The 144,179-nt window shown below is 38.0% G+C and overlaps 2 protein-coding genes across 10 annotated transcripts in view; both read right to left on the bottom strand.

Annotated features, from left to right (window-relative positions):
- Positions 1-2,320, bottom strand: part of CSRNP3 (cysteine and serine rich nuclear protein 3) — a 25,547-nt gene extending 23,227 nt beyond the window's left edge. Inside the window, exon 1 of the mRNA XM_054209064.1 lies at positions 2,150-2,320. Coding sequence (XP_054065039.1) covers positions 2,150-2,297 — 148 coding nt within the window. The 5' untranslated portion in view covers positions 2,298-2,320. The remainder of the gene's footprint in view (positions 1-2,149) is intronic.
- Positions 2,321-86,400: 84,080 nt separating this feature from the next.
- LOC128912500 (sodium channel protein type 2 subunit alpha) lies at positions 86,401-143,619 on the bottom strand. Of its 9 annotated transcripts, none has more exons than XM_054208519.1 (26): positions 143,353-143,619; positions 140,081-140,199; positions 137,448-137,537; positions 135,562-135,690; positions 134,979-135,070; positions 133,612-133,884; positions 130,159-130,222; positions 129,454-129,595; positions 128,434-128,640; positions 126,846-127,136; positions 123,279-123,659; positions 122,165-122,297; positions 120,609-120,847; positions 119,509-119,682; positions 117,466-117,822; positions 115,543-116,022; positions 104,713-104,833; positions 104,181-104,335; positions 103,022-103,195; positions 100,751-100,873; positions 95,004-95,285; positions 92,572-92,625; positions 91,374-91,511; positions 90,167-90,271; positions 88,846-89,116; positions 86,401-87,596 (listed from the first exon to the last, which is right to left on the bottom strand). In XM_054208519.1, exons 1-26 carry the CDS (start codon positions 143,617-143,619, stop codon positions 86,401-86,403), a joined length of 6,057 nt encoding a protein of 2,018 aa, XP_054064494.1. The 9 variants fall into 9 exon arrangements, with proteins under 9 accessions (XP_054064494.1, XP_054064496.1, XP_054064502.1 ...); XM_054208521.1 differs by having other exon boundaries at positions 123,312-123,659; XM_054208527.1 differs by having other exon boundaries at positions 123,450-123,659.
- Between the last annotated feature and the right edge of the window lie 560 nt (positions 143,620-144,179).

The following is a 144,179-nucleotide window of genomic DNA, read 5'->3' as shown; positions in this document are numbered from 1 at the left end:
CGATTGTGTAAACATACAAGTAACTGATATGCTTTAGTATTAAAAAAGAAGAAGGAGGTGCAAAATCTCACTTGCAGCATTTTAACAGTAACAAAATTTGACTTTCCCATCAGGTGCAACATCGAGTGTCCTTGGTAAAGTTACAAAATAATGACGCACACTGGAAGAGAGTCTGGATGCAAGATGCAAGTAATCAGGTAGGGATAAAACCACCTTCCCAGTCTATACTTCATCTCAGCAGCAACAGCCTCTCTTTTCTTACCAACAAAAAACCCCACCGTTATCAAGCTCCTACAAGTACGCTGCATTACAGTAAGAGCAAAGCAGAATATTAGACACTGAAAGACGTCGCGTTCCAGCGGCACAGAAACTAGTCTCCAAAACTCTTGGCCTCGAGGACCTTGAGATTTGCCCATTCAAATGCAGCACCAACGCCACCTGTTCAATTATTTTCTTCCCAAACCAGCCTTATATATTATGGGATTATTCTGACCTGATTTCTTCAAATTTAGGCTGCTGCACCTATATTAAAGAAAATACTTCTTAAAAAGCAGTATCAATGCACATGCAAACAACTTACTCTATTTCCGTATCGCCAACGGACATATATATATTTAAAAAATGTAATATGTACAGTTTCTACATATGTGTGTGTGTGAGTGTGTACACAGGTAAACATTTATTACTCTGGCCACAAATATCTCAGTTATACAGATCATTAATCATAACGCTGAAACGCTATAGTTTCCCTCACAGATTTTATTAAAAAACTAAATTATTTATTGTGTCAACTACAATCAAAGCTTATTGTTACATGCATCTATTACAACTTCCAAGTTTGTCCCCTAAATTACGAGCCGCCTTTGTATTATCTGTGTATTCACAATAAAATTTGCTGTCTCCTATGTGGGTGGCAATGACTGTTGGATGTAAAAGGACTGCTTTCAGTCCATGATGAATAATCAGCCAAGTCCTTAAACAGATGCAAAAGTTAAAAGATTAGCCTGCAGATAATATTGTCACCAAGTTATTTCTTAATACTATCAAAGAGATTTATTTACTGGATCACTTACTCCTTTGTGGCATTTCAATAAAATAGGTTCCCTACTAGTACTGCATCTTAAATTATAATATACCACATCCAGATTGTCCCATGTAAACACATTTGAGAAGTTGTGCCTGTGTCACCCTTTGCACAGGAGTGTTCCATAGCAGAACAAAGAGGATTCGGACACTCACATCCAAACCCTAGCTCAAACTGCCTAGCAGCGTTTGGTAGATGAATCAGTTATAAGAACATTCATATCGCATGGGCAAACATGATTTCTAGGCACAATCTAAACCAGATAGTTATAAGGATCGCATTGGGTACGGGCAGTGATGAGGAGCCTCACCTACTCCTTGGCCCACAGTCTTAAGAAAACAGCCTTATAGCCACTAACTCCAGTGGGGAGATCTATATACAAAACAGCTGAAGGAGGCAAACCTCTGCTTTAAAAAACACACAGTTCACTATTAAAAACATATAACCACCTAAACCAAATATCATAAACTACAAATATAGACTGTAAATTCATTCTTCCTAGATATATATGCTGCACATATAGCTTTGCTAACTTAAAATCAAATTCTTGTCTTTACACAAAACCATTGCCTAGTACAGAGATACCCTTCCCTACGTGAAGAATAGAAACTATTGCAATAATGTGTCCCATACACAATGTTCCTCAATTCCAAATAGAAGAAAGCTTATTATTTTACTTGGAAAACAACCCTCAACAATACAATACTGCAGATAGCTGTCAGCTGCACTGTACTTATCTAAGGAAAATAAACAAACTTACCTAAAGCACCTTCCCTACAGTACCTGTTTGAAATACCTTAAGCACAACTCCCAACACTGACTACAAACAGCTACATAATTCAAACGGCAAATAGGTAGGAACTTCCAAGTGATGTTGAATTTTTACAATGACAAATAGTTTTATACAGTTTGCTAAGTCACTACGAGAAAGTCACACAGTGAACACCTCAGAGAGTCCATTTTATCGGCTGTTCAATTTAAAATCATCATCTTTATCTAACCATAAAATTTATTTTATTTTGAGGAACAGGAAGAATTCTTTAGATACACTGCTTTAGTACTTACGGGTAAAATGATTAGAAGTGGATGGATTGACACTATCACCACTGTCAGCACTTTCACTGCTAGAAATGTCATCATCTGATTCCCGCACAGAGGAACAAGGTGAGGAGCCATCAACTTCTTCAAACTTCCTCTTTAAAATTCCACTCATCGCTGCAATGCTGTCACATGCACCTGTAACAGGAACAGAGGCAATGAGGCACTGAAACATCCAACTGCAGAATATGCAGTCATAATCTCCAAAGTAATTTTTACTTAGAAGTACCAGTAAGTTGCCACTTCTAGTCTTAAATAACCATTTAGTATGAAATTAGATACAATTAATTAGGAGACAGTGAAGCCACAGGAAAGCAAAACGACATCAAAAGTCATACCCTAACTTGTCATGTATGGAGATTGTTATTTTGCTATAATAATGTGTAACAGATTGCTTTGAGGGAGTATTTTTCCCATTTTGATGTCAATAGAACCCCTGATTTCTAGCTTATGTCGTGAAATTTCAAACAAGGAAAAAATGGGAGTTTCTTTTCAAACACCCTCTCTTGGTCCCTCCCTTGGCTGCCATGGGAAGAAGAAATGTTCACAATCAGGGATGAAATTAAATAAGAAGAAATCATTCTGAACACTACAGTTCCCATCACCAAACATACGTGATCTAATTAGTGTCAACATCACCCCTATAAGAAATCCATCTGATAATTCCCACATTACAGACAGATAAAAGACAATGAAGTCACAAAGACTGTATAACAATTTAGTGCTCAATAAATGCCTGGAATTCAGAAATTCCCCACTCCAGTCAGAGACACTGATTGCCTACAGAACTCTCACCTTCCCACATTAAGAAATGAGATGCCTAATATACTCCTGAGGTTGAGTAGAAGATTATAAAGCAAAGTATTCAAGCAGAAATTTAGCAGCAGAGGTAGAATTATAACATAAATTGCACTTAATTAAGGAGAAAGTGTACCCTTAACTAACTGAGGAGAGATCAAGGACAGCTGGAGCTTGCTCAGAGGACACACAGCTGCCACCATGCCGCCCGCAGCACTGCAGAGGCAAGCAGTGCTGATACTTATCCAGGCAAAAAGTTTGTCTGGGATTGATGACGTGCTCAACTCACCAAGTAGGACACACAACCTACCGCTACAGACTTACCACAGGATTCTGACAAATCCCACTGAAAGCAAGAAAAGAAAAAAAAATTGCATTCCTCACCGAAACAGAACTTTTTACATCCCTGCAGCTACCTTTAGGACTCATTAATTTCAAGCCATCTGTGATCCACTCCATCCAGGAAGTTGGACTAGAAAACCTTCAGAGCCCGCTTCCAACCAACAATTCTATGGTTATATGTTTTAGAAAAAATAAACCTGTCAGGAAGCTAACATATGCTGGGCTAAATGACTACTAGTAAGTGAGATGAGGTTAAGGCAGAGACTCCAATACTGACCATACTGTTTTAACAATTAGCACCTTTCAGGGTTTTGGCCCAGGCCACCTCACACTCTCCTGGATAACGCAGGATGAAGCAGGTGCCAGAACCATTCCCAGCAGGCAGGCTGGATGAGGGCAGCTGGGTTTTGGCAGAGGGCTGACAGCTTAGCTACTGTGGACAAGCCAGAGAATGCTGTCCTTAGCCTGCACCTTTTTTATCTTTTTAATTAACATAGAGGTAGTCTCAGTGATGTAGCTGCTATGTTCCGACCCTGTAAGCGCAACACTTCAGCTGATCCTCTGGTACCTTCGCTCACACTTCGTTTAGTACCAAGTAGTTTCAATGTTTCCTACGCGTCCAAGCCCCAACACCTGTTTCCTTCATGGAAAAAACAAAGTGACCGAGTGAAGAGGTTTGCAACCAACTTTTGGCCTGATATGAAGCTAGAAAAGGATAAGGTATCTGAGAGCTACCCAAAAAAAATTGCTGAAAAAGCATTTTACATTGTCTGCCAACTCCTAAGCACAGCAGGAGGGAGTTATGGGCAGGTTTAAGGTTGCCTTTGTAAGTCAAAACTAGAAATTACAGATACGTTATACAACATTTTTATGATATTATTTAATTACAAGAACTAGAATGGAAGTTTTATAATAAGGGAGTTCATTCATCTCTTAGGAAGCAAAAGCTCTGAGAGGCACATACATGACTGCCCCAAGTTTAATATCCTGTCTCCAGCAGTAGTCAGTATTTAACGCTTCAGCGGAAAGCAATGGGATGAGAAATCCAGCCACAACCACTGCAGATACATGGCTCTGCTTCCTCATCCTTGCAGTCAATTTCCCCTAAGCATAAGGCTGAAATGTTGCTGTACGACAGTGCACAGCCTCCTATAAATTCATTTGACTTGCTCTCCTGAGGCAACAAGCTTCATTTTAGTTTATTGGGGGGAAAAAAACACAACAAAACACATCTCCCAAAACTATAGCCACAGATCCTTCAAAATCACAGCAGTTTCAGTCTTTATGGTATTTTGGACAGTAAACAGCAGCAGAAGCACGCCAGTGTCTAGCGGCATGCTACACTAGATAGAACTCCACATGTACAGGTACCCCCCGCAAAGTGGAAACAGCTGAAGAGAAGTCACTGAGGTCTTCTTGCTGTTGTATAGCGATATTTCCGTTTCAACCCCCAATAGCGATTCTATTACAAGGGAGGTGCAATGCATCTGCTGATCCTGTATGGAATTAGGAAATGCCTGTATACTTTGGGGGGGTGTGTGCAGGGAGGGAATGGCGATGGAGACGCAAATGGAACTGCAGCATCGACTTACTCATCCCAAAGCTGAGGAGTCTGTCCCACTGCTGCAGTTGCCGGAAAGCACCCGGCGTGTTACTGCCTGAGCTCTCAATCTCACAGCTGTGCAACCCCCCACAGCTGCCTCTGGGGAAGTCCCCAAAACCTCTTGTTGACACTGTTCCACTTCTAATGTGGTAACTAAAGTGTTCATCAGCCAGAACAAGGAAGAGAAAGTAGGCAAAAAACTGTGCAAGTCTGGAAACACTTGTGCACTCGGTTACCACTCAAACAGATTCTTCCCAATTCTGAGTTAATGATTCCCAGAACAAGACATGGATTCCCATCAGAAGGTACCCAACTCTTGACAGTAACGTACAGGTACTGATACAGTCCTGTTGAGTCTGCTCTGGGAACTGGTGCCAGATTCCCTAGGGCTACAAAACCAAAGCAGGGGGGTGATGTGTGATCTCGACAGGTACACATTGCCACGCAACACAGTACGGCCACCATCAGCCACAGCTACACATGCTCAGTCTACCCCCTGCAAGGGCACAGGGGCATACAAACGGTTGATCACTGACTGTTGACTGAGAAACAGCTCCCTTCAATTGAGGAAACAGTAACTTTTAAATGACTCCAATGACCTTGTCTTTGACCGATCCCCAGATCAAAACCCTTTTCCTAGAAGGCTCTTGCCCACCTGTCACCAAACTGTCTTCTTCAAAGGCATGTGAGCTTTTTCAGGGTCTCACTTTCTCACTTTGAAGTTCCCCTAGCATAAAGGCTGCTTCTGCACATACCCAGAAGTTACAGAGATTTGAGATGCCTGAATAACTTCATATCCAGGTCTCCCCGGGAGCCTGAAACTTGGTGTTCTTCCAAGAAAGGTGTCTAAGAACAAAAGGAAAACAGACTACGAGTGCAGAGCGTGTTGAGAAGGAAAAGGGCCAGAAAGGTCGGGCCAGGCTCAAACCCATGAGTGATGATGTACCTGAGCGCTGGTAAATACAGTACAGCACTTGGCACGCTAACCATGCACACTCTCTTTGCACTATGAATCTTGGCATTATTTTCTATACAGTGAAATGGTCTCCACCTAAGCAGAGGACTAGGGTGCTCTCTGCTAAGCTGTAGCTTAGAGGCTGCAATTACTGAATGACAGATTCAGCTCTCCAGCATCCTGGTGAGTTCCTTAGCTGTTAAAAATACTGTGTAAATTACAAGAAGCCCATTCAGCAGCAGATCTTTAGAATTTAAGAGGAAGAGCGACCTATGCTCTGTTCTTGAAAGAGATGGTTTACGCACCTGCCTTCAGGAGTGGGCACTGGACTGTGACTGTGGAGCACAGGGAGCTTTGATAGCAAACAGCTGAGCTGTGGTTCCACGCTGAAGGGTAACTGCCCAGATGCTGGGGATTAAAACATTTAACTCTCAAGCATCTAACCTCTAATTGCCTTCCTTCTTATTTCATTACCGGGATCTGACTTAGGGATTAATCCTGCAACCTTACTCGGATGTAAAACACCTGCAGCCCTCAACAACCACGGCCAACCCTTAAGAGATTAAAAAAAGAAGTAGAACTAGTTCAGCTCAAAGCGAGTCGTGGGAAGGATGGGGTATTTTACAACCACCTCGACACTGGTAGGGAACACACGCTCCTCCCCACAGTATGCTACTGGACCTCTGCATCAGTGAATGAGCTCTGCTGGCACTGTAATTTTGCCTTGTTTTCAAACACAATGATCAATTCTAAAACACTTTAAAAGGAAATATTTGAAAAACAAAGCCGATGTATTAAATAATAGAACCTCTGGGGGAATGACAGCTTGGCCTGTTGATTTTCAAAATTCTTTTTCTGAACATTGATCCCTCTCCCCTTCAACAAAAGGCAATTGAATTCCTTGAATTTATCTTCTGGCCACCTTAAAGTCAACTCGTCTCTCCTAACGCCCTTAATTATATCTTTAAAACATTAAGTTTCCATATCACAGCTAAAATAATGTCAAGATTACAATTTAAATATTTAGACAGGACTTCCTATAAGGAAATATACCTTATACTACACAATGCTTGCTTAAACTGAGAAAGCATTAATGCTTGGAATTAGAGTGACACAGTATTTAGTTGTAGCCTACACGCTTCCTTCCAAACATATTTCCAGCCATTATGACTTCAAACGCCGAGGAAGTGAAGTGTAAGTGTCAACAATGAGACTGCCAAGGGGATGGTCAAAAGAAATGGCTACAACAATTTAAATGGCTAAATAAATATAGGCTAAAAGTCAAGTCAAGGGTAAAGATATAAATTCATACTGCCTCTGGCAGGAATCAATTATGCTGGCTATTATGACCTCTAAATATGTTCTTCTGGGAAGGGGAACATGAAGAGCTTGCTCTTATTCTCCCACTTTTTGCCCATTTTCTCTCATCTCATTTGCAAGTTTCATACGTACCTTCATGTACGTTTAAACTTCCAAAAATATTTAAAAAGTGAAAAGGGACAAACTGTTTTATCTGTGTTAAAAAATAATAATAATGAAAAGAAATCTTGCAACTACAGTGGCTGAAAAGCATTCTCACTCCCGAGAACTTTAAGGAAAAGACTTGAAATCTTTAGTGGAGACAGCTCTCAAATGTCAAAGATGTGCTTGAACACAGGAAAGTTTGCCTGAATTAATCAGTTTTTGAGAATGACAGTAAGAACTGAGTAACAGCGCAATGGAAGAGGTAAATTTGGAAAGAAAAAAAAAGATGAGAAGGGACCGAAGGCTTAAGTAAAAGGTTGCAAAAACCCCTCCTTTCCTACAGAAGTTGGACTCCGATCCAAAAAGTTCAAGTTTCCTTCACTGTTTAAGAGAAATATAAATGAAATAGCAAAGCCATGCACTGTCATGATCACTAGAGGCAAGTTATAAAGGCAAAGGTAAACAAAGCAGATATAAAAAAATATGGTGGTCCTCGAAGTTGAGTGTTATCATGCAGCAGGTATTCATCTGTGCTATGTATCTGAACATACAGCTAAGGATTTGCATTAGCTCCGCTCACTTTGAACAAGCAGCACAATCAGCAGAAGCAGATCAGTTGTACTAATACGCCCAGCTTCTCAGCAGAACTGATTTGTGAAGCGGAACGCTGCCCTAATACAGTTACCATTTGCAGTAGTCTTGTGAAAGGTATTCTTAGCTCCAACAGCCATCCCTGAAGTGTAAATATACATTGTTTTGGATATCAAAATAAATACATGGTAAAGGGTCATATGATTGCAAAAATTATGCTATTTGCCAATTATTCATTGCTTAGTTCTGCAAATTTTGTTGCTCTACTAACATACGTTTTCTTTTGTCACACGCTGGTAAAACTGAATTGTGCATACATGTTTAATATGCCTTAACAAATATTGTTAATAAGAATTCATCATATAGGCAGCATGAAAAAATGGTCTTAGCTTATTATGCACCAAATCCTGAGATATTTAAGCACTGGCTGTGCACAGCCAGCAGCCATTTGCGTTTTCATATTGCTGCAGCGTTATACAATAGGCATGCTCAGCACGTTCCCTAATGGAGACTGTTTCAACTTTCCTCTCCTGAATTCAGCGTTCAAATTCCAGCTTGGCGGATGATTTTGTCCAACCCGATCCTTTTGTCTTACCACATCCACCCAAGAAAAGGCACAGCTGCAGGAATACCTTCTCCTGTGCCGGTGCATGCACAGACACAGATCTGGGAGCTCCAGGAGCCTCCAGATTTTCAGTGCGGGAGAACACGGAAACTGCTGTGGAGCCCCTTGTACTACAATGGTCAGATTCATGTTCTTCCAACTTCAATAACAAGTCATTTAAAGCTTACGGTGTGAGCTTGGTTCTTTGCATCTCACAACTTACAAGCAACCAATCGAAAGATTTGGGTTTGATGGGCTTTTCATTTTTTCCTTTTTCTTTTCTCTTTTTTTAAACACCAAAACCATAAAAATCTCCCATAACGTCTTGGTTTTATCTTTGTAATAAATGTTAAAATTAGAAAGAACATCACTAACCCAATTCTCTAATACCCTCATCACAGGGCTGTGTGCGTTTTTAAGATATCGAATAAATATTTGGCACAGCTATTAGTAGCAACTTCGTGATAGACCAACATCTCTGGTAGCCCAAAACACTTCCTGAAGAGGTTACTCTGTGGATTTTTTCTACTGGGAAGCTGAAAGATAATAGTAGAAACTAAAGAGCCGCTCATAAATACCAGAAAACCTACTATTTTCTTTAGCAGAAATATTTGAGGAAGACTGTATGAAACAGGCCCCTAGAAACAAAAACCATTTTGGTCAGCAGGAGCCAACATTCAATTGCCACCAATGAAATGAATATAGCTCCATGACAGGAGAGTAAAATCATGACTTCATTCAAGGCTTGGCCTCAAATGAAGCCAAAATTAGCAAAAAGATGTTTAAGTGCATGTTTCTCCCTGGAGAATAGAGTCAATAAAACTATTTGTGCTGGAAAATATAAATTATTAATATCTACTGGAAGGCTGTGATGTTTTGAAACTACTATCTTCAAAAATAGCTTTATGGCTGTAATAATTCAAGCTTTCCATCTAAATCAAGGACAATGCACAACTAACATATAATGTTACAATCTGCAGGCTTAATGCACACCCAAGACAGTCCTAAGTAGGCCCACAAAAAATGATACTCAAAAATAAAAGACATGAAATTAATATTTGTTTCTATTATTTGCTTTTTGACTTTTCACCATACATGGTGTATCTATTCAACCAGGAAAACCAATATGTTTATTTAAGAAACCCTGAAAATTTTTAGCAATAACATTATTTCAACAATAAACACTGATGGGGGAAATTCACCCAAAACCCCCCAAACCCTAACATGCACAACAATGCGGGAAATAGTGAATTTATACAATACAACAATTGATAAGATTCCTCCTGCCAGTGACACATAAGTAGAGCATTGTCAATTCACCTTCTCCTCTATGAACAGCACAAGGTAAAAATAAGCTACTCTGTTAACAGCTAGAAAATACAAGTAGAATTTCATTTCAAGTTTACAAAAAAAAAAAAAATTTGAGAAACGAACGGAAATTGCTTCTTTATAGATTCGCGTCTTCTGGATGGGATTACCTGAGGCACAGGAGGGGGTCTGGTTCACTGATGGTCTTCCCCAGGGTCGTGGTGTTTAATGCATTCCTCTATGTGGTTACTTTGATAATCGGGGATTTAGTCTTTGTGCAAATTTTTTTTTTCACTGCTTTGAACTAACAGTCTTTCCCTTTTTCCATCTCACCCCCCATATGCACAATACTTGAAGAAGATCTACTGCTTCTCTTTCAAGCTCAGATGAAATAAGGCAACAGGTTAAAAAAACCTAAAAAGGTAAATATGTTAGACATATCGGACAATACGACAGGCATTGAGAAAGCATAACTGCATAAGCCTAATTTCCTTAAGAAATCAGTCAAAAAGATCAGCTATACTACGATTTCGAACTCCCAAATTTAGTGACCACAGCATCCCAGAATGAAACGGTTGATTTTTATGAGAGAAACAAAACATGTATACTAAAACATTTCTCTGTAAGCCAGTAATTGTCTCAGTAATTTCAATAAGTAACAACCTAAAAAGGGAGGATTTTTAAAGTGCGTATTCAATTACAGCCAATCTTTCCAATAGTAACTTCATACTTTTGGCCAGCAAGAATTACACATAGGTCTTTCCCGACCTGTGCATGTGTACCTTCGTTTACTTGACACAAAGGCACACGAAGGAAGGGTATATGCTGTTATCACAACATGAATGTGTAAAGCTACAGACCACAATAAGCCTGACTATTCTATGATTCTCTGACCTAAAATTAGATCCCAATTGTGTTAAAATTGAACGCTGACTTCTCTTTTTTTAATACTGAAGAAAATCTGGAGTTTATGGCCGTAGTGACTTAGCATCATAATAAACATGTCTAAAATCCCTTTCAGTTCACTTTATAATTCAAAGCTGAAAACTCTTCCAGAAGGCTGACAGAAGAGCTGCGGGTCTAATAACAAGTATGTACCCATCCAATTCCCAAGGCACTCTTGTCACCGAGACAGTGATGAATAGAAACTAAGCAGCCAGCCCATTCCCATAGCATTGCCTGACTTGTAAGCACCTTATGACCATTCCCTGACATCTCAGCCAGAGGACTCTGCTGGGACAAAATTAATTATCTGGCCTACGCTCTCCTAAAAAGCACTGCTGGGAAGGTATGTGGCTTACACTTTCAACCCGAGGGGTTTTTTTTTATTTGATATATTTTATGATATTTTGCTTTAGCAGCATTCTGATTATCCTGTATTTTCCAGGGAAGCTGAGATGAGAAGGTTAATACTCCGCAATTTTCACTTTTCCGTTTTTTTATTAAAAGATGTTTGTTTAGAAATAAAAGTGTGTGAGGAGGCATAATGGTAAACAACTGAGTGACTTAATTGAAAGCTACAAAGTTAAACCTTGAGCTACTCTGAAAGCGAACGGTTCAATAAAGACTCTGGTACTACAAGAGAGCAAAACAATGGCAGCTCTGCAAGCGCTCCAAGTGCCCCCGGAGTCATGGGGTTTCCCTCCCCCCCAGCAAAATACTTGAAGACAAAAACGTTTGCTTGAGAATAGCCTGCTCAGCTGTCGCAGTTCATGCTGGAAGTTCATCCTGTCATTTGTTGTCCACACTAAAAACAATTAACAAATACATTTTGTGGCTTTTAACATTTTTTTTGTATATCCTTTCACCCCCGCACAAATGACATTTAGTAGAGATCACCATCGCTTAGGAAGTACAACTGAAAACCTCTACAATCCAGCTTACTTTTTTAACATATTCATGCTAATGCAACACATTAAAAGGAGGCTTTGCTCAATTACAATAAAGAACAGATTTAAAATCACTGGGAAGTTTGTTATCAAATTCAGATCCCTATTCAAAAAAACCCAGCCTCCTCCTGAAGCCACGGCAATGCCAACCTGTCATCCTCCCAGAAGCACCAGCCAGCTGCTCCTCAGGTGGGAGATGCCCATGGGCGCCGGAGGAGCCCCGGCCCCCACTCAGAGGCCGCCCGGGGAGGTGGGTTTGAAGGGGCAGCTGCCTTCCCCCGGCTGCGACCCCCAGCAGGGAGACGTAAGCCCCGGTGCTGGTCAGCCTGTCCTGCCCAGCTCATGTGGTCATGCCACAGCGGTTGCAGAGACACCACAGCAGCTCCTGCTGCTTTCAGCAGACGGGACTTTCATTGCAGGGGGCTACAGGTGGCCCCTTAGCTAGCTTTGGACCAGCTAGCCCAGGTACTGACACCAGAACAGCTGCAGCAGCACAGAGCTCAGCACAGACCCATTTATCCCGATTTGCAGCACGGATGAAAAACGTGAGTTACTTCTAGGCATGCACAGAAATAATTTGCCAGTTTGAAATAAATAAATGTAACATGACCCCAAATTGCTCTCGCTACCCTCAAAGGGGCAGCACGCTAATGAAAGCTACAATTACATGGAGGCTTATTTATTCTGCGGCCTTACCCTACAGAACAGCATCACTTGATTGCATTTCCTCATCAAAATCCAAGGACTACACGGGATGGTGAAGCTACCATCGGTAAATGATGTTCTAGTTCCTGCCCACATCCCTCAGAAAGACTGATGAGGGTCAGGCTCCATACCATGTAGCCCATATTTACTACTTCACACTAGACAATAAAATAAATATGCAAATCCCTGTTGTTCATGAAAGAGCAGGATACTAACCATCCCCAAATTGAATCAGGACATCAAGTTAAATATTTCATGAAATGATTTATGAAGTAGTTACTAAAAGCCATCTATCTTTTCATCAGAAAGCCTAAATGCAAGTGGTCCGATACATTTTGATGTTATGTTTTAAGAAGAATCATTACTTATATTTTTGCATCTAAACGTACAAAACCATGAAAAACTCAAGCAGCTCCTCTTCCTTTTATCCCTAATTTAGCTTTCAGAGAACTTACATATTGAGCGGATTTTCCACTAAATTTTTATGGTGATAGACATTTATGTTTCTTTTGCCATTTTCACTATTTCATTGTGGAAAAAAAAAGATATGAAGTGATGGAGAACTGAAGCAGAGATCCTAAAAATGCAAACTTTCTTGGAGGGTGGGGGATAAGGCTAGAGGAAGGGGAGTTGTTGGAGAGAATTATATGCAAATCTGAAAGAGGAAAAAGCCCACAGTTTTCCATATTACTTTTTTTTAGCAATTATTCACAACTCCAATTTATCACAGATTTCATTAGAATACTGTATCCATCTTTGTAGAGAGATGGAGAAATTAAAGCCATGCTATTTATCGCAGAGCTATTTTAACCTAGAAAATATTTTTTGCTTGTATGCATTTGTAGATGAATCATATCTGCCTTTTATCTACATTCAATCATTTTTTCAGGGTCAAAAAAACCCTACAAAAGAGCAACGAAGCAATAGTGATCAAAACTCACCAGTAGGACTTCAAACGGCATCAACATTTTAAAGATGCGATGGTGTTTGGTGATGTTTTACTGAGGGAATGGCATGCTTATAATTCAGTTTTTCGCAGCATCATAACTGGTTCAGAGCAAGGACAAAGACAGATACTGACAGATGACATGTGAATTTATCTTTCAGACAGCTTTACCAATCTTGTATGAGATTATACCTGTCTTGCTTCAGCCTGACCTTCCATCTGCTTGTTCAGGGGGAAAAAACACCCTAAACTTCAAGTTTCAGTTACTAGAAGTACCTTTTAAGATCATGCAAGAGTTTTAGATGGCAGAATCATCTGTTGCTATTTCAGGGAAAATATTTAAGCTCTGGAATAAATTTCCAAACATTTGCCTTTATGTACCCTAAACCATGACTTACATGTCTTCAGTTAATATTAACTTTAACTTTATTATTCAACTATCACATCTGTCCAAATCACTGTGTTTTTCAACAAATGCAAATTCCTCTTTCTGATAAACAAATGTGACCAAAAATCTAAGACACACAACAAACATTGTGCATGCTCAAACCAAAACATCACATGTCAGACTCAGGCTTCTGAGATCTAGAAGTAAATTAAGGCTAGTAGAATTAACACTGAACTTCAATAATACAGGAGATCAGAATCGTGTCTCTGTCTCCAAAATGTCTGATGCATGCAGAAGGATTTGGTTTTATTTACGATGCTTGAAGGAGCTCAACATGCAGCATTCAAATTGCAGCACCAAGTGCTTATATAAACCACAGTTTCAATGGAGTTTACATGGGGAAAAAAGTATATTTCAGAATTACCATAACTTGTCAGCAACACCAAACACCTGTTTGCTTCAGGAATTCTTTGGATTTCTTCTTTAAAGTTCTTCAAATGACTTAATACTGAGTGCATTTTATAACATGAAGATCCTGATCCACGTTTACATTTTGTTTCCTGCATGGAAAAGGCAGGAATCAAAGTTGTGATTCCATTATAACAGTGGGAATAGTGTTCCACAGGGATGTTGCTATTGTTGTTTCAGTGCACACTGTATGTACCTACTGGAAGTACCTAACTGCCTCATAAATCTAAACTTAAAATCCTCTGTATTCATTTTAGACAAATATAGCAAGTATATGATAATTGCACAACAATATGCCATTTAAATTAGCATAGAGTGACAAGTTCAGCGTATTCCATCCAATCTGATGGTAAATACCGGAAGCGTTACTATGATTTTACCAGTGCTGTCCATTTAAACAAATCTCTGGTTGCATATGAGCAGTACGAAGAAACAAATACTTTAACACATCCTTTTGAAAGCTAATGTCTAAAACACGAACAAGCCTGTTTTCAGAGACATAGCAAGCTACAGCTGGGGTTTTACGTAGAATTACTTTTTATATGAGAAATGTTTTAATAGAGTGATTGCAAAGCACCTTCCCTCGGTTTTACTGATATTGATAACTGGAAAATTCCCCACTTAAAGACACAACGGATTTCTGAATCTAACCAGCCCCCCGCCAAAGCGGAGCCACGCATCGCCATTTATGTGCACGGGCAGCTCTTGTTCCGCGCAGCACCCGGCACGGAGCCGCTCCCCCGCAGGAGCCCGAGCGCGGTCCGCCCGCGGCGTTCCGCCACCGTTCGCGCCGAGGAAGGAGGCGAAGCGGACGGACTCCCGCCGGGGCCGGGGCCCCGCACAAACCCCGCGCCCCCCTGCCGCGCCCGCCCCGTCCTGTGCACGGCCCCGCCCCCGCCGCAGGGCATGCCGGGCACGGCGCGGCCGGGGCCGTGGGCCCCCACCCGTGTCAGGCTGGTACCGGCGCCCCCCGCCCCCCCACGCGACGAGCCGGAGCCGGCCCGCCGCCGCCGTTTCCAAGGAGACCCACATCTCCCCCCACCCCCGGCTCTGCAGCCGGGCTTCCTTTTCCTCCCGTCCCCCCCCCCCCCCGCTTTATTATTTTATTTTTTTTTTAATTAAAGAGGGCAGGGAGTTCGTGGGGAAAGCGATGGGTCTAATTTATGCAGAGCTTGTTTCTGCTCACCCACGTGAATTAGCATCACGCACAGACACAATAGCGAAAGGGCAGGAACACAAGGGAGCGCACCCCGCTCATCAGCATTCATAACAGCCGCGGCCACTTCACCCCCACGCGCCCCAGCCTGGGGCTGCGCTGACATTTGTCACCCCTATTTACACAGGAACAAAATACACGGCCTTAAACTAGTCAAAGTGGCATTTGTAAAGAACATTTCCTGATCGAAATCGTAAGTTCACAGGAAAATGACATCCCGTTCTCTACGTTTTATTTTTTGTTTCTTTATTTTCCCCGATCGCTTTTCAAGGGCTCAACCTCCCTCCTGCGGAAATGTTCTCCAAAAATCAACAGATCTATTTCTTCGAGGCATCGCCAGCATACCTAGTTCATGATTTCTGAGTGCTGGAGAAGGAAGAAAAACACTGCTCTAAAGAGATTTATGGATTAAAACTTTTACGCCGTTAATTTCTCTGTGATGTGATATGACTGAGAAATTAAATGTCTACCCCCTGTGAGACAAACACAGGCCACAAAAATCTTTGGGGGCAGTTTTCAAAAAATAAAATATTATGTATAATTAACTAAGAACTATTATGAGAAATGAATACTTGCTTGAAAAATAATAACGTATTTTGCATTAATATCACAGCGAAATAAACGCAGAGGGCTACAATGTAGCATTCCTATGTGTATACAATTGCATTAAAAATAACACAAAACACCACTTTCAAAATTATCCAAGAAAAACGTGGAGGAAAAAACCAAATATAAGCGCAGTTAGATATGCTCCAATGTTATACTCTTAAACCAAACACAGACGCAACAAATTTCCTACTGAGAAAGAATTAGTCTCGAATACATAGCAGAATAATAGATTGTTGTTGCTAAATATTTTATGATACTGGTAAATGATCCATCTAGCACAAATTTAAATTTTACTTGCTATTCAGTTTTTCCATGCACAATTGAAGTTTGAATTGCATAGGAATAATAGTACAAATATTTTTACAATGAATCTGATCACAGAACTTACACAATTTATTCAGCTTGGTATCACATTGATGTGCATCCTTCCAATCCCACCTTACAAAATGCAAAAAAAAACCCCTGGCTTTACTAACAACAAGGAAATAGCAAAAACCCCGCTTATATTTAAAATACTGAAGTGTGTGAAGAATCTATAAAACAACTGACCTGTTCAAATTGTTGTTTTTCCCATCCATGCACTGTTTTTATTAATTAGGAACCAAACCAGATTGATCATCATTTTATAACGTTTGACATATTCACTGTCTTCCTAGTTCCAGCAGAATCTTCTTAAATTTCCCAGCACTGTGTTTTATTGCTGGTACCATATGCTTTATTGTTCAGCCACAAGAGCTTTGCTCTGCACAAAGACTCATTACCTACTGCTTGCTGAGCAGCTTCAGGCTCACTGAGGCTGCCTCTGTGATCACATGGGAGTTTTGTCGGAGAAAGCCAGGCATGCCACTGATTTCACCGGCTACGGATATTTTTATCAGCTGAGGTCTACTATGAAGAAGGAATAACAAATTCTGAAGCTTCTTTACCTCATTAAGACAGCAGTCATTACGGAAATCCCCTCAACTTTTTTTTTTTTTTAATTATCATTATTATTATTACTCCTATTGTAACACGAGTTCAAGTAGAAATTCAAGAGTTGTTAAAAGTAATTTTTTCTAGCGGGGAGTGGCAAAAACTGTGCATTGTCTGCATTGCTCGACACACAGCAGATGCTGAGATTAATATTCTGAAGAGGTAATATTTTGCCAACACTTAATCTGCCAGTGTTTATCCTTTACGTAGAGGACGAGCTTCTGCATGAAAAATTGTTCCTAAATAGCAGCCCCCTGATTTAAATTTCTCTCATCAGTCAAGGGCATTATCCCGTAATCTTTGGTCATAAAATTAGTTTTGCTGGTTTCAGTGAGACTACTCAGGTGAATAAGAATTGGCCATTTGAGCAAGGATTAGTCTCAAATCCAAATGACAAATTATATAGTACAATGAAGCCTAATCTCTTCTTGATAATAAATAGCTGGTGATACTCAGGGTTTGTCATTTTGTTGTTGGTTTTCTTTTTTTTTTTTTGGGGGGGGGGGGGGTGTTTAGTTTGGGTTTTATTTTGTTCTTTTAAACACAGAATTCTACATTGAAATAACATTTGATATTGGTTAAAAGCTTATATTTACCTAAGCATTTTATACTGGAATAAGTGAATATTTACATTCAAAATTACAAAAGCACTTATATAAAAAGATAAATATGTAACGATTTTTTCACTGATACATTCTCAGTATCGGGGATCCATTTTGGAATATTTGGAGATCGCTTAACTCCTACTAAAGAGTGATTTCCCAGAATATTCTAATTTAAAACTCTTAACATACAGCTAGTGATAATAAATGAACATCTCTTCTGTACCCTGAAAACTGCTACTGAACACGTAATTAACCATAATATTAACATTGCAAAGATGCTGCTATTCTATGAAATAGTCAATTATCTCTGGAATAATTCATAGCACTTTGAAAATATAAGATGGCAAAAGGAAACTGTTTTCGCATTAATATTCCACAAATGAAATACCTACTTATTCTGTTTAAGATCTCCCCCCATTAGAATAACTGACAGCTTGTTGCACATTGTTAGCATTATTCTGGTCCTATGAAAGTCCGTGGAAGTTTTGCCACTGATTTGCATGGAAGAAGGGACAAGCGTGACGAACACAGATTCATGCGCTTCACTGTGTCATCATGCAGATCAATGACAAAACTCCCCGTTTCTTTATTGTTCTCAGCATCTTGCTCATCATGTATTATTAAGGTTTTCTAACAGTTGATACGCAGTCTCTATTGATGACACTGAATTATAGAAGATGATTAGTAAAGGATTCAGAATTACCTCCAACTAAATCCAGTGATGAATATCTTCTAGACCCTCACATTCATTTTATTTAATAAAAAATTCCATTATCAAGTATGAGTGCATTTTAAAATGCCACCATTTTTATCTACCCAAAGACATGTAACGAGCAGATGGTTCGTGGCTGAGAACCTTCTACATCTCTTAAGCAGGAAACACTACCACGTATATATTAATGAGAAGAAATGAAAGCAGACTAGATGTGTTGCTAACGAACAGCTGGTTTAGCTACAGCTATGCATATTTTTTTTCCCCTGGCGGTATCATTGATGATGTCACAATGCTAGTGTAGGAAGACATAAACAAAAGGCAGGCATTTTTGCTGCAGCAGCAGTAGGGGGAAAAAAGAAAAAAACAAATATTTGACAGATGGAAAGAACAAAATCAGATCAGGGAAAGAGTACTATTGTCACATTTTCTGTGTGTCATTATATACACTGTGGAGCACTTCTCAAATCCTGAAAGGACGTTAGAGGAAAACATGTTCAAGGACACGATACAGTTAAACCAGTTAGCAGGAAAGTGCTGTTTCTGCAGGAGACAATAGCAGCAAGCGGTCTTCCTGCTGTAGGAAAGGCAGCCTCAGTTAATCAGTCTTCAGGGTTGGGAGGGGAGGTGGTAGGGAGGAGGGAAGCCTCAATCCTCCATAGTGGAATTTGGGATTTCCTAATTCTAATTTAACATTTTTAGGTAGCTAAATTATATTCCATCCCATACTCTCTTCTTACAGGTTTACTAAATAGAAGGAAGTCTTTGTGAGAGCCATTTTGTTGAATTTCTGCACAAACATACTATTGGGGAAGTGCCTTTTTGACACCATGAAAGGAGATAAAGATCACCCAACAATTTCACAGTAGCCGGAACCCAGACCTCCCTTGTCACAAATGAGGCAATACTTTCTGGTACTCCTTCTGTAACAGACAGGACTCCTCCAGGAGAATCCAAATTCACCTCTCGCTGAAACAACAGCAAGAGAATGATACGCAACTGCTTAGCAGTCTCTTCCACCCAAGGTCTCCCATGGGAGTCAAGGTAAGCAAGGGCTCTCTCTTCTCTAATAAAAGGTTCCTTGTGAATCCAAATGAAAACAGAATCAAGAACCTGCTGACAAACTGTAAATAAGGGTAAACTGTCACATCCCACATTTGCTTTGTAGGAAAATCAATTCACAGGAACATTCTTGTGCTTTCCCATTCCACAGAAGCTACAGCAAAAGGGAACCGCTAAGGAAATTCTGACTCTGAATCATCTCCATCATTAGTAAGGAATAATTATATAAAGTCTGGTTTATTCAACCCTATATGCATTTAAACTTGAGTACTTTTACACACGTTATGTGCACTGAAATACAGATCTTACACAGAATTTAAAAAGCAACAACAACAAAAAAAACCGAAACCAAAAAACCGCCACAACAACGCAAGATCAGCCCTATATATCACAAAACAGACTAAGCCTATGATTTGAACTTCAAATCATTCCCACCTTACACAACTAAATTATTTTGTTAGGTATTGCGTTTAATCTGCTGTTCAGTATTCTGTATCACAGGATCTGGATGAATCAGATATGAATCAAAACAATTATCGGGATAGCACCATTCAATTTTATGGAACAAAAAGGGGCAACTTGCACTCAAAGCCTTGTTATTCTAAAGGGCTGAATCCTGTACCTTTCAATAAAACGCAAGAGCTCCAGTTTCTCCAAGTGCACCACAAACGCAAGAACTTCCACACCAGCTGAGAAAAAGAGTGTCTTGCTGTAACTCTCTATTGCAGTCTAGTGACAAAAAAGATCTGAAGTCCCGGATTTATGAAGCGTGTCCAGTGGACCATACATGCTCTACTTCAGCTCTTACAAAACAGCATGCCATGGTTTGCATTGTATGACCTACAGCAGCAGCAACTCCAAACGCCTCAGCATTTGCTTTCAGGTTTAGAAATAGATGGTTTGTGATCACTCCTTGGTAAGATCTATAAACTTTGCACATGCAAACTCCTCTCATTTGAGCTACAGATGAGGCACAGCTGCAAACTTCCCATGGAACTCTGCCATTACAGTTGATGTTCTACAGAATTAAAAATGCATATCTATGAGAGAAAACGGCGCAATATTAATTAAAGCTCTCCATCTGAAGTTACTGTCAGTAACAATGGGGTAGGATAGTCCTAAGTATAAATTCTACATCTTTCTTTCCAGACCAAATATAATTTAATCAAATAAATTTCCTCACCCTGTCCCCAAATGTCTTGCTTTCTCTGGATACATCACAGTCACAGCTAAACTATCTTCAAGTAGTGCCACACAAACTACTCGGTTCCAAATAGTGGGGGCTTAATGGATTTCAGTAGCCTTTCAGAAAGAACAGCATACTTTGGGTTCCTGAGTTACACAAATATGAAAAACTTCCTCATTCCTAAGTGACATTTTCAACAAAGAAGTACAACCATATATTGAAATAAGAGTCTAGCCAGTGAAGTGCAAGAAAACAGACAAAAATCTATTTGAAAAGTAAGAAGACATCCTCAGATCAACAGATGGATGGAGAAAGCACCTTGTAACTGAAGGACAGGCCTGTGAGAAGCTGTTCTTATTTCTGGCACCTTAGCAATCCCATCTCCAAATTTCATACAGTGATCGCTAAGCACGTCAACTTAAGGCTGCCAGCTGCCACCCTTCACTCCTATTTCTGGCACGTTTGCCCTGTTATCTCAATTTGAAGGACAACACGCATAGTTTCCTCTGTTTCTGACTCATACCTCCCTGACCAGGAGTGACTTCCTAAGTCACGTGGTGCAAAGCAGGCACAGAGTAACAATGAATTCTCTTTACACATACTACGAGGTGTACAACAGCATAGCACTTCCTGATGATTTTTAGCACAACAGCTCTTGAAAACAACCTTGTTTTTAACAACACGTTCTTGCTACATCTTACAATACCTGCATTTTTCTAAGATAAAACAAACCTTCTCACCAGCAGCTGGTATAGTGCTGTTTTGGATTTGGGATGAGAATGGTGTTGATAGCCCACTCATGTTTTTGGCTGTTGCTAAGCGGTCAAGGCCTTTTCTGCTCCTCATACTGCCCCGCCAGCGAGCAGGCTGGGGGTGCACAAGCTGGGAGGGGACACAGCTGGGACAGCTGACCCCAGCTGACCAAAGGGGTATTCCATGCTGTATGATGTCAGGCTCAGGTGGGAGGAAGAGGAAAGAAGGGGGGGAACCTTCAGAGTGATGGCGTTTGTCTTCCCAGGTAACCGTTACGTGCGATGAAGCCCTGCTTTCCTGGGGATGGCTGAACTGCCGGCTGCCTGCCGATGGGAAGCAGTGAATGAATTCCTTGTTTTGTTTTGCTTTGCTTGCACGCACAGCTTTTGCTCTACCTATTATCTCAATTATTATTTTGCTCTACCTGTCTTTATCTCAACCCATGAGTTTTTCCCCCTCACTTTTACTCTTCCGATTCTCTCCCCCATCCCAGCTGGGGGGAGTGAGGGAGCGGCTGTGTGGTCCTAGTTGCTGGCTGGGGTTAAACCATGACAATGGTACTACACATTGGAAGAGCTACCATATGCAACAAAAATACTCCTCTGCAGTAAACATACAGAGCTTGTTTCTTCTTTCACAACGTTTCTCAATGCTGTTGGTTAACCACCGAAATCAAAGAACATATTAACTTTGGCAGGCAAATTAATGTACTGAAAGGTGTATAGCCAAGCAACAGAAGAATCTCGACTGCTGTTGCATTAGATGATGTGAATAATCAAAAGCAATTAATTTTGTGTTGCTGTAATGCTCAATACAGCCATCGTCCAAAACGCCAGCAGAGCATTGAGTTTCTCAAATAAAACAAAGTTCTATTTTAAAGAGCAAACTGCTTGCTATCTTACTAAAAAAAGAAAAGGAAAAAATAAAGACTTAGAAGAAGGAAGGTACTTTAAGAAGTGAGATTGCCTGTGCTGTCTTGTATGTGCTTCATAAGCCAGTTTTGCTCCAGCCAGTTTCCATGACAGCTCAGACATAGCAACATGATCCATGCCGAGGAGTAATTCAGAACTACACAGAGCTATGCCTGGTGCAGTTAGAAATTGCAAGACATAATGAGAAGAAACAAAGGTGCTTTTTTGTTTTTAATTAACTGACATACTCCCTACTCCATCCCTTTTCTCTTGCTTGGTTACTAAGCACACCTTTTCTCACAGTATCACTTTCCAACTTACAGATTTCAGTTGGCTGTTGACCAGCAAAACATTTAAAAGTAAATAAAATTAAGGGATATTTGAAGTAAGCATGATAGCTAGTATTTTCTCCTTTTCTTTTTCTCCAACTGGTTGGTTCTTCTAGTCCCCCTTATACCACACTAAACCAAAAATAATTTTCCTGAGTCAATGCAGTTGAAACAGGAGCAAAATCCTGTCAGGAGGAAGCAGACCACCTCTCCTCACTGGATTTGTCATCAACAGAACTTTCTAAAGCACCACCGTTGCTACACCAGCCACATTGCCTCATTCTTGCTTTCACAGTTTCCACAGCGGAGCAGACAAGATCTTTAGTTTTTATCTTCAACCAGAAGATGAATCTTTCATTGTTACAATCTTTGAATTTGTTCCTGTCTACCATAAACACAAGTATTTTAATTCTAGCAGAGACCTAAAAAGATATAATAGACACGCAGACAGATCTAAGCAGCAATGCAAACAATTTTTTACATTTTATAGCAGTTAGCAGTTTATGAAGCATCCCAACTTACAACACAAGACATATTCAATGCACTATTAGGAATAAAATATAGAGTAGACTTTTAATCTTATAGACAAGAAGGTATCTAAATTATAAAATCAGGTGGCTGTCTTGCATTGCTAATCATCAGTTTAGGATCTCATTCCACAGGAAGTGAATCCGCTGCAACACTTCTTCCTGCCTTTGTATGTCCCACACACCACCTCGGATTTGTCATTTAAAGCTTAAAAGGACACTGAATTTTAGGTTGTATGGTAACTTTTCACTCTTTCAAATAACCTTTAAAGCCTAGAAACTGATTCTCCTTTAATAGAGAATTATTAAATTGTCCATTTCCATTTGGCCAGCACTGATTTCTTTCCCGTATGTGTATTCAGCAGAGCTTGAATATAATTTTTTTATTTACTTGTTTGTGTACCAACATCACTGATAACATCAGCACAGCAAGGGGAATTCTATTGCTTATGTTGAGTCTTCTCTACCAGCAGACCACAACACATTTTCCCCCCATGTGTTCAACGGTAAGAGACTACATTAAGAAAGTAAAAGTATTTTGAAGGAGACCCCTCTCCTCATACCCTAAAAACATGGTAATGATTTCACTTCCCCTGAAATTAGTGTTAAAGAAATTAAATGAAAATTCCTATCATGTATTTTGGCATCCAAAATAAATTCTATAGCATATATAGAAGATTTTCATCAAGTTAAAACATGAACCGCTATATTCTTACAGCAAACTTTTTACTATGTCATTCTAACATTCTAAAGCTTCAGAAAGTAAGCCCCTACAATTCGGAAATATGCTTTCTAAGAAATACTGACTGACATTTCTTTCATATAGGAAGGAGATCAATTAGCAATATTTAAATAACCACATTCATATTAGCAAATCAGTGGACAGTTCTAGGATGACTTCAGTGGTCAAAATGGACTGCTGATTTAAAATTTGATTACACAGTTTTTAAATGGTGTTAGAAGACACATTATGTTTTCGGTCTAAATTGCCGAGGGGACAAAAGATAACTGCAGTAGTCACATGCCCTGAAACTGTGCAAGGATCAACGTTTCTGCAACATGCTCAAGTTTGTAAGTTCTTTTGCAGAATCAAAGAATCACAGAATAGTTTAGGTTTGAAAAGACCTTTAAGATCATACAGTCCAACTGTCAACCTAGCACAGCCAAAACCACCCCTAAACCATGTCCCTAAGCACCATGTCTACCCATCTTTTACAGGCCTCCAGGGATGGTCACTCAACCGCTTCCCTGGGCACCCTGTTCCTACACTTGACATCCCTTTTCGTGAATAAATTTTTCCTAATATCCAGTCTAAACCTCCCCTGGTGCAACTGGAGGCCATTTCCTCTTGTCCTATTGCCTGTTACTTGGGAGAAAATGCTGACCTCCACCTCGGTACAACGTCCTTTCAGGTAGTTGTAGAGAGCAATAATGTCTCCCCTCAGCCTCCTTTTCTCTGGACTAAACCACCCCAGTTCCCTCAGCTGCTCCTTCTAACTCTTGTGCTCATAACTCCCATCTAGCGCACATAACTCTTGTGCTTTAGACCCTTCACCAGCTTCGTTGCCCTTCTCTGGATGCACACCAGCACCTCAATGTCTTTCTTGTAGTGAGGGGCCCAAAGCTGAACGCAGTACTCGAGGTATGGCCTCACCAGTGCGGAGTACAAGGGGACAATCACTTCCCTACTCCTGCTGGCCACATTATTTCTGATACAAGCCAGGATGCTATTGACTTTCTTTGCCACCTGAGCACTGGTGCTGGCTCACATTCAGCTGGCTGTCGACCAACACTTTGGGCCTGGCCATCCATACAGTTTTTCACCCAGCAGAGTATGCCCATCCAAGCCACAAGCAGCCAGTTTCTCCAGGAGAATGCTATACCACAATGCTGTGAAAACAGTGTCAAAAGCTTTACTAAAGTCTAGGTAGACAACATCCACAGCCTTTCTCCCATTCACTAAGCAGGTCACCTTGTCACAGAAGGAGATCAGGTTAGTCAAGCAGAGCCTGCCTTTCATAAACCCATGCTGTCTGGGCCTGATCACTTGGTTGTCCTGTATGTGCTGAGTGATGGCACTCAAGATGATCTGCTCCATAACCTTCCCAGGCACTGAGGTCAGACTGACAGGCCTGTAGTTCCCCGGATCCTCCTTCCAGCCCTTCTTGTAGGTGGGCATAACATTTGCTAACTTCCAGTCAACTGGGAGCTCCCTAGTTAGCCAAGACTGCTGGTAAATGATGGAAAGTAGCTTTGTAAACACTTCCGCCAGCTCTCTTGGTACCCTTGGGTGGATCCCATCTGGCCCAATAGACTTGTGCGTGTCTAAGTGGTGTAGCAGGTCACTAACCATTTCCCCTTGGACTATGGGGGCTTCATTCTGCTCCCTGTCCCTGTTGTTCAGCTCCGAGGGCTGGGTACCCAGAGAACAACCGGTCTTGCTATTAAAGATTGAGGCAAAGAAGGCATTAAGTACCTCAGCCTTTTCTTCATCCTTGGTCACTATGTTTCCTCCCACATCCAACAGAGGATGAAGATTCACCTTAGCCCTCCTTTTGTTGTTAATGTATTTGTAGAAACATTTTTATTGTCTTTTACAGCAGTAGCCAGATTAAGTTCTAGTTGGGCTTTCGCCCTTCTAATTTTCCCCATGCATAACGTCACAGCCTCCTTGTAGTCCTCCTGACTTGCCTGCTCCTTCTTCCAAAGGTCATAACCTCTCTTCCCTCCCCACCCCCACCCCGTCAAATTCCAGCCAAAGCTCTCTGTTCAGCCAGGCTGGTCTTCTTCCCCACCAGCTCTTCTTTCAGCATATGGAGACAGCCTGCTCCTGCGCCTTTAGGACTTCCTTCTTGAAGAATGTCGAGCCTTCCTGGACTCCTTTGTCCTTCAGGAATACCTCCGAAGGGACTCTGTCAACCAGGCTCTTAAATAGGTCAAAGTCTGCCCTCCGGAAGTCCAAGGTGGCAGTTCTGCTGACCCCCCTCCTTACTTCTCCAAGAACCAGAAACTCTTATTTTGTGGTCGCTATGCCCAGGTCAGCCTCCAACCATCACATCACCCACAAGTCCTTCTCTGTTCACAAACAACAGGTCCAGCACGGCACCTTCCCTAGTTGGCTCACTCACCAGCTGTGTCAGGAAGTTATCTTCCACATACTCCAGGAACCTCCTAGACTGTTTCCTCTCTGCTTTATAGTATTTCCAGTAGATACCTCATAAGCTGAAGTCCCCCTCACGAACAAAGGCTTGCAACAGTGAGACTTTTCTCAGCTGCTTACAGAATATTTTGTCTGCCGCTTCATCCTGGTTGGGTGGTCTGTAACAGACTACCACCATATTTGCCTTGTTGGCCTTCCCCCTCATTCTTTCCCGTAAACACTCAATCCTATCGTCACCATCATTAAGCTCTAGACAATCAAAACACTCTCTAACATACAGGGCTACACCACCACCTCTCCTTCCTCACCTTTCCCTTCTGAACACCCTGTACCCATCAATAGCCACAGTTCACTCTTGGGATTCGTCCCACCAAGTTTCAGTAATGGCCAACTAGGTAGTAGCTTTCTAGCAGCACAGTGGCTTCCAGTTCCTCCTGTTTGTTGCCCATACTGCATGCACTGGTGTAGAGGCACTTCAGCCGTGTCACCTACCTTAATTTTGTAGAAGTGGTAATTGAGTAATTGCTTTATCTAAGAGTTCTACCTAAAAGGCATCAGGACTAAATAAAGACTTTTATTAGACCATTTTTATAGCCCAAATGTCTTTCAAGTTTTCACCAGTTCAGAAACCTTCGTGATTTTTTTTTTTGATTGAACTGATTGATACCTACCAGCTACAGGACTTAATGTTCCAGTTAGATTTTTGTTCACAGTATTAAGTAGATACACCTATCACACCTACTGAAGCACAAGGCATGGGTTGAGTACGTCAGGCTACAGTCCCTAAAGAGTGCAGTTTTTTCAGCCTGTTACGTTGTGTTACATTCTTTTCCAATGAATAGATAAAAAAATAAGTAAGACTTCCAACCAGGATTCTATTCTAATACTTTGGATAAGGTGCACCAATTTATGGCACAGACAAAACTTGGACTGTAGGGACCACGGATACCACTTGATAGGAAGTTGCATCATTTGACAGCTTCCCATGTTGCAGAAAAGAAGCGATTACTACCTCAGTGTGATTTTTGGCATTCCTGCAATGAATGTGGTTTCTCAACTAGATTTATCCCTTTGGCCCAGCATCTTTAGGCACTAAGGATAATATTATCTCATATATAATGTGTCATATATAATGACACAGTATTTTTCTTTTTAGGAACATGATGATCCTGTTTATTTCTGCTATAATAAGTGGAGATAATACACATCTTGCTAGATATTTAGAGGGAGTGTAGTCAATGTGCCTGTTTTGACGTTCCAGGTTACAGCAAAGGTGCAAGCTATCAGGACCTGCTGTCATTTGCTGTTAACAGACTTTCACTAGATCAACAGCTTCAAGCTCATAGAGGAACACACCAGTTTTGTGACTGAAGAGCAGGAAGTCAAGCTCCTTGGCTGTCTTGTTCCATCTCCTGGGGTGGGCAGATTTCAGTGACCCTACCACTGCTCTAGCTGCCTGCCTGGAACTGCTCTCCTCCTGCCCTAAGTCCACTGTCGGCAGCGGTTGTGTAAGCCTCCAGGATACAGGGTCATAAATGCAGACTTCAGCCATTTAAGATTTCATGAAGTATAAAGATTTGCCAGGGCCAACTGTCCTACTTTTCCAGAGCAAAAGACATTCTCGCTGCCCTGGATGTCTTAGATTGAGAGACAGGAGTGGCCCCATTTACATGCAGAAAACATATTTCGTATCACTTAAAATGGCAATGAGTTCATAACTGTGCATTGTGTATCCTGCAGTTTTCTTCTCATTATCCCCAGTCCTGGGAGAATCCCCGAAGAGTTGTCGTATTTAACTTGTAAAATACTTAAAACAGCAAATTGGTACATACTCTGTGCTGATCTTCTTATTCTTTTCCTGCAGTTGCAAACAACTCTTTAAAAAAATTACATTCATCATCATATTGGAACAGTCCCAGATAAACAATTGCTAGCCTTGTCATGACACTCAGCATGTCAAGCAATGACACAGGCAGAGTTTGTGGAGAAAAGCACTATCTTTAAGTAGACCAGCTGAGATGACTAGGAAACCTGAACCCTTTGAGGACATGAGAAGGGGGTCATGCACACAAAAGCCTGTCTATTTTTCTAACTGTAGAAGTTAATCTAACTAAAAAATATGAATTTCCCCACAAACCTTGCCCAGTGGTTATCCTTAGATTATCATACTACAATAATGACAGCATTAACAGCCTTAAAAGATATAGATGGCCTGACATACAGCTTTAAATGGCTCTCTGATACATAGCCTTAGAAGCTAAATATCTTAAATGTCAAGCAGGAAACAAAGGTGGATTCAAAGAGCTCGGATTGCAGAGAAAACAAAGAGGTATCACTTCTCATCTCATAATAGTTATTTTTACACACAGACTGAAAATTTTATACGCATAATGACAAAGGTCAGTTTTACAAAAGAATTAAAAAAAACTAATGAAATACATTTGCAGGAACTGCTCCAAAACATTAGAAACAGCATGGGAATCAAAAATTTTAAAAGTTGCCAATACTAATGAACGCTCAGAGGTAAGTGGAGAGGAGAAGACCAAGAAGAACTTGCCTCTATTTCAAGAGGCAAAGAATATACTTTTATGGCAGTAAAAACATGTGATGCTAAAGGGGATACAAAGAGACGCATCAGCAGGTGAAAGTAACATCAACTTCGAAGCAGCGTTAGAGATACATGAGAACACAGTAAGAAAGCATTTGTTAAGGCCAGGATTTTGTGATACCTGAGATGAAAAATGCTAAAAAGTTTCCATAAGATTTTTTTGCTTCACAGCTGAGTTCAGTTAATTATCCTGGAGGAGAGACAAACTGGAAAACAATCTTATCTGAGACGGATACATCTACTGTTAGCACAGACATCATAAATTAACTTCTTTTTTTTTTTAAGATTAGCTAGAAAAAGTACAGATGGAAATGAAAAGGCCACTAAAAATGTAACTGTATAGAAAGTAGTAGTATGGGGAAGGGAAAAACAGAGAGCCTTTTCAAAAATAAACTGAGTAGCAATTAGAGGATTGGAAGAACCAAGAGTGGGGGAAAAAGCACAGGCAAGCCAACATTTCAGAAGATGAAATATAGTAAACTCCTGAAGATGGGTTGTGGAAGATGAGGCCAAAATGTTTATTTTGAGATCTAGGGAATACATTTCTATCTAATGTATATATGCAGAAAATGAGGCACATGGGCCCTAAAGTAACTGAATGACAGAGTAAAGTAAATGAATGAGAATATCAGAAATACTCTGACGCTGACTGCCAACATTTGCTAGGAACATAATTTTATCCATTAAAAAGAAAAAGTAATAAAAATCAATTCCCTTGAATCCAAACCCCCCAGCAAACTCAGAGGCAAAATTCACAAAGTATACATGCACTGAGCAAAAAGTGTTAGATATCACTTGGCCACACAAAACCAGAGAATTTGGTGAAAATATACCAATGACCTCAGACTACTACGGATGGGGGTAGGGAAAGCCAAAATCCGAAATACTAGACAGGCTGACAGCTGAGTCAAATCTAGCCTGAACCAGAACTGGAGTGAAAATTCCTGCCTGTCCCCATATTCCATGTTTTGTTCAATCTAAGCATACAGACAAGGTGACTCTGCTAGTGGTAGGAGCACTGGAACCCTCTGTATCCAACACACAATGGCCAAAGCCAAATCCTCAGAAAACAAGGCTAAAAATTCAGAGGCCCACATATACATTAAATGTCAAATACAGCGTAGGGGAATTTTTATTAGACAGTGGGTAACCACTGAGGACTCTCAAGCCACAGCCTGATTGTGTACAATTCAACAGTAAGAATAAAAACTAGCAACAAATAGCACACGTTCTTATTAGAGAGATATTACAAAGAAACTGCCAAGCAGTTAGCATGTAGCAAACAAAGCTGTTATTCTCACTATACAGGTGTTATTAACACTTTAACTACTGGCTATATTTCAAAACATTTCTCTGGATTATAAAATGGAGAACCTGTCTAACTGCTAGCATTGGACTGGCAGCAGAGACCTGAAATGGGTTTCCATAAACAGTTAAAACCCTGAAAGCTGTTTTAATGAGTAATTTTGTGAGACCTCAAGCAGTTTAACTATTCCGTGCCTACCTTCTCCATATTAAAACTAATAAAAAAATTTCAAGCAACATCCTATTGTTATTAATCCCACAATTGTACTCTCAGTAATTAAAAGTAAAAGGTATTCTTCAAGAGTACCAGTTATAGAGAATGTGTCTCATTGAACAAGTCAAAATAACTGGGGGGGGAGGGAAATCAATCAGCAGTTATTTTGCATTATTTTCAATAACAAAGTGAAAAAAAAAGAAAAAAAAAGGGAAATTATAGTGGCAAGTCTGAAAATTTAAGCCTTATACAAACTTTACAATTCTATTTCTAAGTAATAGTAGTAAAGGGATGGGAAAGCACTGTTTCTTCTGATACAGGGCAATATCCTGTCATTTGAATTTACAAAAAGAGAATTCTTCAGACAGAAAAAATTTAAACCATCTAGCATTATTTTAGTACACACAAAGCAGTTAAAAGCCATTTATTTGTCTTCTCAAAGATAATCCCTACTAATTGCTCTAGTCGTGGAAATACATTCTGTGGGAAAGGATAACGAAGACTACTTGTCAAATTGGTCATGTCATTATTTTGCTGCACAACCCAAACAGTATGGCCTGACCCATTCCCAGCATGCTGAATATCAGCCTACAGAAAAGGACCCGTGCATAAGCCATTCTGACCTTTCCTGCTAGTTTCTTTTGACCTTTCTGACCTCATTAGACTGCTATAAAGAAAATAAAGGAGCTGTTGGGTACTCTTGATGGATTAGAAATAACAAGAACGTGTCTAAGACTTACTTAAGCACTACACTGGACCACTGAATTATAATGCTTTTCAAACAATCAAAATGATAATAGGGATGATGATGAAGAAACAGTGGTAGGGAGAAATAGATTGTTAAAATATTTAAGTGTGAATAATATGTTTTTAAATTGTTTATCAGTATCCTTAACCATTTATTGTGTTGTCATTTTAGATGGCTGGATTTTTAAGGCCTCATTTGAGTGAGAAGAGATATTAAAAAACAACAGTCCCAGCACAGTTATTCTCATGAATATAACTTAAGCACCTTGCTAAAAGAGGGCTTTAATCTCTCCTGGACAGATATATTTAATGAATTCTTCAAATTCCCACAGGAAGGAAACTCTAGAGCCTAGAATACCAGTCTCTGAAGTCCCTGTGTCTCATTTCAAACACTACATCACATTATTAACAAAATCTGCCTCTTCGCAGACAAAAGGGTAGAGATACTATGAAAGTGCTTATTCTTTACATAATACACACCTTTTCCAGTGAAATTACTTAGGGTTTTTAAACTGGTCCCCAGTCCTGAAATGGACAACTCATGCATTTTTATAGCTTACATAATATGAAAAACAAAATGTATAAATTAATTTTGCTCTCTAAATACTGGGTTTGCCATCCCTCGTAAATATATTTTTTTTAGCTAATACTTGTATCTGACCAAGACTCTCAGAAAGGAAACCACAGCCTCACAACTTACAATACAAGCCCCTAGTACTACAAGGGAAATTTTGCAGCAGTTGTTCTCCGAGTTGGAACACGGGACACATGCCTTTTAATCTTTTTATTCTGTATTTCTAACTTCGAGGGAGAAAAGTGCTATGAGGGGAATTTATAGTCACATAAATTTTCCAAGTTTTCATATATTATGATTTCTGATTAAAAACTCTTGCACTGAACCACTGGAAAATGTTTAAGGGAAGAGAAGAATTTTTCTTTATATGCTTAACTACTCCTAAAAGAAGACTCTAATAGGTAGGCTGACCTCAGACAAAGGGTTCAGGCTTTATTATGCTATGCATTAAAATGCAGGCACCATCACATAAAATTAAATTATGTCTTTTTTGAAAATAAGACTATGCTATTTGTTCCTGAAATATCCTTTGTTCAGTTGTCCTGCAGTTTTATAGATCCTGGCATGGGAAAATGTTGCATTTGTGATAGTGGAGATCATCCCCTTCAAAAATATATAGCTTTTGGTAAATCTCTGCATGTCGCGTATCTGTCCTGTGCTATGTGAGTACACATCATACGACCAAGACAGCACCACTGAGGAGGGTGTATTTATGGCATTTGTCCAGTAACTCTCACCAGGGCTTATCCCTACCAGCTAAAATGTCTTAAAGCAGCCACTGGATCCAGATACCATGACACAGCACATAGAGCTAAGTTAGACGACACAGTGGTTAAAAAAACAACTTAATCAGGTTTCCACTACAGATTTCACAGTTGCTATATCTGGGCAGCTGTTCCAGCACAATTACATTAGTGATTTATGCTGTCTCTCCACTCCCCTCCATTTAAAAGAGTGGATGGAGACTGGAATATGTACATTTTTCATCCCCATCCCCATTCAGACCTTGTAAATGCATAATTGTTTCGAGAGTTGTAGATGGTTCTTGGTTTGGGTTTTGTTTTGGTTTATTTTTCCGTTGACGAGGGCTGATCCACAGGGAGAAATTAAGTGCAAGTTGTTGACACTGTGTGGGAAGCGGAGTGTAGAGGGGGTGTCCACAAAGCGTGGAAAAGATAGGTTCCTGCCTAAGGAAGAAGGCACAGAAGCGACAAGGCGCTTGAACTGGCAGACTGTAGTCTGTCATGAAACAACTGCAGAATAAGCACATCTAAAGCTACTTTAAACTTAACTGGTTAACACAAAAGCCTTTGCAAAAACTTTTCATTTTAATTCTGTGCAAATCCCACCTATCGGAGGTTAAATTATTATTACAGCAGTTAACCCGCCATTTAAAAAGAACACAGAACAAAATTCCCCTTCACAAAAGGAAGGGCAAGGAGAAAAAACATCAAAAAAAATAGATAACTTCTGTTATAATGTTATTTATTTATGCTATCGTCTCAGGTATTAGATCAGTTACTGATGTTATTTACTAAATAAAGCCTGGGAAAGGAAACCCCGTTCAACCAATCTCTTAAATAGTCCAGAAACCTAATTCCAAGTACCAGAGGGAGAAGTGGGGAGGTGGTAGGACCTCTTCTCCTTCCTCCACTTCTCAAATCAGAACAATACAACAAAAGCTTGGCTTCACACTGCAGGATTACAATAGCAGATATAACCAGGAATTAGCAGTGGGCAGTAACTGTCTTCCAGTGTCTGATGATGACCCAGAAATTTAGGTACAATTGTATCAACAAGTTTTGCCAGTTCAGTAACATTTAGGCATCTAAGAAATTAATTGCAGAAATCTGACGCACTTTTTCATGCTTACTGAAATAAGTGAAGCATTTTGTTTATTAAAAAGGCAATTTTTAAACAAGTCTAAGATTCTTATCAAATCACATGGTAAGTCAAGAATCACATGTTCTCCTCTTACATGCATTATTGTGAGAATTAGAAAAACAGAAGGGAGAAAACTGTCTTCTCATCTAAATGTTTATCCATGGCGATGAATGAGAACACTAACTCCTGTACCCAGTGGCTGTGCGTTACCAGAAGGCAGGAAGACTGGCAGTCCAGACTGCTACAGGAATGGGGGGCTACCCTATGGGGGCTGCTTAGGGTCCTTCGCTTTAGCCACAGATTGGTCAGTGAGTGAAAGGCCCTCCTGGATGTTACCTGTACAAAAGCAGATAACAATCTTCCTTCTTTGTAAATGTTTTGCAAGCGACTCCAAAAGTTCAGCTCACCAAGTCTGAGACACAGACTTTCCACGCAAATGGCAGCATGGGGCCTACTTATCATGTGCAGCTGCATTCCACAAACAATCCCGCCGTTTGCATTTGGTCTAGGTTGCTTTTTTTTTTTTTTTTCTTATTTCCATGTTGAATGAAACAATAAATGCTAATATATGATAAGCAAGATCAGGGCAAGTATTATCTAGTAAAATGAGGTTATGTTAGACCTGCTTCCTTTACAGTACCTTTGAGCTCTAAAATATTGCTCTTACCAAGAACAGATTGAACAATGTGACACAATGTTACTTTACAGAAATTTGATATAAATACACAACTGAATGACAAGCCTTCATTCTGCTAAAAATGAGGCTTAGATTCCTAAATCATGTACTCTTAAGAAATCCTAATACGTTTTTCCTTTTACATAAAGATTAAAGATTTGAATCAAAATGAATTTTAATATGAATTTATATTACAGTTTGTTGACAGAACAGAACTTAGTGCATTGGTTTTGGCGATCGCCAGTGTTATGCTCTGGAGGAATGATGCAAAGAATTCTATATGTTTGCACAGCTAGTAATTGCCAGACGTCTTTACAGATTTGTTATTGCTAGTGAGTCCTCGCCAAGCCTCCTCTGATCCCTAAAACCCGTTAAGAGTTAATGAAGTCACCGGGGGAAGGGGGGAGGGGGGAAGGGGAGAAAAGGAAAAAAAAAATAATAAAAAAATCACCAGAACCCTGAAAAGAAAGTCACACATACAGCATTATCATATAGACACTAAGCCTCATTTTCAAAAGTTTTTCTTCAACAATGACTGTATGATTAGGCCTTATGTTGCAAGATTTATTTATATACATAATTTAAAACCACGTGAAGTTATTATACTGCAACACAAACATAACACGCTTCTGAAGGTTTTCCCAAGATTTTACATATATATCCTACCTGTCCAGAGAAGGGCACAAATTAACCGTGAGCTATTCAGGTTGCCTCAATGTAAATTACTCAGTACTTGAAAATTCCCCACACCCCCCTTCTCTGATGCAGCCACTAAAGGAATATTGGTCTATTTACCTTTCTAAATCACACTTTTAATTGCACCCAGCAGTGGAACAACAGTAACACCAAGGATCATTTGGGAAGTGTTCCTGCAGCATTACCAATCTAACTTAATAGGCCATCTCAAGTCAGCAATACTGATTTTTTTTTTTTTTTCATTATAGTTCCACCTTACTGCAGGCTAAGCACACAAATAAGAGGAACACACTTCACATCACTTGAGTATAGCAAAAGAAAAATATTTCAGTATCGAAAGTGTTATTCTTTCTTAAATGAATATTATGCAAAAATTCTAATGAATTAATCTTCCCTTATGCACTAAAGATGAGGAAAGTTGGGCCAAGTGAGCCTTCATTAAGCAGAGTGCATCTTCCTCTTCACTGTAGAAACTGATCAGATAATCAAAATCAGACACAACATAATATAAGGCTTAAGCTACTGAAAGAGAATCAACTTCCAATTGCCTTCTGTAATGTGTGATAAGGATAATCCAGATAAGGTAAAAAGAAATCATATACAAAGTTAATTTGTGTCAGGCTATAAAAACATTCAACAAGGTAAAAAGGAAAAGGAGATCAGTGACTATGTGGTCATGGACCACATGTGCATGTCCACGTGATGCTGTACATAAGCAGCATACCACTACATTTAGACCCACAGTCATTCATGAAAAGACAGGTTTAAGGTCTGCATTCATATCACGGTTAACACATAATCCAAACAGACCCTTCAGGATAAGAGTTAGCTACACTCCTGCTTTCTGATATTTCCTTCATCAGTACATGTAGCATTTAGAAATAACATTCTAATTACAAACACCTAAAGGATAATTTATACATGTTTTCCAGTATCCGAGCAAAGATTACAACAAATTATGAACACGTTATCCAAGAGAAGATGCTATCATCATTTCCTTGCTATTTATCAAGCATTTTAAATTACTTTGTGATGTTATTAAAATATTGTACTGATTACACACAGTTCTCTGAACACATTTACTACTTGAGATGTGTTGGCTAGCTCTTTGTGGCTGAATAAATCATATCCATTACTTCCAGCCTTTGGTAAACTTAAGTCACATCATGATGTGACAAGTTAAAATACAAGCTTTGAAAATACCTCTTCAGATACCTTTGTGTTTTCTTTTCCAAAATATTAGGCAGCTTATACTTTTGCAAGCAAGTGAAGAAAGATGCAAATGTGCAATAATTCATTCATTTACAAACACAAGCAACAAGTTAGGAACACATTTCTTGTATAAATCTAATTACTTTGGAAGCTGCTGATGTATACTAATCCAATGGCTTTTAGCTCGAATTTTAAGCATTTTTAAACATAAGGCTGCAGCTGGAAACTGGATTTTTTTACTAATGTTGTTCCAAAATTGCTAATAAAATCTCTGCAGAGATGTAAAATATAAGATCATGTTTTGTACCATTAAATGGTACAAAATTGAAATTGGACCTGCATAAGTGTATAGATATATGCACGTGAATAACTGCTACTGTACTACTGACCTTGTGATCTCAAAGAACGCCAGTTTCTCTCAGGAGATTTTTAGACCTCTGAAATCATGTTTTCAGTCTGTAGACATTTCCTTAATCTGTCCTTAAAAAAATGAAATTCACGTCTCATTACTGTTAAAATGATACCAACAAACTTTTAGAATTTCTATCAAAATATTGGCAACGCCTTATGCACACTCACAGAATAAACAGAAAATTCTGTTTGTTTGCAAGGAAACCAATTACCGTATTAGGGGAAAAAAGAGTCAGAACAGCATGTGAGTCACACGTATGAGTAAGCCACAGAAGTTATTTTACCAAAATATTTAATTATTGCAAACAATTATTGATTAACTTATCAAATAGAATTTTTTTTTTCATAGTGCTCAGAAGAGCAGACCTGACTTTTTAGTATAAACGATCATAAGACCTTTGAGCACACAGCCAGTATGCACATTTGGCTTCTAGTACACATGAGCTACTTCTGCTCTGACACAACAGGGAGCCTGAAAACCTCCGTGTATTTCACTGCACAGAAAAAATTCAGTAACAGCAAGGACAATTAAACATTAATCCTGCTTACCAAGGCAGGTGACAGACTTGCCATCTGGTGAAGTCCTTAAAGCAAGGTTTGATATCTTTCTAAAAGACATTTTTGGATATAGTTTTTGAAAAAAACATTTGATCCATACTGCACACTCGGGGACGTGGCTGTAGAAAAGGGAGAATGGACTAGTGGCACAAGGCAGTGACAGTTCTGGCTTTGCCATTACAGATGTCTGTTTGTGTCACTTTCGATTCTGGCCCTAATACTTGTGATCCTGCTTTAAAATAACGTCAGGATCTTATCTTGATTAGTATTTCAGCTCAGCTTGCAGAGGATCGGAAAGGAATATTTATTTCAACATTTCTGAATGGAGAATCTCATTTCTACACCTCGACTGATCATTTTTCACCTTCTTCTGTGGCACTGAAGATTGAGCACAGCTGGGGACAGGCTCATGGGGAGAAGAGAGAGAGAGACTTCAAACGTGCCTGGAAGGTATTTTGTGCCCACAGCTAGTTCACAACAATGTGATTACAAAGAAGCTTTGGTACAGACTCCAGTTAGTCCTCTGGCAATTTTCATATCCTCCTTTTGCACAGGCCATCACTCTCTGGGCATACAATTCCTACACGCCGTCTTTGCCATAACCTTGAGCATCAGTGGTGCAACACTTGCTTTTGCACCGTTCTCTATTTAAGTCATGCTTAAGATTTCTTAGGATCAAAATAATTTGGGAAAACAAAGGTTTTGATCATGATACAGGAAGTTTAGGTGATAATTGAAGTCTGCATCATAAAGATGATAGATCAATTCCCAAACGCATTTAGTATCGGCTGTTTTACACAAGTAATTAATATTTCTTGCCAATACTACTGCTGCTGTTCACATGTGTCACAGTGTAGGCAGATGGACGCAACGCATACAACTCGAGCTTTCTGGAGAGGGAAGAAGGTAACAAAAAATGTTTTATTTTTTGAGGTAAGCAAACAAATGAGTTGGTAGCTAATCTAATAACACATGACAGAAGTGATGGAGCATAGTGTGCCACACAGTACTGAGCAGGCTGTATGAACTTCAGAGCCATAAACAGGGCTACAAAAGATGCGTGGGCAGAGAAGAGAAACTAGGAAATACAGAGGAAATCGGGAGGTGGTTCAGCATCAGCTGCAGATGCATATGATCTTGTACATGTGAACAGTGAGGAAGGACTGTACATATGGGCAGTTATGGATCTGTATATCCCACCTCAGCCTCTAGAAGTCCCACCAAATGTCATGATAGACTCTGATGGCTATGAGAGAGGGTTCAGTAATTAGTAGGTGATCCATAAAGTAATGAGGGAAAATATATTTGGTCCCAAACAAGTCTACATTTTAGCTTTTCTCTGTCTTTAATTTCTGTGAAACTAAAGATTCCTTCACACTACAAAGTGTGAATAATAATTGAATAAGTGAATCATGAATAATAAGAAGCGTGAATAAACAATTCAAAGTAGAAGAGGGTTTTTACCTAAATACCAACAAAGCCACCCAAATTAAAAAAAAAAAATGTAAATGCAAATCTTTTCTCTGAGAATCTATTTTAACTATATTTTCTGAAAATCCAGGCCTGGCTCATCTGCCAAAGTTCTAGACAAAATCACAACATTTAATGACTTCATTAGGCATTGCTTGTCCTGATTGAGCCAAACATTTACCCTTCTGTGTTAAATCTCATTGTGAGAAATGTATCTTTAAAATGCCAACTGAAGCTTTATTTCCAATGTCACACATTGTCCTCTCCTCCAGCTGCTCTTTTCTCTAACAGTGTCTGCAGTATATTCTCATTTTTTGAGAAAATTCTCACTTCCTTCACGGCAACAAGCAGCTGAAATTACTAAATCCAGAAGCATTTTTGATGGTTACTCAATGTCCAATAGTTTGAGTAACTTTATTCATACAGTAGCCTACTGACTTGTAATGTTAGTCAAATAGGCTCAGTCTTGTTAATTTTTCTTTCTGCTGAAGCCATTATAGACCATCCGCTGCAGCTATATAAATAATACATTATTATTATGCACACTGTAATTAATTAAATTGTGTTACCTTCTTCCTAAGAACATACAATTAGATATGACAGCAAAGGTAACAGTTTGTGTTAATTTTAAATAGTAGTGTAACAATGAAATGGTATCTCTGCTCCAAGATTTCTGTGTCGATTCCACACTAATCATTCAAAACTAAGAATACTACTTGAGTAAAACAAGGTGTAAAAGATGAAAAACAGTAGTTTAAATCAATAGGTGTGCTTCATTATAAAAAAAAAATTAAAATAAATCACAGAAACTTTATCACTTTTTGGTAAAATGTAGGTCATGTACAGTTTCCATAGTAACCACTGCTGAACTGTAGCTCTACAGATGACCACTGCCTATGGCTCCCTTTTTTGCTAGCAGGTGATGTACAAATACAGCCATGCCTCAGTTAAAATAAGGAAGAGCTAAAGAAGCGCTTGGAATTGCCATTAGTTTACTGACAAACATAACTCAGGCTTTAACATTTTCAAAAGTAATCCCTAATATCCTTGCGTAGATAAACTACTCAGCTAACCAGTTGGAAACACACAAAACCTAATTTTCAGTACTAAAAATCTATCCTTGGTCTGCATCTCAAGCCTACAGTCTCCAAAATGGAGACAATCAACTTTACAAGAAGTTGCAAATAAGAAAAATATTTATATTTATACAGAGCAACCCAGTAACACAGAAGTTCAGAAAGCACTCACAGGTTAAGCTGCCTTTGACAAACACACAGCAAGTTCTCTGACAGTGTATTCAGTACATTCATTGCAAGTGGGAGTTAATGGGTTGGCGCAATATTATTTTGCACACAAGTACACAGTGAAACCCAGTCATGTAAGAAGGCTGGAGCGCAGCTAATAACAGTTAAAGCCTCACTTGGGAGGAAGTGGTGTAGTTTTCAGTCAGTCTGATGGTGAAAACCCCTTTCTCACCACTATGACTCTGGGGCATACATAGTTGGTGATGAATTCATTAAAATGCAAAAAGACTCTAATAGACTTTGATAGTGAACTGGGAAATAACAGGACAAGTCCATGTCCTTGACAACTGCTAAATGGTTTTTCCCCTTTAGAACAGAGTAATTTCACTACTATGTGAGTTCAGACTAAACCAGCTACTTATCTATTTAATTTTAGTTTTTTACAGGGATTATGAAAACTCTGAACTATAAGCTTCAAGGTCTGGATGCTACCCACACCTTAATGCTATTAGTGCTACAAATACATTGCAGTCGGGTAACATCAGTATTCACATACACAATCAAAACACCAACAAAAGTCTCTTCCAACCATAATGATTCTATGATTATATGATATTTAGTGAACAGAAGAATGATAATCAATAGTATTGAACAGCATCGATGAAGAATCATGTCCCCTCACTTGCTTTACTCTTACAAGCTCAAAACAACTGGTAGATGAACACAAGACGCCACAGCAAGATTGCTGGGAAGCCAAACAGCCAAGCTGTCATGGAATGGAGAAAGTTCTGAGAAAGCTGTCTGGTTTCCATCAGAGCTTTAGCAAAAATCAAACAATTGGTGTCACTCTTTTCACTTCACCGAATTGACAAATTCCAAAGAAATAATAGAGTGCGTATGTTCTCCTAACTGGAGCTGAAAATGTCACTATGATATTTTGGGGAGGACTGATAGATACTTGGTGTCTTTATATTCCTGTAAGGATCAGGATCTTCAATACGCTTCATACTTGGCGCACACCAGTGGATTGCCATGAGCACCAGGACATCTCAGCAAATGGCAAGACTATAATACATGTGGGAGATGAAGCTGGTGTAGAGAGGAAGAAGAAAGCAAGAAGCCAGTATAGCCTCCAGAAGGCAGAATACTTTTCTTTTTCTCCTAATGTTTCAATCAAAGTTCTTTAATTTTTTGCTTACGGGTCAGTAATTTCCATGGATCCATTCCTCCCTACAGTTCTACATTTATTCTATATGCTTGCTGTCTTGTAAGACTATAAAGTATCTGAGGAAGTCTGTCTGTATTTTCTGCAGATACAGGACTTCATCTTACAGGTCCAAGTCCAGGCCCAATAGGGCCAAAAAGTCCTAGTACAATACAAATGGCCCAATAAAAATCAGAATAGAAAACTCTTGATCACTAAAGGCTGATAATACTGAAAACACAGATAAGAAGATACAGTTGCATCTTTCTTGTAAGCATTAGAACAGAGTTTCATCATGAAGCACCAAGAAGAGACAAAACTCTTAAGTTCATCTGCTTGTTAATTCTGCTTGTAAGTACAACTGCTAGTCTATTAAAAAAAACAACAAACAAACAAAACCAAACAAAAACCGCACAGAAGACTGTTCCCAGCATACTGCTAAAGACTTAAGATCTCTTACAGCAGGGTCACACAAACAACAGTTTTGTAAGCCGTTATCAACTGATAGGGAAAACCTCTTGAACAGGAGCAAGCCACTGGATGGAGAGAACCTCTAAAAGAAGATCTACTATGAGTAGAACCTGCGCCTTTATGTCGCTGTCCTTCCAGCGTTAACTGCCCTCAGTCATGCCTACTGCTAAATCAATCGCTTGTGTGAGCAAAGAACAGCAGAGCAGCGTTCAGGAAGGAGAAAACACCACCCAATGGCTCATGTATTGAGGGTGGTACGTGCTTGAATTAATTATAAAGTTTACAGTAATGGACAATAAGACAATATAGTTTCTTAAAAGCACTAATTCTAACTAGGCTTTAAATTTCAAAACATCTTTAAAGACTGTAGTAAAAGCTATAAACCTGTATAAAATGCAGAATATGTACTAAATGTATGAAACAAAGCATGGCACTAGATAAGAGGATATTGTAAGAGTCTTTCTGAAGCTTCACTTGCTTTGTAAGAGCACATAAAGCAAATTCAAAGAAAGCTGCTGAAGGGACATGGGACTTTCACGGAATAAAAGCTAGTGTTAGGATAGAGCAGTCTTGAGAAAGTAAGCATGAAGAAAATTTTTCAGACAGAAATGAACCTATTAGAAGTTATAACCTCGTAACAGAAAAATCCATTTTTCCCTCCTTTGTGATTTGATTCATCAATGATTTCTCTACAGAAGCTAATATAGTGGTATCAGGCCACCCACACCTTTCACTGGTATCCAAATGTTGTCATAAAGCTTCTTCATGTCTGAAGAGCAGGACAGCTACTTTTATTACCCAAGACAGCTAAGGTTTTTACCCTTAGAAACACGTTTTAAAATTCTGGTATTATTTGCCAAAGACGATAGAGCAAATCTTCACTAAAATATCCCAACCTTATGGTTTCTCTGGAAAAGGATGTTGGGAAAAACTAGTTCCAATCCAAGGTAGAATTTAGCTGAAAAGAACTTCTGAAAGGATTTTAAAGACTGCAGGCTTACATACATTCCTCTTAATCAAGAGAGACATAGTCATCATGATTTTGTGTTTCTAAAATTGCATGCACATGTCACAGGTGAGAAAAAAGAAACCTCACATTCTAGGTCTATAAATTAGACTGTAAAGTTATTAAAATTATTTTGCATATTGTAATAGCATCTAGAGACATCAAGTGCAATAAAAAGTCTAAAATAGTGGCTAAGACTCAATCTGGTATACTATTACAATTGTGAATCTAATTTTTATTCTGCATCACAAATCAAGGACAAAATGCAACCATCATGTTTAATTTTTAGAAAATCTCACAGACAAGAGCCAATCAGTAAATATCATTTTATACATTGTCTTAACATCATACTGAACTAGGGATCCCAGATTTGCCTGCAAAAGCTGGTTCCAGACACGCTGACAGTATGTACTGCTGAATATGGACCAGGATTTATACATATATTCTTAGTGCAAGGGGCTTTTCTCTAACTAATGAATGCAGAAACGATCCGGAAGTGTCATAGAATCCCAACCAACATTACCCAGTCATTGTCTAATGTGTTTTTGAAATATGTTCCGCACACATCAATGTAGTGAAAAAGGATGAGTCACTTTCACTGACTAAGACTTTGCAAACTGCTGGAGCATTAAATTCCTTTGATCTTGATAAGCTGGCTCATTCTCATTCTGCTCATTAGCCCTCCCTCTTTTCCCAGTTATGAGCCAGCCAATCTGTAGCCCTTTCTGCAAACTGACATATTTACCAAGTAAAATCTGTTACCATTGCTTTCTTGCTCTTACTGAAAAACACCCTGTTGCTTGTCAAGCTCTTCTTGTCTCGGGGAACCTCCTTCTCTCTTTTCTTTCATATGTGACACAGCCAACAAGCCATCTTCCCACCCTGATCAGCTCTTTATTAGCTCCTCTCTGTATTTCCCCAGTAACCACTAATTGTTAACCTGTGCATTCTGACCCCCCTCTCTGTTCTCTTATAATCCAGTAAGTCATGTTCTTGTTCCTCTCTCTCCTTTTTTTTTTTTTGACTCCCACCTAATGAAGTTCTGTAATTAGTTCCCAAGTACCATTTTGCTGATGACTTGCAAAAATTGCCAAAGAATCTCAGAAAACAACCTGGTATGCTCCTTTGAGCCATGTCTCCATAAGTACATTTCTTTAAGGGTTAACATGGGAATGTAAGTATCTACGTGATTTGAAAAATGTTTTAAATTGTAAGTATAAATTATCATTAATTTGCCAGAAAGTTATTTGGCAACTGTAATAGGGCTATTTGCTAATCTGTTCTATCTGAAAAATTAGCGTATGTGGAGTCTGCCACAAACAGGTATCCACATTTAGGCAGCAATTCAATTACAATACTGATAAGCAAAAAATATCTTGATGTTTTCACTCTACTCCTTTGATGGAAAAATACTGTACAGTCCAAAAAAAAAAAATAAAAATCTTTTACCACTTTATTCTTTACCAATCAAAAATCACAGTTGCCATAGAAACTGTAAAAACTGAAGTCAGTCATGACATAACAGGATAATGGAAAATGTCTGCTGGGTTAGGTTTTCATGCTGGAAATGCTTCAGTGAATTTAACTAAGGAGTCAAGCAGGTCCCCAAATCTAACAAAGAATCTTACAATAACAGGTATGAGTATTGTTTTTAATAATCTTATCAGATTCTGTAAAGCAAGAGTATTTATTACTCCTGCTCTACATATTGGCTACATTAACAGCAGACAGACCCTTCCCAGAACATTCAGGACAAGTCTCTGCTTAAGGGGACTGAATTTCTTTGATTACATGTCTGAGCTACCCTGGAGGGACTTTTGGTCAGTGTTCTCAGTATTCCTGAGACCCCTTTTTTGGTATTTTAAACTGAGGCAAATCACTTTAACAATCAATATTGCCATTAGTTTCTGTCTCTTACATATGCTGTTCAGAAAAAGAATTATAATCTGAAGGCCTGTGCCCCTACCCAAGGTGGTCCAGCTCCACGCCAAACATTATTGCAGGTTCTTTCCCTATGACATGAAACTCAGTAAAATAAAACTCTACTCTTGACTAACAAAGGCTACAAGAGCCTTTCACTCTTCATCTCGCAGAGCCAAAGCACAGACCAACTCCACACATTGGAGTTCTTCCTGCCTTTCACTGGAACCACTTGACACTTCGTAATTACTAACTGACAGGACGGGCTTACTGCAACCATTTGCCCTTTAAGCAGAGGCCATCCTACTGAAAAGAAAATAATCGTAATACACAGGAACATTCTTGGGCTGGCCTCACTGCAGGTGAGCAAACTGAGTAGCTTAACCATGAATAATATGAAAAGCAGCAATGTGAATGTGGAAGTATTCAGATCTTAAAAAAAAAATTAATCTCAGAAGCCTTGAATTGAGTTTTATAGAGAAATTTAAGCAACTTCCTTTTGTTTTCAGATAGTTTCCTTAAGTTACATTTTTCACTTTGTTGCTTTAATGTATTCTTTCAAATAATTACGTACACATATTTTGAATATAGAGCAAACAGGTACTGGTGTTCCCTATGCTTTCCTAGAATATTTCTTAAATATAAAACTCAGTTTTAACATGATTGCACCTAGCAGTTTCCAGACCCGTTGAACGACTTCACTGACAGCCCCACCCCCCTGCTTTGCTTATGGACTATATTTAATGGCAGGGGTAAGCATAGTTGGTCTGTAACATGCTTCAGCAATCCACAGAAGGTTAACTGACATAAATTAAAGAAATTTTCCAGTTGCACCTGAGATAAAGTTTGGGCCACCATGAATTCACCTGTTAACTTCCCTAACCATGAATTTAGAAAAAAAGTTCTGATCTAAAACAAAGTGAAATGCTGACTCCAGTAAAATGACTAGCAAACAATCAACGAGCAAGAGTAAACTTTCGTCAAGGAACAAAGAAACGAGCACAAATCACCTCTCCTTAACATGAATGGCATGAATTAATTTGTTTCCTGCATATATCGTGCAGGCATCTGAGTAGAAAACAAGTGCCTGATTCACACAAATCCCTAAACCTTAGGGGGAGAGAGACAGATTAATTTCTTCAGTTACCGTGATTGGGAACCTAGTCAACAACACGTGTACAACCCTGTAGCTTCTCACTCTTCCATTCTGCAGCATTCTGTTACATTTAAAATATCATTCAACATTTCTGTATGCCATTACCACATTTACTGCACTTGTACGTATATATGTATACAAACACATATAAATGCTTTTTCAAATTACATATATATACACACACATATATAGTTATGATTTTTTCAAGCTCCAAATATATGTACACAGGTGTACACACACACACAGAACTTCATTTATTGAAAAAGGCACGTTCATTTCCATGGATGCCATTGAGGAAACAAAAGCAATATAATGCTTCTGTAACCATTTGACTGATTTGGATAGGCCTAACATTTATTTTTGAATAAAACATACTACTACAGGGAAAGAAATATAAAGATTAATGTAAAATGTTGAGTATTAATTATTAACAACAATCTTAATCTACATGCAGCTTATAAAATACTGTTATAATATTACATTCCACTATCACAAAGAATGACTGTGTACTGACAGGGATTACTGGAGCTCATGGCATAATAGAGGATTTTTTAGATTGCTGTTGTGTGTCTCAGCAGCCCTTTGGAGAAGCAACAAATCTGCACGTGTATTGATAAAGAAGAGTGAGAAGAATTTATATGAATCTTTTTAGATTTTCCTGAACAGCAGAGTAGCTGCAGGCACACGGTAGGAGCCCAGACTTCAGGGAACGTGCGTACACAATAAACACATTACTGCATACAGTAGGCTGAGGAGGAGAGAATTTGACACTGATCTCAGACGAGGCCAGAGCAAACACATCTTACATATTCTAAAAGCCTGCTGTTATGTGTATAACATATGCTAGTAAGGACAGAGTTGTCTGCAACAGAAAGGCATGTTTTCACGTTTTGCCCCGTATTCAAACACTATGCAACCCAATCCTGCAACTTTCTCACACGAATAATCTTTATTTGCAAATATTCTCACGGATTTCCATTTTACATCTTAAAGATTTTGGACTCTTACTAAATTTTTTATTTGGGTTTTGCAGAAGTAGACAACAAATAGAAAATAACAACAACAGAGGACAGGAATCTGAAAACCACTACTACCGTAACTCATTCAAAAGAAATTAGTTCTGATAAAAAATATGCAATACTAGATCCTCAGAAAACCTTTAGTAAGTAGTAATCTGTGGCAGTAATCATGCCAATAAACCCATTCTCCTCAGAAACATATAAAAGCATACTGCCAGAAAACAATGGACGCAAGTAAAATTGGGAAAATAAAACTGTTATATAGGAATTGCCAAATTTTCTTTGAGGTAGCAAACAAGAAAATACAAGTTCCTCAGCTAATTTACTTGAAATATTACATTTTCTTGCGCTACAGGTCTGATTCTTCACCACTCTATATAAACACCAATATAAAAAGAAGATGTGGCTTCTATTTTGACACCGCTAACTTGTAGAAGGTTCCACTACGGAGAGCCAAGCTCCTTAAATTCAATCTTTGTTGTTTATTTCTGTATTATGAAACCACTCAAACTTGTTTATTTACTTTGTGATTTATAAAGTCTGCTGTCACTGCAGTCAGGGATGTTTTGGGTCGTTTGTTTTTTTTTCCACAAAAATCTTACAAAGTACTTACCTAGACAGCTGCATTAGAAAATTACTGCCATTGCCTACAGAAGCATGAGCAAATGGAATGGCTTTGTCAAGAATGAAACAATGAAAGTGGAAAAAAAAAAAGGAAAAAACCTCAAAACCAAAAAACACATAAAAATGGAAAACAAATGAAAGCTAAGCAAAATAAATGTATCTGCAACATGTCCTGAGCCTATTCAGTAGACAAAAGCACTGGCAGACTGCCAAGCAGAAGAAATTCCAGGCTGAAAATCCCATTGCTAAATTTGGAGAGTTCAAGAGCCAACAGCAAGAACCTCAAACACAATCCAAGCAGGGTAATGAGTTGGGGAGGGGACAGCTCACATCTACCTGTGTCTCAAATCATCACAGTCTTTGTTCTTCCCACTAGAACTCTAAATTCAGCAAGAAGGCTACAGAAAATCTGGGCTTTTCAAAACCACTCAGTACTGGCTGCTATCTGCACTTACAGAGGTGAAGCAGCAAAACTGAGAGTATCAAATCAGAACACAGGATGCACACACACATTTGACAGTGGAAATTGGCAAACAGATACCAGAGTTAGCAGAGACTTGAGCTAGTAAATTGATGAAGCAAAACACAGTTCCCTACAGACTTATTGGAACAGGCCCTAAAGCAGTCTCCTCAAGGTTTCACAGCACTGTACAAACTGCTTCTGGACACATACTTGCTGCTACCACTCTCTGCTTACCCATGTACTCGGTTCTGGAACAAGAACAAGCAGTGCTACTTCAGGTGTCTTTCAATCTCTGATGCACGCAAGCCATAAAACCACAGAATAATTCAGTTTGGAAAGGACTGCAGCAGGCCTTTGGTCCAACCTCCTGCTCGAAGCAAGGTCAGCTGGGATATCAGACCAGGCGGCTCACAGCTTTAGCCAGTCAGGTCTGTCTTGAGAACCTGCAATGACAGAGACTACACAGCCTCTCTGGGCAACCTGTTCCAGTGGCTGGCTGTCCTCATGGTGAAAAGTTTCTCCTTACATTCAGTCAGAATGTCTCTCATTTCAATCTACATTTATTGTCTCTCACCCTCCCATCACAGACCACTGGGAAGAGTCTGACCACATTTTGTATAAGCTCCTTGTAGGTACTGCATGGTTGTTTCTATCAGCTCACCCCCACAGCCTTCCCCTTCTCCAGGATGAACAAGGTCAGGCCCTTCAGTCCCTCCTCCCAGGGCAAATGCTCCAGCCCCCTCATCATCTTGGTGACCTTCTGCTGAACTTGCTCCACTTTATCAAGGTCTTTCTTGCATTGAAGAGGCCAAACCTGGACAAAATATTCTAGGTACAGGCTAATGAGTGCTGATGTGCTGAGCTGAGGGAGATAGTCACTTCCCTCACTCTGCTAGCTGGGCTTCTGTTCATGCAGCCCAGGAGGCTGTTGCCCTTCTTGGCTGCCAGGGCACGCTGCTGGCTCACCTTCACCTTGCTGCCTGTCTGCCAAGACCCTCAGTGCCTTTTCTGCAGAGCTGCTCCCCAGCCGGTCAGCTCCCAACCTGTATCATTGCAAGGGGCTCTTCTGTTCCAGGTCCACAACTCTGCATGTGTATTTGCCAAATTTTATGTATCTCTTGTCAGCCCATTCCTCCAGCCTGCCTAATTCCTCTGAATGGCAGCTTTTCCCTTAAGGGCATCAACTATTCCCCTCAGTGTGATTCTCTGCAAACTTGATGCAAGTCACTCTGTCACTTCCTTCAGGTGATCGATTAAGATGTTAAGCAGGACAGGCTTCAGGACAGACTCCTGCAGTGCCCTCTCCAGGTAGAGTACAACCCTGTCAGCTGAACATCCAAGTCTGGAGCGTGCTTTTGAAAAGTCCACTCAAATAAAATCGGTACAGAGGTGTCCTTTACCCAGTGGAGCTTTTTTTCCTTTTTTAGATAAGGAGCTACACTAACTCTGTCACCAGCTGTAATTCACAAATAGCTCTAGCCTACCTTTATTGCATAGATGATAAAAAAAAAATTGAATGGAGACACTCTTCCAGCTGCTACATATGAATTGTCAGATAAAGTCCAGATCACTTATTGCTACTCATTTACACGCATAGTTTATTACAGATATGAGGCTTTATGTAGATTCCACAAATTATGTGAGTTTAGTAACTGGTAATCTCAACCTGAGAAGTCAAAAGAAGAATACGGTGCAAGTTAACTATCTGTATTCAGCTGGTCGAGTGGGAACAAGAAAAGGATTTCTGTTCTTCAAGTGTCTCATGGAGATGGCAAATACGAATCTAGCATCTTTTCAAGGAGTATTACACATTTCTTCTTCTATTTACTCCTAGAATGAGTGGAAGAAAGGACTGAAGGCTTCATGGTTGCATTGGCTCAGGTGGCAGAACGAATGACCCGAGAGATCAGCTATTCTGTCACAGATTGTGCAGGCTACTCTCAACTCTGGACACGCAGGGTCAAGCAGCAGCACTGGCCTTCAAGCTTTGTTACTGTTGATTTTTCTCCTTCCCCCAAATCATCACCCAAAATGGAAGATGGTCTCCTATATATTTAAAACATTTCATACAATCTATATATAAATGATACAGTATAAAAATGGAGTTTTCTCTGAAAATCACTCTGACATACAAATTTTTGCATAAAAAACAACTACCAGAGGAAACAGTTCTTTTTCAAAAAGACTCTTCCTCACAGTGTCAACACTTAAATGTAATAAAACAGAAAAAATACTTCAAAATAAATGCAGACAGTCTACACTGTTTTTCTTCCAAATAAGATGAACCTTTCTTAGCTTGTATAAAAGTGAGTATCATGCCTTACACACCACTTAGTACTTACGCGTAAAATGATTAGAAGTGGATGGATGGACATTACTTCCGCTGTCAGCACTTTCACTGCTAGAAATGTCATCATCAGATTCCCACACACAGGAACAAGGTGAAGTCCCATCAACTTCTTCAAACTTCCTCTTTAAAATCCCGCTCATCACTGCAATGCTGTCACATGCACCTGTAACGGGAACAGAGGCAATGAGGCACTGAAACACCTGCCTGCTGTCCAGGTCCTTCAAATTCATTTGTCACGAAGGAGTTCACGTATCAATCAGATACTACTGCCTGTAGCTAAATGGCTTCTTACCAAGAGTTTTAAACAACATTTCCAGGAAGGAGTTAAAAATACTTATTATCATCAATATATTTCTCATCTCACTGACTTTCTTACAGGCAGTCTTTTCTTCTTATGACAGAAGGCAAATGCTATCTGTGTTCTACCACTGCAGACAAAATTCTATAGCCAATCTCATGCATAAAAAAAATACAAATATTTTAGTTATGCAGCAAATTTGGGGCAAGTATCAAGTATATATAATCCAACAGAATTCAGTAGAAAAGCACCTTTATACAACAAAATCTTACTTGGCACCAAGAAACATTACATGACAAAAGTTAGTGTTCACTAATAAATACAGTTCAGAAAGAAAACGTTCTCTCTTTTGATTTATTTTAAAGGTCTGATTTATGCAATACTCTACTATTAAATGCCTACATTCTCAATTAGATTTGAGAGCGTGAGATACTTAGCATCTTTTCAGGCCAGGTCCTGCAAACACGGTTCTGGCTCATTTTGTCATTTTTATTTATGCAAAAGTTTCTTGCAGAGCTTTTGTGAAATCCAGATACAAGTACTGCCATACACGTGGACTATTTCCATTCACACAAGTAAAGTATCAAGGGACTGAATCCATCCTTATGAACTTGGCTTCCTAATAACACTGCCAAACAAAGCCAGAGTCAAGTTGAATGCTCCTTATTGTTTCCCTTTCATAGATAGCAGCTGATCTTCTTATCTCCTTTTATAGACTACCAAGCCAAAAAAGATCAAAATATTTTTAAAGCAATTCCTATACCATTTTAATGCATCCAATAGTCTGAAACAATTTTTTCTCTATCTTTAATTAAAAAAGATCTTAAAGTTTACTGTCACCATCATTACTGATTACATCCTACTGAAGACTGAAAATTAATTCTAAGATCTTAATTTAAAAGTTACAGATAATATCTACTCTCCGACTACACTAATCAGTGGAACGTTGCTGTAAATAGCTAGGGAAAAAAGGCTGCTGTTTGATGCTTTCAAGTGTATAGTATCAAAAATTCTCATTCCTCTGAATGCCACTTGCCTTCAGCTTGTTAAACTGCCAATTCAATTCATTTTATAACAAAGTTGTTTTCCTCCAGTAAGTTTCATTCTACCTATACAGATGTGTCTAATTTAGAGAAAAGATTTCAGTATAGATGTGAAATCACGACATAATGCTAAGAACAGATGCTGCATAAGATGATCTTCAGCACCAAACTTGTTTGTATGCAGAGCATACTAAAAATTAAATAACGAATATATTTGGTTTTAATACTGTCGGTCACACAGACAGCTTTAAATGCATATGCCTGTCATGATGCTCTCAGCTTTCTTACTATTTATGAAAAAAATGTTTTCCCGAAAGGGATTTCCTCAGGCTAAAGACATGACTTAAACAGAACGTGCTTAGATCTCAACCTTTGCCCTGTTGTCCAAAAATGAATTACTATAAACTGCAAAGAAAGCACTGTATTTTTATTCTGAGGGCAAGGAAAGGAGAATTTAGCATCCCTTTGTAATAACCTTTGCAAAAAAGGTAAGAAAGAGAAGAGCGTAAAACACACACGCACTGAAAACCCACACTAATAGAGAGGGGGCAGACCCCCCCCAAAAAACATTCAGAAACAACTCCTCTGACCTGCCCCCCACGTTCTCGCTGAATCTCTTGCCAACCACCTTTTCCACTGTCTCCTGCAGTGCTTACAGCACTGAAATTGTGAAATCACCATTATTTCCATGGCAACAGCCTGCAATATCAAAACCACAGGATTATAGCTTGACTGCAGAAGAGGGTAAAGAAGCAGCTGGAGTGTGAGAAAGAAAATGCTTACACTCAAACATCTCAGTGAAGAGAGTGATAAATGGGCTGACAAAGAGTTTATTGTACAAATGAGACCTAGGTCAAATCCATGCCCGAGCCCATTGAAATTGTGGCTACAGAAGTTGTAAAGTTCCAGGTCCAAAGAACCTCAGTCATAACTGCACCGCAAGGCAAACCTAATAGCTGAAATCATCACTAGTGTGCAGACTGTCAGAGAGCCAGAACTAATTTCATAGCCTGAGATGATTTCCAGACAAAAGCCCGTTTGTCAGACGTTGTGTTCTGCAAGGACATCAAACAGCCACTGGATGACTAGCCTGCATCTTGCACATCAGTAAAGTTGTGGCAGATAGTGAGAGTCTCAATACCCAGAACTGTTTACAGCTAGTAGCAGAAACAAGTATTTTTCACACCAAAGGGGTTTAAATTTGCTTGCATTTAACATAGCCTACATTTGCACCAAGTGTCATGACCTGGTAGTGGCAGAGCCGTTTCATTAAGAAGATTTATGTAATGAACCATAACAAATGATTCCCAGGATCCTTGGAAGTGGCATACAGGTTAGCTCTACACCAACTAGCTGATCAAGGAAAGACTGGAGGTATGGGAACACTGCAGAACCTGAGTATCACCACAACACACAAAGAAGACGTAGCTATCCATTATATATATTTAGTATCACTGTTGCCCAATTTTGTTCTGAATCACTTTGAGGAACCTTATCAAGAAGGTTGTTTGACCAAGTAGTCGTGATAAAATTCAGGCATTGCCACTTGTGTGAGATTTGTCAATTCTAGTCTCTGCTATCAAGTCTCCCCAGGAAAACGCTACACAGGGGAAAGGAGACACTTCCATTACTCAACAGCTTGGCTATCACAGAGATAGATTAAAGGGTATCTAAAACTGTTGGTACACACTGCGTACCAGCACGAGATCCCTTTAGAATAACATCTGTATAAACAGCTGCTGCTCCATAAGACAATATTCTTCAGAAAGAGGCACATCTGCACAGTAGCACATGAGGCATGTTCTATCTGATGCATTTAACCCACACCTTGTTTACATTGGCGTCCTATAGTACCTGAGTGAGATCCACATCTCCAGGATCTAGGAGTTGACAAGCATAGTGACACACAACCCAATACTGTTTATGAAAGTATTATTTTGCACTCTCTGTTGATGATATGATATATCCCTGTGGAAGACAGAGACCAATAGGAATAAGCAACAGTAAAACTTCTAACAACAAGGCCAAGAAGTTTGTGATATCTCTAAAGGTTCCTTAAGTCCAGAATCAATGAACCGGCACAGGGAACTCAAATCGAATTGTCATTCTTTTTCCTGCACCATAGCTGTGAACTGAATCAGTAATTTCAGATTTCGGGGAATCAAACTGAAGCAACTGCAGTCACAAAGAGATCAGAATCCAAACTCATCTGAACTGATGACTTTACAGGTTTAGGGGACAAGGCACCAAAGACATATACAAGTCAAATTTTCAATACAGAGATGGAAAATAAAACTATAAATAAACCCCATATCTGATAACAGGAATCACAAGGGTAACGTAACTACACAGTGGTACAATTTTGCTAACACAAAAGTCACTTATGGCATGCAAGACAGTACATCATATAGGATGGGAATAACCTCAAACACACAGAAGTGCTACAGTAATATATATATATATATTCTTAAAAAAAATGAGCAAATGTGTGTATTCCTGCATAGAATCCAGTGCACAAAAGTCCATGACTGACTACAGGAACCAAACACGACATGACTACGAAAAACAAATGCACAGAGTGGTAAGTCAATATTCTTGGACTTCTAGTAAGACACCAGTGAGGTCCAGCCTCCAAAGCCAACCACTGAAAAACAACCACCCACTACAGTTAGAGATCTGCTACATCGAACTGTCAGTTTAGGTGAAAAAGGGAGAAAGTTGGCTTGAAAGGTTCAATTAGAAGCAGACCTTTCAGGATGATTGTTAAGTAGCTGTCTAGTAGCTAAGATTGATTTGGAGCAGCATCCTGCTGATTCACACAACTGAGTAACAAGCAGTCACTGGACGCTTTCCTGTTTGTTGATGTATCCTTCACAACAAAAAGTCCTCGCGCAGCAGTGCGATACATCGTCCTCTGTCATGCTCCTCACCATGCTAACATGGCATTAATCCACAGCAAAGCAAAACGAAGTTGAAACAAAGGGAACAATATTAAAGCATGGAAGATCAGCCACACACATTGTTGTGAGGTCAAACACCAATTGCCTGACATAGTTAAGGATTCTTCAAGGAAATGGCAACTTGCCACAGCAGAAGCGTATGATAGATGTGCACTGGGAGAAGGATATATCTTTCTTAAACACCCCCCATCCATTTTTCCTCTTTTCTTTCCTAGTTTTCCTCCATGCTGAAGAAACTACTCCCACAAAGAGATCATTTAACCAGTTCTATAGCTGCAGGTACGCTGACTGGCGAAGCAAGTCCTCCTCAAAGCTCCATGGCAACAGGCTTTGCCTTGCTATGATGCCAGATAACTGGCAGGCACTAAACATTTAAAAAGTTCAGAGGCAACATGTTATTACTAGAAGATAAAAATCCCCATGTAAATGTGAGAAATATATTTAAAACAGTCACAATACTACCTGGAATCTACAAAGTAAAATAACGTAAAAGTTTGGCTGGATTGATTTTCGCTTGTACCTGAAAAGGCTGGCAATTTTAGAAAACCATGGTAACAATCTCATTGCAGCAGTCCTTCAGAAAGCAGGTTATCTCCAAATCCCAGTGAAAAGCTCAAAAAGAGCAATGTTAGAATTACTGAGTGGAGGGGCAAGGTGACAGCGCATCACCTGTGCTCCCAGGAGAAGCTTCTCCATAACACACTGCCAAACTTGCTCTACAAGACCTAACTTTAAGTTGCCATATCCTCAGTGTTTCACTGACAACCACGGACAGAAAAAAGTAAAACAAAAAAAAAATCTGCAAAATAAAAGCACCAGGACCACATTGGACAGGCACTACAGGGAGACATAAAAGCACTTCTCCTAACTTGTACTTCGGCTATTGCTTTGAAATGTTCTAAAAAATATTAATAAAACAGAAAACAAGCTGCAATATGGAAATAGAGAATCGACAAAATCTTTGTGCAGTGACAAAGAGAAAGCCAAAGATGTTTTCATCCTAGTCAAAATCTTCAAATAAATGACTGTTTTGCAAAATTCAGCATTATAATATAAATCACATGGGAAATTGAACAGGTATGGTACATACCTGTGAAGACACCAACATGAAGTATGTACCATATGCAGTAAACAAAACAGATATGAAACAATAAAATACAGGACCCTGCCTCAGATTATATATCCTCATGATTTAGAGCAAAGCCTACATCCTACATCCTCACTACAGGAATCAGTTATTGACTGAAGCTCAGGAAAAACAAGAGGAAAAAGCCCAAGAACATGCTGGCATTTGGGGGTGGAGGGGGAATCCAATTTATTGCTTCTTTCATTCATTTATGAAACTTATTTTGTACTAATTCCTTCTTGAGAGCTGATCACATATCATGATAAAATCTACCTGCACAAAAATTCTTATCCGAGAATAAAAAAAAAACAACCCCAAAGTAAAAGGGCAGGCACCAAACAAAGACTTGACCTATGTGTCACACTGCATTGTGCCTTGTCTCAAATGTATCAACTGAAAGTAGGGAAAAATTTAGACAAAGTCGGTAGTAGCAAATCTCTGTTGCTTCCAAACCAAAAACGCTTCTATGCAAATGACTGCAAACTGAACAGGAGGATGCAGAAAACAGATGTTACACATAAAACATTACTGCAAAGTACTCATCACAAACAACTCCCACCCACTGGCCAGTCAGCATGTACTATAACATGCTAGGGAGACTTGGCAAATAATTTCACAGTTAAATCATGAATATTGATGCTCACAAGCAGGGATGTTTGGATTATTTGTTGTGATTAATATTCTTTTTGAATTCAGGTCTTATTCTTAGCTTGCAAACAAAGCTTGGTTTTTTTAAGGTCATTTTTCTTACCTGCTGAATAGATGTCAGCAGCAGCGATCATCATGAACTAATCAAGGTGTTTGCTTGGTTCCACATATTGCACTTGTTCCACATATTGCACTTAATTATTTTGCTCTCTGTGTAACTGACAGTTTTAAACGGGGGGAGGGGTGGGAATAGTCAAAACCAAAAGCATCTACAGTGACAACGTCACTCACACAAAGAATATCATTTGCTGGTAAAAATGACTATTCATGTAAAGGACTGCATTAATGCAGACAAAAATCCATTTGCATGAATGCTTGCAAACAGTGAACAACAGAGGTACATGAACATGAATCAAACAGCTGTTCAGAATTCAAATTAATGTTTGCAATACATGTTTTGCTGTATTTGGCAGCTCTAATCACAAGTACCAGTTGCCAGAGGTAGGCTCTGATAGTTTCACTACTACGATCTGTAAAAATTAAAAACACATAGCAAAATAATTCCACTGAAGAGACTGCTCTGTATAGGCACAGGGAATACCGTTAGTATAATCTTACTCATGAATTTGTGCTTACAGCAGTGGTCAAGTTACACAGACATAAACTAGGAAAAGTCTTTCTCTGGCCATTTATTTCAGTCTAGCTAAATCCATAGCACTACGTAAATCCTGCAGGATAAGGCTGCACTATTCAACCTGGGGAATCTGTTCTGGCATTGCAAGCCAAATCCTGCCACGTCTGCTCTTTGCAGGGTTTCTATACCATCACTCTACAGCACTCCTGATTTCACACTTGAGTATTAATCCACTAATCTTCTAGACTGCCTACACATTGTTGTACACGCCAACTAGCTCCACTGGCAATGAATTTAGAATGCAGAAAGGATGTTGGCATATGCACACCTCCTGTCTCTACACACAGTAGAGATGCAGTGGTGGTAGATCTGGCTCCGGCTTAGGGACATCCTAAGGTCCTACATGCACCAAGCATGTAAATATTCCCCTTGCCATCATCCAAATAGAAAACTCCCACATACAGCAGCCGTGAAACAGCCTCCTGATCCCTGTGTTCAATTCCTAACTGTATCAACTTATGTCAACAGTTAAATGAAACGCTCATATAATTCAGCCAACAGAAGAAAATTTAGGCTAGTTCTCCTAAGTCTTCTCTCAGGATGCTTCCCAGAGAGCAGAATGAGATCAGTAAGAGGCAGCGATAATTCAGCCAGGCATCCAGGAACTTAGCGTTCGGGTCTCCAATGATGAAGGCACAACCTGGTAGAAGGGGATTCAGAAGCATTCAGTGAGAGGGCTTTCCTGTCAAGATGAGATTTGCCCACACAAGCTGTTTAGTTTGAGTTTGTGTTTCATTTATAATTGTCTAAGACTGCTGCAACAAGAGCTGCTCCTGCAAGAGTGAAAGATGAATAAATGACACTGAGTCCTAGAGGCAAACAGCAGATTCAGGAGAAAGTCATGCTGAACCTGCCTCACAAACTCAGGTTCGTAATGCCTAACCTCCATCTAAGCCATCTAGAACGCTTTTAGCTGGGCCTGTCATGGGAAGGACTGGGAAGTCCTTTCCAAAGTCTTCAGGTAACACTGCTGAAGACCTTATATTGGCCTCTTCTAGGATTTAAGCTTTGATGATGAAATTTCATCAACTAAAATCTCTTCATCCAAAATCTCTGTGGAAGATTTTCTCTTGCTTCTGCCTGAAGGAAAAAAAAAATAATAATAATAAAGTGCCATGTGTTTGGCATCTACTAAAGAAGTATCTGTGTCCCAGAAGAAATTTTTAAGTTTGTACGTAGGCTCCCAGAAAAGACTTACTACTTTTTAAACTGTATTGCAGGACTGCTTGCAGCAGAGCTCTGTCCAGGAGATGCCACAACTCTTCATAAAACTGAAATGCGAAATCAGAAAAATACTACCACCAGTCCTACTGACTTCTACAGATACACAGCCTTTTAAAGAAGAGTAATCATGCAAGTGATGGGAATAACTGGTCCATCTGCTATATGGAGATGGCACACATCCCTATTGTACCTCTTTGCAAAACGAGACCGAACATTTGGCTTGCTTAGCCCCTCCCCAGCAACTGGAGCGACATTCTGAGACTGGCAGTAAGTGTTTGCAGCATGATTTTGGCACAGCGGCTTTGGATTAATGATGCTCCCAGCTACAAGAATGGCAGTAGAGTCCGGCTCTGTAGTGGAGACTGGAAACGTCATCAACTTACAGACTTACAGCTGGAAATAAGTGGTCTTTAACATAAACTTTGCCCACATTAGCCCAGGTAGTAATATTAATTGGCACACTGCAACCTGCCTTCATATTATTTCAGTACTGATCTTCCACACTGTTCTTTCAGGAACATCAATCTTGTGTACTGGCTGCAGAGGAACTGCACAACGTGTTAGGATATCTCGTGTATCTCAGTATGCTCCTGCCAAAGTACAGCATGGTCAAGACTGGTATATGCCAAAGGGGCCTTCACACCTCTACAGCCCCTATACATACTACTTAGCTCCCTGCTGCGTGCTATTTAACACACAGCCTGGCTGCTCATTCACCATTGCCATCAAAGCCAGCAGAGAGAGCATGAATTCAATAGCCTCCCCGCTTCTACCCCATGATCTCTGCATCTTGACAGTGTTAGCCATTCTTCCTCTGATATTTGCAGTGTTTAACAGAGTTTCTCAAAAAACAAAACGAAAAAAAACCCACCAAAAAAACCCACTAAATAAAACCTCCAACATCCCCAAAACCAGAACATCTGAACTCCAAGAAGTGCAATATGAACTTGCGACACAAAAACGTAGTGGAACATACTTGCAAAAGTAACTCTGAACTAGATTTTCCTCTTTTATCTGAAAAGAGAGGAGCAAACTCTTCTAGTTTAATGGTTTACGCCTGGAGGGGTGTGTGCATGGGTCTGAGCAGGGGTCAGGGAGTGTACATGCAAATTTTACATAACAAAGGACCAAATCCTTCATAGCTTGCTCTTGCCATAATTATCGACAATAATGATACTACTTATATGTGACAAGATTAAAAATGTCCAATTTTAGATTAGACTTTAGAAACAAGACAAATGGATGGGTTGGGGGGGGGGGGGGTTGAGAGTGACAAACGTGGTAAAATAGTCTGTCTTCACATACATGGTCTGATATTAGCTGTATGGCACAGAACTCTCTTTCTTCAGGCATGAAAACATAACACTGAAAATTGCTGGAAAAACCCAGCCTGGCAGAAGCCTCAGCTCATCTGCCTGCAACTTGTTATAAAAAACCAAACCAAACCAAAAAAGCAGTACTTTCTCCATATTGTCATCACTATCTTCCACAACCCAGACATAATGACAGGCAATGTACAACAAACTTTCTCATTACTATTTTCAGCAGATGAGAACTTCTGCTACTATATCCAGAAATCAAAGGATTCATGTCAAATTGGCACAACTTCACTACTGCTGTAAAACACACGGATGCTACTTCCAGCAACTTATCACACCTTTACTTCATCAAATGATGTTTAGATTTACTTATTATCTCCACAGAATCTTAAACTACATACTATAGGAAAGGGTTTTTTTTTTAAATTAAAGCAATCTGGGTTTGCTCATCTTAATACAAAACAAATTATTCTCAATTAGAAGGCCTGCTATGATTAAATATTATTGTCCTCATAGAAGAGTTTCTGTAATCCATTTAATAATATGCCTTATTAATATGTTAATAGTCTCTTCTAGAGCGAAAGATACCGGGATCCTTTCCTCTTACTCATTTTAATTCATCAAAAACAAGTATTCAACTTTTACTTTTTATTACCTTTGGTACTTGTGTTGTCAGCTAAAAATAGATTTTAGTATTAATTTGTAGAGGATTTATTATTTATATGTGTAACAATACCTTGTAATATTTTAATGTTGCCTTTGAGACACTACAGAACAGGAAAAATGCCTCATTCAATAATGGAAAATTAATCAGTAATTTTGATCTATTCTACAACAAATCCCATATATACTAACAAAATAAAAGAATAAATAAGGTATATTTAGCTCACCAGGTAGCACTGAGGGAATGTTTGGCATTTGTTCTGTTTTCTGGGCATGAGCATGAAGCCATCCAATGCAAATGGGGATCAAAAAAAAATAGAACTGGTACTTTTTCATTTATACTGAATACCAGCTAACAACCAAAGAAGTTGTGACATGTGGAGGGAGTAAATAATAAAGAACTGGATTAAAAAAAAAAAAAAAAAGTAGTGGCTGCCCGTTCTTAATTGAAAAGAATTAATTCTTTAAAGGATGAAATTTCTTAGTAATGCTAAGTAATGTAATGCTATTTCTTGCTTACAAGTTCTTTAGTAATTTAGGGTTTGGCTTTTGTTTAAGGCAATTTAATATTTGACTTAAAATGGTTTATGTGATATTTCAATCACCTACACATACAACTGATAAGGAAACATTCACCAAAGATTCTGCAATAAATAAAAGACATTCTTTTATTTACAAATTGCTAATTTAAAAAGGCAGGGCTTAACCATACTCTTCCTACCATTGACTTCACTGGGAAAAAGCCTGTATCCTCAAATATTACACAACACATACCCACACCACTACCATGAACTTTTTTTCCAACTTTCTACCTGCTTTCAGACTGTTTGGCTATCCTACCTCCCACTCGCACGCTCCCTTCTCAGTAGGGTTTGCAACCAAGACTAACGAGCTTATCTCATTTCTACTGAGCTGGTGAGCGCTGGCAGCAGTTGATAGGGAATACTGGACAGAAAATGCAAATCTGTAGTTCACATAGAATACCTGAATCATTAAGGAACTTTAAAACTAGTGACAACACAGTAGTTTTATTCAGTATCTTTCATGCTGTCATTTTTAAGCGGTAGATATTTTTAGCCACCAAAAGCCAAATCCATCTGCAGCAGTGGCGTTTCCAAGGAGACAGAATAATTTAAATACATGTGGAACTAGATCTCTGTTTTCATCAACTCCTCTCTGTTACTGGAGCTGCTTTGAGTCAGATTTCTCATTTGAGGCAGGAAAGAAAAGTGATTGGAATATACAGATTTGCGATTGTAATTTAACAGTTGTGCTTATGCTTTCAGGTACATATCCATTCGCCACAAATAACAAATGTTAGGATGCAACTCATCTATTTTTCAGTCAGTATTATTTTCCAGTGTTCACATTCCAGTATTAAAAAAATATATAGTTTGTCATTTTTTTAGACTTTTTGTGAACCGCTGACATTTGCTGTAACATATTAATTTTTTTGATTGATTGTTTGTTTAGCAAACATATCAGGCTCCGTTCTCTGAAGAAACAGCTAGCAGATAAGGACACTGCTCCATATGCGTGCAGCTGGTAAGGTGTATAAATGAAGTGGACAGAGGACAAAGCTTCTTCCAGTCCTCTTTAGTACTCTGTAACAGAGTTTTGCTGACCTTGTCCGTTTTTTCTTTACTAACATCACTTTTTAATAATTTTTGGTCTGCTCTAAGGGCATTCACTCACAGTGAATACAACAAAAATGGATACACACGTTTACTGATTTTAATCTCTGAAATCTGTTAAAACTAAATTCCAGTACCTTAGCTTTATAAATATATTTTATTATTATATACTCTCAAACCAAGCAGAAAGCTTCTAAGCTTTTCCTTCATTTCAGTGCTGTATAAATGCGCTGTGATAACTAAATAATCCCATTATTCTATTTTCAATGCAGTATAAAAATGAACAAACAAGTAATTAAAACTATTTGTTCACAAAATAACATTCCCAGTTTTTCTATCAATGGATTAATTTAGAATACAGCATTCAAAAGACATGGACAAATATCACAAGAATTAACAACTGTTTTATATCATTTTAATAAGGAACCTCTTCCGTAGAACATATATACTGATAATTGCTTATAGATTAGATATTTCTTAACAATATATTATAATTAACTTAAATAAATTCCAGAAAAAAGGTCACATTAGAAATATATAGTGGAGTTACTTACTATACTTAAAGGAGCTACTGCAGATACTCAAGAGATTAAATACACCAAATATATAGTTATCTAAAACAAATTACTTCCCACCATAGTGCTATTTCCATCACCAATGTGAAATAATGCAAACGTCTGATTGCTTTTAAAAAAAAAACCAAACACACCTATAACATTGGCAACAATTTGTAACCACAGTTCATTTATTTCAATGATTTCTGCTTCAAAGGAGCAAAACAGGGTCCTGTACTATAACAATTACTTGCTACACATAAAACATAGAAATTAAATCAATAGAGAGCTGACACATTTAAATCCTTGCCCCAGTGAAGCCAATATCAAAATCTTTAATTCTTTCAGAGGGGGCCAGGACTTCAGCCTGTAGTCCTATATCCTCAAATAATGTGGCTTGATAAACAAATTTATTTTCTGTACCAAGCAAGTTGTTTGCTACTTGCCATCCCCAGTGACAGTGAACTACCACATGCTGATAACATGTAAACTCGGCAGAACAGGTTTCATACAAGCTATTTCAACAGTTTATTAAAACTGGTACGTAACTGCTGTATATACTACAAGATTTATGTCTTGTACACATAATTTAATTAAATGCATCATGTTTTTTCTTTATGACAAAGATAATTTTATGACCGAATTATAAACCACGTTCATCCCAAACCTAAAAATAATGCAAAAATCCACAAAAACCATTTAAGAGCTGCCCTGAGGAGCCATCCTTACTGTATGTTCAATACTACGTAAACCACAGTTTTAGAAGTCCTTTTCCTATCCAAACTCAAAGAAAACATTTTTAGATCTTCCAGCACTATTTTCCTGCTGGTAGCATACACTGTATTTTCAACAGCAAGTATTTCCATCACACGAAAAGCCTCTTTTCCTACAGCTTACTGAACAACTTCAGCATCAATGAGATGCAATGCCTATACTGTCACACGAGACTATTATCAGATAGCATCAGGCATGCCTACAATTTCACTGTCTATGGATCTCACATCAGTTGAAACCTGCTAGGCAGGAGAAATAATAACCCGAAAGGCTGCTTCAAAGTCGTTAATGAGGAGGAAACAATAAGATGCTTGCACTTGCATTTTTTACACCCAAGAAACGTTGTGGCTAGGATCAAGAACAGCTATTCAGAACAGGAATTTTTTTTCACCCTTACCTGTAAATCGGGTTTCTGTTTCTGTGTTTCAGCTTCCGTCAGTGCAGACTGAAAGGTTTACTCCTCCTTTTTCCATCCATCAGACAGCAGTCATCCAATAACTGAAGTCATCCTGGCATCCTCTGGAACATGCTCTCTCCCTTATTTCCCACTCCCCACCCCCATCTGCATGCTAGCAAAATGGGAAAACAGCAAGAAGAAAACAAAACAAAAAAGCACATCTAAAAAACAGCTTTAATGAGCTACTTAGTAATCAGTGAGGACGCTCTGTACTGGAAGGCAACGACAAAACGTAAAGACAAGAAAAAAATAAGTCTCTTTATTAATAACCTTCAGCTCCACTAGTGAATAGTAATTCTCCCTTTCAGCTCCTTTTTGTAAGGAAAAAACAAGCAATCAGCTGTAGGAACCTAGTTACTGCCTGTATACATTCTTTGTATGCTTTGTCTTGGCTATCCAGATCTTCAGTGAAGAGTGCTGCTGTGTACTTAAGAAATTTTGAGATCATCAAAATAACAGTGGTGCTTTTATAGAAAGCAAGAATCTGAAATCTCAATGTAAATTAGAATAATTCCGAGATCAATGCCAGTAATTTCCTACTAAAGACATTTTCCTTCTGTTTGAGGCAGTATTTATAAAATACCTGAAAGAGAATAATTACTAAATACTTCTTCTTGAAGTTCTACCTATATAAAACTCTACCCATATTATCAGTGCACGTGCGTTTATTTTACTGTATTTATAATATAGTAGCCAAAATCCAATGTGCTGCGTGAACTTTGTTCACACAAAACTTTCTATCTAAGTAAGAATTCAAATGCAAAAAAATGACTGGGTGAAAAATTTTTAATTCATGTGCCTCAAATATACTATTAAGTCTATTTGTAGCCTCTTAAATATAGTTGAAAAAATGTTTTTCAAGATCAGGGAATTTTTATTTTCTATTCATCCATATAAATCATGTGTCAGCTCAGCTAAAGACATCATCAGATTTATTTTGTGACAGTTTAATTAAAGTCAAAATCAAAGTCAAGAATGAATCTTCAGTTTAGGTAAGGTAACGTTTACTCACACATCAAAGCATTTGTACTCCAGGATTTCCCCTTAAAAGGAAAAATGTTACGCAGCAGAAGCCGGCAAATACCTTTGTGTTTACAAATTTCAATCTTCAGCTATGGCTTTCCAATAAAATTCACTGTGAATCCCTCTAAATAAGAGCATCTATCCTCTTCACTGAATTATTGATCTTTAACCACAGCAAGACTATACCAATTAGCATACTTTCACTATAAAGTAACAGCTGTTTTAGCTTCTGAAAAAATTAGCTGTCAATCTTATCATAACGAACTGCCAGTGGATCCTCTGCATAACATTCAGATTCTGTCTTAACAAGTAAAGTAGGTGTCTTTTGAACAAATTACTCAGTTTAACATAAAGCGTCGTCTTAGATGCCTAGAAAAATGGAAATCCGTTCCTGAAAGCATTAAAAAAACTAAAATAATTATTAGGTTTCAAATCCAGACAATCAATATCATTTTCTTTAGTGGGAAGGAACTCTAGGGAAACACAGGAAAATCTAAATAGACATTTTGCCCTTGTAAGCAACTGGCTGGAAGACACCTTGAACTTTATTTTCTTTTTTTTTTCTGTGAAAAGAAATTTGCAGTTGAGCACCAAGGCTTCATCTCTCAACCAGCCTGCCTGCTGAGGGAGAGGCACGCACATACAGAGTTGTAGTCTCATAACTGGATTTAATAAAAAACTTTTCAATACAGATGCAAGGTGCAGCACTGTTCCAGCCCTGAAGCACTATTAGTATAAGTAATCACAGAGAAATGAGCAGTACAAACAAGTAAATCAGAATGCCTTGCAAAATCTACTATGAAAAAAAGGAGGTTATTAACAACAAAAAAAAAGCCCAACACCTCTAAAATAGTCCCAGAATGAAGCAACTCTAATACAGTTGGTGTTTCTAAAAATAAAACACAAATAGCCTTGCTACGAAAAAATGATTATCATTAAGTAGGCTGATGTTCCAAGCGCTGCGCGCGCGAGCCTCCCCAGCGGAGTGGCGCCTGTGCCGTCTCCGCCACCTACGCTTGCCCGTTTCCTCACAGTTCCACACGACAGTCAGACAGCCCTTGTGAAATTTGCCTGGTGTTGCGCGTCAAAAATCAAGCCAATTGACTCGATTAGTGCATTTTTAAATATGCGAAATTCACTTCTGCTAGTATGTCAGGGCGCTGGAAGTCGGTCTTGTGCCCGGGGAGCCAAATCCCCCCACCCCACCCCACACCTAGGACTTGGGTGAGGGGTAGGGGGGATTTGGCTGCCTGGACACAAGGCCAACTTCCAGCCAGAGCAGCTGGTGGCTACCAAAAGGCACGCGAGCAGCAGCCCCGCTGCGAGCCTGCCCACCCTTCGCCAAGACGCCGCTTTTAAATTCAGCCTCTTGCCCATGGCCCCTTGCCCGAGCTACGCTAGCCGCAGCCGTGCCTGGACCTGGACAGGAACCCTCTTGACCCAGAGGGGCTCACCACAGACCTGTCTTCTCCACTACAGACTGACCACCAGGCCCTTGACTCAGCGTGGTAGCCATGCCCAGCCCTGACCCGCTCAGTACTGTTGGGCCACCCTCGGCTTCTGGCTCCTCTGCCCTTCCCAGGCCGCTGCCCGGGACGGCGCCTGAACCCGACCACCCCTTTCCAGAGCCAGCACCTGCAAAGTCTTAGCAATGCTTTCCAGCTCCAAAGTGCTATTATTGGACTAATTAATCATACATACACAGAGAAAGGGAAACTGGGTCTTTTTTGAATCCAGGTTTGTACCTGGTCCCTGCTGTGACTCAAGTGATTAGTGGGTGTGCTTATATTCGTTTGGCTATTTCAGCTTTTCTTTCTTTTTTTTTTTTTTTTTTAAACTTCTCTATACTTAATACTCCTACAACATGCACTTCAATTTTTTTCTCCAGAGCTCTTATATTGGACAAAATGAAGGCTTCATCAGGAAGCAGATTCCTGCAACGACTTTCTTCACTTCTCCTTTCCCTGATTATGTCCGTTGCTACTGAAATATTTGCTTCCATTTTCTCTGACTCTACAAAGAATGAAGCTGCTTTTGGCAAACCCTTTATGGAAGGATAATATGCTACAGAATCACGTCCTTCCTGAGAAAAGCTTCCAAGAAAAAAATTAGAAAGTGTATATAAATTACAACTCAGTAATCCACTCTGCCTTACCATAGAATGGTACTGATTGAGGAAATTAAAAGAACATAAGTAAATTGGAATCAGAAACAGTGAGGCTGACAGTGTCCGTTGACTAAATCCATACACCATGCCATCAGGGATGAAGGCAGTTCCTGACTTGGTTTGGTTCATTACAAACCATTCATGGATTCCAGTTCAGGTTTCACTTGCAACTCACAGCTCTTTGTAACATCCAGGCTTATCAGTCAAGATTTTTTACTTCCCACTCCAGAGTTAACAATAAGCTATGCTGGACACAAAGTTGAAAAGTGCTGCACAGACCCACTGGAGACAAGCAAAATGACACTCATATAGTACAAGTTATTTATGATGATGAAGCCATACACACTTCCACACTCAGGGATGATGGAAAAAAACATATACTGTTTATCTTAACACTTCAGACAACCCTGATTGTAAAGATCAACTGACACACTTTAGTAAATAATTAGAACCTCAAACAAATCTCTGGTATTTCATAACAGACAGTGCTAAAACTAAACATGATCCTTCCCACAATATCTGCTTTCAGTCTCTTCCTTTAGCAGAGCTAATTGTTCCACTCCCCTCCCGTGGTAGGCTTTATCAGTAGTCCAGTTATCTTTCTCTTTAGGCCTTATGCGGTTTTTTTACCTTTTGTTTTGTTTTAAATAAAAAAATATTTGCAGCTGTTCTATTTTATCAGACTTTTCTCCTCTCTCACTCCTTTATTCTGTCCCATGTCTGGCCCATACTTGCTTCTTTAGTGCGCATACGTTTCCTTCCTAGAACCATGAAGGATTTACTTAATTAAGGACAGGGGAGTTAAAATTCTTTAAGGCTGTATCAATACTAAAAACTGTTTGCAACAGTGTTGAAGATCAAAGAGGATCCTTGATTTGTTAAGTTCAGCATTCAGTTTTCTGGTTTTGGCCTTTATTTCACATTTGGGCGGGGGGGTGGGAACCAAACCAAACAAAGTACATAGCGAGATGAGGATGAGAGCTTATCAGTAACTGTAGTTGCTCACGGTTCACATGTATGTTCACTTCAAAGCTAGACCACGTTTTCTTTCTGCAATCTAATATACGACGTGCTGATTTCCCACCTGCTCTCATGTTCAGGATACGGGGTGGCACCTTCTGCACCTTTGCAGTGTCTTCTGAAATGCAAATCTTTGCAACTAGGAGCGAAGGAAAGGGGAATGATGGCCAGGGGGAAAAGGTACTTGTAGATTTACCTATATCAAAGAACTCCAATTGCTGGTAAGTAACACCTCTCTTGCTCTGCGCTTGATCCACGCAGGCTTCCATATAGCGCGTGACTCCCAGCAGCTGCCTCAGGTGATGTAACTTTGTGGTAGTTGATCACATAGCCCTTCATTAGAAACCAGTTACTGTAGATCTCTTCTGTCAAGCGTGAGATCGGCTCTTACATACTGTTTAACAAAGACATAGGTGGAGCTTGGTATTTATTGAAAGCTACCGGCAGACATTTGAGACTGGTAACAGTTTATTCACAGGCTACTGACCACAGGATCAGGCATTTAAGAAAAACAGTGGCTACTGTCTGGCTCAGAGCAAAAGAGCTATCACTTCACCTATTAATTGCTGGAAGAGGTCAGATCTCCCACAGCATAATCGCTGTCATGAAAGACAGTTACTAGGACGTCAGAACAAATTGCTCACGCGTCGTTTAGAAATAAAGATCTTATTCACCGTTCGTCTAGCAGGATCCATGGAAGATACGTCACATTCCACACATTAGATCTACTACATCTCCTGAATGGAGAGAGACATTGTAACACCTTGTTGCTCAGAATCCTATATGTCTGTGGAAAGATCCTTGAAGAGGGATGGACCAAGCTTGTAAGGCAGCAACAAGACTACCTGAATTTCACAGCCACTGCCAATTCCATGCGACAACTCAGCATCCAGTATCATTAAGAAATGGGCCAGCATGGTCTCCAAGCAAAGTAAACCCTGACAGAGAAAAAAAAGAAGAAAGCAAATGAATGAACTATGCATGACTTACTGGTGGGCACCCAGGGCTGCTGCCTGGAAAAATCCTGCATGGTTAAAAAAATGGAACCCACTGGTGTTTGATTATGAAATCCAGGCCAAGGTTTCCTTAATTTGAAGCTGATGCCACTGCAAGGAAATTACTTATGATTTATGACCCAAAAAAAAGTGGAGAATTGAGGTGTCCTCACAAATGGTGGACAGATGCCATCATCTACCAGCCTTAGAAATCCCTCAAGGCACATAGGATTCCAGTAATCTGAGGTTTAAATAGTGAGAAGCTATCAAACAGGATACGCGTGATACAGTTTCCGTGAGTCAGATATAGCAGCATATTGAAATGCAGAAGCCATACAACAAGCTATATTGGCTTCAATGCCCTACTGACTGCATTTAATGAAGCCTGAAGGGATGACTGTTCAGGTTGGAGAAGAAACTGGATAATTATGGTCGATGCACAGTGAAAACACATCACCCTATAGTTTGAAAATCAAAACTGCTTCAGGAAAGAAGAATAGGATTACTTTACCACAGCATTCATACATTTCTGCTCTTTAATAGAACCTAGAAGACTCTGCTGTCTCTGAAGCAGCTGTGCTGAACGCTGCTTGTTCCGGTGTAAAACAGCAGCAAACCAAGCCCTTTCTATACGGCACAGAAGGATGCTAGAAAGTGACCATACTGGTCAGTGGATCTGATACTTTAATACATGTTAGTTTAGGAGGAATTATTAAGGAGCTGTAAAGACTATTCTAAGATGGTGAGAGGGAAAGAAAAAAAAAGAAAGGAAAAAAAAAAGAAAAAAAACTACACTGCTTTCTGTGCAGCTGAATGCCGAAAGCAGAGTGTGTTAGTTCCTTCCTTGGTTTTAAGAGAAACAGTACTGCAGCACCTCTGTTATAATAGGTAAGTTTTTCTTTACTCCTTGATAAACAAAACCAAGCAAAACCAAAACAAGGTCTCCTTTCCTCTTTAAAAAAAAATAAATATATATATAGCTTGTATAAAAAACACCAGAAAGCTACCTGAAAACAGTGCCATGTGGGAACAAATCTCAGAGCAAAATTGAGAAACATATTCAAGGCAGACTAATTTTCACCTCTTAGAAATGCAAGTTACATAAACTGCAACTTCCTCAGACTCCCACCCACTTACCAATATCCATTTATATTCCTTCAATCAATTCAAGAGTACAGTCATCTGCCTTCAGTGAAACCAGAAGTGGTATAATATATGACACAAAAGAAAGAAAAAGTAAGCAAAGAACTTCTGCACAAGATTATATCTAGATTTCCATTAATTCCTCTGTGACTATCTTAAAAAGCAGCTTTCTAGCATGGAAATTATTTCCAGTTCTAATTATTTACATACCAACAACTAAATCAGGTAAGTTCTTCCCAAAATGAGGAATCAACTTCTCATAAATAAGTAACAGTACACAAGCCTAAAACATCAGAGTTTAAAATCAAGTTTCTTTTGAACCATAACCTAGACTTCGTGACTGAAAGGCAAAATTAAGAAAACCTGAACAAGTTACTAACAGCTTTTATTAGCTGTGAATCAAATTCTTGGTTTTTAGCCATATCCGCTCCAGTGAGGAGCATAATGCTGCCACAGCACAGTAAGAAAAAAGATGAGGCACTACCCCTTTTGGAAGGAACAGAGACACAGACTGACAGCCAGGTCAGGGAGGAATACCACTTTTCATTGCTATGACAGGCGCCTTATGCAATCTTACTTAGTCACCACAGCTGAGTACCTGAAAGATTAATAAGGGTTCTTTCTCTTCCTGCTTATTTTGCAGGTTAGACAAGTTTCTTCTTTTATTTATATTCCTTCTTCCTCTACTAATGCATTGACTTGATGAAACCTTTAAACTGATTTTGAGTCAAGCCATTTCTGATCCAGCTGGCAATTATGCATAAAGATGCCTGAAAAAAAAATACACTTCCATGTGTCCCGGGTTGCCTGGAGATTTTAATTCTTTTATTAATAATTACTTTGATAAATACCAAAGACTATACATGGAAAGTATATTTCCTCCCCCCCCCCCAACCTTTTAGGACCACGAATAAGTGATTTTATTGATGAAGGAATATTGGTCGTTAATACCTGTATTTCTGTCATGGGATCAAAGTTCCTATCCAAAAGCAAGCACGGTTTACATGGAATGCTCATGGTAACTGATTTCCACAGATGTTGCTACTGAACCTGCATTTAAAAATGCTTGAAATTTGATTTGAGAGATCATATGTGCATGTGCATGCATTCAAACATTCTTGGAAGTTTGTTAAATAACAGATATCATAATATTTTTTCTTTTTTGACAGACTTTAGTAGTTCTTTCAGAAATCTTCATTGCAAAGAGTACTAGAACATAATAAAAAGTCCAAAAACATAAACGTGTAAAGCCGAATATTCTAAGCCTAAGCAGCTATACTGCAGTTAGTTACAAACGTCTAATTCAGTCAGGAAAGGTGGAAAAACAAGAACAGGGATACTACCAAAATACATTTGCTCCAAATATTTGATGCTGACCCCACATTAGCATTGTGGGCATTTCATTTTTCAAATAACAAAATTTTAAAAATTAAAAATCAACCTAATTATACATCTGATATATTTTGCCCTGTGTGTTACCATCCTCATTTCACCTATATGCACAGTATCCTAGCTGTCTTAATTTGGTTCTTCCCTACAACTTTCTGCTCTCTCCACCCAGCCCAGCCTCATGCATGACTCTACAGCGACCCTGCCCTCAGCCTCACATACTGGTCACGTTCGCTTAAAAGCAGCCTTATACTCAGGCACAGTTACTATTGGGAGATTGCCCAAAGTAAGTGCACGTACATTACTAGAGCGCTCACAAGGCTACACTAATATCTGAAAGTCACCCTCACAAGGCTACACTAGTATCTCAAAGTCACCCTTCTTCTGTCTCAGATTTTGGATTTTCTGCACATCCATATACCAAACAATGATCAAAGAGAAGGGACCAAATGGTGAATCTGGTGCTTAAGCTCATTATACAAGCATAAAACATGTATTTCATAATTTCTGGTTTAAAAAAACCCCACATGCACATTTCTACCAATACAAGTACTACAATTTTAAGAACACTTGCGCAAAATTTAATTCCAGAAGCCTTTAAAGGAGTTCCTCCTTTACCTTATGCATACCTTTAAGAAAGTACTGTTGCTATTGATCGTAGTCACTGTTTTTCCCCAGTGCTGCTGATGCACAGCTCACCAAAACAGACAGGGAAAGAGACCATCTGAGGAAATTGTGTCCAGTCCATAAGGACATGTAACTAACTAGTACTGACCAGCCTTTCAATACTACTGCTTTCTGGGAGCCATTCTTTCACCTGTTCCATTTACGGTTTTTCTAGTACATATTTTTTTTTTAAACCATAATTGGCTCTTTAAGGTAAAATTCACCATTGTACATGCAGCAAACATTAAAGATCTTAATCTTAAGAGATGACCAGTACAACATTAAATTAAGCTAAGTAAACAAATGTAAAGCTTGTATGCAGCAAAGCTGTTAAAAAAAAAAAAAAAGGAGGGGAAAGGCCCTAAAAAGATCAATTGCCTTTTCAGAAATTCAGAAATCCAGTGGGTGCCCAATTTGTCATGCTCCTTGCAACAAGAAAGGTCATTATTTACCTTTTTGCTCTGTCATAGGCTAAGGTGGAGTTCAAAACATCAATGCATAGCTTTGCTGATAAATTAAATTGCACTCATTCCCCAAGTGACGTGAACTTCAGCCGCAACAAAGAAAACTGTGTTCTGCAAACAATCCACCTGTGTCTTCACATACAGATTTGCAAATGAGTTTTAGAAGACAACACTCACTTGGAAGGGAACAGAGACTAGTCCCTATTTTGGAAACAATCTTGTGAACAAGAAAGCCCAGATATCCTTCCGCATGACTGAATGACCCAATATTAGGTTAGAGAGTTATACCCCTTTTTGTCCAGTATCACCCAAAAGAAAAGACAGACCCCAGCTTCGCACTATCTTCCCCAAATTATTTTATAGCTTGTCAATTATGGTACATTTCTGGAAGATGCAAGTGTGGATTTGAACACTTTCAGGCTGAAGAAAGAACAGTAATCAAGTCTCTCACTTTCTCGGGAAGCACTCTCAACTACAACAGACAGTACAGTACATGTCTATCATTGGTAAAAGAGAAAATCCTATTACGTTAAAGAGTCCACCCATAGAAGAGGGATCAGTGCTTTGGATTTTCAGTGCACGCAGCTGCCTATATCCTAAAGAAGCTCAGAAATTCAGACATCCTACTGCGCTAGTATGTCCATTTCAGCAAGGTGGAAACCCCACTGAAATGCAAGATGACTGAATTTCTCTTTGCAAATGCACAAGCTCTATTTTCTGTGCTAAAAACACAGTATGTATTACTTTAAAAGTTGCAGCTTCAGAGAACCATCAAATTGATTTCCTGAGTTGCAAATGCCTTTTTAATCACCTTCAGTACAGCAGTAGGCCTGCAAGAAAATGCCTAGCAGAATCCCAAACTTCAAAGGAACCATACCAACAGAATGTCACGGTTGGCAATGAAAAACAGGACAGTAGAAAGAAAGCACCAGGAATTATTTTCAACAAATTTCTCAAGACATGTCAAACAAGTCCTACCATATCTCATATTGACCCTCTTATACAAGCTCAAACAGAATTTGTCTTAAAATCTGGCCAGGCAAATAGCTGTGTCCCATCATGACAGATGCAGTCCTTAAATGTCACTGCATGATGTAACTGGAAGGACAACGGGGTGGAAGAAATATGCCGTTGTCTGATGATCAGATAGTTTCTATCTGACAGTTACATGGTATGAATAAACAAAAGGTTGAATAAACAAAGATGGCACCAAAGATACACTTACACAGCTACAACAATAGGGAAAATACTGAAGGTATTGAACAATCACATCAGTATTTCTGCTACATACTGAATATGTAGCAATATAGTGTTAAGCATGAGTGAAAAAATGTGATTTGTAACCAAACTAACTTCTATTATGCATTAGCATTAGTATTAACACTTCCCCTAGGGTACCAGGGAATAGTGCTCCAAAAGGCCTCATTTGTAAAGAAATTAGATATAAGAGGGTAACATGTAAACATTTTTACCAGTCACCAAGTGGTGTGGGTTAAAATATTATAGGAAAAGTTCAGTATAAACTGGAAGATAAAGGAAAGCCATTTCAAGTATTTGCATTTATCAAGTTAATTACTATTTTTTTCAATTTTAACCTACTAATGTACAGTTCTCACCTAGTACTTTCACACACAAGCCAGAAAAAAACCATTTTGCAACAATTTAAAATTCTAGATGAATACTGACCACTATGCAGATTGACAAGATGCGTTCCCTAATTATCTATCAATTAAATTCTTAATACTTAGCCTAGTTTTAATCTGCCTTAAAATAGAAAAGCAAATCTAATATTGAGATGCAAGTAATATAAGATATTCTAATAAGCATGATATTTCATTCTAGTGACATGATACGGCAAGAGAATAAAAAGGTTTTCTTACAGAAAACCTGGCAATTTTAGCTACATTCATGCGGTTTTCCTCCACTTTGACTGACATTTACAGACTTGATCTTTTACACCCCTAAGGAAAACAATAGTTTTGCAAATAATTAAGTGAATGTGTTTGTGTTACAGACAATGTATCACTATGAAAACTGCAATTTTTCCACATCTTAATAGAAATTTTAGTCACATCCAGGATCAGCAGCTGTATCACATGGGGTGTTTGATCAGTAATACACCAGATATTGACAAGAAAGCTAGATAATGATTAACACAGGAGCTATTCTAAGACTTTAAATTACCTTTATTAAGCATAAAACTTCTTGTGTTTTTTAAATCAGCATTTTTATCAGACTGCTCCTAAAAACAAGACTGGATTAATGAATTTTAATCATTAGTTATTCCTAAATTTAATCCACACTACATCCTGGAGACAACACTAGGAATTTTCTTTAGAATCCCTGTTCGTAAGGGAGATACCACAATCATCAAAGAACTTCTCAGTCAGAACCTCAGTTCAGTGCGATCGTGCACTGACACCTAGTGAATACTTGCAGTTAAGAAATCCTGTTGCTTATCTTCTCATTGCCCATGCAGGACCAATGTTACCAATACATAAACGTTGACAAGATGTTTCCCATATGGACTATGTTTCCCTTCTTCTAATTAGAGAGACATTAGGATGTGCAGTATTGCTTGTACGCAAGCACGAGAACACACATACAGTATGCAGTATTGGATCTGCTCGAAAAACGTGTATGTCCCTGTAAAGGAGTCACTACCTCGTTTCATTTTTCATCCATAATGGCAGCCTAGTGACTAGTGCACAGAATGTCAATGAGACCAGAACGACAAGTTCCTAGAGACGAGACGTATTTTGGAAACCTCCATCTCCACTCAGGGAATCAGCTGGCTCCACACGCAGCACAACTGTTTTGTTTCCATTATGTAGCAGATGGTGATGGAGATGATCTGAAAAGCCCTTAAATGTGAAGGGCACATGCTGAGGAGCAGTGGAGACTGCAACCAGAGGATTTATAGCTGAGAACAATCTGGGGTCAGATTATGTCACCACTCTGTCACTCCTCCTAATAAGGCTCAACAGCGACGCAGAAGCAAGCTGTTTGACCTATTCATCCAGCTTCATGCAGAATCACCAGCCCCACATCTTTGCCATACACAATGGAAAATATCTGACATTGCAACTCACAACTCTTCGTATTCTTTAATTGCATTTAAGGGAACCCTTCTCCTAAACTTTGCCCGTTTCTCAAGCATAAAGCCCAAGCTAGCAACTCTCTTTTCTCTTGAATTTTCAGGGAGCACTGGACCAATTATTCAGTGAAAAACTGCACTGCCTAGTATTACAAGCAAAGCCAGAAAAACAAATATCAAAATAAACCTTCAATCTCTTACAAATGGCTTGAGGTTGTGTTGGGAGGCAGGGGAGGAGGTGGTACGCAACACACTGCCAGATGCTATCAGCCGCTGTAAATCTTTGCAGACCCTCGTTCAGAATTCCAATTTTCATAGCCCACCTTTCTTGAATTCACAAACATAAGGATGCCCCAAAATCACAAACAGCATTCTGAATGATATGCTACTGCAGGCTATAAGCTTTTTTTCAACGTTAGCACTGAACCAATTCCAAAGTTGTTTTTCATGAGAAGGGTGACACAGAGGCCTAAACTACACGCACCTACCACGTTCAATCCATCTCCTAGAAAGCCACTGGGGGTAGGGTGGGGGGGGGCAATAAAAATTTGTAATTTCAGAGCTTCTAGCTTCACTTGAAAAAAATGATACTGTTGCATACTTCAGTGCATCCAGGTTATTCATGCCTGGGCATAGGTGTGAAGCTCAATTTCTCTCTCATGTAGCCGTAAGTTATTTTGTCACAGCTGTGACATACACGGGTGACAGCACTAGTGAAAAATCTTTTACAACTGGGTATTTGGATGAAGTTATTGCCTAAATAGTACATTGCCCTACTCCTGTACAATACTTCTCTAGCAGTTTCATTTTCATGATTCCATAATAATCCTACGTGTGTGTGGTGTCAGTGGCAGGGGGAGACACAGGTCTCCCAGCCCAAATCACAGAAGACCAGTAGGCCACTGGCAGCAGACTTTACTTTCCAAATTCATTTTTAATGCATCTCTAAATTGCCTTTCAGATATCATGAAGATATCTTTCCTAGTTGTACTACTCAGAGGCTTTTACAAGATAAACAGCAATTGCCTATGTTGTTTGTTTCAGTAACTACATCATTCCCATTTCCTTTTTTAGCAGTTTAAAAACAAACAAAACTAACAAAAAAACCCAAACCTCCACACCCCCCTGGTGTGAAGGGAAATCAAAAAACCTGAACTGGCCTATTTTTTTTGAATGAGTGCTCAAAAGAAAAACAAAAACAACAACACAGAAGACCTATCTAATTTAGAAAAAATGACCCATGCCCTAAGCATAGCTTCTGTATCAAGGTTTCTCCTATAATTATTTGGTTCAGGATACATCCCAAACATCCCATACCACCCCTGTATTCATCTGAGAAGGTGAGGGATAGACACACACACACACACACACAAAACCAAGCAAGATTATTGCACTGTTAACAAATTCTAGTTTGTGAATCAGATACAGTATTTTGAGATTTTTTATTAGAATTTGAGATTCATTAGCAGAAGCAAATGCAAACCCTGAGCAACTTTAACTCTCATTACTTTCTAGACGCATATACAATGTTCACAAATATATACACATACAAACTTATATCCATATACGATGGCCTTCTGTTTGTCAAAAATCCAACTGGAAGATGACACATTTTCCATGCTATCGCTCCAGTAAGCCTTCAGAAATTTTCCACCATCTCATACTATGTCGAAAATTAGAACTGGTCACTGTATTCTTGTCAAATAGGAATTCACATTTACATGTAATCTTACGGGCAAAACACAGATTATTAAGAGGAGGGACGGGAAGGGGGGCCAGCAGGGTGCCTGTTCAGCTTTCACGGATCAAAGTTTCTTCTGTAATAAAGAAAATTTAACACCCCTCAAACCATATACAGCATTCTGCTTTGCAGCTGAAAAATCCTTGTTGCCATGGGAACTGCAAAAAAAGCCAGTCATGACATAGCAAGGCTATAACAGAAACATGTCTGCTGGGAAATTACCAGTAATCCAGGTTTTCATATCAAAAATGCTTGGGTATTTTCAACCTGAAAACAAAACGCTTCCTCAAATCTTACTTCCAAACTCTCCTTCCACAAATATTTTTGCAAATTTCCACTAAAACCTGCTCACATATATATACTGTTTATACAAAATAAAGTAAAGAAATCAGTGTTTAAAATGTACTACATACAATGCAAGAATACCGACTCATATATATATATATATATGTCTTTTCCAGATATACTTGGTACAAAGTGCACACTAATGATCTACACTGCTCAGTCCATCTACATATAGGACAAAAAACAGATTTAAAAAAAAAAACAAAACAAAACGAAAGAGACTACAGCACTTGATGAGAAGCACACAAATAAAAGAATATTGCATACGTCAGACTGTATAAAGCAAGATTTATAATGCAGTTGTTTAAAACAATATTTCAAGGTTAGTTATACAGGCAGTTTGCCCTTTGTATCTGTGTTTTCACCAGGTAACAAAAATTAATGTTTGATTACCAAAATAGAGTATCAAGGCTTTTGAGAAGGCAGTTGTCACTTCAAAGCAAAGTGAAAAAATCAGTGTCAAACCTGGAGCCATGCGATTCCCACTTGAACACAAACAGTTCCCAGAAGCGTGAACAAAGAAAACCAACACGCTGATCAAAGGATCCATGTAATAACACAGAATTCATACTATCAAACATACCCTTTTCAGAGCCCCATTATAATCTTACAGAAGTGCTAGATTTACATGGATATGATATAAAATGTCTCGAGAACACCACATGAAAAGTACTACATAGAAATGCTATTAAAATGATGTGACCTCTAGGCCATAAGCTGATTTGTAACACAACAATGAAGTTGGGAAGAACCCTGGAGAAGACAGTTTTGCAGAACAGTATCTACAAAAACTGCTTTTGCACATCAATGCAGACTCAATATATATTTTAAATACACTTTTCTTTAACATTAAAACTACTTAAGTATCAGATTATGACAAACTACTTTAAAAAGAAACCTTGGAAACTAAGTACAAGTCTTATCTGCAGACTGGTTCATGGTTCCAGATGGCTCTGCGGAACCGTAAATTAGGAAATACATTCTTTTTTTATCTGTTCTTAAATACATACTTTCTTATCTGTTCTAACGACACTTGCTTATCAGACAGCACATCACACAGAACATAGTACCATGGAAACCAATTAGTTTTGATTAACTCTTCATTTCATCACCCTCCCCGGAGCACAGATCGGGGCAGCTACCTACAAGTTAGCAATGCCCACTCTCTTTTCTGAGCCAGCCTGCACACCCTGGCAGAGAACTACACAGGTCCCGTGAAATGCTTTGGCAAGTCATCCAATAACTGAGGATACTCAGAGTAGAGGATGGCACTTTCAGTGGAGAGTGTACTCACCTGGGAAATGCAACAGGCTTTTCTTTTTTTACCTGTCAAAGCCACACAGTAAACAGGATGATGGTAGCTGAGGGGTGTGTGGTGCATATGATACCTGGATCCTTATTATGGCTTGCAAAAATTGCAAATGTATTTAAATTGGGCTCAAGAAGTCAAGCAATTTACAACAACAAAGTGAACCAGTTAAGTGTGCAGTACTTTTAAAGGTAAAATTGTATATTCATAATAGTGTGGCAGGATTAATTTGTCAAGTTTTTAAAATTAGCAAAGATATAAGTGTCTCGTCCTCAGAGGTGACTAGTGAGGAAAAAGGGCTCTGGAGTAAGAAAGTAACTAATATAATACAACAAAGTATACTACAAATAGTAAAAAACACAGGAAAATACTTAATCTCCTAGATCATTTTGTCTGCATATATCAGTCTTTCACTTAGCACTGCATCTATCTGATGAGTCACTATTTCAGTAATACGGACGCTCTGCATTTCTCAGGTTCACATAAACATTAGGCACATGTCTTTGCTGCCAGGGACATCCAGCTCCCTTTTTCCTCTGGCCCACAGTTTCTCTAAATTAGTCACCATCAATCACCTGTAGAAGAGTCCCCCATTTCTGTTCAGAGAAGAAACCAAACCACAGTTCAGCCCCATTCACCCCTCTCTCCACTTGGAACAAGCAGATCAATGTATTACATCAGTGCCGTAACACCTGTCTGTGGTTAAGGGAGCCGATACTTCCAGTACTGTACAATCAGTGTGACAAATACCAAACCAGGCTGTATTCTGATCTGTACCCTCCCTACAAGGCCATTTGTTTCCAAAGTACAACAGTTTACAATAGCGGATTTGTGTTGTAACAACACAATTACAACCTCCTGCAGTTGCTTATTTCTCCCCCAGCTGTTGATATGCAATCACAAAGGCAGAAAATAATTTTAAATTGTCATTACAGCAACCTAATAGGATCCGAAAATCTAAACAGTAAGGCACAAGACCTAACAATGATAAATTGACAGTAACATAACATTGCATGCTGCCAACGCTTCTTAGTCTACTATGCCAGTAAGGGTCCCCACAGAATGAAGAAGCCAGCCTACGTTTGAGTGCTTTATATTCCAGAAATCTGAGACTACCGAACTCAAGTTACAAACAGGTTTCTCTAGGGTCAACCAAACTTATGTACTGCAAAGTTCTATTTATTTCTTGATAAAAGCTAGATAGATCTAAAGAGCTCCATCTAAGATATCTAAGAACATTTTAAAATAAAGGATGCTTAGCCACAAACAAACATAAATAGAAACAAACTCCGTGAGTTCTCTGGTTTTCCTGCTCTTTATTGCATTCTCTGTCTCAAACAAATGACAGACGAGATTTTAAGTGACTCGCCCTCAACTAGTGAGGTATCTTGCTGAGCTAGCCTGTACTATGCTTCATACAATAAACACAAAAATAACATACTAAAACAAAAAACAGTGAAGAACAGGCATACAGAAAGGGCAGAGCTCTCCTTATATTCAGTTTTTAAAAGTGGTATTTTAGAGACCACAATTACTATAGCTTGCTTTCTTCTGGCAAGTACAGAAGCCATCCTGGAGTCACCCTAGGGTATGCCACTCCAGCAGTTTTGTCCTTGTGCCTTGTCTTTGCCACTTCCCAGAGTAAATATACTAAAATTTAAAAACTTCTTAGAGCTTTATTTTTTTCCACACATACTATTTCTATTTCTCCAATTTGCACACTGATGAAACAAAGGCAACCAATGTGGATATGCAGTCAGTTGAGGTGGACTGTAGTTAACAAATCCAGTAAAACGCATCCTCATTCAGAATGCTGCAAAATGAGGTGGGCGCAATTCACCGGTACGAGTAAACGAACACGGGAAACTGAGCATGGCTTTCATCCTGAAGCAACCTGTTTATTCTTTAGCTTTACTGGTCTGTGCCAGCCACTACCCCTGCCCAACAGTTTGTCCTTCCTGCCTACTTAGACCAGAAGTCAGGCAAAGAAAGACCCGGTGGTATCTGTTGCTCCAGAGTTAGCTGCGCTAAGCAGATTCAGAACGTAGTTTCTCCCACAGGACTAGCGCAGTCTTGCAGCAGCACAGGATTTATCCAGAACCACAAGAGTACACAGAAACCCCGTGAAACGTTTCCTATTTATTCCACTACCCCAGCGGAGGACCGTGGCTACACGGGCTATCACCAGCCTCCCTCACCCCACTCTGCCTCCACCCGTGTGGGCAGCCTCGGACGCCCACCCGCACACCAGCGCTCCCATTCCCCACTCTGGCCAGCACGGCCGCCCCACTTCCACCGAGGGGCTCCGAGCCACAGCTGGGGGCGAAGGTGCTGGGGCACCTGGGGAGCCGCAAAGGGGTGCCACCTCGCCTCACCCCTGTACGCCTCGGTGTCAGAAACACCAGGGAGGGCAGTTTTATAGGCCAGGATCCAGTAAAACTTTGATTTGCAGATAATTGCTCTCTCTCTCTGTGTAACTTAAAACCCCTCGTACTAGCGGAGTTTGTTCTCTTCCTCACTCCTGGGCTAAGAACGGCTGCACCTTCACCCCACAGCCTCCTCTGCGGTTAGGAGCACCCAGCGCGCCTACCGCTCCTCACCTGAGGAACCGGCATTTCGGCTAACGCTGCCACCGCCCGGGTTAACCAGACCTGCCCCGGCCCTTATGAATAACGCGAGTAACGGGAACGCCGGGCCCCAGCCCTCCATCGCCAGCGGAGGGCCTCGCAAGCGGCGGGGCTGGCCGGCACCGAGCGGCTCCCGAAGGCCGCCGCCTCCCCCGCGCCGCCCTCACCTGCCGCCGGGCCGGGGCCGTCGCCTCCCCGGGCCGCCCCCAGTAGCCGTTGGGCCGGGGCCGCCGCTCTCCACCTCCCCTCACCAGCCGTCGGGCCCGGGCCGCCGCTCGCCGCCTGCTCGGGCCGCTCGCCGACGTGCCGCGCGGCCCCCGCCTCCCGCCCGGAGCTCGCTGGCCGCCCCGGGGAACCGGCAGCCCTCGGTCCGCCGCCGGCACGCCTCGCCCGCCGCCGGCCCGCTTTTCCCCGCGCCCCCCTTACCTGTCCCCGGCGGCTGCAGAGGCGGGCGGGTCCCGAGGCCCCCCGATGGCGGCCGGGCTCGGAGCGGGCCCCCGCTACCTGCCCGCCCGGGAGACAGCCCCCACCCGCCGCTCCATGCCGCGCCGCGCCCGCCGTCCGAGCGGAGGATGGGGCGGCGCTGGCCGAGGCGCAGGGCGCGGAGCGGTCGGGGAGCGGCGCTGCGCCGCGTTCCGGCGGGCGGCGAAGAGCGTGGCGGCCACCGGCCGGTGGAGGCCGGTCGCCTCAGCAGCAGCTCCTCGCCCTGAGCTCGGGGCCCTGGAGAGGCCGCAAAGGGGGCCCGGCGACACCCGGCCTCCCGGAGCGCTCGCAGCAGGGGAAAGGCTAAAGCGGCTACTGGGACCCCCGTTGCTGGCGGAGCTCAGTCCGGCCCCCAGCGCCGCGGGGGGGAGCGGGGTCCCTCTGTGACCCAGTGGGTAAAACGGGGGGCACTACCGTGGTGAATAAACCTGCGTGTAACGGGGTGTCAGTGGGTTAGCAGGTGTTTTTAGTAAACCTACGGATATGTAGAACAAAAAAAGGAAAGGGGGGGGGGAGTGGGCAAGCAAAAACATACCTTCTTGTCTGTTTTGAGGAATTTAGATATTTTTTTTTTGTACTAGTCTTCTGTTAAGTATAAATTCCTGCAAGAAGCATTTTGATTATTTTCTGAATGGTCTAATTTATACAAATAAGTGTATCTGCATGTTCTTTAATACTTTGCCCTCTACAAAACCCACCAACTGGCCATATCTTTGGTCCTTAAATTACAGAATTTCACATTTTCTCACCTCTTCCTATCTTGGCCCGGACAACTGTCTTTTCATAGACAGAGGTCAAAAAAAATCTAATTGCAACACTGCAGCATAAGACCTTGCTACATTAGTATACCAATACTCGTTTTTGGAGTAAACAAACGCTTAGTTGTTGAAAACTGTAGAGAAGGGATGAAGGGCATCATCCTAGTGCTCCATTTGGAAGTGTTTCTGTAGGTCTGGGGTCCACACCCAAAGCTCGGACCTACAAATCACAGACATGATTGGGTACGTCTGGTTTTCCTGATACTCTACAGAGATATATGTCAGCATATCTATAATGATTATTAGTTTGTGCATGTTTTCCTTAGCTTTTAATTTGTTCAGTGTATCTAACTTTCAAGGCATTACTTTACGTATACAACAGAGAAAATTTCTAGAAATAGCACTCAAATGTGATTGCCACCTAAAAATCTGGCTCTACTGCTTTCAGTGTCGCAAATGCTGTTTTATTCAGAAGCCATTTTAGCATGTTTTACAGGATCAGAGATGATTTTGCAACAATGTACATGAAATCTCATTGTAATGCACTGAGAAGATAGTCGTATGTCACAGTCAAAAGAAAGCCTAATGACAATTTCTTGTCCCTGTTTTTCAGGAAACTGCTTTATGTCTCAAAGTATAGGAAACCCTGCTAGGGGAAAAAGAAATACTTTGATACCAGGCATTTTTTTCAGCTTACTTTCCAAGCAACTCATGAGGGACTCTGTAAAGTGGAGATAGATTGGGTCATTTGCATGACAAGACTGACACAATAAATAATTATTTATATTATTTCTCCCAAAATTCTTCTCGGTTCCAACAGCCACCTGCAATGCCTGTTCTACACCTACCTCCTGTATTCTGGCATCACCCCTTCCATGGGCAGGCACGCATCACTCGATGTGTGTGCCAGCTCCCTCACAGTGAAAAGTACGGTATGTAAATTCACCAGAGAAGTATAAAATTATAGTATTTTTCACATTACAATTGCATTCAGCACCCTAAGATTAAAAAAACCCCCTATGAGTTTGATGCTTTACCAAAGCTTCCAGCAAAGTTTCTGCTGACTTCTACCCCTCATGTCTTAAAGCAAAATAATGTCATAAATATTTCACAAATTACGTAGCAAATAAAATTTTTCTTATAACACATAGATAATCTTCACTTCAAATGTAAAATATCATTGAAATTATTCATACTGTTTTGCAGCCTTGATAGCTAGGGTTTTTTTAACATCTGTTTTTCTTATTGTCTCAGAATACCTGACATGAAAAAGGGGCTTAAGCGTCATGTACGCATAAACATTATCCTACTGTAGATAGTTTTAAATAGGATTAATAAGAGTGTGAGTGCAAATAATATTAAGGATCTTTCCGAAAGCATGTGCTTCATTTTTTTACTTTTTACAAATCTATTATTATAACGAGTTTTACTCACTACTCCTGATTTCTAACATTTTATATATTCCTATTTTATTTTCATAGCACCTCTTGATAGCCAGCAGTTTTTAGTGATGAAAACAAAGACAAAGAACAATTAAATACAATAAAAAATGAAAGTCTTTATTCTTTTGGCTCAACTGTAATGTGGTTTACTGTTCTTTATGGTAATAGCATTTTCCTGCATGCAGTTCACCGACACACAAGTCAATATTTTTGTAAAAGGAGGAGTCAACATCGAATTTTTGTTTGTGTAAGAAACACAAAATGTCCCGATGTGATCAATTATACAAGTTTGCTATTTAATTCCTGTGGAAAAAAAAACATTGTGGATCCCATATTATATTTAGAACAGTTCTAGTGCAGCATGAATCAACAAGAATAAGAATAGTCTATGTAAACAAACACTGGTAAAGATTTCATGAATAAAAAGACTACCTTGAAACTTCTGATGCAGGCAGTGCTAGAATTTTAAACAAATCTTTCCCACCACATTTCAATTACAAGTTATATCTATTTGGAAGCAAGTGCATTTTGGACTCAGTTTGAAACTTATTTCACGTTAAAATGTGTGCAAAAATACAGTACTAATAAAAAAGCAGAAACCTAAAGCTACCCCATTCTTTCCTTTGTTTCTTATTTTGTGAAGTTCTTGAATTAAAAAGTGCTATGGATAGAAAGTAACAAAAGTGACAGTGACATCAACCTGAAGATAATTCTCATTTCTTATTTTATGTACAAAACGCTGAAAAATAAAATAAAATGGTATTTTTTACAATATTTATATTTTCTTAGAAAATTCTATCCATGTATTTTTCAACAGATTAAGCAGTTTGCAACATATCCTGTACAGTCTGACTATACGCCGTACAGTAGTCACTTAAAATTTCTGAATGCAAAGCAAGAAGCTCTTAAGTAGCTGCAAACTATTGCTTGATGTCATGAAAGAATGATGACCAATTGAACAATTTGTTTCACTTAACCACTGAGATATGGCTTCCCATATTAGACTTTTAACAGTGGAAGGAGTAAAATTACAGCAGCAAAGGCAAGATAAACATGCATCAGTGATAGCTTCCAAACTATCTATAATGGTACAGAATACTTCATATTAGCTGTTGAAAGCTTGCAAACTACACTTACTGTGGTACATATTTGATGCAATAAATATTGTGCACAGGTCATTATTTGTTTGCTCAAACATGCACCACGGGATAAAATAACTATTTACATAGGCGGTACTTTTTTAATCAACACATACAATGTCAACCTTGCTGAGAGCAGAAGATGGCTAAACGATACTGCAGGGTGAAGCAGAACAACTTCATAATCCTTAAGTTTTGCGGGTTTTTGGTAAATTCAATTTTCCAAGTTCAGGTAAGCTGTTTTCTACAGAAGAATACTTAAAAATGGACTCCACGTCCCTCAGTAAATTTTTTATGCAGAGTTCGTTCAACTATAGTTAAATGACTTATGAAAAAATAAAACATCTGTTCTATTATTGTAGACTCTATGGGACTTTACAGGCACATTAAGATTTGTCTGGATGAGATACTAGATGGATACTGTTATTAAGCACCTCAAAATATAGAGCCACCCTGAAACATGGAAGTAGTCAGACTCTGCTGCTTTGTGCGACGTCATGTTTTTCCATGCATGAACTACAAGTGCAGCATGCCTTCATGCAAATCACTTCTGTCTGTACATTATAGAGAATCCGAGAGTAGAACACCTGGTTCTCATACCCCCTTCCCCAACATAAAACCCATTTACAAAAATAGTCACATATAATAGTAAACAACCTGTGAATTAAAAAATGATAAGTTCACCAACACTGATTTTTGTAAAAATATGGCAAATGTGGCTGTTGAAATGCAAACAGTGGATACAATTTTTGTACTGCGTGTTTCATGTTAAACACAGAGATTCATAGGTTCGCACCTTCTTTTTAAACTGGTCCCTACAGTCTGATTGGCCAATTTATCTTCTCTTCAGCAGTGTCAGCTGGTAATGAAAACAACAACCTCCTGTCAAGATGTTACCCTGTTTTACAGAGTTGCAGTTTGATGACGAGGGGTCACTGTCATGTTATAGGCACTGACCTTTTATATATATATATATAATTATATATATATTTATATATGTAAAAACTGTCAGTTTGGCATGTACCTCCTACAGGAGTCCTGTTGACACAAATACATACTTTTTCAGGCTGTAAACAGTTTTATCGCAAACGGAATTCTGTGTTACTTTTTACTTTCCCTGCTGTCTTTACCTTTATCTTCTTTTTCTGATTTGTCTTTTTCATATTTATCCTTGTCTGGCTTTGTTACACTGTCATAAGAAGGTGGGGAGGTTGTGGATGGGGTCATATCTGTTTTTTCTGGAGTAGAGTTCTCGTTTAGTTTATCCATAATCATATCTTCTTTCATGGGCAGATCATCCTCATCTTTACCTTTATCTTGGTTAAATATACATGAAACTTTTTTGACTTTTTGCCTTAAAAGATGACGTCTGAAAGCACGCTGAATAATGACAGCAGATACCTCCTCCTGTTTTCGTTTTAATGTGGTTGTAATTGGTTCATAGGAGACTTTAGAAGGATTGGCTGCCATAAACCGATCTTCCATCTGTATTCTGAGGGCATCCATCTCCCCACTTTCCCCCAAAACACGCTTTGTGAAAGCAAACAAGATGTCAAGGCAGTGAATTCTGTCGCCGCTTACCATGGGCAGATCCATTGCAATAAGCTGGACTTTGTTTGGTTTTGCTATAAGAAGAGGAGGATCTAACGAAGCTGCAAAATCTGATAGCTTACTGAACTCTATGAATTGTGTTGCATCGGGATCAAACTTCTCCCAGACCTCATAGAACATCTCAAAGTCATCCTCGCTCAAGGGTTCAGCGCTTTCTTCAGTAGCAACACTGAAGTTCTCCAAGATCACAGCAATGTACATGTTCACCACTACCAGAAATGAGATGATAATGTAGCTGACAAAGAAGAAGATCCCAACAGAAGGGTTGCCGCAGTCGCCTTTCACAGAGCTCCCCGGATGATCTTTATGGGGGTCACAGTCTGGCTCCCCACTGTTCAGAATTGGGGCGAGCAAACCATCCCAGCCAGCAGATGTGGTAATTTGAAAGAGGCAGATCATGCTGTTGCCAAACGTTTCAAAGTTGAACATGTCATCGATGCCAACTTCCCTCTTAACATAGGCAAAGTTGGACATGCCAAATATCGCATAGATAAACATGACCAGGAACAGCAGCAGACCAATGTTGAACAAAGCAGGAAGAGACATCATCAAAGCAAAAAGCAGAGTGCGGATTCCCTTAGCGCCTTTAATGAGACGCAGAATTCGACCGATTCTGGCAAGTCGGATCACTCTGAATAGTGTGGGGGACACAAAATATTTCTCAATCATCTCAGCTAAGAACATACCTGTTGAAAAACAAGTTAAATTAGTAAAGAATATTATTACATTTAAAAAACACTGCTGAAGATTTATGCTACAAACATTGTAGAACTTTAAGAATAGGATATTTGAACAGATTTTAGAAATTAGCCATTCAGTTGTTTTTACAAAACCCTTACTGTTTGGTATGTTCTGGTCACCCATAAAACCCAATAGAAAAAACCGCATCAATGACATTTCTAAGTATTAATTGTATGACTACGTATGCAAATGGACACACAAATACACAACATCAATCTTTTTTAGGACAAACTGGTAGCTAGTGTATGTAAATTAGCAAATGCTGAGACCAGAAGAATAGCTTTCTGTTTGACTGTAACAAAAATAATCTCAGTTAATCTGAAGATCATATTTATAGTAATATTAAAATGTCATGTAATCAAGTTATGGTATGCAAATATGTATGTTTGAAGGGAACTGCAACTTCTTAATCACACATGAAATAATGTGACCAGAAGTTTAGTATTAATGACACAGCAATTCCAAACATGAACAAACTGATAATAAAAAGGCTTCTTAGAACTCACTGAAAAGTAGAATTGAGCATTATACTGCATGCCTGAAAGCAGAAAAATAACTATATCCTGTTTCCATACAAAAATGTCAGAACCATCCCAAGAAGTTAAAATGACAGAATTTGTACTCAAGTTCTTTCACGTTTTCTGCTCTAGATAAAGCAAAGATTAGTGGAGCCATGTATTTATTACTGCATCTGCTTCAGCTTTGTTTCTCCAGTTGCTCACTGTAGCTCAGGAATAAAACCTCTCAGGATGAAACAAAACCCAGAAGGAATCTGAGGGTTTTACCCTGCTGTCTGGGGTGCTTGCATACTAGCCTAACGACACTCCCACACAGATTTTGCTGTGCAGATTTTGGACTGCTGGGCTCTTTTCCTGCAACTGTCACTGTTTAGTTTATACCAAAATTGCCTTTCATGTATGGGTTTGTTTCTATGCGGAGTAATTTCTACTGAATTCAGAATAAAGATCTAATTTCAACTAATGGAAAAGTGAAAGTGTATGAAACCTATTGCTAAAAAATTTCTTACCATGCTGTTCAGTTATTTTATGGATAATACAAAATCAGAATAAAGAAAAATTGTGGTCAGACTTTCTAGTGACAATGTTTAACCAAAATATACATAGACCTTACATGCCAAAAATGTTTCCGTTTCCACAGAATTAGCCATTTCATAAAAAAATGAGTTGTTCTTACCTACTATGGAGAGAATGACAACCACAAAATCAAAAATGTTCCAGCCTATAGTAAAGTAGTAATGGCGAAGTGAAATCAATTTCAGGACACATTCTCCAGTGAAAAGTACAATGAAGACCAGGTTAATCCAGTATAAAATGTTTTCCATGTCTTCACTCTGATCATCTGTTTCTACCATCATTGTGACCATGTTAAGGCAGATGAGTATCATGATACTGATATCAAATGCTTGTTTTGTTACAAAATCAAAGACCATGCCTTGGAATTTGTTCTAAGGGGGGAAAAACAAGATTCATTACAATATGCATCATGTAAAATTTCTTTTTAAAAATTGCTACCTATTATTTAAATCAAATATGAAGAGTGTTTCACATCTTCCATGAAGTCCTCCTCTATTTGTATGAATTTTCCAGCTTGTTCATGTAACACAAATTGAATAGAAATGCAACTACTGTGTTTATAAGCATTAAAGGGATGATTTCAAAATATGCATGGTGCATTTTTTCAAAGCTACAAAGGAGACTTTGCTGCCCTGAACTAGTTTGCTGTAACCTTTTATGACATAGACTATTAACTGAATGCTTAGTTGGCAAAATTTAAAAAAAAAAATGGGATGGGAGTGGGAGGTCGGCTAGGCAGGATGAGAGTTAATAGCACTTAATTTGCGAGAAAACTTGTCAAGCCCCGAGTTCAGTGGTCTTCATGCCACCAAAACCACCTTTAAAAAAAATCTTCCATTTTTCAGCTTTAGAGACCAGAATTTACTGATGACTGGACTTGCCACTGAGCGGGTTCCACAATTCGAAGTAGAACTGTGGAGCTGGAATCACTCTGCCCCAGCCAAACCCTGCTCTGTAGTGCTAGGGTAGCCCTGCTCAGGAGAGCAAACCATTGTATGGATTGTGCAACAGGAATGTGAGGGGCAAAAGGACTTTTTTTCAGGCAATGATACAGTAACTTGCCCCTATAAAGCAGTTTCAGAGTCTTCCTTGATGATTGAAAAAGCCTGTGCCCTAAGGCTTTCACATATTTTGACAAATACACTACCACATTTAATTGTTCTAGTCAAATCAGTGTTTTGAAAAAAATGTCACATAAAATGTCATTGCCATCAGCAGAGAGAAAATGAGGGGGGAAAAAGGAGAGGGTAGAGTCCTCCATATTCAGACCAGAAAAGTGAAAAAAATTGATTTCAGGTGAATAAGGCTTTTCTTACATCACTTGCTTTTTTAGCTTACAGCTTAATTCAGACTAAGGTATAATTGAAACAATCCAATTTTTAAATAAATGTAAAAATAAGAGTAAAGACTTTTATTCTTACTGCTGGTCGAGGTATAGGCTTTTGTGGTTTCTTTGAACCCAATTTTTTCATTGCATTGTAGTATTTCTTCTGTTCTTCTGTCATAAAAATGTCTTGACCTCCAAAGTAAACCAAAGAGACAAAAACTGGTTACAATCATGTATCTCTATTGATTACTTATAAACAAAGATACTGAATAGCAGTAATCATTCTTGTTCACATTCTCATCTGTGGGAAAAGTTAGGACAGACATAAAAATCCCCTTTTATCATGATTATTAGTACTTTGGTACTTTACATATTCCACTCTTAATGTTTAGGATGTATTTTTGAGAGGCTCTTGAACTCGCATTGTTTGTGGTAGACCTCTGTTTTTCATTGGGAAGAGAGGAGGTACAGAGGAAGGAGAGGGGCTTTTTCTTTGTTCTCCTAAATTCCATCACTTATGACAGAGGTACAAACTAATACAATATTCCAATCCCCTTCTCTTGTTTTTCCTCTAGAGTAAATTTTGGCAAAATTTCAGAACTGGCATCTATGATACCAAAGGAGAATTAGAAGGTATCTAGATGGTCATATTTCACAATCTCTTCTTCTCCCTCCACTGGGGCAGGATTTGAAGCAGGAGATCCTGGAAATACTATGTGGAACAGTAGAAAATAAAAGCCAGCTTCTCTCCATCTCAACCCATTTCAGCACATGGATCCAAAAGTGTTTTCACCATTCCAATAATACTCTGTGTAGCCAGATACTTTAGTTAAGTTCTGCAGCTGAAAGATCGATACTTTTTGAGGCAGCGTTGACAAAGTACGAAGACCAAAGAGTACAAATAAAGATAATACAATGTTTATTACTAGAGTTCAGAAATCTCAACTGCTGAGCTCTGAGGCATGAAGGTAGTATAGCGAAGAGGGTTTATAGCTACCTTTAGCTATTTCAATGGTTAGCCTTCTTATGAGTCTATTATAGACTCCAGCCCCAAATTCACATCTTTACAAAGATACATTGGGTATTTCACTAATCATGGACAGACATATATTGTCACTTGTCCATCAAACCCTCATAAAGCCAAATCATAAGCTTGGATTATTTAATGTATTTAATATGCAGAGCACATATTAATTTATCATAGAATGAAAACATAGTATTTTATGAATAAAGTTATTGTGTGTGGACCAAAAATAAGCATTTTTTTAGCTTTCTTTTCAGAATAATGATGAAGTACTTATCTTCTTTTTCTGCTGGTTGAAATTGTCTATGATGACACCAATGAAAAGGTTCAAGGTAAAGAATGATCCAAAGATGATAAAGATGACAAAGTAAAGATACATGTACAGGTTATCTTCATACTTAGGCTGATCCAAAACCTGCAAAAAAAGGCATAGAAACTAAGCCCTAGTTTGACTGGGGCAGAATCAAATATCTGCTGAATAGAATTTAGGGCTCTCTCACTCTGATCTTTGCTTCTTATGGTCAAGTTCCCACATACCTATGCCACTGATCTTCAATCTATGACGCTACATTCTTGAAAAATAACTTTGCTATCAAACTGGATATTTCATTTTAAAAAATTTAACTGGCCTATATGAGCGTAGAATACATACCGAAGACACAATTGGTTTAAACTAGTATAGTACTATCTGCCTGAGTCTATAGACAACCAGAAACACCAGCTCGTAAAGCTGCAAACTTTTCTGTATATCTCACGGGAGGCTCCTGATGAGGGCTTGTGGAGCTTTCACTGCTATAGGTACTTAGGAGACTGCCCTGGATTATGGAAGAGAGGCCTCCAAGCCATGTTGAGATAAAGTATATTTTCTAAGCATATTTACTATACTACAACAGGCGTCCTGCTGTCAGTATAGCTTACCAAAAAAGCTAGAGCTTTACTAGTATAGTTTATTCTGTTGTCTACTTAGAACTAGAGGACAACTTGCACCAAGGGAGCAAGGGGAGGGCAAACTGGTATGAAAATGCACAGGCTGAGTTAAGAATAGGAACTGTGCCCTGAAGAAAGGTCTCAGGCAGCTTGCACACCACAGTGGAAGTCTTAACTTTAAAAAAATATCAATGTTACAGAAAATCATCTCTAAGATGTGTATTAGTGTCTGTTTCCAAATGTAAATAATGTCTCAATGCACATAATGACAGGAAGAAAAGGCATTTCATGGCAATAGTTAAGTCTGCTGTGGAATTGAGGAAATTTGGTCTGATGGCACCATAGAGAACATGGAATCCTTTAGGACTACTTCTCTGCTTTCCTTGTCTCTTGTATTTTTCCTATGGTTTCCATTTTCTTTAACTACAAAACTATAAAAACAACTCGTTCTCTCATTTTTACTGTTATTTCTGAAAGATGTTAAAATTACATTCTTAAATCTTGGAGCTCTACAGTCAAAACAAATGGAGTCAAGGGACTATACTTACATTACGAGAATCAACAGCTGCGTACATGATATCCATCCATCCTTTAAAAGTAGCCTGTAAACAGAATACTGGTGTTTACCTCAAGCTTTTCCTGGAAAATGGCTTGTCATAAACATTGTTTAAGAGCTGAAGGCTAAGTGTCTTTAGGGCTCATCATAAACACCAGCACAGTGCAATGTTAATAGGTGACTCTTGCCTTCTATTGTATGTTTTATTCTTATATGAGAATGTCAAGCAAATTCTGACTATAGGGGACACAGCATGTATTAAGAACTTTTATCAATTATGAGTAATATCTGATATCTATGGGACCTGATGAGATGCATCCCAGAGTCCTGAGGGAATTGGCTGATGTAGTTGCCAAGCCACTCTCCATGATCTTTGAAAAGTCATGGCAGTCAGCTGAAGTCCCTGGTGACAGGAAAAAGGGAAACATTACACCCATTTTTAAAAAGGGTAGAAAGGAGGACCCTGGGAATTACTGCCCTGTCAGCCTCAGCTCTGTGCCTGGGAAGGTCATGGAACAGATCCTCCTAGAAGCTATGCTAAGGCACATGGAAGACAAGGAGGTGATTTGAGACAGCCAGCATGGCTTTACCAGAGGCAAGTCCTGCCTGACCAACCTGGTGGCTTTCTACAATGGAGTGACTGCATCAGTGGACAAGGGGAGAGCTACGGATATCATCTATCTGGACTTCTGCAAGGCCTTTGACATGGTCCCCCACAACATCCTTCACTCTAACTTGGAGAGATATGGATTTGATGGGTGGACTGTTCGGTGGATAAGGAACTGGCTGGATGGTCGCATCCAGAGGGTAGTGGTCAATGGCTCGATGTCCAGATGGAGAGGGGTCACAAGTGGTGTCCCTCAGGGATCCGTTCTGGGACAAGTGCTGTTCAATATCTTCATCAATGATTTAGACAGTAGGATCAAGTGCAACCTCAGCAAGTTTGCCGATGACACCAAGAGTGGTGCGGTCAACATGCCAGAGGGACAGGATATCACCCAGAGGGACGTGGATGAGCTAGAGAGGTGGGCCCAAGCAAACCTTATGAAGTTCAACAAGGCCAAGTGCAAGGTCCTACACTTGGGTCAGGACTATCAATACAGGCTGGGGGATGACGTGATACACAGCAGCACTGTGGAAAAGGACTTGGGGGTACTGGTGGATGAAAAGCTGGACATGAGCCAACAATGTGCACTTGCAGCCCAGAAGGCAAATTGCATCCTGGGCTACATCAAAAGAACCATGGCCAGCAGATCGAGAGAGGTGATTCTCCCCCTCTACTCTGCTCTCGTGAGACCCCACCTGGAGCCCTAAGCACAAGAATGACATGGACCTGTTACAGCGGGTCCAGAGGAGGCCCATGAAGATGATCAAAGGGCTGGAGCACCTCTCCTATGAAGACAGGCTGAGAGAGTTGGGTTTGTTCAGCCTGGAGAAGAGAAGGCTCTGAGGAGACCTTATAGCAGCCTTCCAGTACCTGAAGGGGACCTGCAGAAAAGCTGGGGAGGGGCTGTTTGCAAGGGCATGTAGCGATAGGATGAGGGGCAACGGTTTTAAACTAGAGCAGGGTAGGTTTAGATTAGACATTAGGAAGAAGTTCTTTACAACGAGGGTGGTGAGACACTGGAACAAGCTGCCCAGAGAGGTGGTGGAGGCCCCATCCCTGGAGACATTCAAGGCCAGGCTTGATGAGGCTCTGAGCAACCTGATCTCATTGAAGATGTGCCTGCTTACTGCAAGGGGGTTGGACTAGATCCTTGCATCAAAAGAAGCATGGCCAGCAGGTCAAGGGAGGTGATTCTGCCCCTCTACTCTGCTCTGGTGAGACACTACCAGGAGTACTGCGTCCAGCTCTGGAGCCCTCAGCACAGGAAAGACATGGACCTGTTGGAGCAGGTCCAGAGGAAGGACACAAAAATGATCAGAGGGATGGAGCACCTCTCCTATGAGGACCGGCTTAGAGAGTTGGGGTTGTTCAGCCTGGAGAAGAGAAGGCTCCAGGGAGACCTTATTGCAGCCTTACAGTATATAAAGGGGGCTTATAAGAAAGATGGGGACAAACTTTTTAGCAGGCCTGTTGTGATAGGACAAGGGGTAATGGTTTTAAACTAAAAGAGGGTGGATTTAGACTAGATATAAGGAAGAAATTTTTCACAATGAGGGTGATGAAACACTGGCACAGGTTGCCCAGAGAGGTGGTCAATGCCCCATCCCTGGAAACATTCAAGGCCAGGCTGGATGGGACTCTGAGCAACCTGATCTAGTTGAAGATGTCCCTGCTCATTGCAGAGGGGTTGGAGTAGGGACCCTTAAAGGTCCCTTCCAACCCAAGCTATTCTATGAAAGAAACAACGAAAAATTACTTTTTACTGTTACAAGTAAAAATAGAGATATAGAAATAGAAATTAAGGAGTGGTGACTTACCACTTGAAGCAGAGAAAGATAACCAAGGCCTACATTATCAAAGTTAACCTTCACATTCTTCCATCGGGCAGTTTCATTGTTTTTTATGAGCTCCTCACATTGACTGTAGTTGTTGATTTGGCTGATATCAAACCTCTCATCAGTTGTAGTGTTAACACAGTAGTAAAATTTTCCAGCAAATAGATTTACTCCCATGATACTGAAGATCAGCCAGAATATAAGGCAAACAAGCAGCACATTCATAATGGATGGAATCGCTCCTAAGAGGGCATTCACAACCACCTAGAGTACAAATGAAACCAAAGAAAGACTGTGTAAGAACACAGGCATCAGTATCTTACAAACACTTCATCAACTTTTCTTAAATGTAACACTTTATTTTAATTCTAATATCTGTGTTACACTTTTTTAATTGTTGAGAATAACAAGTAAGAAAAGCAGTATAGAGGAAAGATAAAATGTCAACATAACTAGAAGGAAAAACATAAAAACAGTAGCAAATGGTAGCTTTAAAGAATGGGAAAAAACACCAAACAGGTAAAATGAACTAAAAAGAAAAAAAAAAAACACCAGAAAAAATCAGCATTTATTAATTCTTTTTAGAATATTTACTTAATGTATATCTGCAAAACCATATCCATAATATTTCTAATGACTGACTGCATCAAACACAACAAACTTTTTTCTATTACATGTTTACCAGATAAACAGTCTGAATCAATATTGCTGAGGAAATTTTTAAAAGTAATTTTAAGACTTCTTTTAAATAAAAGAAAACTCAGGGATGTATGTACGTTCATTTCGATGGTCATATATAAAATCCTAAAAGCAGACACATTCAAACCAGGAAACCAGCTGAGTATCTGAACACAAAAGCTGGTAGCATTCAGGCAAGTGGCAGGTAAGACTTGAAGAAGGATGAGACTTGATTTAATTCCCAAATGAATTTTGGGGAAAATCAGTCTTCAGGAAAGAAAATCATGAAGAGTTCACGTATGATGATGAACGATGATTAAAACCACACCAGAATAAAAATAAAATAGTAAAGAAAATAAAATTAGGGAGAAAGTAGGTCCATTGTGAATGAGAATGATTTATTTAATGATTAAATTGATGAACTGCTAAATTAGTTAACTTGTATTTTAAATCTGTTTGTAAGTAAGTCTAACAATGTAAAATTTAATAACTATGGAGTCCTGCTGCCAATTTTGCCAAAACAACTGAATCAGATCCTTAAAACCTAATGAAGTTTTCATTTTAAAAATGCAGGACATAGGTATTACACAGATTAGATTATTTATAATTAATTTAGATTATATGATGTAGGTACTACAACAGATCCTCTAGCATACTGTGCTATTTGTTTCTATTTGGAATACAAATATGTAGGTTAAGCCTTTAAAATATTTTGGCATTACATTTATATCTACAATTAATAGGTTCCATAGAATCAATTACTTGTAAAATTAGTCATCTAGGTAGATCACCTTTCATTCCTTGCCATTTTACAGAATAGAAAATAAAACCTTTGAATGTTAAAGTAGGTGATGAACCACCACCATTCATACCACATAGCAGACTTGGTCTGAAGGAAAGGAGAAATACTTTTTTTGCTTTCAGGGCTCCATTCCTGCCAAAACAATACCTCTTTGGGATGATACACACTTTGGACAATATTTGATATCCTTTGGGACTTCAGTGAAATTGCTGTGATGTTACATTTAGGAGCTGGACCAAATGAGGTTACTTTCAATGTCAATTACTCAATGACTCTATAAAACCACAGGATAGATGATGAAGTCCAAAGCTTCCATGCTTTTTTTTTTTGCCACATATTTTAAATCATGTGTTGTATTAAGTCTTTATTTCTAATGGGAAATTAAAAAAAAAATCTAAATAGTTTCTTACTCATACTAAAAATTTCCTTAGCAATACCTATTATAAATCAATAAGCAGAAATAATATCGCATTTTATCACTCATCAGCTGGGTTAGAGGATTCCCTCACTAATGGATAAATCTCTTCTGACTATTTCAACAGTGCTGTCTTATGTTTACAGACCCGTACTCTCAGCTTTGTAATGACATGGCTCTGGAAGGCCATGAGGAGTAGTTTGACCCAAACAAATGAATAGTTTAATAATAATGCTGAAGTAGTTTAAATTGGAAATCCATTAATTCACTGATTTTAGTGGGAAGTTTGATTGGAATAATAAATGGCAAAATTTTTTCCCAATTTGGGAATATTTTCCAAATGTATATTAGTTTTTTTACATTATTTTTATTTATATATTATTTATTTATATTTATAATTTATAAAGTTATCTCAGTTTTTCTACTTAAAAATATAAGTAGATTTCTTAAATGTAATAATATCATCCAACAGGAATAATTATTGAGATGTAAAGGGATAGTTAATGAAGTGAAAATATTTGTCCTCGAGCTTTCAGTCTCATTACACCCAAGAATGCTGTTCCTCTTTCTGCTACAGCTGCAGGTCCCCTTATGTTATTCTTTCTTTGTTCTTTCTTTAATTGCTGGATTTCTACAGCTAACCTACTTTCTCTGTTTTCAGTCTGAGCCCTGAAGCTATAGGGGGACCAGCTTGTAATATGAATCATTTGAAGACACTGAAAACATACTGGTGAACATCACTGAAAACACTGATCCAGACACCTCCTAGCTTCCATTGGGAGTAGGGGTGTGAGAAAACAGGGCAAGGCCTGACAGCAAGTGAAAGCAGGGAAAGCATTAGAAAGACATTAAAAGCATCGTTTACTGGTTGAAAAAAGGTAGTATGTGCCTAGCACCACGTAGCAGTGAGTGATACTGCTTGGGACAGAGCATAGACAGATTAATTATACTCCCAAAGCCTGCTTTCCTGAAGCTGCAAGTGCAAATTAAAGTGTATTTGCCCTAGCAATAGTAGTGGTGGGAAGATGCAGGTGAAACATCATGTTTTCCACAGGGGTAATGTTTTCTATTAATTATTACTTTGGACAGGCACAAGTCCTGATCCTAGAGAATAGTATGTTGGATTAAAAATCTTAGATGTGTCAAATGGCATTTCTTGCTTGTATATAGGAAATATAATGCTCACTAGAAGTAATTTGGTGGCCAAGAAAGCATCGTGGTTTGTATCAAAAGTAGTGTGGCCAGTAAGACTAGGGAAGTGATTGTCCCCCTGTACTCGGTGCTGGTGAGGCCGCACCTCAAGTATTGCGTTTGGTTTTGGGCCCCTCACAGCAAGAAAGACATTGAGGTGCTGGAGCATGTCCAGAGAAGGGCAGTGAAGCTGGTGAAGAGTCTAGAGCACAAGTGTTATGAGGAGCGGCTGAGGGAACTGGGATTGTTTAGCCTGGAGAAAGGGAGGCTGAGGGGAGGCCTTACCGCTCTCTATAACTACCTGAAAGAAGGCTGTAGCAAGATGGGTGTTGGTTTCTTCTCGCAAGCAACAAGCAATCAGACAAGAGGAAACAGCCTCAAGTTGCACCAGGGGAGGTTTAGACTGGATATTAGGAAAAAATTCTTCACTGAAAGGGTTTGTTAAGCATTAGAATAGTCTGTCCAGGGAAGCGGTTGAGTGACCATCCCTAGAGGTCTTTAAAAGACATGTAGATGTGCTGCTTAGGGACATGGTTTAGCGGTGGTCTTGGCAGTGTTAGGTTAACAATTGGACTTGATGATCTTAAATGTCTTTTCCAACCTAAATTATTCTGTGATTCTATGATTCTAATTTTAAGTGCCTATCCAAATATGCGCACCATACTATATTGTCATATTTTCAGGTCATAGATGTTAAACACCAATGAAATTACTGTTATGAACAGATATCTTGAATTTCCATGTATCAGACCTTAAAATCTTCTCATACTAATTTCTTCACCAACTTGAGCTACTGTATCTTTAAAGACATTGAGCCTGAAATTAATTACTTTAAATAAGGCAAAATTCATTATATCCATAGAAAAATTTCAATGGTTAATTGCCTAACTCATAAAAATATAGGTCACATTTCTACTTTGAAGTTATATAACTTTATCCATTACTTTTTATTATATCTTTTGCTAAAGTTATAAATCTCTGCCTTATCTGGGTATTTTACAGAAAGATACAGTTAGCAGATCAGGATCAAATCAGCAGGTAAAGTTTACACCAACATGGAAGTTATAGGATTGAAAATTACCCATAAACTTTCATGACAAAGTGATTGCTTTTTCCTTGCCACATTAAATTACCACCTAAGCAATTTACTGTGCATATAAAATTTTTAGTATTTTGTATTCTTTTTTTTTTTTTGTTAATCATTCTCATAAAAAAACAAGAACTAATGGGGTTTTTTTTAGAAAGATATCATTGAGGTTTTAGATAGGCCTTTTACTGATATAAGCATTGCAAATTTTCAAATTCGCTTCAGCAAAGTTCTAGAAATTTGTTGGAGGCAAGGAAGCGGTATTTTCTATTTGAATTTATAACCTTTAACGAAAGCCTGTTTCCTTTTTGGTTAAGTCTTTTACTTTCCACACACAGAGCATCACATTTTCTTCAGCTCACCAATTTGTAGTTGACTCATAAATTTGCTAATCAGCTTATAACCTGGGGTGCCAAAGATCAGTGATTGCTGCAGGGAGCTCACACAAGGATCCCTTTTAATTACAGCAATAGGGCTTCAGCTCAGGTGCATCTGCTGATTAGAGCTACGGCAATATGTCCAAGGCAGACAGATGGACCCTGAAGGTGTATGTCAGACATTTTCTTGCGACTGGAGCTAGAAATATCGACCATCTCCAATTGTTGACTACTGCCCCTAAGAGAAATATTTCTAGAGCTTTCATGTCATAGCAGAATGTGTAAGGTCTTTGACCATTCCAGTGCACTAAAGAAGCCATCTAAACTAATCAGTCTGACTTTGCACTGGAATAGACTGAGAGCCCAGCTGCGCACCTGAGGGTCTCAGCTTTGCTAACTGATACAGCAAACAGATGGGGACGGTAACTTCTCAAATATACCCAACTCTGTCAGCAAAAGTCTTCTGATATGTTTTCAGCCTGCTTAGTGCTCTATAGATTATAATCAACATTTTAAAATCAATATGGAAAGCAGTAAGCAACCAATTTAGGCCAGAAATCATAAAACCAGCTCCATCTTTGATATATTAGAAAAGTCTTAAATAGAATGCAATAGTTCTAATCCGAAAGAGAGAAGGTATTTTAACACTGCCAATTTACTTATTAATATAGGAATTAATTACAAAAATTTTAAACTGTAGCAGAAAGTCCCGATTAATATTTACAGAATAGTAGGTTAAAAGATATTTGATAGACTACATGTGGTATTCTATACTTGTATGAAATACACATGTGCATATATATGTGTGTATATGTGCACACACTTTTATGAGGAAGTATTTTTTTAAAATTGTTCTGACTATAGCAGGACTTATTTGTATGGGATAAATTCAGTTTTGTAGTAACATTGCATAGATCCATGCAGTTGATAAATCCTTGGGCCCTCCAGGAAAATATGAAATAGGATGAAAGGCCAAGGAGCCTAAATAAGTGTAACAATGTGTGCAATAACACATGAATTCATATAAGCAGATGAAGCCTTTTGCTTATATGCTAGTGATAAATGTAAAATATATAGGATGATAGTGTAGCATTTCTGCATGGATTTGTCACTGATTATTCTGCATGCATTGTTTCTGCGTATGCATGCATTATTTCAGATTCTTTCATTTTGTCTTACCCTCATCCCTTCAAATCGCGACAAGGCTCTTAGAGGTCTCAAAGCTCTTAGTGTCCTAAGGGATTTAATCGCACCAAGTTCTGAGTAGCCCAAGGCATTAGCTGTTAAGCTAACCAAAGAGACCTACACAAAAACAGAAAGGCAATATTGCTCATTCATCTTGTATATCCTTTTGATACATATGGTGGGAATGATGTGTGCCCTGAACTTCTCAAGAAGATTCAAGGCTGGACCTCTTTCTCCAGGAATCCCTCTATAATGCAGAAAGATCTTTAAAGTCAGACAAAGTAGAATAAAAGTATATTCTAGGTACCTGTTGATGAAATCATGTTGGTAGAATGGTATAAAAATGCCTTCTAAATTCACATAAACCAGTCAACATTTGGTGGTATTTAAAGAAAGTGAAGTCACATGGAAAAAGAAAACTCCCAAAGGTTGGGTGAATTGGAATGGTCAATTTAGGTCAGGACTTCCCATGATATCTTCAGAACTTGATGAGAATGTAAAAGCTCTCAAAAACCACATCCACACCTGGCCTTTTGTCAAATGTAACTTTCTAGTGTCCATAAAATCTTATTCAACAGCCATAGCTATCAGTGCTGTTCAGATTTAACCAGACTAATCAAGACTGATAACCAACTGTTTGTTAGACAATGGCAGAAGCTTCATTGTTAGGCATATCCACACTTCATTACATTCCCTGTGACTCCTTTAACCACTTCATCAATTCTGGCTTGCATAACGCTGGTCTGGTCTGCAGGCAGATGAGTAAATAAACTAGAATAGCTGTAAAATAAATAATACAATTATCTTTCATCAATAATCGTTAGAAATCTATCTATAGTAAACCATTGGGAAGGAGTGGCCCTAGTAAAGAAAAAAAAAATAACCATCATTTATTTCCCTCCCTCCATTTAATGCCCTTCCCTTCCATCCTTAGTGTTGTCTCTTAATACTTTCTTTTAAAAATTAATCTTTTTGCTTTGTTATCTCAATCCTCTGATTAAAGATTAAAAAAAATGCATCCGAGATTAATTTTTTCCATTAAATAAATCGCATCAGGGTAAGGTTGCCATGAAAAATTAATGAAGTTCACAGAAGTAACTAAACCACAGATTACTGAATAAGAATTAAACATTTGTTGATAAATACAATAAACATAATGACAGTGTAAAGCCTTGTCCACAGTGTCTCTCTAAAGCTCTACTGGTCATAGCAATTTATATATCTGAAGATTGAGCCAATAAATGTTTTACAATGGTGCAGACTCAACCACAGAATACTAAGTGTGCATATAGCAACGTTTTATCATAGGATCTGCAATGCTGGTATGGATTTAAAAGCTATAATGCTTTCCAGGCTCTGCATAGTAAAGACTACATAGTCTATCATATCATTGTAGTTTTAGTGAGATACAGACATAGCGATTTCTACAGAATTCTGCTGCTTTTCTGAATGAGCAAACAAGTGATTCGAGGCAAATTCTTACCTTGTATTGCAGGGGAATTTCATATACGGAACTGAGAGATGCCCTACTAGCACAGACAGATGTAGTCAGGCTATTGGGGATGGAAGGAAAATGGATGTCTGCTATATGGTTAAAGATCTGTAGATTTCCATTTATGCTACCCAGTACTGTGCATACATTGTTGAGCACGTAGACTTGAAATTACAATGCACTTCTCACTAGGTCTCCTTCAGATACTGTATATCTGCTCCTTGGTGGTGCAGCCTTTTGAAAATCATTTGGGAACCCATTCCAACAGAGCTCATCTACAGTTCTCCAAGTGTCTCTTTAAGGCTGCCCATGGGATGCAGTGAAAAGTGCAAGAGTACTGAACAGTACAATGGAACTGAGCGTTCCTAGGAGTATTTTCCTTTCCTATTACATAGAGAAAGTGACAGGACACTTAAAGTAATTGATTAGAATGTCAGAAACCTTTAAATAAATTACTTTGAAATATTTAAATTCCATATACAGCAAAAACTGAAGAGGATGAACAATATCCTTTCCACACTGTGAAAAAAAATAGTAAAAAGCATAATTTCAATAAAGCGTTACAACGCCATAAAACTAAAGAATATCAACAAAATATCTCTAGAGTAATAAGTGTATCTAAATACTTCTTCTTTTTGAACAGAATTATAAACCATACCACAGCAACAGTTTTAAAATAGAGTTTCCATTGAGTAGAACAGAAAACTTATCCTGAAAACATAATATTCTGATTTTTAGTGCCTGTCAAACAGGACATGAAAAAGAATACATACATCAACAATCAGGAAGTCCAGCCAGCACCACGCATTAGTGAAATAGGTTTGAAAGCCATAAGCCACCCATTTTAAAAGCATTTCCAGAATGAAGATATAAGTAAAAACTTTGTCAGCATATTCCAGCATGGTCTTGATAGTTTTACGTTGCTCTATGTATATATCTTCAAATGCCTGTGAAAGAGATTTTTGAAGGTATAATTAAATGTCTTTACAATTTGCAGTGTGGTATAAAGTAGCCAAGAAAGAATTTGAATTGGAAAGATATATGTGACAATAAGGCATATATCCTTCTGTCAAGCAAAACTTCTGCTTTCACTCCATACTGTAGTTGTTTCATAAAGCTGGGTCCAAACACAATATTCAGCTTTTAGCTGAGCTGAACAGTGATTCAAGAAACTTACTGTAATACCATTCTCCAAATCTCATTTTCATTCATTTCCCTGGATACCAATGGCTTATTGACGTAAGGATTTCCTTTGTGGTAGCTACAACTGTATATCAAAATTATATGAGGTATTTAATAATGACTCTGCGATGCAGAATTTCTGAGGAACTAATAATTGAAACCAATTTATACACAGTAACACACAAAGCAATCCTGAACAGAGATTAATAATCAAAAAAAAATTCTACAGTGACAGTGAATCACTGTGCATTGACCCAAGTGTAGCAAGTACACTATAGTTTGCTCCTCCTGTGAGGATTTAATTACTTCAGTACTTACTCAGCACACTTGATTTAACATCAATCTGGTAAAATACCTGACGGAATCACGTTGGCATCTTACATCTCAGTTTAACAATTCACGTTGCTGTTGATAACTTCCTAGCTCAGCTGTGGTTTATTTTAAATGTGTATAAAACAAAAAAAGCTATTATCATCAATACAAAGACATGTGAATACCAGCCTGATATAACTAATTTCTTATTTCCCTTAACACGACATTTTGAACTTGCCAAACATTTTGTTTCATAGCCTATGAGCAAACTCTTACGTATCCTACAGTACACACCAAATACTTGTTGATATATGTTGACATTAGAACTTTTATGAATTGGATATTAAATTCTGATATGTTACCTGCAGCTATATAATTAACTGTAATTCTAAATGCTTGCTGCTTAAAATAGACACAATAGTTCCACACTGAATTTACCAGAGCACCGCTGCTAAGAAGAATCATGAAGACAATGAAGGTCTCAAACCAGTTGTGTTCAACAATCTTATAGCAGGTTTTCCTAAGATTCCACCAGATTTTCCCCTTCCCATCTTCTACACTGACTTGACAGCATTTGAATCTCCGCACGCAGCCTAAGTGCAATAATAAATTTTCAGATGTCAGAATAAGGTAAATATTTATTAGGAATCATGATGAACAGAAGTCATTTGGCTTATTTCAGTACTACTGGAATAGATGCTTGTAAATAAGTATCTCCTATTTGATGTTTATCATTTCAATATTTGAAGTTACAGCTTGGTAACTCTTATAATACCTTCCAAAGAGAGAGAGAGAGCGAGCAAGCAAGAGAACAGTACACCTATGGCAGTACCTCTGAAGGAGTTACTAATACAAATAGAAAATACAACTATAATCACAAAGCTGCTTCTTGATTTTGTATAAAAATAGAATCCAGCCCAAATCAACACGGTTAGGTCTAATCACCTTGCATATATTTTGCTTTGCCTACCTTCTGTAAAACAAGCTTCTGGCTCCAGAGATTCTTCAGGTTCTGCTTCTGGCTGTTCCCCTTCTGGAGGTAGTCCGATATCAACTGTGCTGCCCTCTGATGAACTGGAAGCGTTTAATTTCTGTGAATGAAACCCCACATAATTATTTTTTTTAATTTTATTTATTTTGAATAAAGTCCATGTCTGAAATGCATACCAAAATATTTTGCATGTATTCCGTGCTCTGAAATTAAAATAATTTCTTATCTACAATCTATTATGCCAAATTGCTCTACCACAGGTGAGGTCACAAGATTAGAAACTACATCATGTGCATTTTCCCTATTGAAAATATTTTGATATTTTCATACAAGGAATTGCTAAAATTATTAGACTACTATTCTGAGCCACACATAAGAATTCTGAAATGAAATTTCAGTAAGTTAGGAATGGGTGCCTTCCATACTTTGCATTGTTTCATTATTCCAATCATGTGGCTGCATTTTAGATTACACTTCAGATAGCATGTATTAATATAAATAATTTTCCAACGTCATGACCAAACCAACAGCAAGCTGCACAGATGTATTTTCATGTCTCAGGTAAATGTTTTTCTATCAAGTCTGTGAAATCTAAAAAGTGTGAATATAAACTTTTCTTTTTCATTGACATGAAAACACATGTTATGAGTTGTATAGGATAGTTCAAATCTCTTTATTTCCAAAAGAGCAGCACATTACTTTAAGAGCAGTAGCTGATATTTTGCATTCTCACTTGCCAATGCATTTTCTGAATTTATTGTGCATTTTGAAACTACTTATTACTTTGGTACAGTACACATACATGTCCGATCACAATAAAAGCCACAAAAAAATCTTTATTTTTGGAAGACTAAAGTGAAAACAAACACTTTTAAACCAATACTGTCATAAACCAATCCTGCACCAATGACTCATACTGATAATATAATCCAAATCTTCAAAATTATTCTTTCAGACCATCACATTATGTTGGCAACAGACAAATATGAGTACTATAATAAGTAAAAGTAGTTTGATCATGGCATTCTATGACTCTTCTAATGTTATCACTATGTGGAGTATAACATCAGTAAAATGGCTGCATTGATAAGTAGCTAATTTTAAAAAGGGAATGATGTAAGCAGATATAGGATACAGTCTATAGGGAATTAACATTCAACAGAGAGATAGTCCATGGTAACATTAAAGATACATCTTTGCTGACACTTAAAACTTAAGTTAGAGGCATTATTCCTTTCAAACATATTTGAGAAGCTCAAAATTCTATACAGTTTTTTTGTAAAGGAAATGTAAGCAACGTAAGTATGTGAATACAGAAAGTACCATAAGACTAATGGAATTTTACACTGCAGACAATATTAAGTATGTTCTTCAAACAAGAGGAAGAGTAATTCCTTTCTCCCCCACCCTGGTTTTATCCAATCACACTGACAATATATAGTGCTGTGATTTTGACATAGGCTTAACTTCGGTTTTTTGTGTAGCATGGTGCACTATAGCCCGCATTTTAGAGGAAGACCAAACAAATGAACACATTTACTGTAGGGTATGTTATGCACATAATTTCGGTGATATCTGCACACCCATTTCCTTTATGCTTCTTTGCAAATCCCAAAGTACATATTCATATCTCATGTTTGTGCATGAGGTTTAGCATCTATGAGGCTAGGTCCAATGTACAAAAACACGGATGCACACTTTTCTGCAGATTAGTGTTAACAAATTTCCCATTGCAACATACTCAAATTATAGGTAGTGCACGGCAGTTTGGTCATTGTGGAATACTGCCTCTAAAATGGAGAAACTGGAAAGTATGGGATAAATACTGTAGTCCTCAAGTAAGGACCACAGCATTTAAACATCAATGGAAGTCAATCAGTTTAAGAAAAGGCCAGAAATATCATAAACACAAGGTACATTCCAAAGAAATTTATATATGGTGTTAAAAACTAATGTTTATCAATACAATACAGTAAATTATTTTTAAACTGAGAAGTGACTATCTGTTTGTATTATGTAGAGTTTTCTTAAAAAGTTGCTTGCATCATTCCAATCTGGACAGCATTTCTAGCAGAATGCTGTAGTAATAGCAGAGCAAACAGAAGTTATGAACTGGTTAAACCATAAGTTTGAAAGACCTACTGTCCATTCATTTACAGGAAAATTAAAGAGTTCAGTAACTCAGGTATTACGCAGTTAGTTTAATCAGCACATGTTAATTTTAAGAAAGGGTAATGAATTCCAATTACTGAAATTGCATAAGACTAACAGTTAACTCAAGATGGAAGATTAGTGATATCCACTATATGGAGAGACCAAAAAGATCAGGTAGAAAAGGTAGAAAATGATCAGTAGAACAGTCCATTATCAGGAACATCAGAAAACCATCTTTATTTATGTGGGGCAGTACGTATGGTGAGTAGTATCTTACAAGTCTCTTCTCACTGAAAATCTGGTATGCTTCTTTTAAAGAGCTGTAATAATAATCACAGGAGTTAAGCTAAACAGAAAAATCCTAAATTGAATCAACAGCAGACGATAATTGAAACACAACAATTAAATGCCTTATATCCCACTGAGGATTCAGTTACTCTTCTGTTGTTGATGTAATGGAGTATTTCCTTAGCATGCTGTTCTATTATACCAGAATTTAGCCACAACCCGATCAGTATATGAAGAAGCATATTATAAAAATTATTCAAGAAATTCAATTTATAATAATCCAGTATCATTTGGGGAAGAAAAAATTAAAAATTTTCAACAAAAATAATTACCTCTTTTTTGTTTATTTATTTGTTATTTTTAATATTGAATTTATTGTATGGCATTGCATACAATATTTATAAAATTTAGTATGCATTACAAAGACCTAGGAAGGTTTTATGATACAACTTCTTAAGATTTTACCAAATCAATTAAGCTCAATATGCTAAGAAAACTTTTCAGTAATAATCACATATTTCCACAGCAAACTTCTGCTCTGATATAAAGCAACTGACCCAGGGATGTTGTACTGATTTTTATGTACTCAACACAAAATCACCTGGGAATAGACCATGTTACTGCTAATTATGTTTTGTCCATATACTTTAATACATAGGAAGACTTCTTCTACCACTTACTGTGACTTGCCAGTGTCCACACATATGGAATCCAGCTGGACAGCTAGACTACCCCTAACTGCAGACCCTGGTATGTTAGGAATGCAGCATATGTCCCAGTTCTTTACCTTAACATATCTCAAATTTACCTTTGTACCTGATAAATTCTTCTTTGCTCTCCAGCACTATGAAAACTGGATTTAGGCAATGCTACATACTTAACACGTATACAGCTTTTTAAAAAACTGAATCTGTAGAAACAAGATAATTATCAAACACAAATGTTATCTTTGATAACATAGTAAGTCCTTTTAAAGCCTTTTTTATACCATGGCTCTAGGTTTCAGAAGTATTCAGTCACCCTTATTATGAGATATAACAGGATCAAGTATTACACATTCTTTGAGAGTTACGATGCTAGATTTTTTCTGAGTAGTATGCTAAGGAAATTATTCTCAGAAATATCTACTTTTCAAAACCTCAGAATGTACATACTCCATCTCCTTTTCACAGCAGACAATAAGGGGACAAAAGTACTCACAGGGTTCTAAAGTAGCAATATGTTGATCATCATAGAGATATATATCTTTTACATCACATCTACCAACAGCCTTGCCAGTCATGCTTTAGTCAGCAATACAGTACAGTATGAGATACAGATTTTAGTTTAGCTTTCAAGATAGAAACTGGAAGTGAAAAGCAGCTTGCCTACCAGAGCAGCATTGCAAAAAGCAGCAGCCAAGATTAGGTCAGGAAGTTTTTGACATAATTACTTTCTGAGCCTCGACAACATCTCATAGATTCATACAATTCTGCTTCACTTACAGCCAGGCCACTTTGAGCTTCTAACATTTCTTTCTTTGTTTGTTTTCAAGATGATTATCTGACATTAGCTGTACAGCACTTTGTTTAACTTTTTTTAATGAAGCCTGAGATTTCATGATTGGCCAGGATGCCGCTAATAGCTGTTGAAATCATAATTTAGGGGACTGAAGGAGCAAAGAGCAGAAAAGACATAAGCAGGAAGATGGCGCCAAGAGAAACCAACAATTTGGTTTTGCTTTTAATTTCCTTTCCTCATAAATACCTATGAAAATATTAAATAATGGATGAAAATATTAAATAATGGAAATTATATTGTTTTTATTTTCTCAGTGCTGTGTGGATGTCAGTATGAAAATTAGATGTTCTGTGATATAAATGGCAATATTATATCCAAACTTATGCAGTCTTTTTCAGTACAGCTATATCACCTACAAAATTGACCAACTGGTAAATATCATTGTAGTTCCACTGGTATAATTAAGTGGAATCTGGATGGCACTCTTTCTAGTGCTTATACAGTCAGGCATAATAACTCTATCAGTTCAAAAACCCAAAACATTGTAAATCAAAGCAAAACAATTCTGTGATGATTATTGTTTGAAAATACAGCAAAAAACCCCAGGATTCCTAAATCATAGTCTGCTCTGTACTTTATTGCTATTCATAATTCCTTTGATCTACTTATTTATGAGCATTTCATATATGAAAATACTTGCAGGAATGCTGGATGAAAGCAAAAGCATCGTAAGTAGCAGTGGAAATATTTGCAACAGCACTCCCACTGGAAGGTATTTAAAAAGGCTTTTTAATTCACACAAGTAATAGTGAAAGGATATTTCTGAAACAGAGCAAGAGACTGCTGTCTGTAAAGTTTAATTAAGTGAACTCCAATTAACTCTAATAACAACTTAATATCATCCTCTATGAATCACAATATGCCAATATAATGTGACCAATTCACAAACAATCCAAAGCCTAAATTCTTCAGAGTATCAAAGGATTTTGAATAATGAATATTTTAAACCAAAATCTGACTTAGCAGATAAATTGCTTGCAAAATATAAGACAAAAAGATAGGCAGTAAGTATATTTTAACAACACTGATTTACCAAACTGAAAGCAGCATCATACAACTATGGTGTTGTAAATATTATGGCAATGTTTAATAGGTGACATGTAAATCATACTGAAGTTGGAGACCTTTTGGTCCAAAATCAGTAGCTTATTTACTAGACCACTAAACTTTATTTATTAGTGGTAAGATAAGAATAAGCTTAAGTTTCTCAGGGCAGACAATTTTACATGTTTGGGGAAGTAGCCAATTTGTAAGCACAAATTAAAGAGCTATGGTAAGACTGAATTGGGCCAGATCTTGCTATCAGTTTTCTCTTTGCACCTCTACACTTGTAAGTGTAGGCGTAAGTAAGAGCAGAACTGATCTCTGAATGTTTGACCAGCCAAATACCAGTTTTGTATGAGGTTTTTTAACCAAATGATGGTCACATGCTTTGACTGTGGAAATTAAATTAATTTCATGCTTAATGGTGCTTCAAGTACTGCATATTCATCTCCAAAATAACTAAATGCTTATACGAGTACTGAAGAAAAGAATTTCTAAGGAAAAAAATGTGAAAAATAAAAACATAAGTATCACGAGTTTGCAAGTTACCTTCATTATAAGCTAAAATACAATAGTATGAAAGTTTTCCAAAATAGCTTGCAGCTTTTCGTTATCAACACAATTTATAGATGGACTTATATAAGCTTCTGATGAGAAACATAGCTTACATGTTACATATCCTATCTTCCTTCAAAAGGAAAGAAAACCCTTCAAAAATAGAATCCTGAAAACTTTACCGTCAAGATTGGGAAAGGTACAAAGCATGCACTGCAAAATACTATTAAAATATCATGGAAAGTATAGCATCTGAACCACAGAAATATTGGGGCTGCCGATCTCGCCTGACCATGCTTTGATGCGAGTCCCACGACTCAGCAGAGAGCAGCTGTGCATGTTTGTACTTTATTGCAATGAATGGGACAGGATCATAGCTGAAGAGCATGCAGGCCAGTCAATATCCATTAAAAAGTGATTATATAGTATATACACATAGATGTATAACTTGCTTAGGTAACCTGTGTAAAATTGGTGACACGATGCTCTGCCTCGCTAAAAGGCACCAGAGCTGCCCGCTTGACTGATCCAGCTTGGTTCTACTCCTGTGAGAAGTAAGAATGGTAGGAAATGAAGTTCAGGACACAGCACCTTTGCCTTTTTGCACTGAATACTGCTTAAAGTAAAATATACATTATTAAGGTGTCTGCAACAGCATTAGGAGATCCCGTATTTTTCAAGGCATTTAAAAATATCTTGTAACCTGGTATATCTTGGTGTAGTTACTAGCCTAGAAGTTACACTTAGCATAAAAAATCTAATCACTATACAGCTATACATGCATTACAAAATTTTCTATATAAACCATCCCTGTAGTACTTAAGGACCTAAAAAGGAAAAATTATAGTTTCTACGCTGCACAGCAGTAATGCAGCTCAGGTCCATGGACCTTTATGTATAGGCCAACGGACAGTGTGGTCCCACATTTGTTAATGGACCTACTTCCATGGTAAAGTTTTATTTGGGATTTGTTCTCTAGTTCCCTTATTACATTGTATGCCCCCACTACCATTCTTATGGACACAATGTTCTCATAATTAATTCTGGTTTAGGTTTCAGGCAATTTTCTATAAAATTCCTTGTAAATTCACACTTACTGGCGTATACGATACTGTATGTATTGTTTCTAGAAAGGCATAATCTAGTTAACATTTACATCAAAACACTGGAAAAGATGTATGTTATAATAAAGAATTTACCTAACTTTAATATACTTAATTAAAACTTGCTAATAAACAATAATTACTTTGTAGAAGTTCAGCTTATTGCCCTACACGACAGTGAATATGTATTTGCATGTGTATACATAGAGAAAAGCAAAAGCACACAGAGAGGCACTCATTAGCATCTGGCTATCTTGTACAGAGTGTTCTCACAGTACATAGATGCCTAAAGTGCCTTTCATTTGGGATACTGCTAATTGAACGTGGTTTGGTGGCAGTTTCTAACTTCAGTTGTTTTAATGTGTGGTACAAGCAATGACGTGACTGGCAGATCAACACTTGGCAACAGCAGAATCATATAAATGGGAAACCATGAGAGGAAAGAAATGCAAGGCACATTATGGCATGACAAAAAGATGAAGCCTTGAACAAAAAGCCATTTTTAGTCATTTTTTTAATTTAAACAATGCTTTCTTTTCCTATAGATCATTTTCATGACAAGAGTGTGTGTGTGCTAATAAGCCATCATTCTCTGTATCAAAACCCATGGTGGATAAGAATCATCTAGTGAAGAGTAGGAACTAGGATTAAGATAAAAAATGCACTTTTGTGATTAAGATGTATCTGAAATTTAGGCAGTTAAATAAGAAATATGCTCACAATGTCTTTGCTTAACTGCTATGTCTCTCTTGAAGATGCTTGAAATTTGTGAACATTTCCCTTCAGTTTTTCACTTTCGACTTCTGTAAGAGTAAGAAATTTTTGCCCTGAATACACTCAAAAGAGTTTCAGGCTTGATCAGTCAAAACTGCTTGGCACTAGCTCATTCCTGACTGAATATGCATTTCTTTGTCTTATCGCCTGATCAGTTTGCAGTTCCTGAAGCATGATTAACACACACATTTACTGGATTAAATGCCTCCAAGAATGCAATGAGGACACTGTTTTCTTTTAAATATTGTATCTGGAGTAGAAAGCCTTTCTTTTATGGTGGAACCTTAAGGACTGGAGTTCATGTCTCAAATGAGGGATAATCCGCTTTAAAATTTCCCCTAAGGGAATTCAAACCAGTATTTTTGTCACCTTGTAGAATAACCCAGTTGGGGTCTTTCCATTTGGAAAAGGAAAGATTTGGCTAATGAAGACAGTCAGCAGTCATATCATCCTGTTATACAATGAAGAAACAGATGCACCATTGTCATTGTTGTCGTACTCAGACCTGCTAACCACCAGCCTATAGATTTGAATAAGGTACATCCTCCATCTCTTCTACTGACATAATGCTCTTGTGCAGTAAATAGTTAAAGATTGAGCAAGCTACAAAAAGAAGCAAAAGAGAGAATGTTGGTGATCAGGGAATTCCTATGGGAAAGTCAGGTTTTGGTCCCTATTTCAAGGCAGTTTCTGCATTTTAGCCACAACTGACTGTTAAAAACTATGAAGATATTTTGTAGCAGTGGAAGATTTTGTTCTCAAAACAGATGCCTTAATCATTAGGCGCTACCAAAAGTCAGACTGCTTCTTGCTACCACTGTTCAGTGAATCACAAATTATTTTCTGCACAACAATTGTAGCTTCAGCATAAGAAATGGAGAATACTGCACTAGTACAGAACAGTCCCATGATTACATTTTTAAAAACAGACTTCAGCAACTAATTAATCTAATAATCACTAATGAAAATATTTAAATTACTTCTTTCTTAGTCATTTTAATGACATACAGTATTTAAATTAGAAGAATCCAATTACACTTCAAAATTACGTTTTGCAGAGAAGATGCCTATAAGCATTATCAGAGCTATAATCTATTTTCATAAAACTTCAGTTAATACGTACATTAACTTCATAACTTTTAGAAAAGAACAATCACAGAAAAATTATATAGGACAATTTCAAACATGGTTTACTACTACCATGAGTAGTGGTAGTATCAGAATCAGTAACATCACCAGAATTAATATGATACAGGTGGAAGCACAAAATAAGAAGTGAAGAGAGGAGAGTTTTCCTGGGTGCATACTTTCCATCATACTAGGACTTCCCAGACATCTCAGACTGTATCTGTGTCAGAAAATTTTCTTTTAGTGTCATTCATACAGTAATATCATCTAAAGCATCATTGCCAGTTACAGTATATCTGCAGAATAAACTAACAGTATCTTCTTCAAACTTTCCAATTGAGGCATTTAGAAAGTTTTATGAAAAATGGTACGTTTAGGTTGACAGCACCCTTGAAACTGATAAAAATACTATACTAACTTTACAGACAAATACAGAATGACAGATGGGTATTTTTTACTCCACCAAGATAGCAATAAATATTTTGTGATGAAGAAATCCAAAGTATTTTGTTTCCTAACTTTAAATTAAGACACTTTATTACCAAACTTTCAGTACATCCTCTAGCTATCACTAGTTGCTAAGCAGGGAAAAGGCTGAAAGTGATAGATGGACTTGAACACGATTAGCAGGAAAAAAGAACAAACCCAGAAGGACCAGGCCTATACCAAGACACTATGTGATTTACAAAAAGACAGAAAAAGAACCTGTGCCATTACTGTCATATGCAATCACTACAGATGATCTCACTGATAGCAGTAGAATTTGCTGCTCCTTTGGCAGCAGTAAGTTTCGAAACAGTTAACAATGGGACAAACAATGGAACAGCAAAACAATGCAAAGACAGAACAATGCACTAGCCCTGTGCAATGTAAAGGTGCCTGAAGAAGATTCCTTTTTTTATCCTATGTACAAAGAAGAACAGAATCAACCAAAATCCTCCATTCAGACCAAGAAACTTTCATATAATCACCCTCTTTGTTACACAGAACAATTAAAGGTTAAACTACAACAACTGCTTTGCTCTACACTCAAGTCATGGTTTTGAAGAGTAAGATAAATAATAATACAAGCAATCTGAAAAAAAATTAAAAGAACAATAGACATTTCTGATAAGAAATGAGAAAATATGACTAAATGTGTATTCATTCTGTACAAAAAAGGATCTCAGCGTGAGAATTACTAGAATCTTATCTATATTTATACCTTCAGATTCAAGCACAAGGAAATCATTTATGAAAACCTTGATGTTAGTTTATATCTACGCCATAGCATGCAGTACTGTTCAAAAATACCCATGCTAATACTTAGTATTAGTAATACTAGTAGTTAGCATCAGTACTAAGTTTAGCATAGACTTACTCCGGTTGAAGTGGTGTGCCTCCACCATGTACAATTGGCAGGATAGAGCACTGGGTTAACACAATAACAATGGCTTCAGCATCCACTGTAACTCACTAAGTGCTGGCTCCGATATGTCCATTTGGCACCACATTGTGCCAGAAAGAGGTACATTTTATTATGGTCACAGTGGGTAACAGACTCAAATATCTTAAAGCTTTGAAAATGACAACGGGTAGCCATATGAAAAGATCTTATACTGAGATATAAAGCTTCATAACTTTTTTACCATAAGGCCATTATTTGACTTCTTCAGTGATTCTGCTACTATCAGATGGGTTATTAGTGATTTATATGAATTTGTTTAGTGATGCTGGTCCAGTATTCAAATGTACTTCTGATGTATCTAGATGTATTTTGACTATATAGAAAAGGTTAAAAGCATTAGAATGAACTGTTAATTTGACAGGTGGCGCTCCAGAAAGCAGACAAGAGAGTAAATAAACTGCACTGATGAAATAAGCATGGAGAAACTTGCATAACCCCCCGACATTTTGTAAGACTTTTGGTATCCAGGGCTATTAAATTGGTTAATTTTCCTGTTAATGATTTAACTAAACAAAATAGAAAAAAGGGTTAATTTTCTTAAAAATTGTCTTATGCATCTTGACTATTACTGTAAATGCAATACTTGTACTACCATCTCATTCAAAACCAGCAACCTTACATCAATTTACCTTAAATACCATTACAAGTTTCCATATGCAGTTATACAAGAATTAAATAGCAATTTGAATTCAACACTAGTAACCTTAGGAAATAAAGAAAAGCATCAGAGCATTTTAAATATAGAAATGGTCCTACCTCTTTGCTTTCTTCCAGGTCTGACTCGCTGCTGAACTCCTCTGTATTTAAATTTTCAAAATCTGATTCCCCGACAGCAATTGGCACTGTCACAGTGAGACTTGGGTTGTTTATGAATGACATGTAATCACTTTCATCAACAACATATTTTTCCACACTGCTGCCTATACCACTGGTAGTTCCATTCCCTTCTTTAAGATAGGCAAGATTTTTACCTATTTCTACTATTGTGTGGTTGGAAATACAGCTGTCTTTTTTGTTGTTTAGGTCTTCAAGAGGTTTGATTTCATCTAAAACTTTCTGCTTTCTAACAAAGGCTTTTTGGATGAATTCACGCACTTTTCTCTTCACATAATCTATGCCTTTCTGAATCCTTGCCACAGCAATCTGTAGATTGTTCATCTCATTATCATCGTCTGTAGCAGCAAGGTTGTCTGAACTAAATGAGCTCAGCAGCAAGGCCAAAAAGAGGTTGAGTACCTAAAAGACAGTAAGGAGAAAATATACTGGATCTCTTATTTTTAAGTCATAAAAGTAATTCCATTATGGGTTGTTCAATATGACATAATTTTTTTTTCACAGATAGCACTTTATTTCAACCCACCTTCCTGCTATTCTTTCCAGTCCATAATCCCTGTCCCCCATAGTTTATTATAACTTGCCAAAAATATTTGTAGCTTGTTTAACTTGACTAATATAGGTGAAAATCTGAGCTGTTCCTTGACTTTCTCCTCCACACTGGAAGTAGTGCAGGTCTGCTCCTCAAAATGAAGAATGACACAAGGAGGCAGGATACAACATGAGGTAGTAACATATGCAAGCTACATCCACTGTAGTGTTCATAGTCAGGGGAATACAGGCAGACTCCAGTCTTCTACAGTTCAACAGACCATAGTTTCAGTGTGTTTAATTCAGAATATAATAAACTTATATATTTGCCAAGAATATATCAGTCTAATTTTGTTTTGGGTAGGAAAACTAGCTAAGAGATAAAGAGTCCACAGATGTGATACACCTCAACTTTAGGAAATTATTTCAGACTTTCTTGCATGACGTTTTACAAACATACAAGAGAAATTTGGACTACATGTAATTATGACAGACTGTGCAAAACTGATTAAAAATCATATTAAAATTATATTTGTCAATTCTTCCTGTTCAAACATGCAGCATATTTTAGAAAGTATACCACAGGAGTCTCACATTAGTCTGGTTAAACTTGGTATTTATGCCTGTGGATAAGCATATTTATAAAATTCATGGATGATACCAAAAAGAGAAGGGATGCTAGCACTCAACAAGAAAGAACTACAATTAAGCATAACCATGGTAAATTGGTGAAATGACTCAAAATCAATACAGCATTTAATTCTGAAGCAGTAGTGTGGAAATTTTGGTTAAAAAAAATGAAAAGTACATATACAAAAGGTGTGAAAACTGACAAGGTAGAAGCACTGCAGAAAAGGGCATATAGACTGCATCAGGAAGGCAATACTGGTACAGAAATTTCATGTGTTATTTGGGGATGTATCACAAGGAATGTTCGGTGTAATACATGGAAGTATAATTATTCCACATTATTCAGTACTTTTGCCTCTATCCAAAATGCTGCTTGGGAGGAATGCAGAGGCCAGTATGAAAAGGGATAAGTAGTTTATAAATCATCATCTATGAGAAAAAACTAAACAGATAGGCTTATTTTGTTTCAGAAAGAAAAGACTGAAAGTGGAAACAGTAAGCCTTTAAGTGACATAAATGTTGTCATGAAGACCAACTGTTTTCCATCACTATTGATACCAGTCAGTTTAATGAAATTAATTACATGATCTCCTAAAGTCCTTCACCAATCTTCTCTGATTTCTAAATCGGAAAAAATAGGAAATATGTTCTAATAGTTTTTAAAAATCCCCACTGATTACATACCACTAGGTTTCCAATCACCATGACCATCATGAAGACTGTAAGGCACATAGTTTGGCCAGCAACCTCCATGCAGTCCCACATCGTTTCTATCCATTCTCCACACAGCACTCGAAATACAATCAAGAAAGAGTGGAAAAAATCATGCATGTGCCAGCGTGGAAGTTCACAGTCACTGGAGATCTTGCAGACACATTCCTTGTAGCTTTTCCCAAACAGCTGCATCCCAACCACAGCGAAAATGAAGACAATGATGGCCAGCACCAGGGTCAGGTTCCCCAAAGCCCCCACTGAGTTGCCAATAATCTTAATCAACATATTTAGAGTTGGCCAAGATTTTGCCAATTTGAAAACTCGAAGCTGCAAAACAGAAGAATAACAAGTAGTTATTCATGTTACTAATTGTAATGAAATTATTTCTATACATATTTCAGTTACCCTGTGTCCAAGTCACGTCTCATGTAACCTTTAGAAACTTTAATTACAAAATTTGTATTTCCAGTTCTTTCTACAATACTAGACATCAGCAGTCTTAAGTTCTGATTCAAGTCATAAGAAGTAAATAATACTGTCTCTATGCTCATTTCAATTACATTGCAATTATCACTAAGTCTCCAATTCAGACTTTGCGTCTTTTGGTGACTTCAGATGCCTATAAACAAGTTGTACTTTTTGGACAAGTTGGACAAAACAACCTTTCTCCTTTAGTTAACTCTAAGAGAATATTACTAAAAATAAACCAGCACATATGAAATGTGATCAGTCTGACAGGACTGTACGTGTACAGACACTCCCAGATCTCTTTCATCTTAACTGGCAGAGAGATGGAAGAAATGGTTTTCCTAGAAAGAGAAACAAGCTAGAGTTGTTAATGACAGGCATACAAGTTACTTGCAAGTATCTTTAACAATATCCTTTCCGTCATTTAAAATAAGAGTAACGTGTCTTACAAAGTTTGTCATACAACAGTGAGAAAAACAGACAAGGAAAGTGTTATATTAAAGTACAACTTGAGACAGACAAGAAGTAATTTATTTGGAAAGATACAGCAAGTGTTCAGACAGTTGAAAGAGGAGAACACTAACAGGAATCTAAATCTAAATATAATTTAATGGGATGAGACATTGATAAAATATATAGATATGAAGTTAAAAACATAATTCTATTATGGAAGGACAAGTCAGTCCAGACATATATTAGACTTTAGGCAAAATGCAATATAATGCTACACAGAGAAGAAACAAATAGATGAATTAAACCCCCTCTTTTTTAAAGTAAGTTATTTAACTTTTATCTTACTTTTTGCTTTATTTAACGAAAAATTTGAGCTTGATGACTAGGAATTCTATCTTCATGTCTCTTACTGTCTAGGTCTTTTCAGAAAAGGATTTGAACATCAACTTGCATGCTAGCCTAATGCTCATCAAGACTAAGGTTTTTCAAGTTCCTATTCATGACAGAGAGATCTAATAACAGACAGAGATACTGTAGTGACTTCCGAACAGAAAAGCTGTTAAGCAGCAGATAGACCCTTGCAGAGAATGGTAAGAGGAAGGCTGGTAGTGATGAAAAATCCCTATCCACCCTACTCTCTTCTAAAACTAGCCATGTAAGCAAACTGGTAATGGAAGTCTATCAGCTAAAACTGTGAACGAACTTTTGTTAACTAAACCATTATTTACTAAGCGATGTACTAATCTTCAGTCACAGGTAGTGAGGGCCTGTGGCTCTTGCATTTTTTATTCCCTTATCTATGGAGAAAATGACCCTAAGAGATACTGCCATCAAAAAAAGTTAATCCTTAAAGCACACTCACTGAATTGATGTTGACACCTTGAAGAAGAAATAGACGTTACTAAGATATGTAAAACAAATGACATAATAGATACATGCCATCTAGTGGACACGCAATTTAGTATTTTATAAGTTCTTATGAAAAGATCTTCTGTCTTAGCCAAATATATAATGTTTAAACGAAAAATGCGTAACATACATGCAAAAATACAAAAATATAATGTAGAAACATATTTTGTTTAGTATATTTACCAATCGGAATGATCGAAGGACAGATAATCCTTCTACATTTGCAAGGCCAAGCTCCATTAAACTAAGACTCACAATAAAACCATCAAAAATATTCCAGCCCTCTTGGAAATAATAATAAGGATCCATGGCAATTATCTTGAGAAACATTTCTGCTGTGAAAATTCCAGTAAACACCTGCAAGGAAAATACAGTTTCTTATTCCAGTTAAATGAGAAAATATTAAAATAAATAAAACTAACTATCAACTTTTGGTGAGTTATATCTTTAGCAAGAAATCCATTGTATATCTGAATAGCTTCTCTATATTGCCATACTTTGGAGTTAGGAATTAAATTCAGATTTGATGCTCACATATGCATCGCAATGTTTGGTTTCCAAAGAAAAAGATGTAAATGGGAAAAATATGGGATTTTCCTATTCTGCTAATATGCATGTATAAATACCGAGACAGAGAATCTCTTCTGATTTTAATGCTCAGCTTTTCCTCCTTAGATCTCATCTTTGCCCCTGGGACATCTTTTTGCATCTAGGCAAAAAGATAAGTTTATGAGAGGGAAAATTGTTTTATTAAGAAAAAAATTATACTGAAAGTTAAGCAGAACTGTTGTTCTTCAGAATGACCTGCAGAAGGCACTGTCACGCCATTTCACTGTTTCCTGTGGAGTTGCAGTATATCTGCCATGCTTACTGGGTCTTTCCCTCTACAATTCCCTGAACACCCAGGACCTCAGGAGGTGCTAGTGAGGAGCGGAACAGGTGTAGGAATCGAACTGAAAGTTCTTATGATTTGCAAGTACCCATCCAAGAAAAAATATTAGATAGATTCCTTTAACCAGCTTCAATGAAAGAAGCTGAAGGTTTCAAAAATCAAAACGCATATTGACTCAATAAAACTTACTATCTTTTGCTCCATAAAGCAAGAGTGGTGAAATCCACAAATGTCAAAAAGAGGGATTCAGTACAACTTAAATTTAAATTCAACTATCCCAGGCCTATAAATATCTGGTCAATATTTTCTTTTAAATATATATACACGGGCCACAGAAGAATTATTTAAGAAAAATGCATTTGACATACATGGTACATCATGAAATACTTACAAGGTTTCCTACTGAAAGTACACCACTAAACTGTTCTGTCATTGGATAGTGCTCCATGGCCATGAACAGAGTGTTCAGGACAATGCAGATAGTAATGGCTAGATCAACAAATGGATCCATCACAATCAAATTTACAATATGTTTGACTTTCAGCCAGGGAGTACAGCAGTCCCAAATCAAGCAAGTGTTAGCAAATTTATACCAGCATGGTGGGCATTTCTGTCTGGATTCTTCCAGTTCTAGAGAGAAAAATGAAAATAACATTTTAAACATATTTCTCTATTGCAGTATCACCTGGGTATTTCCGTGAGGCCTAAATGCTGTTTTCCAAGGTACTGTTGATAAATTGTTGATATTGTAGACCTTTTGAAACCAATGCTGCTGTCAGTCAAAATAAATTGCAATTAAAAACAACTGTCCCACTGTGTTTTAAATTTGATCTAAAAAGAATGCTAAATATTCAATAGACAAAGTAACCATTCACAAGCAAATGCTACATAGGACGTAAAACGGAAATTTGCCTTAGAAATCTGGCATACAGGATGGGTGATGACTGGATTGAGAGCAGCCCTGAGGAGAAAGACTTGGTGGTATTGGTGATGAAAAAGTGAATATGAGCTGGCAATGTGTGCTCACAGCCCAGAAAGCCAATCTCATCCTGTGCTGCATCAAAAGAAGTGTGGCCAGCAGGTCGAGGGAGGTGCTCCCCCTCTGCTCCGCTCTTGTGAGACCCCACCTGGAGTACTGTGTTCAGCTCTGGGGTCCCCAGCATATGAAAGACATGGAACTGTTAGAGCGGGTCCAGAGGAGGGCCACGAAGATGATCAGAGGGCTGGAGCACCTATAAGGACAGGCTGAGAGAGTTGGGGTTGTTCAGCCTGAAGTAGAGAAGGCTCCGGAGAGAACTTATAGTGGCCTTCCAGTACCCGAAGGGGGCCTACAGGAAAGCTGGGGAGGGACTCTTTATCAGGGAGTCTAGTGATAGGATGAGGGGTACTGGTTTTAAACTGAAAGAGGGTAGATTTAGATTAGCTACTAGGAAGAAATTCTTTACTGTGAGGGTGGTGAGATGCTGGAACAGGTTGCTCAGAGAAGCTGTGGATGCCCCATCCCTGGAAACATTCAAAGCGAGGTTGGATGATGCTTTAAGCAACCTGGTCTAGTGGAAGGTGTCCCTGCCCATGGCAGAGGGGTTGGAACTAGATGATCTTTAAAGTTCCTTCCAACCCAAAACATTCTATGATTCTGTACATAGAATGAATAAAATATTTAAAATTTTCCTCATGAAAGATAGACACTTAGAGCAAACCCTAAGTCAGACAACTATTTAGACAGTATTATGGTCCACGTGTGCAAAATTACTCATGATTACCTTCCCATTTGCTATTTTGGGCATAGTCATTTCAGCCTCAAAGTAATATTTTTCCCTTTCTTACAAGTAATTGTAAGTGTAGTTACAAGTGAAATAGCTGCCTTAAAACACCACTACTACTTAAAGTATCATATATTTAAGAGCACTTTATGGCCTTTTCATACAAAAATTCTGTGTTACATACCTTCCATTGTGTTAGTAAGCATGCTGGCTATACTCATTGCTCTTTGCCTTGCACTAGGATCTGTTAGGTAGTCCATAGGAACATGATAAGAACTAGACCGTCTCTTTCTTAAGTCAGTTTCTGTAGTAGTGCCCTGAAAATAAAACACTGATAAAATACTCTATTGATTGTTCTTTTAATAAGAATAACACTGTAAATTATTATAAAAGTATAATGGTTTAAAACACTTTACTCTCCTGCACCATGCTCTATTTATGTCATGGTTTTGCAATAGACTAACATATGCCTAACTTTGTATATAGCAAATAGCCAAATACATCAGTAGGATTGCTCTTATGATAAAGGATTATGGTTTTAAGTATTTTGCTGAAACAAGGCTGAGACATTAAAACAGATTTTAGACTATAATCAGTTTTTAGACTATAAAAAGTGCCACAATGCTTGTCAATGAGCTCTGCCATAAATATCTTTCTAATTAGGCAGTGAAGCCTTTTTCTAAACATGAAAATGCACAGCCCACACAGCTAGCAGTAAAAGCACAAACAGTAAATCTATTTTCTTAAGATAACTCTTAACTTAGAATACATTATCAATTTCCTAGAACATGTTTTCAAACAAAATAAAAGAAAAAATACTTAATAATGTTGACATCTCAAAAAAAAAAACCCTAGAAAAATTAACTATGTGACAGGAACACTATCACAACCCATGGAAGTTGTACTATCAGTGTTATATCAAAAGTTTCATATATGGTCAGCGGGAAGTTAAATACTCATTTAATATATTCCATTAAGTAGATATAATTTTGTTTTTCATTTTGATATCCTATCTGATATACGAATCTTCCAGTTAAGTCTTCAGTTAGCATAATGAATCAATGGGTATGAGACTACACATAGTACATTTATTCAATGGTTTACTATGCTATTCTGTTAATTCCAGTAAATTAGCATGAATTTTCAGTTTCTGCTTTAGCTTATAACTGGAATATATGAAAGGAGCATCCACAGAAAGGCCAGAAAGGGAGTCATTCCCAAGTGACTAAATCTGTAGAAACAGTAGCTGATCATACAGGGAGAGGACATCATGCCTGAGCTATTGCAGACTTTCTTACATTGCTAGCAGTGGCTGCTTTATCAATCATCACCTCTGGCAGAAGCTGTCCAGTAGGTGACATCAGAGCTGGCGGCCCACCGACCAAAGAAACTACTCCATTGCAATCCACAGTGCTGTGCATCTTCCCATTTGCTGGAAGTTGAGGGATTGTCCTGGATGACCTACTGGCCTGGCTAATGTTACTGTTGCGCCGTTCACCATGTCTATGAGGAACAAAGAGAGAATCTCTTCTGCTCTCATTGTCTTCAAAAGTGCTGTGCTCATCATCAGCAAAGTCATTTTCTGATCCTACATCCTTTGCTCGACCTCTGAAGCTGAAAAGACTTGTTCTGCTATTGCGCCTTGGGGAAAACAGGGAGCCACGAATGCTCAGCAAAGACTGTAAGCAAATAAAAACAGTGATTATCAGATGAAAATCCCTTTAAATATAATGTTTGCATACAGGGGAAAAAAACACAGTGTTAATATGTCTTAAAGGGTAAGGTCATCTACAAAGAAATGAACTGGTACAGCCCCCCCCCCCCCCCCGATATACTCCCTTTTGGATAGTAAACAAAGAGCACATAAGTGACAGACAAAGACTAGTTATTTTACTACTTTGGATATATGAAATCAATTGGTTTAATTAGAGTAAAAGAAACTGCTTGACAGAATTGTTTCCTCTGCCATTCTGCCTGTTTTATTGCCAACTGTTCATAAACTGAGCAAGCACATCTAGACACTGTTTACCCCAGGTTGGCATTAGTCTGACAGACTGAGTAAATAAAATTTTAGGCAAATTTCCCGTCACTCAGTCTGCACACAGAGGTAGCTCCTAAATACTTCCTAGTTTAAAATACATACATATTTTTTCAGATACTAGTCAAGTAGGCCACGATAAGGTTTTTCTTTCTTTTCTAAAGTCTTAGCTATTCTGAATATGTGAAGATATGCCTGCAATTTTATATGAAAAGTCTCACTAATTTTCATCAGTTTGCTCATACGAGTAAATGTTCTGCTATGGGAGGATCTTTTCAGGATCAGAGTCAAAATAATGCTCTAACGTTGCAAATAATTATACATGTTCTTAATTTTAATTCAGATCAGTGATTCCCTTTCCTTGATTGATTGGCATTAGCACCCAAGACCTCTATGAACAGCAGAGATGATACATAAGAAAGCAGTGTCTTTGTTTCTCTTCTGCAACTTATCTTTATGGACCTGAGCCCCATTGTGCGAGGTACTGCAAAATGCAGAACAAAAAGGCCCTCTGCAAAGAACTTATCATCTAAGTGTAACACAACAGATGGATACAAAAAGAGAGGGAATAAAAGGGGGCAAAATTGATGGGTATGATAAACAGTGGTCGTAGCTCACCTGAAGTCACTTCCCTGTCAAGCTTTCTGTAGGCAGCATGGTAAAAGAGAGTTTTAAAGAGGGATTTGAGGAAAGCAATGAAGTGTTCTGTGGAAACTCATGGGAGCTTCTTCCAAGCATGAGGGGCAGCATACCAGAAAGAACTCAAAGAAACTAGTTTGAAAATTTAACAGGAGGTTATGGATGCTGGCATGGGTCTGTCAAAGCTGGGACTTCACTTGTTTACTGTAAGTAGACAAGGTGGGTTGGGAAGAACTTTAGGCACAGTATGTTTTATGGTATTAAAAAAATATCTTTAGGTACTAGTAAATTAGGTAAAAGCAATGAGATAGGTTAGTGCTCTTTGCAACAACATTCTTGATGAATACATCAGTAATTGGGACATGTAAATAGGTCCAAGTTAAAAATGATTAACAGTTGTGGGCCCAGAGTAGAGTTTTGAGAGATAGAGAGAGAGAGGAAGAGAGACGGGAACTAGCAAAAGGCCTCATGGAAAACCCTTAGAAAACTGTCAAAGGGGTAAAAGGATCTTCTAAAGCACAACTAAATCAGGAGAATTGAGAGGAGACAAAATCATGAATGTACGGAAGAATAAGTTTTCAAGAAAAACATAATGGTCAGTTACATGTTACAGCAAGTGAAATGTCAAGGAAAATGTCAAAGATGAGACATAAACCTGAGTTTTGTCTAGGAAACGGTTTTTAAAAACTGGTGAGTGGAATTTCTGTTTAATGGCTAGAACCCGGAGTGAAAAGGAAGTAGGGCTGGAAAATCAGAGGGGAGGGGATTGCTAACCTGTCACAGTAAACAGCTGTAAATGAACTTGCAGATGAAAAGGTAAAAGCAGCAAGTTGTATGAGGAGTGCTTCATGTCAAACAAGATGGATGAATTGAGCTGCAGTTGAATAAGGCTGCAGTTTGAATGAAGACACAAGCAAGAATATGCACCTAAGGGATCAGGTGAGTCTTCAACATGAAGCTAAAGTCAATGGATATAGGTGTCAAAATTTGTAAAAGGAACAGGATGAGTCATGAACTAACCAAATTCAGCAATGAAGTCTTACACAGGCTATTTAGATGGTTAACATAAAATGGTGGCAGACGAAGGATGGGGGTGGGGTGGGGTGAGGGAGGAAGGATACAGTACTATTAAAAATGGAGGTACATTAGGAAGTAAGAGGAAGGAGGAGTTAACTTGGCAGAAATAGGAAGCCAGAAACATTATATTCCCACCACAGTCTGGTCGAAGGCGGGCAGTCCTTAATAAGAAAATATTGGATGAAGAGGTCTGAACTTCTTTGAGAATGGGAGCTGGAGAAAGTGATACACGAAGAGAATATGGATGCTCATGATCTATTTAGGGATGAAACAGGCTTTCCAGAGGCATTAATAGAAGAGGATTAAAAAGGAAGGAATTAGTTTAGTAATAGTGACTAAAAAGGGGGAGAAAGCAAGTTGTAACGACCAGGGAGAATCAAGAAGGTGGTGATAAAAGGAAGCATACTAAGGCACACAAAGGGGCAGAAAAAGGACAGAATGTATGTGAGATCTGGACTCGAAGTGCCGAGGGGAGATTTGGAGGAGGGCAAATGAAGAGGAGTTCTGAAAACTGTAGAAGGGATAACATAACAAAACTATCAAATGAAATAAATGTCTGGATGGGAGATGCAGATGGCACTCTGAGTCACTAGTGCTTCAATGCAAGAGAACACATGCAAGGACACATTGCCACAGATATTTCCACCTTCTTTAACATAACACAATTAATGGTCTCACACCAATTAATTTGTCAAATTTCACATGAACATTTATGCCATTTCTACTGGGTTTTTTGCAACCCAAATTGAGTACTTTTCTGATTGAAAATATGAAAATCCTTTGTATGTGTGAACCAAATTTTGAAGCCACTGATCATACTGAATACATCCGTCTTGATGGGGAGATAGGTCCATTTTCATTAAGAAACTTGAAATTCAGCTCATATTAATTAATACACATTATTTTGATTTTTCACACATAAATTCAGAATAAAAACAAAATTCTTACAGTTTAATCTTTGGCTGCAAGTATTAACATGATCATACTTTGATTTAAGATATTAAAGAATTTGTGGTACCTTTTGCAAGAATTGACCAAACTACTTTACAGGGGTTTGTTTACATGATGAGTAAACAACAAAGGTGTTTAAGAGGTAATAATACAATGGTACCTGATGTGGGGAAGAGAATCTCTTTTCATATGTCAGTCTATTGCCTTCAATGGAAAGTCGGAAGCCTTTCCTTTTGATGCTGTCCTCTGATTCAGATTTGTGAAATTCTTCCCCATCCTTCTCCTCGCCTTCAGATTGTTCTTTTTGCTTTTTTTTCTTTCTTCTATTCCTCCTCTCTTTAGCACTCTTTGAGCTCAGTTTTGATGCCTCAGAAGAACTTTCGGAGAACCCACCTATTCCACCTACTCCACTATAATCTCTGGAGTCAGCTGCTGCAGCTGCTGCTGCCGCCTATACATACAAGCACATATGCAATTTACAACATTTATACAAACACACACCACTCACTATTTTAAATTTATTGCCATTCTTAAAAAATTATGATTTTGAAATTAAAAATACGATCACAATTCAATAAACGCAGCGTACCATAAGAAGTGTAATTTGTGAAATACCACAGAAACCATCATTTGCCACTGCACCATAAACCAGGAACTAGAGCAGCACAAGGGAAAACTGCTGTCAGAGAACCAAGTTAACAAGCATCTGGTTTAGACTTGAGCAATAAGTTGCAATGGATTTTTCACCTAAAATATTATGTAAAAGTAAGGAATCAAGTGTCAAACCATAATCAGAGATTTGACTTAAAATGCAGGCTACTAGAGACCTGTTGCTGTTTGAAGTTTCAAACATTTGTGGAGCATTTGATTAACAGTTGTTTACAAGTTGTGGTTAAAAAGCACCACACAAACCAACTAACCAACCAAACAAAAAAACCCTTTTGCCAGGTGCTTATAGGAAAGACAGTTCAAATTCTGCTCTATGTGGCCACATGCCAAGCAGACATTATCAGTTATCCTATTAAAGATTTCTGAGTCTTCAAAACATGAAAAGGAATTTCAAAGCAGTATATAATCATGATGTCTGTACCACAGAAGCATTTTCTCCAGTTTCTCACTTTTTCGAGTTGTCTTTAAAACTGGAGCACTATGGCTTTCTGCTGTGAGAGCTGGGGAAGGAGTAGAAAAACCCGGATGTTGCTGAAGCAAAATATTTCTCCCACAGCACCTACAATAGTTTTGCTTCTGTTACTTAAATAAGTGGAATTCCTGGGCTTTTTCCCCCAAATCTCCATCTCCATTTCACAGCATCACAGAATAGCTGAGATTGGAAAGGAACCTCTGGAGGTCATCAGGTCCACTTCCCCAGCACAGAAAGCATCACCTAAAGCAGGTTGCCCAAGACAATGTCCAGACAGCTTTTGATTATCTCCAAGGATGGTGATTCCACCAGCACTCAGGGCAACTTGTTCAAGTGCTCAGTAAAAAAGTTAATTTCCACCTCCAATTTGAAAATCAAGTACTTTAGCTTATTGGTTATCATTTTGGTCACAAATTAACAGGTTCACTCAAGCCAGCAGAAACAATGCAAAGGAAAACATTAAGGATTGTTTGCAAAAGGAAGGAATTTATAAGACTGAAGGTAATATATTGTTAGGAATAGGGGAGTAAAAGTATTCTCATATGTGGACACAAAGCATCCGATCACAATCATGAGTGGAAGACGGAATTTTACTTTATAGGGATACCTGAGCTTCTTCCTGTTGCTTTTTCAGTTGTTCCAGCATTTGCTGAAATTCTGCTTCTTTCTGTTCCGCTTCTTCCATGGTTGCTTGATTCTGTTCTTCATAGGCCATGGCAACCACAGCCAGGATCAAGTTAATCAAGTAGAAAGAACCCAGGAAAATGACCAAAACAAAAAATATCATGTATGTTTTCCCAGCAGCACGCAGTGTCTGGGGAAAAAGAAATAATACACATTTTTAGCAAACTTTTAAACACTGTTGCATAACATGGTAACATCTGTGTTACAATCTAGAAATACATTATAAGATTGCTTTGGGTCAGCACAAGATGATTTAGTTACTTTTTCCATACACAAATAGTTTTATATCCTGGCTACATGTGCAAAAATCCAAGTTTTGTGTCTACTATGGTCAAGGTAAATAAGATCCTGTAGTTTGAATACTTCAGAACGTCTACTAATGAAAATATGTAGTAGCAATTGCTGCCCCCACTATACATCTGTATTATAGACTTTAAATCTAACAGTAGTGGGGCCACTAATCAGCATCTTACCTTCTTGTCTCATCAGTCCCAAACAATGCCACAAAGACAGTGCAATATACGAAACATCATGCTGCAAAACATCACTGTCCTTCAGGTTAAGAATACGTGTAGTTCAGGGACAAGATGTAACCTTTTCAAAGACAATATATTTGTACTAGACTGCAAATAACTTTAACTAGCATCTATTTACAGCATGTTTGGGCAAGAAGCTTTAACAACTTAAGTTCATTTAAGTGAAAAGAAACAATAATGCTTAACCAACTTTACAAAATAGCAGCTATTTCTTTTTATGTATTTCAGTGGTACACGGGAACCTAAATCATGAACAAGGTCCCTATTGTTTTAGACAGCTTACATATATGAAATAAAAGATGATTTCTGTCCCAAAGGCCCTAGGGACACGTGAATGAAAATAACTATGCAAATACTATGTAGTAATGGTATTGGTGATGGTGCTGTTTATTTTAATAAGTCCTCACCAGCTGGTAAAGATTCTCCCAAAAGTCCTGAGTCATCAATCGAAACAGTGACAAGAATGCCCAACTGAATGTATCAAAACTTGTGTAGCCATAGTTGGGGTTTCTACCAGCTTTCACACATATATATCCTTCTGGACATTGACTACAAAAGAAGAGGAAATGCTATTTTTAACAACTACTCTAAATTACGATATGCTATAGTAAATCACAATATTGTTCAGGAGTACCAGTTGCTAATGAAATTATGAACAAGTAAAATTTTATTCTACATACCTAAGATAAAAATATATATCTTATTGGTTTTCATTTTTTCATTCGATTTCCTAATGATATTTCAATGCTTTACTAATATAACTAATAGTAGTCTACCCTTCCCCACAATTTGTCATATCAACACATCTTAACCAGGACAAGAGAAGAATGTCAACTAGCATGGCTGATGATAAACAGTTGTCAGTAAGCTGGCAGTTAATTTATGCACATAGCACTCGTGGTTACTTTTATAAAATTAGCTTAAGATGCTGAAGAAAGTGCCTGTGTAAACTCAAATTACATAAGTTATATTTAGGTATAGTTTCAATTGCAAAACATTGGTAATTTGCAAATCTACAGTACAGTTGATACTAAAGTTGACCACCTGAGCTATTCTAAGCAGCAAATTCTTTTTTCTCGATGCATAATGAAAAATGATGACCGTTTTCTTACCCTGCATCTGAGCTATTGCCACACAGCAGAGCATCATTTTGTCCTTCCAAGAAGTAGAAATGATCTGTTTTAAAAAAAATAAAAATTAAAAAGGTGATGAGAAAGACATCATTTATACCTAATGGAAATTGAGCAACGTTATAGACTTTTACACTTCAAAGAAATAAGCAGAGCTAACACTTTAACTGCAATATATAATTATTAGGAATGAAAAAAAGCATGGAAAATACTGTTTTGACAAGAAAATATAGAGTCTTGAAGTTGGCCTTTCTTTAGAAAATAGAAAGGTAGTTGTACAGCTAATTCTCAGTAACCTACCAAAATGAGTAAGATACAATGGGTGGAATACTAAATGTGTATGTCAGCAAATGAGTGAACAAATACCAGGAAAACAAGACAAAGGATAAGGGTGATTCCCTGCCTTTGTTCATGCATTTTGATACATACCATTCAGTGTTATTCATTTATAAGTATTTACTACATACTATTTTATCCAAATATTACTTTAAAAAGTACTGAAATTTTTGCAGCATGAAAACGCAACACAACATGCACAAGAAATTGCTAATTGGATCTTGACTCGAGCAGCTGAGGGAGAAACCAAGCTTTTATTGTACATTACAAAAAATTACTACATGGAATTCTATAGCCGAGAAATGTACTTGAAGTACCTATATGTATTTTTTTAACAGGCTAACTATCAAAATGAGGTAAAATACAATTTAAAGAAATGGAAGTCTTAAAAGCCCCCAGCACATTCTTTTCTTTTCTTTGTTTTGCTTTGAGGCAGAAAGGGAAAAAAAATTTGCCATCAATTCCTAGTTTGGGATTCTTATGGTAAAATGGGACTCTCTAGTGGAGATTTTTGGGTCAGGTGGCACATTAAACTAAAGTTGCCAAAATTAGGTATGTTCTGGCTGTTCCCAGGAAGCAGATGGTTTCTTGAGATTCACTGCCAGCTGGCATGGACTAGCTTAGCTGGCATGAACTAACTGAGGGCTAATGCTAAAGAGACAAACAGGGAATTGCAACCAGTTCCTATTGACTGCTTCTACTCTGACACCACCAGTATTAGGAGAGAGACAGTATAAAATCTGCTTTTTTAGAAGAGAGAGAGAGATTATATGCATAATGTGCATCTGCAATCTATTCTCAGCTATCAGATAAGAAAACAGTGGATTTTCAGACATTCCAGTGCTCACATAGTCGTGCCCCATGAGAGATCTAACCCCTACTTTAAAAGCTTAAAAAGTTTAAAGATGAAGATGGGCACCAAGCTGGAGTTTCAAAATTATCTGTGGGCCTAATTCACATTTTCACGCGGCACAGCTCCTCCTCTGGTAAGCAGAGGATCCAGTTAAACTATCCAGTCAGCTCAACTCTCAGGCCACTATTTTTGAAAACATTCAAATTATACATTTTTCAATACAAAGATGATAATGATAAAGTAATAAAAATAGTCAATATGAGTTTATAAACAATATGCCATATATAAAACTATTCCTGTGTCCTGCCAATTTAATAACAGGACAACAGTCATGGGTACAAGTCCTACACAACACTTTCATAAGCAAATAAAGGAGATACGTTCTGGCTGCAATTCTTACAAAACACTAGAAAAAAAGACTCTCAGAGAGCAGTTGCCAGTGGCCTAATGTCAATTTCTAAGGGCAGCTTTCTGAAGATCCCCCAGGGATCTGTGCTATACCTGGTTTTCATAATGAGTTCATTACCAACTGAAGATGTGAAATAATAGAAAAAATGCGTCAAGTATTCTGAAGACATCAAGCTAGAAGAGAAAATGATTGAAATTTAGAATGACCTTTACAAACTAACAAGCTGGTCCAAAAGCAATTGGATTTATTTCAACAGAGACAAGTGGAAAATGCAACAGCTGACAAGGCAAAATCAAATACATAAATGCAAAATAGACAGGATCTGTCCACGGACACTGCTGTAAAAATGATGCAGTGACTGTCATGAACTGCAAGCTGACTGGGAATTAACAATACACTGCTGATATAAAAATAATGTCATTTTGAGATGTGTTAATAGCCATGTTGCATATATGGCACATGAGGTAATTACTTCTAATTTATTAGAGGATTAAGTACCAGATTAGAGCATCTCATTAAAAAAACCCAAAACGAAAACAAAAAACAAAAAACCCAAACAAAAATCCCAAACTAATTAGAAAGAATCCAAAAAAGAAAAAAAAATGTTAAAATAGGTATAGAAAATGCAAAACAAAATAGGCTTGCTTGGTTTAGAAAAGACTAGAAATAAAGAAGATAACAGTTCTAAAATACCATAAAGAGTAATTTAAGTAGGCTATGATTATCTTATTTCTAAGTCCACAGGAGTAGGAGTAACATATTCAAACTGAAATTAGGAGAATTCAGGTCAGACATTTAGAAAAAACTGTCTATTTGTGTGATTTAGTACCAGAAGCAGCTAAAGAGGAATGGAATGGAATCTGTTTTTCAGATGTTTTTAAGAATAGGTTATCACCCAAAATCTTCTCCAAGACTACATTTCTATGATACTACAAGCATGCTGAAATGATAAGTATATTAAAGGATTATAAGGCAATAAGACTTGGATCCAAAAGCATTTAGCTATTAAACTGAGGTTTCCTAACTTTCAGTGATACAGGCATCAGTTACAGCATTTAAACAGACTTTATAAAAAACGTAAGATTATGCCTAACTACAAAGTTAAAACCCTAAATACATGAAAATAAACTGGAGAGACTAAATAGATAAATTGGAGAGACTGAAACTATCTACCATTATGAAAGACAGAACAGCAATCTACTACAGATATGTCCAGAGTTGGACAAACACGCTAATTTCTTGATTTTCCACAGATAAGAAACAAATTAAAAGATATGTAATATGTCACCTAGTTCTTATTTTGCTAGAATAAGAAGCATGGGATAAATTACCAGTACTCTCATAAAGGCATGTCTGTGTTGTGCAAGGGAGTGGGGTGCAGAGACACTCAGGAAGTTCCAGAAGAAATATCACAGCTGCATTTACATGCTATGGCAGGATTCATGAGATAACTGACATTCAAATGTGGATTTATGATACTTGGCATTATCTGGCATTAATTGAACTATCCAATTTCAGATCCCATATTAGGACTGTGACACTATTTCAGGAGGCCCCACACTAGCACAGAAATTTCTGCTTTGTGCTACAATGTGGATTTACTCTAAAAGTCGTACTCAGTAAAAGGTAAAAAGATATTCTGGTACCCAGTAAAATATTATGAGTACGTTAAACTACATTATGACTGTTCTTTTATTTACTACACAAAATCAGTGCTTTTATGTCTTTTGGCCAGATTACACCATTTTAATTTCAATGAGAAAATACTGATGCTTTTATATCTGTTTAAAAAAAATTCCAGAAAATCAATGCAGTAGATGATATAATGAAGTCTTACTTCTGTCTTCGATGTACTCATCCCAGTTAAATATTGTCATTGTTGTATTAATAAATGTACCATTTTCACCTATAGAGCTATTAAAGTAGGAAATAACAGTTGTTTCAAAAGTCGAATTGTCTGGAGGCCACTGCAGGCATTTATTCCTCAAGTTGCCCATGAACAGCTGCAGCCCTATTAGTGCAAATACACTCAGACAAAACACAGTCAGGATCATAACGTCCGAGAGCTTCTTCACAGATTGAATTAGGGCTCCCACGATAGTCTTCAAGCCTGCAAAGAAAAAAGATTTTTACTATGATGTTAAACAGATACTAAACACACAAAAAATCATGTGATTTTTCCTGACAATGTAAAGATTTCATGCAAAATGACAACTAAATGAGTCTAATATTCGTGACACAATAATTTTCACGAAAAGCCTTATTACTTGTGAAGATGAATGAAAAGCTGTAAGTTTATGCTTATTTTATAGTGTACTGAAATAAAAAGTAGAAAATACCAAATACGTTGTTTATGCCAAAACAAGTGATTTTATTATTCATGCTATATCTCAACCCTACATAGAAAAGCATCATTTGCTTTTGTTGATGCTTCTTGCCCAAACCTTCCTTTTACGAACCTTTAAAAAAGTATTCTGCATTAGTGAACCCATTATAAAGACATTATAAGTGCATATTTGAATGATATCCTCATAATAATCTTCTTACAATATAAGAGGGGTGATGGTTTGGAGAAGAAAGACATCTTTAAAACAATACCCCATGCACGGCCCATGCTATCCTTCAGTTTAATTTTTTATACATGACTTAAAACTGCATTAAGTTGCTATATCAAGTGCCTGCAATAAATGATAAAATTTGCATCAGTATGAAAGCTTAAAATTAACTTATATTTAAAACATGTAAAGGAAAGCTTGATGTCATAAGATGCAAATCACATAGGCTGTTTACTGCAAGAATCTCATGCAAGAATTTGTTAAACTCAAAGGCTGATTTTTTTGAAAAGAAAATACAACTAATATAAGAAAAGCAAGAATCAATTTAAATAAATTACATGTCTTGATTCCTGCTTTTTTATTTTGTTAACAATGTGTAGCAAACAAGGCTTATGCTTTAAAAACGTGAGTACAGCCTTTGTGGATCAAAAGTCAGCCTCGGTGTTTAACCTAGCTCTCACCTGGAATGACTGATATTGTTTTCAAAGCTCGGAGAACTCTGAATGTTCTCAACGCTGAGACATTGCCCAGGTCCACAAACTCTGTCACATATCTGTAATAGGGGAGTTCACACACAAACACAATGACAGCACACAAATAACAGTTGGAGATACGAGGGGCCTAACACCTTACACCAACTACTTCTTACCTGGGATTACAGAAATAGTTTTCAAAGCTCTCAATACTCTGAAAGTTCGAAGAGCTGAAACATTGCCTAGGTTTACAAATTCTGTTACATACCTGTAGAATTAAATCACAGTTACTCAGAATTGAGGCAGATTTTATCCTATTTGCTTGGGTCTTTGATCAAGACCTCTTCACCGTTCACTGTATTTTGCCTGTGTTATAAATATGCTTCTGACCATAAAATTAAATTAAGTTTTATCAAAATAAACCAAATTGACTTGATGTTTGAAACCTAATTTGGTCAGCTTATAGGAGGAAGTCAAAAAGATTCCTTTAATTCTGGTATGCAGAAAGGAGACAGGATATGAACAGTTCAGGCTGATGGCATTCACAGTCCTAACGTGCTGGCACACAATGCTGGCCTCTGCAGCACATGCTTAGTTAGAAATACTAAAATGTGTAAAAGAGGTAGAAGAAACATATTGAAACCGCAGGAAGTCCAGGCTCCAAATGTTCTGGCTGACAAAATATGAGGCAATTTTTAGTCACTAATTTAATGCTATCAGAAAGATTTTCTTATTTAAAAAAAAGAAAAGATGACTTACGCAAATGTAATGACAGTGAAATCTAGCCAATTCCATGGGTCTCGAAGAAATGTAAAATCTTCTAAACAGAAGCCCCTTGCAAGAATTTTAATAAGTGACTCAAAAGTATAAATTCCAGTGAATGTGTATCTGAGGAAAATACGCAAGACAGAATTTATAGAAACACATAAATATTATCTTTACACATTATGCTCTCTAGTTGCTTTATTCTCATTTTCTTCTCTTTAAGTGGCACAAGATTTTAATGGAAGTTACGGCCAATTTTAAACATCTGCAGAATTTATACCGTAAGGAAGGAGGAATCAAGCTATGATTAAAAGACTAAATGCCAACCCATAGCTTAAATTCAAATTCTATAATCTATACCAACGACACAGTTGCAAAATTCCCAGTTACTTCATTGGTGCATGTTTTTGTCCAATTTGAATCCATGTTATAACAAAACACACAGATGGATTATGTTAGGATTTCAGAAGTTGCTTCCAGACTAAAAGTTTCTTTCTTCAATGTTATTTTTATGCTGAAATGCTGCTTAGCACCATGCGCTGGCAATGTGCCAACCCTCATCAGTCCTCATTGACTTTGTTACAGAGTAGGTGTATCCAGTACTTCACCTTCAGCAAGACAAGCATAGCACTGGAGAGAAACAACTCTTTTCAGATGCAAAATCCTGCGCAAGAACAACCAAAAATATTTACAAATGCCAATAACATTCAGCTACTCATTTTGGCTAAAAAATGTGGTTGAAATGTAAAAAGTAAAAATATTTAATTCTGGCATTCTGAGTCATTTCAATTTTCGATCTCCAAATGATGTCATCTTGAAATTTTTACTTTCATTTATATGTTTAACGGAAAAGAATTCAAATTGAACTGCTTAAAAGGCTTGAACTGGTTTTCAGACTTGAGCCAACCTGAAACCAATTTTGCAATGTAAATTTTTTCAGTTCAATTACTAAACCAAAAATTTCTTTCCTGCACAACTTTACTCAACAGATGAGAAGGACTTCTGTTGTATATCTAAATGGCACAACATAATGACATGTAGAAATATTCAAGTTAGCTATCTTTATTAATAAATATTTACTATATGCTACACATCCTGAATACATATATGTTCATTGAACTCAAAATGAGAGTGCCTCTACTGACTTTAATAGCCCTATGATTAACCTTTTGATTACTGAAGACTAAACAAGTACGTATCATCCAAAGCAGTTAGGAATGAAGAAGAAGCAGAAGCGTAGAATGCTATTGGAAAAAGGAAGAACCATAAAGAGCAGTGTTTCACACTGTGGTCCGCAGTCTTGGAACTATCACAAAATATGCACCAATTGTATATCAGCACAAAGTAGCTGACATCATATTGGACCTTTTCTCTTCCTATGGGAAGACTAGCCAACCACTTAAACACTTTTTTAATAGCTTATTTTTCATACAAGCTTTCAATTGTTAGATTGTCTTTGGTAAAGGAAAGCTGCACTGTGGTGAACACAGACATTCATTAGACGATCCCTTATCTGTAACAGTTATTGCAGTAGATGGAAGAACGTATTTGCCTGCATTCTTGCACAGACGTAACATAGAATGCAGTGGAAAAATATTTATAATCCACATTTTTGCATGGTCATAAGACTGGCTTCTCTTCTTACGTTCCCCATTTAGTACTGCAAACAGAGGGTGGACATTAAACAACTTGTTATGAGGCAAGTGTTGTAAAATATATGTATTTAATATTACACAGAATAAACTAGCATCAGAATAGCTGTTGAAAGGATATGCCAACAAGGTAGCTGCTGACAGTAGATACCAGCCTAATATAAAATCATTTACAGCAGTTTATTTCAGATTACTGAACATCATTCAAAGAAAATCCATTTAACTTACTCTACATTCTTTGTCCAGTCTGGAGGGTTACTCATAGTCATAAATACACAGTTGGTCAAAATAGTGCACATGATAAGCATGCTGAATAATGTAGGTTAAGAGTTAAGGAATGTACGCCTGAAAAGCTCATAAAAAGAGTATCAAATAACACGCTGCTTTGGTAGATTTCCACTATCAGGAGCTATTTATCCCTCCACTGCTCTGTTAAGACTTGGGAAAAGGCCCTGAATATGTTAAAGGTTCCGTAGTCACTGCTTTATAGCTAAAAGAGAACAATCACACACTAAAATTAGAAAATGTGAAAGATAAAAAAAAACCAAACAACTCTTAATTTTAAGACCTTAAGATGATATTTTCTTTTGAATAAAAATATGAGAGCTTGAAGTAGTAGCTTCAAATTTAGTGGAATATCACAAAAAACATTTGTTTGGGAAATCTGATCTACTTCATGAATACAAAACAGTGAAAAATACATTTTCTTCACTCTTCTATGTTTCACCATAAAATTTGGCATGTATCAACAATTTTGCTTATCATTATAATACATCTATTGAAAGCTAGTTGTCACATAGTAGGAGAGAGCATAGGGAAATTTTAGGGAGAGAATTATTTTATTACTATTTGCTTTATGTACAGTGTTTGTAATATAAATGTTGATGGAGGGGAAGGCACATTTTATTCTCAAAAAAAAAGAAATCTAAAAAGAATTCCAGAACAGGTCCAAGTCATAAATAACGTCATTGATTTTAACAGAACTGCTCTGGATCTACAACCTTTCACTCTCAGGACTGATGACATTCTTAGAAATGAAAATACAAACACGCAAATGAAAACCACACAGATGATGCACAAAACGTCCACATGATGGCACCATCACCTAAAACAAGAAAGAGGACAAAGCTCGATTTTGAGAAGCGGTTTAGCTTCTGTAACTAAAATGCAGGCTCACACGGTGCTCCTAAATAAAAATCCTGGTATAATGGGGTGGGAAATACTGTGAGGTGCCCCTCTTGCAGTTTTCATTGCATATCTGTATTAATGAAAAAAAACTTTCAAGCAAGAGTAAATACCTCTGCCTTCTAGAACTGTCAAACTCTGGCATTACACTCAACAATTCTTTGGGTCTTCTGCTCAGTAATTCTATTTCAAATCTTTTACTCAGAACCTAGCTTCTCATTATACAATTCATATATGAACAGAGCAGAAGAGAAAGAAAGGTATTTTAAAAACCATAAAAAATTACATGTTTTCATAAGAGTGTTTCACAAGCCTGTATTTTACATAGGCTTTCAAAATCCTTTTTGATTAAATGTCCTCTCAGAGTTGCATTCTTTCATCAGTGGAGAAATAACTAGAATATACCTTCCCACAATTTTAAACGTTTTTTAACATTCTGACTTTGGTGACTAGCTCTTCACCACTGTCTCAGTCCCATGATCTTCCATTATTCCATGATCTTCCATTATTCCATGTAACTGAATAATGCTCTGAAACATATTAAGGACTGTCAGATAATTGACAAATAATTATTTGTCATGACACCTGTAGCAAGCAAATACTAAACCAGCTATGTAGTGTCATGATTGATTCTGAAGTCATTTGTGGGCTAGGCGTTGATAACAACATCCAACACACAAAAAACATTGTAATTATCAGACTTCCACTATACCAAGATTGAAAAAAATCCTTTCAAGATTTATTCTACAGGATCTTACGATCCCTATATGTAATGCTACACAAAACTGCTTTCAGTGTGCTTATGTTAGACTCTTGTAAAACGTAAGTGTGCAAACATTTGTATTGGTTCCTTAAGTAAGCAAACTTGCTGAAGTATATAATGCCCTCATTGCTCGTATCAGCATTTGGCGTCAGTGGGATGCCTACTATAGTCAACTATCAAAACACTGAAAAAGACAAAACAATAGATAGGTCATGATGATCACTTAGCTTTGTAAATCCCTATCTGCAATGTGGAAATCTCATGACCTACTTGAAGACTGAAATTAAAACACCTACAGGATTATGAGTGCATAATGCAATAATGAACAAGCAATAAAACAGCCGGGTAAGATACATATAGGACTGAGAACGATTAATAAAATAAGAAACCTAAGCTGTTTTATCAACCTATCCTTCTGCAATTGTGATCTGAATCAGAAAGTGAAAAGGAATAATGAAACCATATTTTCGCTAAATATTCATGCAAGCACAAATCTGGGATCAAAGATCTGATTTTTAACACAAAGTGTCAGTGAAGAACTGAAAGTATTTTGAGCAATATATCTGCACTTCATGAAAAATGTGGAGGAGGGGAAAAGATGAAAAAAGATGTGATGATTATAGGAAAAATAAGAGGGAAGGGAAAGATAGGTGGGGGAAGAAAAAAAAAAACACAGGAAGAGATTGTAAAGGAGGATGACTGGTTGTCTGGCTTCTGATATTACTATATTAAGATCCAGCAATGAACACAAATGTAAAAAGGGAATAAGAAAAAGAACAGAAGACAGAAATAGTAGAGAGAAGAGGGACAAGGCACTATAGATCACATCGATCCTGGGACATGTGCTAGAGAATGATTTAAATACTAAGTAACATCTCACTACAGTTTTAGACTAACCACTTGAAAAGGATATGAATGTACCAAAATCTTAATAGCTATTTTTCTAAGAGGATTGAAAGGAGTTAACATGTAGAGGGCAGAGGTGGCACTGAATCGGAATATTGCCTTCCCTTTATTCAATACTATAAAGGTCTGGAAAAAGAAACACAGAATGAAAAATAGCATTTAAAATATAGCAAGTTACAAACAAGTTACGAGTTCAAACCCAGAATCATTTTCATTTTATCATTAATCGTATTTGGTCAAACTCTTCTTCCATTTACACCTCCCCCAGAATCACAGTCCCCTCCTCCAGTTCACACATAATAGATTCCAGACAAATTACTACGAATATAATTGCATTAAAACATTTTAATAAATGTATTTAGAAATCATAAGTTATCCTGATATTGATAGCTAGAAAAGAAAGACAGGTGTATAAGGTACAAATGTGCGTGATACTTGAAGAATTAGTATACTTTTTGTACCTTATAATATATACACACACCTTTAAGAAAAAGAGAGCCATTAAAACTTCAGCATTCCCTGAATCAAATAACGAGCATCAATTATCACATCAAAGTACTAATACAACAGTACTACAAAGTGATCTAAATTTCTAGAGTGATCTTCATGAAAATAAAGAAATTAAGAGTGTTCAATAACGAGTTTTTCAACATAACACTAATGTACTGGATAGTTTTTGCTGTACTCTAAGAAATAAATAACATGTTGCTTCTCTTTTCAACTATTTCTTGTGAGAGTTTCGTACCTGCAATTCTGTCTATTTTTCTTATGTCATGCTTTACTTTTACCTAATACAGAATTCAATAATCCATGTATTTTCACTCTCTCCACAGTTTCTGCAATAACTCATACATGCTGCCAACATTAAAAAAAGCATTTATAAATGTAATAGTTTTCTTAAAACCTGGGAAATAAAGAAGAATAAAGTCTTTATTTAAAATGCAGTAAGCTTTAAAATTATTTAGATTTCCATGCATTTGGGGAAATTCCCCTATATTTCTATCATCTCTTCTTTCTACACATGGATGACAGTTCATGCTCATTGAAGGTAAGCGGATCTAGCTAGCATTGTGGCAGCCCTAAAAACCCCAAAAGGAACATAAGCCATGCAAACCTGGAGCAATGCCAGTAGCCATGATCCGCCTCAGCTGGGATCACAGGGCAGCCTTTATAAAGATTATGCTCTACTTTCTGAGCAGGTGTGCTAAATACAGCAGCTGAAATCCCAAAAACACAATGCCTCCCCTGCCTGAAATCATAAATTTCAGCTCTTCCAAACTGAACATATTTGCATTCCCAGATACCCATTGATTCTCAAGCTGTACTTTGGTTCTTTATTGTACAGGAGAAAGGATTGGTCTGTAATGTACTATCTTTGCTACCATTGATTTTCAACTCTATTACTATTCTTCCTGGAGTTCAAGAAAACCTGCCCTCAAACCAGTTTTTCCTGTGTTTTCTGTTCCCTTTACTGTGACAAAACCTCTGATGCAGTACCATTTGTGCGATGCTGACTCATCAAGACATATTAAAAAATTAAAATGGAGCCTGACCTAAACAAGAATGATCAAAGATATGTAAAGAACACAAAGAAAAATAAAAAGGAGAAATTATGAGTGCAATCCACGTATAGCAATCCATGTATCTCCCACTAGAAACCACTATGCTTTTGGAAAAGATCAAGAGATCAAAAAAGTTGATCAAAAGATCAACTGCTATGCTTTTTTCAATCAGGAACAAGCAATTCAGCAGTATTTTACTTTGCACACACACTTAATTGGAGAATTACTTTTCTAGTCTCCCAAGCATGATAATACAGATGCTAACTTTAGTATTTCCAGCACTGAATTTAGATTTTTACTACTGCAGAACTGGGAAAGAAGGAAGGAAAGGGATCAGCACTTTGACCCAAATTCCATTTGCTTTACTTCCAGACTTCAACAGGGTAAGTCACTTGAGTAAAAGGAACAGAACGTGATATTTAATTGAAAACCTTGTTTTCAAATTTAACACAAATTTAACTCCCCATAGCATGAATTGAGTTTTAGAAATACTTCAATGAACATTTAAGGTACAGCCGATTTTTTTTGAAAACTGTTCTCTGTTTAGTTTATCTAAGTATGCCTATATTGTTATTGTTTCAACATATTAGTGATGAGGCATACCCCTAATTCCTGGAGGAAATATCTTCATTTGTATTTTTTTACCTAGGTGAAGGTTAACTCATAAGGATTCTTGGAGGTTTTATTCCTTTTTCTTTGATGTACTTTTTTTTGCTTTCATGTTTGTTTGGTTTTTATATGCATTTGTTTTTATTCACTGGCTAATTTCCACAGGAAAGAAAAGAAAGCACACACAAAAAATTATGAAGACAGAAAAATAAAAATAAAAAATCAGTAATTCCTTCTTCGCTGGTAGAATAACGATGGTGCAATACATATGATGCCAAAATCCCCCAGAATTCCAGGGACTGGAATTGTAACTGTAATTATTATTTTTATTCCAGGGACTGGAATTCTGGAGGAAACCCAAGGCCATCTGGTCAAAAGCCTAAAGTTCAGCTACTATTGTGCTTGGTCACAACCAAGTTGTGTCACAAGCACTTTAAACAAAAAGGAAATATGTAGCTTTATTTTTTAAAAAGTGAACATCTCTATAAAATATTTAAGTTATGTAACATTCTGTCGACACTCCAAGAGGAGCTCCTATCTCCTCTTTATTTATTTCCCTTTTTTAAACACACCTCCGGATATGAAAAATTTTTTACCCAGATATATGATGACTCTACAGAGTACAAAATGGGAGGCAGATCTTCAGCATATCCTGAGAAATTACCTTTACGTACTTCCCAGCAACAAGAGAATACAACCTAGGCTTTCCACATGGCAGTGAAGAAAGCTTGTGAGAAAGTGTTTCATAGTGAAGATCTGTTCCCTTCACATCTCCAATACAGCAATTAATAAAATAATAATTCTAAAGATAACCCCTGTGCTACTTCTTCAATTCTTGTGTGTAAAACACTGAAAGTTACGATTTTTAGTAAAATGCCAGGTATATTAAAACAAACCCAAATGCTTCTCTACCTTCAGACCAGGCCCCACAAACTTTCATTACTAACTTCTGTTCTTACAATTGAGAATTCTGCCAGTGAAATCAGCTGCTGGGAAAATGTATTATCCATAAAGACTGGCGCAAAAATACTGGAAATACTATGCCTTTGAGAGGATTTGCTGTATTTTAATCTTCTTAAAGTCTCATAGAAATATATAACACACTCACTTTTTTATTGATATAATATGGGTCCAGGTCTTCCAAGGGCTCGGACACCATTCCTGGAGGTATGTCGCCGTAAATAAATGGCAGTGTCTTTCCTGCCTCCAAGTCGCTATTTGGCTTTGGTCCATCTTCATCATCATCATCTTTGCGTTCTTGTTTGGACTTTTTAGCTTTTTCTTCATTGACACGCTGCTCAATAGCTGCAAGTGATTCTCTTGTGAAATAGCGGAAGCTGTCAGGTCCTGGTGGTACCAGCACTGATTGTGCCATCTTTTCATCCTGCACCTCTTAATTACTGTTTAACCTCTCTCATAAAAAAGTGCTAAAAATATAAAAAACACAGAAAAAAATTAGAGCAACACAAATAGCTACAATGTAAAAGAATATACCTTCATAGAATTTTCTGTGGGACATCTTGTTAAATTCAGTAATTATCATCCAAGAGAAGGCTGCTGTGAAACGCATTTTTTCATTTGTTTTTATTTCAAGAGAAACCATTTTCCTTTGCAGCTAGCCTCTTAGAGTTGTCTTGAAGGTGTCATTTCTCAGAACATTTAGTTTAAAATTCACTTAGTGCTTGAGACAATAGATGGCCAGTTCTATAGACTCTATAAAAAAAAGTCACATACAATAAAATATCATCTTCTTGGCTTTATCCAGGGTAATGCTATCCATTCCCTGAATAGAGTAGGGAGTATTTTCCACCACATTCAGTGTGAGGAATCAACAGTTCTGAACTGTTTCTGGTTCGGTGTTGAGGAGTGAGACTCCAGACACTTCACCTCTTTATTATCCTGAAAGCTGCACCTTGGACCAATCCTCCCTCTAGC

The sequence above is a fragment of the Rissa tridactyla genome, chromosome 7, assembly GCF_028500815.1.
Source record: "Rissa tridactyla isolate bRisTri1 chromosome 7, bRisTri1.patW.cur.20221130, whole genome shotgun sequence".
Taxonomy (NCBI): domain Eukaryota; kingdom Metazoa; phylum Chordata; class Aves; order Charadriiformes; family Laridae; genus Rissa; species Rissa tridactyla.
Note: the sequence above shows the minus strand (reverse complement) of the source record. Positions and strands in the feature narration are given on the sequence as shown.

Bases quoted from the DNA above. Each gene is read 5' to 3' on its own strand.
- LOC128912500 (XM_054208519.1), bottom strand. From the start codon at position 143,619: ATGGCACAATCAGTGCTGGTACCACCAGGACCTGACAGCTTCCGCTAT. The intron at 100,874-103,021 runs GTATGTATTCTT...GTTTTTGTGTAG, and splicing joins TGGACTTCCTGATTGTTGAT to GTCTCTTTGGTTAGCTTAAC. The intron at 87,597-88,845 runs GTAAGAACAACT...GTTTTTCAACAG, and splicing joins TGTCATTCTCTCCATAGTAG to GTATGTTCTTAGCTGAGATG.